General features: G+C 37.5%; 5 protein-coding genes across 10 annotated transcripts in view; 4 read left to right on the top strand and 1 right to left on the bottom strand.

Moving 5' to 3' along the window:
• The window catches only part of LOC141436829 (BMP and activin membrane-bound inhibitor homolog), a 73,146-nt gene extending 14,282 nt beyond the window's left edge, over positions 1-58,864 (top strand). Inside the window, exons 2-5 of the mRNA XM_074099907.1 lie at positions 43,212-43,383; positions 52,183-52,337; positions 56,152-56,323; positions 57,841-58,864. Of these exons, the coding sequence (XP_073956008.1) occupies positions 43,212-43,383; positions 52,183-52,337; positions 56,152-56,323; positions 57,841-58,012 (671 nt within the window). The 3' untranslated portion in view covers positions 58,013-58,864. The remainder of the gene's footprint in view (positions 1-43,211; positions 43,384-52,182; positions 52,338-56,151; positions 56,324-57,840) is intronic.
• Positions 58,865-64,068: 5,204 nt separating this feature from the next.
• On the top strand, positions 64,069-76,731 carry LOC141436983 (4-hydroxyphenylpyruvate dioxygenase-like). 5 transcript variants are annotated; one of them, XM_074100141.1, is made up of 10 exons: positions 64,069-64,175; positions 67,984-68,101; positions 69,716-69,817; positions 71,261-71,473; positions 71,894-71,994; positions 72,485-72,589; positions 73,679-73,766; positions 74,108-74,230; positions 75,232-75,471; positions 76,358-76,731. In XM_074100141.1, the coding sequence occupies exons 2-10, from the start codon at positions 68,006-68,008 to the stop codon at positions 76,457-76,459; spliced, it is 1,170 nt and encodes a 389-aa protein (XP_073956242.1). In that variant the 5' UTR covers positions 64,069-64,175; positions 67,984-68,005; the 3' UTR covers positions 76,460-76,731. The 5 variants fall into 5 exon arrangements, with proteins under 5 accessions (XP_073956242.1, XP_073956244.1, XP_073956243.1 ...); XM_074100143.1 differs by lacking the exon at positions 64,069-64,175 and adding an exon at positions 64,209-64,229; XM_074100142.1 differs by lacking the exon at positions 64,069-64,175 and adding an exon at positions 67,138-67,201.
• Positions 76,732-80,498: 3,767 nt separating this feature from the next.
• Positions 80,499-88,804, top strand: LOC141436980 (4-hydroxyphenylpyruvate dioxygenase-like). The gene is made up of 9 exons (XM_074100136.1): positions 80,499-80,608; positions 82,107-82,196; positions 82,565-82,669; positions 83,360-83,575; positions 84,064-84,164; positions 84,779-84,883; positions 85,866-86,073; positions 87,141-87,380; positions 88,446-88,804. The coding sequence occupies exons 1-9, from the start codon at positions 80,606-80,608 to the stop codon at positions 88,518-88,520; spliced, it is 1,143 nt and encodes a 380-aa protein (XP_073956237.1). The 5' UTR covers positions 80,499-80,605; the 3' UTR covers positions 88,521-88,804.
• Positions 88,805-89,169: 365 nt separating this feature from the next.
• On the bottom strand, positions 89,170-113,434 carry Trp1 (translocation protein 1). 2 transcript variants are annotated; one of them, XM_074100137.1, is made up of 8 exons: positions 113,237-113,434; positions 104,147-104,273; positions 99,770-99,903; positions 98,623-98,739; positions 97,623-97,834; positions 95,642-95,828; positions 94,076-94,233; positions 89,170-92,400 (listed from the first exon to the last, which is right to left on the bottom strand). In XM_074100137.1, the coding sequence occupies exons 1-8, from the start codon at positions 113,270-113,272 to the stop codon at positions 92,271-92,273; spliced, it is 1,101 nt and encodes a 366-aa protein (XP_073956238.1). In that variant the 5' UTR covers positions 113,273-113,434; the 3' UTR covers positions 89,170-92,270. The 2 variants fall into 2 exon arrangements, with proteins under 2 accessions (XP_073956238.1, XP_073956239.1); XM_074100138.1 differs by lacking the exon at positions 113,237-113,434 and adding an exon at positions 107,387-107,495.
• Positions 113,435-115,982: 2,548 nt separating this feature from the next.
• On the top strand, positions 115,983-141,260 carry LOC141436978 (DNA repair protein RAD50-like). Its single transcript, XM_074100133.1, has 22 exons — positions 115,983-116,365; positions 118,001-118,175; positions 119,138-119,323; positions 120,479-120,692; positions 121,110-121,201; positions 121,335-121,544; positions 122,711-122,877; positions 123,890-124,038; positions 124,681-124,795; positions 124,938-125,174; positions 125,832-125,990; positions 126,700-126,813; positions 127,486-127,680; positions 127,876-128,022; positions 129,293-129,508; positions 130,463-130,623; positions 131,093-131,327; positions 131,814-132,020; positions 132,471-132,667; positions 133,480-133,584; positions 134,595-134,711; positions 135,606-141,260. Exons 1-22 carry the CDS (start codon positions 116,111-116,113, stop codon positions 135,850-135,852), a joined length of 3,900 nt encoding a protein of 1,299 aa, XP_073956234.1. The 5' UTR covers positions 115,983-116,110; the 3' UTR covers positions 135,853-141,260.
• The last annotated feature ends 2,919 nt before the right edge of the window (positions 141,261-144,179 follow it).

Below are 144,179 nucleotides of genomic sequence, written 5' to 3'. Positions count from 1 at the left end.
GAAATTATTTCTAACGGAGGGAAATGTACGTCATTAAATGTAAATGTGTACGCAAAAATCTATAAGAGCCAGCTTTAAAGAGATACCAAAAGCTGGAACTTTTCTTTACAAATGCAATCATGAAATTAAACTAACACGAACATTCGTATTCGAATTCGATGCATCACTAAAATAATGTCCAATCCATGCACGCCAATTTACAAAAACGTAAATAGCGCTGAACACTTAAATTGGAAATGATAAATATATTCACTTGCTTGTAAAGGATACCATACGAATGTTAACTTAATACTTGCTAGACAGGCGCATCACTTGAGTCCATGAAACCGAGCAGGAACCCAACTCGGTCACAGTCCTCATAAATATTTTAATTCGTTCGCAATGACTCAGCGCTATATACTCTATATTGTTTTTATAGAGCCCGCATGTGCGTACAAACTTCGTGTTTGTATACAAATACAACGCCGTAGGCTGTCAGATGTTTTTATGCTTTACAACAGAAACAAAAGGGTTTTGAAAATAATTATATCATCGATGGCGTATGTTGCACTCTTGCTCTAGCGTGTATTGAATATTTGAGATTATAATTTCGTTTGCTAGGGGTTATTCAAAATACGACACCGGTTTAGTAAGAATTTCGTCTTATTTTTGTCCACTGTCTATAATTTATCAAATTAGGGCAGAAGTACCGTTTGTAGCCACTGTACCGTTTATGGCCATTTATTGTTTATATATACGTTTGAAATAAATGTATAGCTATAAAACGTTACAAGCTTTATTCGTTTCAGTATAAACTTTTGTAAACTCGCTAAACATATTGTTTTAATACTATAACTTTTTATATATTACTTCAAATGTCAACTGGCCAAAAACGGTACTTCTACCTTATTCACTCCTAAAATATCTCGCTCATATTGCTTTGAACTTTCGGCTACATAACAGCGACCGTGGTGTCGAAGCTCTAATATTTTTAAAATACAAAAAAGCGTACTTAATGTATCAAAAAGTAATGCCAATGTTATTCAAAAAACTTCACGTTTCCGTTGTAAGTCGTCAAATTGTACCCTAGCGCATATGCATGATAGATAAGCAACCGTACATAACTACCAACGAGGGGCCTATTATAATAAAATTAAATAATATAACAGATGTATAGTCGGAGCAGAACGTTGCGTGCGTCTTTTCATTATAATGAACGAAATGTCCCTAGCATTACAATCACATGAATAGTCGAAATACTATAATTACAGTTATTACAAAGTAATTCAATAATACAAAATGCAGCAAAACACATATGTATTATCGGACATACTCGTAGCACAGCACATAGCAAAGAAACCACACTGTATACTGTTGAAATGCTATTTAGAATGGTTGTACGAAAAAAGTACAACTAGTTTGTTTAAGTAGGTACAGTAGAGAAAACTATAGTAATCAAATACCTAACCTACAGACAGACACTTAAGTTAAATCATGAGTATAGTTTAGTTATACATAGTCAGTAGAACTTTAGTGCTGTATCAGCAGGGAATAATGATTTTAATAACCATAAACTTTGACCTCGGGTCAAATGCCAACCTCCGTGCAGATTGCATCTTCAATATGCAATATATCTAATATAAATATAACCCCGTACGAAAAGCACAGGCGACTTTAATGTTACCTGCCCACCGACCGGTTATAAAGCATAAACCAACTTGATAAATGGCAAAGCATTAAGAAATATACAGCCACTAAAATAGCTTCGTTAATAAAACAATGAAATTAACAAATGAGATGCGCCTTCCTTTACTATTTGAATTAAAAACGGATGAGCACTTGAAACGGAGCCAAGAACGTAATGATATCAGTTCCAAAACAAGAGCGAACCGTGACTACTCCCCGCGGCATCTGGAAGTTAGGAATCAAAAAGAATAAGATCACCACAATGTCCCAAACATGAAGCTGATTCACCGACGAAAGCAACTCACAGACCACAGTGAGTCAACACAGAAATGTTATCGTACTTTTATGACTTGCATATGCCATCCAGCTACCATTGTGTTGATCCGAGCCCATTTAGGTGCATTAATAACTTTGTTGCTTTATTTTATCAATTACACAGCGGATGCTTGAATCGACAGAAATAACAATTACGCTACCACGGCTTTGATGCCAAGTGCCCAGGAAATCATCGTCATATGTTAAGTTGTAAGTTCCTACGACTTTACACCTGTAAGCTTTTATGACCAGCTTTATTAGCCATCATGAATTTATCTACACATCTAAGTATGCATTAGCGGTTTTATCATTATGCTAATAACCTTCTCGGAACACATCGCCTCCCCATAAAACGCATTCGCAGCGAAGGTTTCTTATAACGATGTTAATTCACACAGATAAATTCGATTGCCGAATGTCAGATCTTTGTGTGGTTTGGCGATAAAGGGGAACAAAACACAGAAACTCAATTAAAGGAGGCCAGCGTTATCAGAAAGATGAAGGTAATCCAGGACAAAAAGGGCAAAAAGGACGTGCGGACAGTAATACCTTATGCTCTTATCGCGAGCAGTCATTTGTCGGGTACATTCCGGGAATGGCGGCGACGCTGATGGCCTAATTGACTTACTCGCCCACACCGTGTCGTGCCGCTATTAACGGGCGACGCCTCTAGGAGCCCCTTTTGTTCTCAACTAGTCCTGACAGGTAGTTTACCTGAATTTGCCAAACAAGGGGCAATGTTTTTCAAATAAATTTCTCAAGCAAAAAAATTACCTGCCTCGAGGACCTTCTCAAGTGCTTTTGTGTACATTTTAAACACACCTCCCTGTTCGAGAGAGACGAAGCTACGAGTAATTACGGGATCGCCATTAGTGTGTCGGGTTTAGTGATTAATGACTTCTAGGACTCTATAGCCTTAGTGCTGGTCCGAGAATCCACATTTGCCGTTTTGCTCTCAGCTTTTACTCGACACGTTTGAAATCCTGCTGTCTCGTTTTTCTTGTCGTCTCGAAAATAATTTTAGTCTATTTCGGAAACGCTCTTTGTTTCGGAGCTTTCTTTGTAGCTGACTCATCGACTACCTGTCAACGACTCTAATTCCATTCTGTTATAAGTACTCTTCACATTCCTTAGAAACTCATTATGCCTTAAAGCAAAGCGAAGTCACCTTTTACGACAATGGAGTAGTTTTTTATGCTGTCTGTAAGTAGCGCCAGTCCCTGTTTTATCTGAGAAAATGTTTTAGGTTTGTTTTTAGATGTTTTATGTGAGTTGAATTACAGTTTACGTCTTATCTAAAGAGTTGTAGGTACCTTTTAAGAGATCAATTTTCTTCCTTTTCAATATCTATCTGCTTACAACCCTCCACTTCAATTATTAGACATCGTTTCCAATGTCCCTAGCTATAATGGTCTAAAATTATCTATGAGGAGCACTCACAGCTTTCCGTTACCTAATGCAGACTTCCGACGACCTGTGAATCGATACAGACGGTTATAAATCTCACGGGCGCAGGACGATACGGCTAAAAGCTTCAAAGTAAAAATAGGGTCCGCTTAAGTGGAGGTTCGTGTTGCCTGATAAGTTTTTGTGGGGCCCGCCGGCTTCCCAAGATAGCGGAGTCTCGGAACGATAATAAAACAGGCCCAGCCGCAGGATACCACTCGAGAGGCTCGAGATTGTGCCTGTTTGAACGCCAGCGCGGTTTATTTGATTGTTTCTTTTTTTGTTGCTGATAAAAATTATACTCTACTTAAAAGCAAACCCGCGTTGATTACACACGTTGAGATTACGACGATGTTATGTTACCTAATCTCAGTGTCGGCCGGCCAACATCTGTTAGCGAACCGCTATTGCACCGTGTCGAGTGCACCTGTTTCTTATACAAACATAAAGTATATCGTTGCTTAAGACTAAAAGATATTTGATTCTCAGGACAATTGAAACGCACTTCAGAACATTGTTTGCTCAGTTAATGTAGGTAGTTTTAAGTGGTCGTCGATGGCCCCAGCCGATCGATTATTTTTCTGGGTGGTGTAAGTGGTTTGTCTACAAGATTGAATGCTTGAGGATTCGGGGCCGTGGTTCTCTCACGCTTAATGTTGTTTAGAGCTGCATTTCCGCGTTGTCGCTTGCAACTGCAACGATATTAAATTCAATTTAATTTACGTACCGCAACCAACTGTCAGTGTTAAAATATTTATCGCCTCCTCAGCTTGTAACGTGTCAAGACGAACGGGATCTCAGGGTTCGCAGATATTTTCCCGCTCGATCCTATCGCGAACGAAAAGGACAGTGGCAACCAGCGTTTAATCCGATGTCAATGGACCTTATATCATAGGATTACAGTGTATATTTGTCTGTTTTTATACGGTAAACACTTTCAAATTGTCATGACTCGCTACGGTCGCATGAGCGCATTCAGAATGCGTAATGTTTATTGAAACGTCGTATCTTTGCGCGCTAGTAATCTGTGGTAGACTTTGTCAGTAGTGGGTAAGGTAGAGTATTGTGTGCGCAAGCGGCGTGCCGCGGGCGGCGCGCGTGTATATCCTTGCACCACTGGCGCCGGCGCCGAGCTTAGCGCTATTTTTTTCCGCGGCATATTCATAATTTATTCATTAAGGTGGTAATTTATTCGCGTTTTATGTATAGTCGAGTAATTTTCTAGTTTGCCTCTATTGTGGTCGTTTTTATTGTTTTCACATCACGATTGGCAGCTGCCGTGGTTTTCGTAAAGAGCTTTAATGTTGCCGTGATAGTTTGTATTTACGTCGTTTTGGGTTTGCCGTGGCCGGCGGGCGTGGGCGCGCCGCGACGTCGCCTCACCTCTCTGGTTATCAGGCTATCGCGTGTCGGTGGGAACCTTTGTTTGTGAAAGTCTGTTATAAACTCATCAAATCAATTTACGGAGCTGCGTGGCCAAAGGCCGCCCTGTGAGGTTTCCGTGACTAATTGAAAGGAAGATCTCGTTGATCATACTATAAACAAGCTTAACGATCGTGGGTTTGTTAAAATCTATAAAAATTAATGCGCCATGACCTTAAGCTCGGACTTCGTCATATTTTTCATAACAGACTTTAAACTTAATGTCAATTAAGAAAGACTGACATTTGCTGGGTATATATTAAAAATTGTATACTCTGGGCCTTGAAGGTTTATAAACATGACTGTAAAATAAAACCATGTTTATGTATTTAGCTAAAAGATAGATAAAATATTGTAAGTACGTCCGAAATGGGAAATATTTTAAACTTTTCAAATCATAACTGTTATCACGTTATCACTGTACACGCTTTTAAACAATGTTAACCGTTTCTTATTTCGTGTTAGCTTATGCCTATTTCGTTTTAGGCAGCAGGTTGTTAACCTATGCCATATTAAATTAGTGCACCGTATGCGTTAATGGGCGCGTCACCGCTAAACCGCAAGCTACTGGCTTTCTGGCTACTGACCTCGACTTGCACTTAATGATAGTCAGAACGAAATAAACTAATGTTGGTAAAGAATTGTAAACAATCGTGCATTAGATCAGTCAGGTCAGACTGATCAGTTCAAAAAATAAGTCAGTTAAAGTAAGTAAAGTAAGTCCAAGATATGTTAAAGTTTAGTTAAACAAGACATCGAGTAACAGACAACTTATATCTACGAACAAGGGTGTTTCAATTCGACTCCCATTTGCTCTTAATTTCCTTGCAGTTATTCCATTGACTAAAATCTCATTTTAGTCATTGCTAGAACTGTTATACGAGTTTTGGTACGTTGTCGATGAAAGATCATAAATAATTTAAAAAAAAGCAAGCCGGCCCAGCGACATAACGAAACTTGCTCAATTACTTGCAGCGTATAAATAACGCTTAATTAAATTACTATTCCACGCCTAAACCACTTTATTTCAAACCGTACACATCCAGAAACGCTAGAAACTCAAGCTTTACAAATATTGGGTTTAACTTCGGTTTTCAAACAAGTCGTCCTGTAACGTCAAAACAAAACACTGGCTAATGAACAGTGCAACCGGTTAACAGAATGCATGAATATTCATTCAATTAAGTTACCAGCCTTCATTGTGGAGCCAACACTTACTTCTCGATTTAATTCTCGGACGCAGCTGATACCGGTTTCAAAAAAACTATTAAGTGTTGCAAGTATTTAACGTTTATCTCTAACTATGATAAGTTTCTGTCGTCTCTTTTTTTGCTCAACGTTCTTTTTCCCCGACTGAAGGAGGGTTATGTTTTTCAAGCGTACGCGTCTATTACTTTGGTCCTCACTGAAGCCTAAACGACTGGCCGGTATACAATACAACATATGCATCATTAGATTGGTCATAATGGTCGGAGTGACGTAGTGTATTTTAATATTTCAAAATTGCGTAAGCGAAAAAAATAATGGAGAGGGGATTAGGGAAAATATCCTGTGTGCCTTTAGTATCAATATTTCCGATTTCAAAATCGAACTTACCAACAATCAATATGTCTCTAAAACCGGCTTCTCATATATTCAAAACAGTTGAAATGGGCGGTTGATTAGTGATTATTATTCCAAATGCATAGCTTAAGGTCATAAAATCCTTGATGGCCAACGGACTTAAGCCTTTATTCAACCGTCTGCTCGTTATACTTCCATTGCACGGCAAGTATAGTCATTTGTATGCCAAAGGATTAATCGGCGATGTATTTTCTATCGCAGATCGTGTACGTGTATTGGCCGTCAAGTCTTACGTAGATACCTATTGGCTAGTTATAGTTAGGTACTCTAAGGTCAATCTGCCCCCGTTACGAAGAGTGCAGTAACTAACTGCAGTAACTGTAACGGTTACTGCAGTTATGATTACAGTTTAGTGGATACTTCAGTTATCCTAATGGTTAATAGGAAAAAGTTCTCGACTAAACTTGCAGTAACTTTAGAAGCTGCAGTACTGACTTGGCGGTTCAATAGCACTAAACGCGATCTCCCCAAATTACAACCGCAGTAACTTTAGAAGCTGCAGTTATGATTTCACGGCTCAACAGAACTAAACGCGATCTCTCCAAATTGTAATCGCAGTAACTTTAGAAGCTGCACTTTTGTTAAGGAGTGACTATGTAATATTGTATAATGACTGCAAAAGTCAGTGCAGTATCTAGATACTTACTGCACCTATGGTTTGTAAATCATGTCCCCAGTTTCGAGTTACTGCAGTTATGCTTATTGTAAATCATTGATCCTGACGATTTACAGTAAATACGTCAAAGAAGAAGTTGTAGAACTCGTTTTGCTCGAAACTAAACTCGGGTTACTGCTCTTTTCGTAACTGGGGCAGCAATATTAACCGTCTGTACGGCATTTTTTTCGTCAATACCCTTCAACAAATATTGCTTAAAGATCTCCCTTGATGGTAAGCAGATTGCTCAGGAATGATATTTTCATGAGAAATAACTAAATGACGAGCAAAAATAACCGGTCTCTTCCGTGCAAGGTTGAAAATTGACCCGCCATTTTTGCTCGGCACTGTTATTCTCCGTTTTTAAAAATAAGAACTCAATGAAAAGTAGTGATTTTTTACAAAACGTAGAGCTACCAAATCTTAAATAGGTACACTGCCTCGGATAATACAGTGAAGACCACAATGTAAATAAAATGTAAATGTATTTTGTGTTTACTATTTAAAATTATTCTATACCGAATACTTCGGTAAAAGAGAAGTTTAAATCTGTCTTTAAAATTCAGTTATGAAAATCTGTAACACGAAAATCTATTTATACACACAGCAAGGGATCCGATAGAGCATTCTAGAAAAAGGGCCGACGTAACGGGGGTCTGTCATCACCAAATTAACTTGACCCCTTTAAGTTGTGCCTTCTGCCCCGAAGTCACCCTGCGCTATACGGGTAAAGGGGGAGAGGGAGATCTTGAAAAGTTGTCGAAATGTGCGCAAGCGACGCGTGGCGACAGATGTGGATGTAAACCGAAAAAAAGTACCGACAGCAGGATTAGGATTGGATATAAACACGGGTTTTTCGTTTGGGGTTCGGTATTCGATTTTTTAATTTAAAGAAATTGAAAGGTAACACCTGATCATGAGTATGTTTGGTATGTTTTTTGCATAAATCATATAAGAAGACCTGAATAACTTTACCCGAAAAAGTGAGTTCTTCCCGAGGGCACGCGTTCAACAAATTCTTCACAGACGAAGTCGCGGGCCACAGCTAGTAAAGTAAATGAAATTATTTATTCAAAGATAACATGGGCCCACCCACACACAATAGATGAATAAAATAAATAAGGTGAAATGACATTAAATTAAATGGCAAAAACAAATACGGACTAGTTACATTAAAGCACGCAACTTACCTTACTTACCACGATTAATAAAACAGCAAATCGAGTCAGTTTTATACGATTTTATTTGCCAACGGTACAGTCCGCTCTGTTTATTTTTACCGGACAGTGGCGTGTAAATCTGAGTATTGTTTACGATATGAGTTTAACGTTATACCGGCTGGAATAACAAACATCGCTACCGTATGCGCTTACACCCCTTTACTTACGCAGATGGTAAAGTAACTATACAGCTTTTCAGTATTTTTACACCTGTCCGACGCGCGTACAAAGCGAATTTGCTCCTTTACGCAAGCGAAATTCTTTCTCGCTCTTAGAGCAGGCATTTTCGCATTTTCGCCTGCACGCGTCTCAAATTGAACGGTTGCATGGCGAAAAATAAAAAGTGGTTTCGCATATAACTTTCCGTTCATGAGTATAATTTTTACGCGGCGGAATAGCTTTTATTTTTTATAAGGGTTCTTCTTAGACAGATTCGAGATAAATCTGGCCTTAATACTACGAAGTCCATTTATTCGAACTTCTTTTCGTGTCGTCCTGCTCACTCATATAATATTTATTATATAGTGGGAGGGACGCCATAATACGAACTTCGAATTTCGGAGTAGTCGCCGTGGCGTCTTAATAAAGTTTGATTTGGCGCCAAATCAACGGACATGTATAAAAATCTCTTGCAGATTGGCATAATGTAAAAACACCGCCGGCAAATAGCCAATAGCTAGTGATGGTGCTTATGTGCTCAACAACTTATTTGTCAAATTTCTAACGTTAATGTTTGCTCTTTGCAGGTAAATAACAGAAATCTACATAATGGCTTCATAAGTGGCTCTACGCTAAGTAAAAGTGAGATAGGTAGGTAAGATCCTTTTCTATTGACCACGGAAAACAAATAAAGAATAAAAGGTCCATTAAAAGGTTTTCTATGGATGGATATTTGCTTATTGGCAGGATGGATTCAAATATCGAATACCTATACATATTCGATGTTCGAATATATGAATGAACCAATTCAAGTTACATACGAGTACTTGTATTAACGTCTCGCCTCACTGTTATTTATCTGACAATACTGGCATATTGTCATTTTAATTTCACACAACTTATACACGTTCACTTTTGTCATATTTTAAAGGCATTTTTGACAATGGACTATTCTGTATCTGTCGTATGGTAACTAACGTCAAAATATGCGATGATTGTTTCAAATGCCTATTCAAATGTCACTCTTATTTAACACTTCGTGTAGGTATGTACATTCGGTATGTTTATTATTCTGTATTTGCTCTTTGTTTTTGCTTTGCGATTTAGACTTTTTGCAATTCATACAACATTTGTTCAACAGGTTATGTTTAAAATAAATAAGAGACTGCATGGAAGATTAAACTCCGAATTAACATTATTACACATACACTGGTATATTTATGAAAACATAGACAAAGGACTAGTCATAGTATATTCTGCCAACACTAAAAAAACTTTACCATGCTTTTATTTATGCTGCGTATGAGTATGTGGGTTACGGTACAGTCGAAAAATACAATTCGCATACACACATTGGTTGACAATTAAAATCGGTGTTTTTCAACCGCAGGGCTCATTGTTCGCCGCGGCGCCGGCGCCCGCGCATCCGCTAGTGACGCGACACGTCATGTCAATACGCGCGCGACATAATAAACGGCATTCGATTTTCACGTTTGTAAACAATCACGTTTATACAATCATTGTGATTGGTGATTGTTTAATGATTTTTAGCACACTGCCGCGCCGTACCTAGAGATGTCGATTAATATTTGCTCGATTATTTATTACTTTCTTTTTTAAATTATTGTTTGTGTGTTCAGAAACAAATGCATTTAGTTTTTACAGTAATAAACCGAACAATATTTATTCAAAGCATATAATATATTTCTTCGTTTTGAATGTGGGGGAGTAAATGGGTTTGTATGCTTAAGTGACAGTGTCAATGGAAAATCGAAAAATGTCTAATGCTAAAACTTAAAAAAAACTGTTATCATGTGTCGCCAGTCTGCTATTCTTTCCATCTCTTCATACATTCAAACCGATGCATCTCTGTTTTTACCTCATTATCATAGATCCATGTTCATTATGAAAGTATTTCATTAATATTTATAACTGATTGCTATGAATTAAAATATCTAAAACTGTTTTATCATTAACACCTGCTGCTTACTGCAGGTGCAATGCAAGGACAAGAACGAGCAAAATAAAAACGCCAACATGTTACACTTTTGACTATAAAATTAATAAGGTCAATTAATGTAACGTAATAAAGGTAAATAATATTTGACACTGTTCTATTCTGACAGAAACTTTAGACACTACAGGCTATACGGCAGACCCTGTAAACATAATGAACGGAGTTACAACCGTGTCAACATAAACATCAATTAATTAAGTGTATCTCACTCTAAGTCAAGTCATACAATGATAGTGTCAAAAAGTTCCCATATGTCGAGAAAACGCTGATCACCTCCCTAAACCACTCCTGTCATTATCTAAGGATTCTAACACATTACGATGACAGCGAGTTCCAAACTAAAACCGACCGAACCAGTGCAGCTAATTCGCACCATATTCGCACACAGCTTAGGTGCAGCCGAGGCAACAATTTACAACATTAAATCCTAATGACAATACTTGCAGTGTAAAAAGCAGTTTTTTTTTTTCAATCAACGTCGCAACACATCAAAATTGTCTCGGCGCCAATGCAGTCGTAAAAGGCATGACTAATTGTGGGGATTATCCATTTCAACCGCTTACACACAGAAGTTGAATCCGCTTGTTATTGTAAATCAAGCCTTGTCGTTTCAGTCGATACAGTGGTTTGTTGTTTGAATGTAATTGTAGTCAGCGACATCGTCAGGTCGATTTATCGATACGATGGTCTTGTCGCGTGACCCGGTTGCGAGGCGCCGTCTCGATCCCCGATTAGCTGCACCCAACACTATTGTCTGCGGTAATTGATTTTAATTTGTGAATTTGTAGTTCGCTGGCTTGTTGGGGAAAACGGGGTTCAGAGTTGATGCTTAATGGAGATGAAATCGAGATTTGTGTTTAGTGTGTGAATTTTAACACGTTCATTGCTTGTTCATCCAAATTCGCGCAGCCAAAAGACATATGACAATAGAAGTAAGTATGTTTTGTTGTTCGAATTTTGCAACTTCACTTTCTTATTTTCTATTTCTGACTTGTTGTTGTAGTTGAAGTTGAAAAATGGTTAATTAGTCGATAATACATATAAAGCGCTACACCTTCATTGGCGGTCTACATACAAACATCTTTAGTATCAAACGCAGTCCACTGTGATTCACCCAATATTTAGACTGCCTGTCACTATTTAGGCTACGATACGACTCCGTTTATAAAACTGCATAAACATCAGCTCTGCCTTGAGTTGCAATTGCACGCGACGTGGCGCCGACAACTTTTGGACGTCTGCCACGCTGACGACATAAAGGCTGCTTGGTAATATCAATTTTAAAAGTTCACTTTTAAAGTTACTTCAACGTACCATGACCGCGTTGTTTTGAGCTCTGGGTTTTTAGGAAACTGACCGGTTGTTGGCAGTTGAACTTTGCGTGGTCTCGGATTTTTGGTTTCTAATGTTCACTTTTTATTTATAAGCCTATGTGATTGCACCCAGTTACTATAACGACGTCCAACGTTTCTGAAATTTACTACGTAGAGTCGAAGGCATATATATCTATACAGATACAGCCATAGCGTTAAATATATCATGTATACATCGACCTTAAATGTGTATAGATACAGCAGCAGTGTAGGTGTGTACCTACATACGTTTTGTTAAGTTGATAATTTTACGTTAATTTCGGCTTGCAGAAATTTACACGTACACATAACGAAATTTACATAATTGGATTTGACGGATGATTTGACGTTGGATATCACTATAGTAAATTGATGTAACTAACTCGAGCTTGTCTTCGCGTTCTTTCCGGCGTTTAGTGTTTGGCATATGACCGGAATAAGCCTAATCGATTCATAATACCATTCCCGCTTTACTCAAACATATAGATAATGTACTAAAATGTGTTTATGTATCAACACTTTGGTCCAAGGCGTTCGTTGCAACAAAACGGATAAATTAATTTCCCTGTCTACTGCGGGGGTGATTATTTTGACGCCCAATAACTAACAAAGCTTATTTAGCTTTGCAACTCAGCCATTCAACTTGCTCACGCTCTATTCCATTGTTTACTATAAATTCACTGATAAGCTTAAATCACTTGCATTTTATACGAACAATAACAAAGTTCTTGCAGTTATCGGTGTGGCCATTAATTTAACCGTCTGTCTTTGTAATTTGTGGGTGATGTTGCATTATCTAAGTTTGTTCGTACGGAAATAAATCAACGGGAGCGCCACTCCGGCGCATGTTTGGAACAGTCCGTTGGTATAGTTGATACGTTTTATAAAATAGGAACCGACAAGATTGTATCTAAGGCGGACTTGGATCGTTTTAGATACCGGTCGATTTCAAAGTTTTAAAAGAATGCTTGATAAAATGGTCATTTTAGAACCAGGCCAGAAATTGCGCTTTTTAAAAATAGGCGAAAATATTTTTAATAGCTGAACATGAATGAGTAGTCTACTATAAATAGCCAGCGCTAAAATTTACAAAATTGTCCATGGAAGACTAGATAGATCAATTAAAAAAAATATTTAAATCTATATCGTAACTTAACTTAAAATTTGGAACCGGAGTTTACAGAAGAAACCGTCTCGCACGCATCTATCTATCTTTCTCTTCCGTTTTGCAGTCTGTCAATTTTACTATCTTGAAATTAATGTAATCCACTTATAACGCTGAGTGATTGATACCAATTCGTAGTCACACTAACTTGACAATGGGCCAGCATTTGAGCTAGGTCAGCAATCGAATCGTTAACAGTCACTTTTACAGGCTGCCTGCAAGTGTCGATTAAAATCGTAACTATTATTGGCACGCTGTGACTATGCACTTGGCGCTGCGCCACCGCTGACCTCATTGCTCGCCGCTTTTGGCGCCACTGTCGCCTAATGATCGCTATCGGATCAGTACAGTATCGACTCGATGACATGCCAAAACGCAAGCAGATTATCGATGTTGATTTTCAAATATAGCACCACCATTACGGCCCTGAGTACGCGACTAGCGGGAGCGGGGAGCGGTTTCACTGTTTATTGCGTGTTCAGTACTACTACCATGACACCATGAGTTTACTTACAGTGACCGTACTCGATAGCGACGGCGTAAATTATTTGTATGGAGAATTGTACAGCGCCCCTACAAATAATTTACGCCGTCGCTATCGAGTACGGTCACTGTTAACTCATGGTAGTGGTACTGCTAGGCAATGAGTGTGTGGCGAGCGTCTTGGCTGCGTAATGAATAGAAAAATTGTTCCGTGCCACCGAACAGTCGCCGGTCCTTTAGAGTCTGTAGAGTTAGTGACACGTTTGCAGAATCTTTAAAGTCAACGTGACGCTGTTATTCTTTTGCACGTAACGATTAACTGAAGTTTGGGATGTAGACTGGTGGTGTCTGTCAGATTTTTTATCCATTGTAATTAGTTATAGTCAGCAGGTTTCGTTTTATACAAGCTAATATCATTCTATGTACCTTTATAGAGTTTTTAAAATTTTAACGAACAGGTTTAAAAATTTCGTAAACCGAAAACATATGAAAATCGCTGCAAAGCTGATAATTTTCTATTATTAGCCTTACTAATAATTATGTTTTATAAATGTGAAAATAATTCTATCTATCTGGTTGCCTGTGTCTGTCTGAATGTCTGTTCTTCTCCACGCTTCAACCGCTGAACCTTCACCTACCTTTTTATCTACTATTAAGGTCTCTTTTATATTTTCAAGCTGCTCATTACCTTTCTTGTATTGTCGCCATCAAAAACATCGGACCTGTTTACTTATAGGAGTTCGAAAGTATCTGAACTTGACCGTGTTTTCATTGGCGTACCTAAGTGCGTGTTTTTGAGCACCCAGACAGTTGTGGCGACTACTCTACTATTATGATAAGTGTGACATAGTTCCGCGACAGCCAGATGTGACATTTAGTTTAGCTTGACTAGGTTTATAGATTTATTAATAGAGTCTTGGCGCCTAGTGATTAGATTGTGCCACTGTGCATTACACAAATACCTGCACGGGTGCATCGCGATTAGAAAGTTGTAATGCACGTCGAGTCAACATGCAAGCGCACGTCCATCCAAGAGAATAAAACTATAGTAGACAAGTATTATCTATACTTAAGATCATTGTGATTATGTATTTAGTTTTGAAAAACCTTTCTGCCAAGTTTCTTGCGGCGTATTCTTCTTGGCAATGATGGTATTTCTTTCCATAAGCGCTGGTTGTATAAAAAGTGACATGTAAAAGAGCCCTTTGCTGCCAATCTATTTACAGGATAAACGTTTTAAATAATGAAACAACATGGACATTAATTACTTTTTTTTTGGCATCGATAACTTCGAAGAATTTTCAAGTTATTAAGATCTTTGAATTAGTAAGTATTTAATTTATAGTCAAATTTATATAATATAGGTAGTTGGGGTAGTTGTGGTGGCAAGGAATGGGCGCTAGTATTATTTCACGAAAACTTTTTAAAAATTTCACGTCGATCTAACCACTGGAAGTGTGTCAAAATTCAGATTGGCCCGAACATAACATAAAATAGCATACCATTCAAACATTGCAAGTCAATAATATAATAAGTTAAGTTATCTTTTTGTGACTATTTGTGAAAAAATTTTTCGTGATAAAGTCTATTCGTGAATTTCGTGATAAAGGTTTTCGTGATAGTCGTTCGTGAAAAAGTTTTTCATGGTTAAGCAGGTACTGACACGCAAGGAATGAGAGATGTCCTCTAGATTTTGACCAAATATATTTACTCGTAGGTGCCAACAAAAGTCTAGATACCTACTCGTATTAGATTTTTAATAATACGAAAACGAACGAAACCATTACCGAATTTAAACATCAATTCGTCGATTTGTCGAATATTGTTGTCTTGTGTAGTGTTGTCTATTGTTTTGTTGTGAATAAGTGTATTTCTTTTTTTCTTTCGATTTAGTTGTTTTTTTCCTAATGCCAAATCCATGGGGTTTGAAAACTTATAAGATAAACTAGCAAGTTGTACAACTCATAGAGCCACTAGTTTACACGTGTTTAATTGGCTAACCTCACTAGGCCATAGGGCAGCTGTGGCCATAAATCGCATCAGTCAACCGTCTCCGAACGGTGCGCGTGCGACGGCGTTGGCTTTTAGCGCGTACTCATGGATATTGCTTTATGGCTGGTTATTTGCGCTTTGGCTGAATGCCTGTAAATATTGAATTTGCTGATATCAGTAGTTTTCCGTGTTCAAATATTGTGCTTGTGAGCATAAATAAAGGGCCACTTTTCATGCCCTTTGTATAGAAATAGAAAGTGACAGGTTTTTGCTCATCAGTGTAGTAAGGCATGGTTGGGTTTGAGTATGAGTGTTTACATGAATGACTGGAAAAGATGTGAATAGTTAAAAAAAAATTAGAAACCAAACCTTGGATTGGTTCGAAAAATGTCTGGCATACTACGCTTATAAACGCAAGTGACCCGTGTATCTATTTTAATAATTATGTCTGTGACTTACGACAGTTTTAATTCCAAGGTGAGTATTATCATTTCGACACCAACATTTTTCGCTCGGATACTTATAAATAATTGATTGATTTAGGTGTTAACTACCTAGCGGAGCGGTGTCGCTGCGAAATAGCAAGGTAAATAAAAAAAAAAGTTTTTAGTTTACTAAATCACTTTTAGTGATTGTTGCGACTAAAATTAATAGCAGTAATTAATAGAATTGCAATTTATAAAAGAAAATTCCTATCACGCAGACAGATGATGTAAACAAGGGGGCATTGCGCAACGAATCATCAGTCACCAGATTTAATAACTTAAAGTTATTTACTTTTCAATTAACTTGTAATCCAAAAAGATAGCAATTTTGATGGAAGATAATAAGCTACTTACAAAGCTAAAAAACCGAAATACTTACGAAAGTACTTATTTTTTACGGCATGATACTTTAATCATATTAAGCAGGAATCAGATATTAAGGCTCATCGGTACAAACTGATGATTAAACTGATTAATTAAAGGACCGACAGATATTGGTTTGCTAGATTATGATGTCATTTTATTTACTTTCATGCGATTATATAAATACGAGTATTATCGGCTATTACTTGTTATATACATAAGCTTATTGCTTTTTCTTATACATGTGGCCACACCTACGCATGCCTTTAGGGTTTAATTGATGTCATCGAATCTGGATGAAGGCGTGGCCGCTGCATGACATAGTATGATAAAAAGCTTATGTTTTTTTCTGTAAGACTTGCTTAGTTAGTTAGATATAACTGTTCAAATAAAATTGTGCTTAACTATATACATTTATGTTATGACTAAATGTATATTGTAAGAGTACCCTCGCATTTCCTTTTTGTTGATATTATATAGGTAAGTATGTATCGTGACCACTGTGGAACCTTTTCACATAAAAAGCATATTGACATCGCATGTACAATTGCTTGACAAGGGAATTAATTTTGAAACTTAATATGAGAACTTTCTACTAGGTTCAGGAATCAAAAGGATCGATAGTTTCTTCGCACACAAAGTTATCCTAAAGTATTTTCTCATACCTACATTCAAAGAATGTTATATGCGCTTCATTTTTTTTATTTCAAGTCATTTAAACTTGTTATATGTTGACGACTTCATAACAGAAATGTACGTTATAATTAGCACTCGCCACTTGAGCAATTTAATTTTTGATGGCATTTGGAAAAATGGTTCGAATTATTCGGTTGTTTTGTGTAAACTTTATAAAAAATAATGAGATCCATCGCATTTCATACACCAGAGTCCAGACGTTAAATTCAGCAAAAAATATAACGATCTGACGACTCGCGCCATTAAACTAAAAGGGTGCAAGGAATACACGCTCCATAAAACAGTAATAAGTGCGAAAGAGATGGCTTGACGATAGTTTTATTGCGGCCGTCATCACTTCATATTGCGGCTACTTGCGAGCACTGGGACGGGAAGTACAGCAGTCTTTGTCGTTTGTGCTTGTTTGAAAAAAAAAAAGGAATTCCAGAAAACCTTGAATTCACAGAACTAATAAGAACGGAATTGTCACGCGAACCACATTATGTGGCTAAAAACTATATCAGGACTGACGTCGAATATTTCAGTATATTTTTTGAGCACAACATAGGTTACACAAGTATTAACATTTCTATTACTCTTATTAGTTCTATGATTTAACCGCTACACAACCAATTTAACCCTTTTCCAGGCTCCGTTAATTTAGATACAATTGTAACCTATACCGCTCCCGCGTCGGTAACGGACATTGAGTTCCTAGCCGCTAAAACTCCCGCTTATTTTCCCGCATAATTTCGGTGCTAATTCCGATATATTACAGGTGTTATTTACCAAACCCGCATCTTTCAAGGGCATTGTTCCTTTCCGCGTCTTTTCGTTTATTTGTGTGTAATATATATAGGTACATTACCTACCCCGCACTCGCGTCGTTCAAGGTCATTGAGTATACAAAGCATTTACGAGTATACAATTGTATGTATACTACTACAAAATGAATCATAGTTTTATATTGTTTAGCTATGAGGATTACAATACAATAACTCTTTATTGCACGCCAACACAGTAAGCAGTACAGAAAACACAAGTATATACATAGAGATTTAAATAAAACGAATATTTTTAACAACTTCAATTGAATTTGTACCTTATTGCAAGTTTAGTAAGGTCGAATGTTTGTGTACCTACATTTATGTGGTCGCTATATGCACTACGCCTGGAAAAAAACTGGAGTAAAACTGCTTTTATACCTCATCCACGGCCTGATCATTATATCGGGTCGATAGTCATATAACTTGGATGGACCAATAAATAACACAATCATGGAAGTATACTGTTTGCTCAGTTGTCTCAATTAAAATGTCTTGTCATGGTTTTTGTTATTGTTAATTAGTTTATGGGATTTTCGAGAATTCATTGGAGTGAAAACGTTTTGAATAAAAACAGAAGTCGTACTTAATTAAAATATCGAAATGTTGCGTTTACATTATTCGTGTAGATAATTGCGGAAGATTGACGCCAGATACAGAGAAGACCTCCATGGGATACTTAAAAGGTTTAGAAGATCAACTTGTATATTTGGGGCAAGGCAGTGAACCCGCCAAGTCAGTGCAGTGCAAGATAAACTGGCGTACCATCTTTTACGTACACTTCGAAGTGCAAAATTAATTTACTACGACTCCTACTTTTCAACCGCACATGTCATATAAAATTCTACAACGGGCCAGATTTTAGACAAAATTACTCTTTTTCCTTACATCTTTCTTCTCGGCTTGGCTATTTATGAGATTCCACTACTTTTTATTGATTGGATAATCATCTTAATCGAAACTGCACGTTTTTTACAGCATATTTTGTGATGAAATCGTGTTAGTTTCACCTTCCTGGTGCTGACCGGTAATCGGTCCTTAAAACGTTTCAGGTTGCCTACGTCCTGTCCTTTAGGGTCATCCTAATTTTTCAATAGTTAACGCCCACGCGCATGCTTGTCTTTATTACTATTTATGCCATGCTCCAGTTTTTTTACATTAAAGGTAAGTACCCACTTCACCCGTTCTCTGTTGTATCCTGTCTTAATATCTTGAAAAAGAACTAGTTAGTGGAGTTACTTTAGATTTTTTAATTGTTAATAATTATGTAGCTGCTCTTTGTGTTTCTTATATTTTGCTTCACGACACTGGTCAAGACTTAGTTTCTCCTTGCTCTTTTCATCATAAGAAAAACTTTACCAAACACTTATACATACTAAACGGAATTAGGTACATCTAATTTAAATAGGATAACAAAAGCGTTCACTATCTAAAACACGAAAATCCGACTTCGAACATCTATAATTTAACCCGAGTATGATTAATATGTGAACTCGCCTAAATCTTCGTCCCTAATTGATCTATAACAGCCCGGGTCAAACTATTGGCCAAACAGAACTCGTTGCCATGCCCATTAAAGCCAATTTAAAAGTTAAAAACATTCAAGATTTCATCCAAAACCTATCCATACCCGTTTTTATGCGACCGTGGGTCAAATAACTCGTTTCTTCTATTAGAAAATGGCTACTTTTAATTAAATTAAATAGTTATTACTGTGACATTTAAACTTTCACATAACTCATAGTTTTTATCGTCGACAGTTTTAGTATACGAAATTTCGCGTTTTATTAGAGGGAAAACATTATTTTATTTAGCTAGTTATAATTTTTTACTCACTGAAAATCATTCCAGACTTCAGAATATTTTACAGCTACATATATCACTTTACCTGCTTTACTAAAGATACTCGTAGGTATGCATTACGATGCTAAACTCAAATTAAGTATAAGGTCAATTGAGCCATTTTTAAATGCCAAAATTATGTCATATCCATAACAGTTATACGCGATATCGACGTGTAGCCAAATCTTCACGAAACAATAAAAAACTTGCTATTTTATTAACTCAAAAACCTCAATCTACGTATTAAAGAAAAACAGCATCCGGAATTCATCAAACCAATATAGGTAAGTATATTAATATCACACAGATTAAAAGATAAATTTTACCACGTTTCCGAACTAGTTCACATAACATAATCAAATTAGTAGAATAATTTTATTATATTACCTCTAAATACTTTTGTCATATTATATTTATGGGACATTTCGCCTCCCACGTACTACAATCTATGTGCAGCATAAATATTAAATTTCAATCAAGGGGAGCTTGTTTTTGTCACAGACTTTGATTTATTCACTAGTAGGCGTGATTATGTCTAATATCTGATACATATCGTTGATATAACTATAAATCTCATTGAGATATAGTATGTACTATTTACCAATTAGAATACAACTTTCCATCAAAATCATAAAATTACTTCGTAAAGAGTTATAATGTTTAAATGTTTATTTGGGTACAAACGGTATAATGTTATGTTGTATTCATTTTGGCCACGTTTACGCTTTTTTTTCTAAAGATGTAATGGGTAGACGTCTCAATGCTGGCCATTGTCCCAGCAGTTGTCATCTTTGATTTCATGTCATTGACCTAACAACGGGCTGTCATCTATTGGGTGTTGGCATATGCATATCCGACATTAGAATATTTGCCTTACTTATAAAAACCGGCCAAGAGCATGTCGGACACGCCCAAAATAGGGTTCCGTAGCCATTACGAAAAAAATAAGTAATATTTTTCTAAGGATTTCGTATTTTATACGGAATCTTCCAAGTTTAGGTATATTTTATACCTTAGGCTGCTATTTACTTTTAAACTACTAATAATTCTCAAGCAAACTTAGCCGTTATAGTTTTCCTTGAAAGTTTGATATACTTACTACCATCTTTATTTTTTTCTTTACGTCTATGGGAGGTACCCTAAATAAGTTTTATTTTTTTAGTTTTTTATTGTACCATTTTGTCGGCATAGTTTAAATATATATCCGTGCAAAATTACAGCTTTCTAGCATTGATAGTCCCTGAGCAAAGCCGCGGACGGACGGACAGACAGACAGACAGACATGGCGAAACTATAAGGGTTCCGTTTTTGCTATTTTGGCTTCGGAACCCTAAAAAGGAATATTGTTGTTCTTGAAACTTATTTTTATACTCGTATGAAGCTTAGCTAACTGCACTGCAAGCAAAGCAAGATTAGCAGTATGTACGAGTACAGTAGCAGCTTTAGGACGAAAATTATTTTCCGTACGGTGTAAATTTCTACTGCGAAAAAAAGGACTTTCAGTTCAGATGGATTGCGTTTTATTTAAGTACTTTGAAAAATGTTTTTTATTTCTTCACATATATCGCTCGGTACACATTTCCCTTAGCCTCCGTGCAACAGATCGAGAAATAAATGCCCGACAAATCTCGAACGTCTAATTAACCTACAACCGAACCTTTTTTGGTAAACATTAAAATAATCGACGACATGTTACGATACAAATTATCATTTCACGACTACAAATAATTACGGTATCCGTCGATTAAAGTCCAATTTTCCTCACAAAATTGGCCCGAATCTCAGGTAGACGGATTAAAAGTTTAAATTAAACCAAATTATACAGATGTTTCGGTCAGATCAATCGACATTCGAAGGCTTGACGGTATTTCGATCTGGCTGCGCATTTTTGATCTAGTTTTGTATGAGGATGCAGTTTGTTTGTAATTTATGATATAGTCGGAAATAATAGAAACGATTTTTTGGCTTTCGCTTACGTACTTTATCGTGGTGTTGATGTTATAAATTGCAAAGCTAAAATGAAAAGAATAACGTCACGTTTTGTCACAGAGGCAAGCTTTATTTTTGAATAGCATTGAAAATTATAACACAAAAACAGCATTTAGGATATAGAATCGTGTACAACAATATCGCTGCGATCGTATTTAATCATATTCTTATCGGCCATAGAGATGAATTATATCGTAGCTAAAAACACAATGTAATAAAATTCTGTGTCCGCACTTCATCTATTTTACCTTGAATACTTTTACAATCCATACAAAGATACACAGCAAGAAACTTCAAATCAAATCAGTAAATCAAGTAGTTCCAACTGCTGTGTTCATAAAAAAAACATCGTATAAATTTTACTCGAAGCTAGTTGGCGCAAGAACACGAATGACAAACGATGCCCGTTTAATGTCAATTAGCAAACGCTTCGCTAAGAAATGTCCGTGTTTACGTATAAATAAACAAACCTTATCCAATGGGAACAAGAGCTAGCAACGTTGTTGGGACAGCAACTTGTTGAAAGATAATTTTGAAATGAATGCGGCGGATAGCCGATGCATGGCACAAACGTGCGTTGTGAAACTTTATCTCGCAAAAGATATTGCATCGCATTACAACTATTACAAGATATAGAACCGACTTTCCTCCAAGTAAAGAGGTATAATGTCTTAAACTTTCGTGATTTTCACTCATAGACTACTCGTGACCACGGCCACTGTAATGTTGCCGAAACGTCGAGGTAAATATTACTCGTGTGTGTTAGCGTGATAAGTCCTGTGCGTGGTATTTTGACTATAAGTAAAAAGGTGTTCCTAATATTTGTATTCATAAAAGTATCCCCTGGTTCGACCGAATATTGACTGCAGATTGTAACATGCAATATTGAATTTTCTATCAAACCTAGCTAAAACTCGTGTGCATGTAATTTTATGTTAGAATTCTGCTTGTGATACATTCAAGATTAGCTATTTAGAGACTCTACAGACAACACAACTGCACACATTACTAAAAGCAGACTCTTAAATCAACCTGAAACATATTATAAAATAAAAACGAAACGGCAGTCAATAAACTAACTGAATATACAGACTGATGTCGCGAAACAGGACAATGGAATAAATGTAGGAGTGAGGCAAGCTAAGTTCCTAAAATTACACATTCCACATTCCTCAGAGGACCCTGACTTTCGGTCTCTTGCTTATTACAATGGAGATTTTATACCGGTTTTAATCAACGTTGGAACGACACTAGCGAAAACAAAAGAAGATTTACGACAAGATAATAATGGAACACGCAGCCAAGATTCTCTGATCACGCAATCACTAAAATATCAAATGGCGCCGAGCCCTTGCAATTAGGCGAGTCGTGCTTAGATCCTCCTTTCCAATTTAAAACTGAAAGGTCTATTCTATATAAAACTATCCAGCAAACACGCTTCATTCGCTGTTATTAACTTACCGCGTTATAAAGTACCTTTTGAGTGCTGTATTTATTAAGGGGAGTAAAGGTGAAATAATGTTACTGTCAAATAAAATAACGAATCCATTTTGTCGGCGAAACTATAACCAGCTTGTTGTTGTTTCTTTAAAAAAATATGGCTCTGTCCATTGGAGGTCAATTTTGCCAGTGTCTAGTAGTTTTGAGAGAATATGAGAGGTAATGGTGGATGAACGATGACAGCGCCATAACCAGCTTGACATTTGTTAAATGTCCTCTCATGTGCTAGTAACATGAAATTAAATATGGCAACAACTGGGACAGTGTACACTTGGACGTCTACCTTAGTTGCACATGTAAAACGCTCGACGAGTGCGATGCATTATTGTTTCGTTATACCTATTACGTACATAAATGCTTAAATAGAATTCAGTGAAATGTTTTTTGCCTTGAATGTACATCATGTAATGCATATGTGCTTGCCCAAAAGGATTACAAACCTACAACAATACATCATTCCGTACTTGCACTATGATTAACTTCAACATTATGCACGAAGAGATCAAATAATCACCGTATTTAATACTCAAAGCTCGTGTTAAACCGAAAAATGTCTTAACGCACGCGTTCTCGTTAATATATTGTTTTAAGGGCCCGATTATGTTGGCGGCGAGATTCCCGCGGCCGGTGGGCGGCTACCCTGTAATCAAACCCCGCCTTGGGTCCCAGTTATTACGGGAAGAATTTTACTGCTTCTTCGTTAGCTCAAATCATAGCTCCGTGCTCTTAATGGTTCCGAAGGTCTCGAATTCTCGACCGGGTCCGTGTCATTTCCGTGCCGATGGATGGAAATTGGTACGTTTTGGTAATTGTCTGTGAATCAAGTTGGTATAAGAGGATAATGATAAAGTTTTTTATCAGCCGACTTAAAATCTTGCTTTTTGTGTCATGTTATTTATACCGCGTAAATTGTTTCAAAAAACTAAAAATCGTGGTCGTCTTCGATTCAATCATAGTGCATCAGCTTTTTCTCTATTCTGGTTTTATATTTTATTTTGTACTTAACAATTTTTGTTGTTTCATTCGGACAGCACCTACCAAGTTAATTTGTTACGAAATTACGCGGCAACCGTTTTACAGAAGTAGGGTTGTAACTTTACCGGTAATTTTATGCACCAATTACGTTTACCGCAAAAATCCATCACAAGCGGGCTTAATTAAAATGGTAAGTAGATACCTAGTATGAGAAAGGAATTTTTAATGTCCTGTAAATTGCTATCAGAATTATAATATGACATGGTCTAGACTAATGGCTTTTATAGGTTGCCCGTACACAGCTTTTGGAATGGAGAAATTCTGTCGGACTATGCTGTATGAAGCAGTCTTCAGAATGGGCTAAGATTTTGCCATGACTGTTCAGATGAAATGGTTATCTTCTTAGCTTTAGCTTAATGTTTTGATATTAGCTTCCTATCGGCCACCTAAAACGGGCGACGATGGAGGGAATCCTATTAGCGAGATCGAACGATACAACTGAGTAATTATTTTGACTAAACGTCAATGTAAGATGAAAGTGTGCATTTTAATAAATTTTAAATAGTCTCAACAATCGGCTTTATGACTAGTTAGGGCATACTTAATCGTTGATAACATTGGACAAATAAATGCCATCAAGTAGTAAAATATTAAATTGTGGACGCTATAATTCTGAATCTATCGCTCTTGTAACTACGCCCTCAATGTAATGCTATTCGCTAGCTTCTTCAATTTTATCCCCACTTCACAAACGATCATATTCTAAAACAACAACTGAAGTACGTAACACTAAATGCAAAGAATGGCATCCGAAATGTAAAGTTAACACAGTGTTAATTGCAAGGTGTCTGGCATGTGGCGTTAAAATCGTGTACACTTTTTACTCTGTGGCGCCGCAGCAAAAAAAGTTGGTAGACTATCGTAATTGAGCATTGGCATTTTTATTGTCACTTACAACCTACTTAATAGTATTGTTGGGCACAGTTTTTTAACACTGAATGGTACCATCAGCCAAATAAGTGGTCTATAATTTTTTGAACAAATTCCTATCAAATGAATATGTCGCTAAAGTCGAACTTTCAAAGTGACAGACACGTCTATTTGGCATTATTGTTTTATGACATTGACATGCAAACGATTATCAACTTTAGAGTGGTAGACCACATATTTGGCTGATGGTACCTGTATAAGGTACTAACATTAGTTACCAATATTTATAGAGCTGATAGTACTCCGCTCTTAGGGTACATTTACAATTAAAAAGTTCATGGTCAGGGTTTTGATGAAATTTGGGAAAAAATGCTTAATAAAAACAGCATTTTAATGACGAATTTCTTAACTATCCCGCCAATCATTTTGACACTTACATAAAGTTATTTAATTTGACACTTATACTTAAGCGTAAGTCTTTATATTATAAAGTGAAAGTGTATGCGTGCGTGTGTGTGTTTGTTATGTCTTCAAGCTGAAACGGAATAAGGATGCAATTTGGTGTGTAGATAGCCAGTCATCTGGAATAATACAGAGACTACTTTTTGTTCCGATATTCCCAAGGGTTCGGGGGAAAAATCTTGATTATCTCAACCGTTAAGTCTAGAGGCATGAAATTTGGCACGAATGTTCTTCATACAAAGTATGTATGAAGACCATGGTGTATATTTTGCGAATTCTCACGGGATTTTTTGCGAAATCCCGGAATTCCAGTACAACTGGTTCCTAATCACGCGAGCGAAGCCGTAGGTAAAGACTAGTTGACTAGTATATAATTTACTTGTGTACACACTTATCATAATTAACTATTACTAGTAAATAAACAACGCGTATCATTAGTAATAAATAATGATATCTGCCTGTACACTTACATTAATCAGTTGTATACAAAGGCGAAAGTCTGATACTGATACTGTACTGCACATAACGAATTCATCAATGTATCCAACGTAGAAAGATGGCTAAAATGGTTATAGGTTTTGTATCTTGTCATGGTAGAGTTAGAAACTTTTACTGCGGATCAATCCAGGTTCTCTAACCACTTAGCCATTTGGTCGTCAATTACGTTTTATGCGTACTGTAACGTTATCAGAAACCAGACTACCAAGCTTGAGGTCCCGGGTTCGATTCCCGGGCGGGGCAGATATTTGTATGAATAATACGCATGTTTGTTCTTGGGTCTTGGATGTTTAATATGTAGTTATCTATATAAGTGTATTTATACGTGCCTAGTATCCATAGTACAAGCTTTGCTTAGTTTGGGACTAGGTCAATTGGTGTCACAAGTGTCCCATGATGTTTATTTAAATGACTTTCAAGCAAGAAATAAAGCATCACACACAGTTAACAGCGTTAGAAAATCCTAGTTATTTTGTTCAACATAATGTTACTTTGATTATGTTTACTTGAAAAATTGCCGCCTGATTCAGCACAGCACTGTCACTACGAAATCATGTACAGTCAAGGGCAAAGATATCGACACGGCCAAAGTTGCAAAAATATGTATACACGACTTTATGCACTTAACATTAAGGCCGTGTATACATATTTTTGCAACTTTGGCCGTGTCGATATCTTTGCCCTTGACTGTACTCTGAGTTTTCAAATCGACCAGGTTGCTGCCCCCTTTTTCACTATGTGTATAGCGCCTTTACAGGCCTCGTACATCAAACACCGACAAAAGCCGATAATTGCCGATCGGGGTAGCGCCGGGGCCGATCGCCGGCATGCGCAAGATTGCACATGATTGCACAAATTGCTGCAAATCTCTTTGGCGGTTGCCTCGACAATTTCTCTCATTCTTAAACAAGTTGTGAACATCGTGATTTTGTGTTGCGGTTTTGTTTATGTGTAGAGTTGTCAGTTTTATGAATATTGCGATACAGCCGGCGTGTTTAGTACCGTGTCTTGATGGGACTTCGTATTGTGGTGTACCATCGTTAACTACTGTTCAAAGTACCTACTTGACTTCTAGTCTTTGAGCTTTTTTTTTAATTAATAAATATGTGTCCGAAAATACGCATGACTTCTGCATTGTTTTTTTTAGACCAATGCCAATTATTACCGAAACTAATGAAAGTAGTAGTAGAGTTTTCTTATGTGTCTTTGTTGTTTGTATAAAAAGACATCTATATTATTCGATAATTATCAGCTCATGACAAGTACTATAAATAGTGGCTTGTGCTTGATTTCCCATTCATTTCTTACTAGCTTTTGCCCGCGGCTTCGCCCGCGTGGAGTTCGGTGATCGCGCGCTGTTCCCTCGGGAACTGTGCATTTTTCCGGGATTAAAAGTAGCCTATGTCACTCTCGGGCTCATAAACTATCACTACGCCAAAAATCACGTCGATCCGTCTCTCCGTTTCGACGTGAAAGACGGACAAACATATAAACAAACACACACAGTTTCGCATTTATAATATTAGTATGAAAGTATGAATATGAATAGTGCACTTGCATTAATATCTGCCATAGCGGAAGGTGCAAAAATATCTGTCACATCCTACCGGCCCTAGAAATAGAATTGTATCAGATATTTATACGCGCTTTGCTAAGTCACATATTAATGCTGGTAACTGTACCAAATCATCCAAATTTCAATTCCCAAAAACTTGTAGTCGTTCAATCAACTCCGATTGTTTAGAATGCGTAATAACAATATTTTATAGGTATTACTGGCTCCCTTGGCCGGACCCCGCCGCGCGACCACACAGCCGCTTTGAGAACGCCGCTTGCGCTTGCGCACGGCCCAAGATAAACAAACAGGGGAATTATTTACCGAATACTGAGTGAGGCACCACGGAAAAGCTTAGCCGTATTGCTTCACTGTTGCATCTTTCGAAGAAATATTTAGTTGAAATCGGTGCTCCTTAGTCTGATATAAAATTAACTGTCATAATTTGGTTTCGCATAATTATCTTTTGGCAGAATCATCACATTGCATGCATATAGTCACTTCGCATAATATTGGTGAAAATAATGTCACATGTCCCGTTAAAATTACGCTCCATGATTGTTAAGATGGTTATACAAAGTGTAAATTAGGTTTTTTTTTTTTTTATTTGACTGGATGGCAAACGAGCAAGTGGGTCTCCTGATGGTAAGAGATCACCACCGATAAACATCTGCAACACCAGGGGTATTGCGGATGCGTTGCCAACCTAGAGGCCTAAGATGGGATACCTCAAGTGCCAGTTATTTCACCGGCTGTCTTACTCTCGTATGGAATCGATTAAAAATGATTCTGCAATACGTTTTTATGCCTCTATCCTATCTAGTATGTACCTAATTTTTGGAATCTTCATCCGCTAACCGCTCCAAACGTGGCCAGATCAAATATTTGTCGCAATGAACAAGTGCGGGTTGTTTTCCGACGGTAGTGTTTGCGCTTCTACTCAAGACCAAGTTAAATACGTTTTAACGACCTCGAAGCGTCTCGTCGGGGAGAAAATCTCTGTTAGTACATAATCTGCGGGGAAAGTATTCAGTTTCGTTGCAGCGTGCTTCGTCACTTGCCTGTAGCTTGCACGTTTTCGTGTCATATTTGTATGAAGTTTGACGTACTTACAAACATGCGTCAGCTATTTGGCAAAGTAGGTTAATCACACGCATCTAAGTTACGCGGATCTAAGACTACTGCAAAAGGCAATGTCCAGATTATAAAGTCTAGTATAGCACGAAGTTGAGGTAATATCTCGAAATGGAAATCGCAAATGTCTTAGAACTTGACAATGTAAGTCAACATCAGGCAGATTACTTAAGAAACTTTTGTCGCTATCAATTTTAGCATCTTCTCTCCGGTATCTTATAAACAGTATGGTCCTATTATGTTGTTTATTTGTTTTACCTTTGCTTGATCTGACAATACCTTATTTGCTTCCGTTTTCATAAAAAGTTTCCTAAAATTTGCTACGCGATACCGAATACACTCCCGCATTTGTAGGTATTAGTTAGCGTCTTCTTCATCATACGACGTTAACTATATGCCATAACTAACTGTCATAGCTAATCGCCGTGGGACTTACTCGCGCTTACAGCTAACTATTAATTTTATAAATCTAATTAGTAACAACTCTTCATATTTCTAACAAAACTTATTTAATTTAAATAACATGTTTCTAAACATAACTATCCCGCAGGGCGCCGACCTCTTGCATCTCTCTTTTTATTTTATCGTCGCAAAAACCAAACTTTTCCATATTTCCAAGCAAGTAGAGTCTAAAACTGACTGAGAATAGATTTACAAAAAGCACATGTAAATTTGTAAAACGCTACAAATAAGTTAGAATTCCACTAATATCATAATTTATCTCATTAATTGCATTCGAAAATCTCGAACTAAGACAGAATCAGTAATTAATGATTACGTATTAATTTATACCACACTCGAACTCGAAACTCGAATACATAAGTACTCGACTAATGTATTCGAATAGGAAAATCCATTAATATTATGTTACATCGTTTCGTGATCGGTTTGCATTGTAATTAAAAGATTATAACTATTGCATTACTTACGTATGTATCCTATAGTTTTCATCCATCATCATCAGCCTACAGCAGTCCACTGCTGGACATAGGCCTCTTCCATGGCGCGCCACAACACTCTGTCTTCAGCCCCTCGCATCCATCCGCCGCCAGCGATCCTCTTAAGGTCATCCGTCCACCGTGCCTCAGGACGCCCTACACTACGTTTTCCCGTCCTTGGTCTCCATTCGAGGACTCGTCTGCTCCACCGTTCATCGGTCCTGCGACAGACGTGGCCAGCCCAACGCCACTTCAACGAACTAATTCTCTGAGCAATGTCAGTGACTTTCGTTCATTGTCGAATAATGTGATTTCGGATTTTATCCTTCAAAGAAACCCCTAGCATTGCTCTTTCCATAGCCCGCTGAGCGCCTATAGTTTTGGTCTGCTGCATTTTTTTTTACATACATATTTTCAAGTTTGCTCTAGGCTAAATAAAGAAAACAAATAATTAGACAGATATTAATCAATAACTGGGTGTTGCATTCATGCACAATTTATTGCTACATGGCCTAAAAAAAAATTATAAAACTTATGTCTTCAAGTCGATCGACCGGATGGCCGAGTGGTTAGAGAACCTGACTACGAAGCTTAAGGTCCCGGGTTCGAATCCCGGCCGGGGCAGATATTTGTATGAATAATACGAATGTTTGTTCTCGGGTCTTGGATGTTTAATATGTATTTAAGTATGTATTTATATATATAAGTATGTTTATCCGTTGCCTAGTGTCCATAGTACAAGCTTTGCTTAGTTTGGGACTAGGTCAATTGGTGTCAAGTGTCCCATGATATTTATTTATTATTTATTTATCGCTGTACTTAACACATTAAATTTCCCTATTCGGAAACTATTTTTTTTACTTCTGAAAAGTATGTAATCACATCACTTAATTTCTAAAAATCTTACACAATGTTTGTAAAAATACTAAATTTACTTTTTATTTATTCGACTGGATGGCAAACCAGCAAGTGGGTCTCCTGATGGTAAGAGATTACCACCGCCCATAAACATACTTAATCAGCATGCAATTAAAATAACATTAATTATAAAAAGTTCAAGCATTCCTTCCATTTAAATTAATCTTTAAATGTCAATAATTTATCTTAACTATTTGTCGTTGTTTTAAATTCCATTCAGTTTATACACATACCAATATTAAAAAAAAACCAGTTCAATTGCCCTAAAATAAATATTTGGAACAAATTCAAAACAAATGCCGCTTGGCTTACGTCTAAAACCACTACGGAGTCTAATAAAAGTAATCAATTTCAAATTTTAAAACTTGATCACTGGCAACAATCATAAAATCCTCATGAATTTTAAAACCATGTGTTCTTTCATGTGGCTCCCATCTTGTTATCAAACTCTAGATCATCTCTAGATATATATATATAAAAAAATGTATATGTCTTCATCTTATTACTGCATTAATCTGCATTGATATAAAAATGCGGTTGGTATACGTAGATAGTTGAATACTTGAATGTGGTATGTCGCAAGTTGTAAGATTCACTAAGAATCTTTTAGAAAGTTATATACGAGTAGGTATTTTAAAATAATTTTTAATTGAGACGGTATAAATAAACGATTCAAATGTTGAAATAATCCAAACGAAAACTAGAATCATTAGTGTGTGTGTGAGACTGTTGTATGTATTTTACGTCTACCTACTTCTTTGGCAAGTTCTGCAGCCTGAACGCTCTGATGAATTTTAGCATTAGTGTCTGTGTCCTTAGAATCGATTTAAATGTAGTCTATAAAGAGCAGTGAAAATATTTTGTAGAGTTAGCAACGAGAAGGTGCTGATATGACCCGAAAATTAGTGCACACCGTGAAAAAGCGCAAAATCGAATATCTGGGGTACGGTGCGCCATGACAGATATCAGCTGCTGCAACTAATATATATGGGCAAAGTACAGGGGAAGCGGCGCCCTGGAAGGCGGAAAAAATCATGGCTGCGGAATATTAGGGAGTGAACGGGATCAGCAGTGCGCAGCAATTGTTCCGGATGGCTCAAGATAGGGAAAGATTTTTGTAGCTAACGGCCAACCTCCGGTAATCGAGTGACACTTTCAGAAAAAGAAGCAGAGAGTATAGTATAGTACCAATTCTTTCAAAGTCAAATTGGATGAAGGGGTACCCTGGATGGGGCTTTTCTATAGTGTGTTTTAGCAGTAGAGTTTTTTTTCTTTGTAATTAACTACCCTTACTTATTTATCTAGTTAGTTGAATTTGCAATCTCCATCCAGTTGCTTAACGAGACGTTTAACATATCCTTAGCAGGTGCGCATTCTGCTTTAATTTTTTCTCTCGCGCCTCCAATTTATTCGCCTTATTAACAGGTTACCTTGCAAATACCGCCATTTATCCCCATACCTAGTTAGTAGATATAATGGTAAATGGATGGAAAACACTAGCCCTCCATAAAGATTAATAATACAGATACAGATCAAAGCTAGCCGCTTGAAAGAAGCAGCTTGCGTAGTATCTCCGCTTGTCGGTGATTATAAGACTGTAATATCGTTAATAGTAATGCACTATTATTTACTTCTAGGAAAACTTAATAAAGGCACTCGGGTATCCTAAGTGATCAGTTTTTTTTTATAAAAAAGTCCTTCCAGGGGATAAGTCTAGTGCGCTTCAAATGAGTGAGCCGTCACTTTGTATGGCAGATTGATTAACAAAACAATGTGCTCGTTTTAATTGCATTCTGCACCGGTTTTTTTTGACTAATTAATTGCGAATATAACGCTGCTCCACTGCTTATGTCCACGTAAAATGCTGCCTTCATCCCTAAACTTAGTCGAACAACCAAAAAGCAATCTCAAACTCAACTCAAACTCAGTCTTTGTGGCGCTAAATTTTGTGATAAGATCTTAAAAAGTATGAACGTTCAACATTTACCCTGTTAGGGCACAGGAATATTATACAGGGTGTCCCAGAAGTACCACGTCACAGTGACACCAGAGGTAGGCCAGCTCAAGAGGAACCTAACCAACCTAACATGACCCCAGTAAAAGTTGCACGGTTTTCGAGTTATTACCGAAATAAAGATTTTTGGGGATACTCCCCTTTGTCTTGACATTTTTAGTACCAGCATCGACTTGGAAAGCTTTTAATAACAGTTTTTTATGTGTATCGAATCATGAATGGTTACTTCAGAAGTGCAGTGTGTTATTTTGTCAGTAACTACCGTAAAATGCTGAAAAAAACTTAATTAATCTTGATTTAAGTTGTCTCAAAAATAAAAAAATCAACTTTAACAATCTGCCATGAAAAAAATTTACTAGAAACGAAACAAAAAAATAACGCCAATAAATTAGACATGTTATGCAGATTCAGAAATGGTATGACACATGTATCTCACTCCAAAAACATTAGACATTCTTATCACTTTAGCGAAGCCCTATCGAACCAACTTAAAACTTGAACTCCGAAAGCAGTCCCTGCTAAGTGGTACAAAAATGCTGTGTATAGCGATAGCTCATCTATTATCTGATACAATTATTTTGCCAAATGCACGAAGGTTAAATATTAATATTTGTCTCCCTTTTCAAAGCTAGGACCGGACTCTAAAGAACCGGATATAACCTAACCAAAAAAAAGTTGGAAAATCCCCAACTTTGTCACTTCAAAGTTCAATATTTCAAAAGTGGCTGAAACGATTTTGATAGAATATGTCTTAAAACCATCGCTAGAAAACCTGCTTTCAAATAATAAAAAAACGCATTCAATTCGGTTTACACGTTTAAGAGCTACGGTGCCACAGACAGACAGACAGACATAGCGGTCAAACTTATAACACCCTTCTTTTTGCGTGGGTGGTTAAAAACAGGTTTATCTTTCATTAATTTATTGGAATGTTAAAACTTTCCCCCATGGACTCTGATGCACAAAAAACATCGTTTAATCAAATTTCGGCTCAATTTTCGTAAACTGACTTCCGATATGGTGCGGGCCGCGTCGAATACTCGTTGCCGCAATCCTTCTTCAGAGCGTATTGGTTTCGCGTAAACTTTGTCTTTTAAACATCCCCAATAAAAAAAATGTAGTGGGTTTAGATCCGGGAACGCGGTGGCCATAAAATTGATCCCAATCGACCAATCCATCTCTCAGGGAATGTTTCGCTGAGGTGCTCACGGACTAGCCGAGCGTAATGTGCCAGAAACCATCTTGTTGGTAACACATGGTTCGTGTCAGTGCCAACGGTACATCTTCTAATAAACCAGGCAGGTCGTTTTGCAAAAACTGTAAATAGTTTCTACCATTAAGAATAGGAGGCAACTCGACCGGTCCCACAATTTGTCCATTAAGAATTCCAGTCCACAAATTAATTTTGAATTGGTATTGGGACCGATCTTCTCGTTCTTCATGTGTCTGTGTTGGTTTTCTGTCTGCCAGCTATGGACGTTATGTAAATTGAAATATCCATCCCTTTTGCAAGCCGATTCTTCAGTCCACAATATTTCATTGAAATAAATCGGGTTTTAGAATATTTTTAATAGGCTTACGTTTGGCCTCAATCTCCCTGATGAAGGCGAAGATGAGGCTTAAGATGATACACGTTTGTCTAGAAGGTGTCTGTTCACTTTGACCTTAAAGATGTCCAGATTATAGCGTTAACCAAATAATATTATCTAACGTTTTAAACTTTCGTGATTTTCATTCATATTCATAATACCACCGACGGGACTTATCACGCTTACACACACGAGTAATATTTACCTCGACGTTTCGGCAACATTACAGTGGCTGTGGTCACGAGTAGACTGAAGTGTGGGGTGTCAAGTCTGCTAGCAGCGCGAGTCCTTCGAACTACCCTGTATTTTTGCAGTGTGGAGGAGGAGGAACTGAATGAACACACATTTCTAGTATAAACGTAGCTATCATAAGGTCGCGGGTGAGCAAAGTAGGTGATTGTTTCAGTTCATTAATATGAACCTCGGCAAAGTAACGCCTGATTCAATAAATTAGTAGGTAATGTAACATGTTTTTACTTAACAGTGACGGCTTGCGGCATCAGCAAAGTGATAAGAATGCCTAATGTTATTTCAGTAAGATACATGTGTCATACCATTTCTGAATCTGCATAACATGTCTAATTTATTGGCGTTATTTGTTTGTTTTGTTTCTAGTAATTTTTTTTCATGGCAGATGGTTAAAGTTGAAATTCTTATTTTTGAGACAACTTAAATCAAGATTAATAAAGTTTTTTTCATCATTTTACGGTAGTTACTGACAAAATAACACACTGCACTTCCCGAAGTAACTATTCACAATTCGATACACATAAAACACTGTTATTAAAAGCTTGCCAAGTCGATGCTGGTACTAAAAATGTCAAGACAAAGGGGAGTATCCCCAAAAATCTTTATTTCGGTAATAACTCGAAAACCGTGCAACTTTTACTGGGGTCATGTTAGGGTGGTTAGGTTCCTCTTGAGCTGGCCTACCTCTGGTATCACTGTGACGTGGTACTTCTGGGGACACCCTGTATACAAATAATTAGTAAATTCTCTCTTAAAATTAAAATTAAGAATTTTCCATAATAAAAATTAATAACAACAATAATAATATAACCTAACCATAATAATGTAACCCTACTTCATCATACCCTGAGACAAATTACACAAAATTAAGATATAATATATAAAACCCACTAATTTAAATTAAATTGTATTTGGACATTACATTTTTTTTTTCAGACTGCATCAAATTATATTAAATTCAATCAAATTATTAGGTCATTTTAAAAATATTAAATTACAGTAAGTACATTAAATAATATAAAATTTAATTTAATTTTAATAAGTCAAATTAAGTTAAGATTGTTTTTTTGGAATCTTTTTGTATTTTTTATTTCAATTCCAAATTTTTTTTTTTTTGCAATCGCTTACACCATAGCTTCCCCACTTTCAAGTGGTTGATGGTAATCTCACATCATCCCCATCAAAAGCTCGTAGAAAGTTATCGTTGAGCAATAGACAGAGATAGAGTTTGCAATGTCTGTAGACGTAACTTTATGATCTGTAAATTTAAGTAACCGGCCAGGACAAATCTAGCCTAGGAAGTGGAAATATATAAGGCATAATTGATGACCATATAGGCTTTGCAAAGCGCCTAATTGGAAGAAAATAACTTTGGCTCGAGGTGCTCTGTTGAAAGGAAACTCCAATCCTTGAGCAGCTGGCAATAGCTCGAAATCGCAGCGTAGCAAAATCTCAAATGGGATAATATTTCAAGATGTTCCTTTTCTCCTGTTACGGGATGTCAAAACGCAATGATGAATGAGACAAGAGATATCGCTTGGAGAAAATAAGTACACATCTTAGACAATAATACAATACATTACGATGACTCTTTATTGAACACCACTTAGTAGGAAAAATATTTATAAAACCGGAAGGTCATTCAGAGAGGAAGTCTCTGTACCCTGCAGTGGGACGCTATATATTAAAAACAAAATGAATTAAATTACTTTATCAACAATATACTGTTACTATTCGTTGTAATCAAAGCAAGCTAATATCCGCAAACAAATCCTTTGGCTAAGCTATGATTAAAGGCTAATAGAAACCATCTTTAACCCTCCAAACTAAAACATAAATTAAGTATTAATAGCTGTTTATATTGTCTATAGATAGCGTTATAAATCTAACACAGCATAACTGTTTCGTCGTTGAATGCATACACATACATATTCATCCACGAACACCGAGCGAATCCAAGCACCGCATCTCATACAGAGCTCTTACTATGTTTAGACGATTGACCATGTTTTATGTTAGTAATTATTGTTCTATTTATAGCATAAAGATTAGAAGAAAGAAATCTAAGCGCCAGTAATCAAAAGTCACCTTAAATTATCATCTCTTTAGTTTTTCTATAACGAATTTGCTTTAAGTGTCAAAAAATATTGGACATGTATTTTTCTTTTGTCAATTGAACAAAAAAATCAGAAAGATGAAGCGCGTCACGATAGATTACTTTTTTCCCAGGAAACTACCCAATTAGCCTCAAAACATTAAATTCCAAAAGCAATCAACTAAAGACTTTGCAGAGATAAAGCTTCTCGAAATGAAGAAATACATAAATCCAGTGGTAAGGGCTTGAGATTCCGCGCATCCTGCCTTCGAACAACCGCATTCCTGCGTGGGGCCTATTGAGATATTTCTAACTGAACAAAAATTATTAGTGCAAGAAATTAAAGCATGGAGAAACCGTAGGAGCATGGAATTGTTGATACAGACTCACTTGTAGATAGTAGTTTAATAATATAAACTTTGTTGCATTGGAATTATAGTCTTTTTTGAAAGCTATTTACAACGTGTAAAATCAAACAAAATGACAAGATACTTATCGTAAAGAATTCAGCGTTACAGGAACGGGAATAGTTAGTAGTTGAATCAAAACCGACTAGTCACTCAGTAAACATGAGAGATACGACTTCTCGATTGAACAAAAAACTTTTCACGATCTAATTAAATTGAAAGGCAGTCTGTTCGGATGAGAGCGGAATGCGGCCGCTGTTGAAATATTGATTAAGCTTGCTGTTTTACTTCTCACTCGGCCGGCATACCACACGAGATGCATCTGGTTAAACAACTGTTTAAGACCCGCTAACTTTCCGAACGTGATAATTCCTCCACTCTTAATACTAAAAAGGTGTCGCCAGTTGCGACACAAAAATCTTTTGGTTACCACCTATGCAGCTGGTTGACACCCAACGACACACACGACGTTGAGCCAAGGCTGTTTATTTACACAATGAATTGAAACGGTACATTTCGTGAGTTCGAAACCGCTGAATGTTTGTGGAAAGCCAGCACGCGTTGTAATCAATAAGCATTGATGGAACGCTGTTATGATTAAATGACAATAACGGACCTTTCAGAGTCAAGAGCGTTAAACGAACGGCATTGTAACATGTGACATTTAATGTCGCCTACACAATCGAAAAGGGTATCCCGACGCTCGCTCAAGGCGGATAAAGATCCTCGCTTGCGCTGAGTAAGACGCGAGACCATAAAAAAACATCCAAAGCCGGTCAGGTAGTCGGCCTTTTGTGGCCATTGTTGCCTAACGACCCGATGAATAGTCGATTCTCCACCGAACAGGTGGCGCTTTGAGATCAAATCATCACCACCGCTCACTTCCTTAGTTTATTTTGCGCTTTTAGGAGTTCATCGAACGCATTTCATTATTCAAATGTTATTCGAGCGGCGTGAAAGCGCGACGATAACCCCGATGGGCCGACGTGAACAGCATCGCTGATAAACTGCCGCGTACCTAGATTTTGTTCAGTAATTCGGCCCGCAATCAAATGCAACCTTTAACGCAACGCAGGAAAGGCTATCGGATAACGTAATCTAGGCGCCGACATCCGAGACGGATCGCCCAGCTCATTTACATTATATCGATGCGAAAGCGACACGGCCTGAAGAATGATTCCGAGCTAACGTTGATCAAACACCGCTATTGAATTACATTACTGAAGCGGAGTGCCAGTAGGAATAACTAGCGGTACGCCCGAGCGAATTCCTGTGCTCGTGTAACCCCGCGGCATCGCAAGGCGAGCAGAACAGAGAAAGAGCAATTTTCCGAGGAAGTGTTCTCAACTGGTTACCGACTATTTACGACCGCTATCATACCGCTAACGAATTATCGTTTGTTGCGAGTTTTACACCGTTGGAATTTGTAAACGATTGTACCGCTATCTTCGGTGTGGCTTTTCGGATACATAAAATATGTAGCTGCTATAAAAGTCTTCGAAATTGTTTTGAGTCTGGGCATGATAGTTGCACGGTAGATGGTGCGATAGTGCAGAACGCTACTCGACCCAGAGCCGCCGCACTCTCGCATTCCGATGGAAATTGCCCGCGGCTGCAGCGAGATTGCTGGCGCCTCGCTTAATTACGCACCGACGAGGACATCCATTACTGGAGATAATTCAATGCAATTAGAGGATGAGTCGTGCGTGATCCGATAGTGATAACGCGAATGGCCCGTGTCCGTGTCCTAGCGTCTGTTTAGCATTCCATACGACGCCTGTGATCTTGCCAGCGATTCGCATTCGCATCGCCTTTTAAAGATGGCTTAAGTTTCAAGTGCTTAAATGTTTATGGAAATATTCGCTTGGAAATTGTGAAGCCTAAGTGTATTCACCGACGTTTATTGCGACAACAGCTTAGCTTGGCTTCAAATAAAATCACAAACGGAATTACTGCAGTAATGGCACCTACCTAATAGGTGCTAACTGGGGTAATTGATGTAAATACAAATCCGAAAGAGATTACGGTAATCTTAAAAGCGGTCCAATTCAAATCGGACAGGTGATAAATAGTCGAATAGCGGCATTGGAATGCCAACAAGGCCGCACCACAGCCTTGCCGTTTCCGCATCATCCAATCAGCACGAAGCATAGAAACCGGACTTTGCCGCAAACATTATTAAAGTAATAAACTATTAGATAAAACGGGCCCCGACAGCGTGTGAAGCGCCGGGAGAAAGCCGCTGTCGCAACGCCTTATTACCATCTCGGAATTTTGACTACAGCTGTAAAAGACTAACGATTAGAAATTACTTTTAATCACGGTTCGAACATTTAAACAAGTTTCGGTTTGCAGCCTCGACCGAAATCGTGGTTGCGATGAATCATTGTTTGTTTTGAAACGAGCGCTTCTGTTTTAAGAATTATTGCTACTGGATCTATTTTAAGGAACCTTTTGTGTTAATCAAAGCTCGCTCTCAAAAGGAATTAAAGATCATAATACAGTTGTAAAACGTAGGGGAATCTATTCCCGTTTTAGTTCAAGAAAACAAAGTTTATAGACGCTAATGCTAAGAGATAGTTCTACAATAAAAGAAAAGTAAGTGCAGCTGATATTGATCCTATGAAACGAACAATTTCAACACTATAGCAATTTTCACAATCTAACGCTAGATCTAAATTGATTCGGAATGAGCGAAATGCTTCAGAAACATTGCTTGATAATCCCTTCCTAAATGAAATCGGGAGGACGTTGCTAGCGAAGCGAACTATCTTCCAATGTGATCTAGCCACGATTCCTAAGAACATTTCAATCTCGTTGTACTAAAACCGGTCACAAACTGATGCGTATCTATTGAGGAGAACTAAAACAACCACGGAGCTGATGGCATTGGAAATGTGCAATTTATTAAAACCAGCATTGCATGCGCTAAATCGTTCAGTTTTTGTTCATCTGAATCTTAATCAGCGGTCCTGCATCACTAAAATTCTTGAGAGAAAAACAACTAAGAACTTAATGAGGACCTACTTAAAAGCAAGACATTAAACCTTAATTTAGAGCCCCGACTTTTACGCATTCCGGTAATGTCTTCGTTTTGCGTATATTGTAAATCTGGGAAGCTAATTGGAATTAGATAGCTTTGGTATAAATAAACATGACTGCTCCATCCGTAAAGTCACTCTACTTATTGGAACTGTTTTTTTTCTTACTCTAATTTGAGTCACATTATTGGGCAAAGGCCTCTCCTGTTTTGCTCCACCCTCGCTTCCAGATCATCCATCTCCGCTTCCGTCTGCCTCTATTACGATATCCATCGCTAGATACACATTCCGGGAACAATTTTAACCCAAACTTCTGAATTCATTCGGCAGACATGTCCAGCCCAGAACCGAACCAAACGGAAAAAAGTCTCACAGTTCTATTTCCTACTTAAATCACGTTCAACATCCGACTTTGGTTAACCGATTAGGGACGCAAAGCAAGAAGCGTTAACACCTCATTGAGCCGTGACACGCGGCGTCACGTGGCAAGTGAGACGGATTGCTCTCCCCCTGGATTAACAAACAAACGATTGCGCAGACGTCCTTCGTGACAGATGTGTCGGGAACATGTCGTTATCAACCAATCATTATCATTTGAACCTATATTTAAATAACCTGAACGCAAACGCAATATATTATTTGATTAATAACCTAGAGCTTACTTTTTACAGATGAGACATAATTTATTTTTTGTTTATTAGAGTCAATATGAGACTTTATCACAACATTAGCCTTTCCCGCATTTGGGCATCCTTCCATAAACTTTTTAAAAACGTTTATGCACTGAAGATAAAAAGCACTTTCCTTTATCTTCCAGCATTTTATCCCAGACTTACGGAACGTCTCCGACTCATTAGTTGTTTTGTCCCGCTCTTACCTCGCTTCGCCCCACTCGCTCTCGTCTCCGGGGGCCATTTATCAATTCCAAATAACATGCCGGGACCTTTTCTCTTCTGTTTATTTGTTTTTTATTTACGTTATCCTTCGGTGTTCTTTTATACCTTCCTTTTTGACTCGAAATTGATTGTAAAGCCGGCCTAATGGCAGCCGTATTCTAATGTAAGATGCATTGATAAGCCTTTCTACGGATAATTAGTTAATGTTTTCCCATACATAGTTAACATCAACTTAGATCGACGATCCAGAAATAAATGGGGACAATAAAGCGATAAAATTAATTGTGGATACGAAATCTTAAGATAAACACTGTAAAGTTAATGGCGGTAATAGAACTCCGCTTAATAATAAACGTACAGCACTGCAATTAATGAAAGCAATTTTGCGTGCAAAAGCCATTAAAGTTCGCTATTAAAAGTTTCCAATTTCCCCTGCGCGGGAGCTCGGTTAATAACGCCTTAGTCTTTTTGTGTGGCTGAAACAACTTTTTATTCTTGATTATTTATTTATCGAAGCACAACCCGGCCCTCCGACATGTGACTTGATTCAGGTCTTATTTTTTGCTCAACTCGAAACGACTTCGATACTTTCATCGCAGCGCCCAAATTCTCCTTCCTTTTCCAGATGAAATGCTCTCCATTTTATTTCAGTAATTCTCTAATTGCCGTTCAGAATTTGATTACTTAGTCGTGTTTGTTAAGGTTCGGGTTTTTATCTGGATTCTTTATCGATGTCCCACAGTTGCGCACCGTCAGCGACCGAGTCACTAATCATCCGAAAATTAGACTTATAAAAACACGATTCCGTGAACGAAAGAGATATTCTTGAGTTGCTTGCCTCGAGGGGGGTCTTCCTCGCGTTTCCTCGGCCCTCGCCCGAGAGCAAATAAAGCGGCGTCCCTCTGAAATTAATTTCGTTTTGTTTCATCGTCTGGAGCCGAAGCATTTACATTGAATGCGGTCGGAGGCTGCCCGCTCGTAGGATATTTATGTAGGGGTTCGTGAAGTATGACGTGCGCATTATTCATACACGATACACGGCCGGGTGTATGTTTATTTTTGCCAGTTCATCGGCTTGTCGACCGGCTCCCTGCTGCCGAAAGCTTTTTACTGTTCCAATTCCAAACTATCGTTCTCATTCCATATACAATTTTAATCGGCTATTGCTATTAGGTTATCTATAAAGAGTACCGAGACCGAGATAGACGAAATCGTTACGCTGAAAAGTACAGCTTCCACAGATCGTGGAGTAAATCGAAAGCTATCAAACTTTATGACAGTGTCAGGCGCCGTACTGTCGAACATCATGATTGCCTTCGCGGAATAAACATAGTATAGCACTTGCAACTACACTAAATCGTTTAACTATCCGTAAAATCTATCCATTATCTGTTACGAATGTTTCACAGATAATTTTGTTGCGTGCCAATTTAACTATAACATTATATTGACGCGATAAATTTGCGGTTAAAAGTTACATCTTCCTGTAATAATAAAGTTGTTTGTGGATGCCTTCGTTGCAAATAAACAATGTCTACGGTATTGTGAGTCATAAATATAAGAAAACAGGCCCTCCAATGCTATAAAAACCAACGCGTACAGTCTCAGGCTCGCAAATGACGTATTGTCTTAGCTCGATTTAATATGAGCGCTCGTTTCGCTCTCACCGCTCGAGCCCACATCCTCGATATAAACAGCCATTTTCTTGTAGAACAACCAACTTATTCTCTACACTACAATGAATGAACTTTTACACAAACCCAATTTCATCATCATCCTAATCGATATACGTTCCACTGCTGATCACACACAGGCCTCCTTTCGAAATGAGAGGGCTTGGGCCATAGTTCCCAACCGGGCCCAGTACGGATTAGGAACTTCACACACACCATTGAATTGCTTCGCAGGTTTGTGCAGGTTTCCTCAGGATGTTTTCCTTAACCGTAAAGCTCGTGTAAATTTCAAATGTAATTTTGCACATGAATTTGAAAAAACTCAGAGGTGCGACCCGGGGTTGAACCCACGATCCTCTCCTTGAGCTTTCAAACCCAATTTAACAATAATAAAATCTTTTATTTCGAACATGATCCACAGAGCTTAGTAAAATACAACAAAAATATATGTGGTGTTAGTAAATTTAGACTAAAAATTGCAGGAAAAAGAAAACATACGACATAAGGTAATTACAGTTACAAGGGACTACAGCTCGCTGTAACACCTGCAAATACGACTAATGTGATGGTGACACATTAGTCGTATTTGCAGGCCAAGCAATAAGGTTGAATTAATTTTATACTAACTATATTTTTTCTTTTCAGACCTAAAACCCGAGAGTGACTCCGATGGCGTCCGATGTTACTGCAACACGGCGCAGTGTGTCAGCACGGGTTACATGTGCCGTTCGGTGCGGGGCGGCGGTTGTTACAGCGAGCTGCAAGCGCCGCGCCGTCACCACGCCAGCCACGGCTGCTTGCAACACCTAGCCGACACGTAAGTCCATCCATTCCATTATTGGCCAAATACGACGGCGCTGGACGAATCAGCGCTGGAGTGTTTGACGCTTAGCATTATGCTGTGCCAGTGTCGAATTCACAACCGCAATGACACATACTATCCTTCGTTTTGTCTATTTGTACTTAATATGGTTGTCTCGTGTCGTGAATAAATTTATTTTCTTTTCTTTCTTTCTTTCAAATATCTAGGCTCCGAATACTTCTTTGTCCCGTTCGGTGTTGAGACCCTTGGTCCGTACGCGGAATTCTAGTGCTTTGCTTGCGGTTAGTAGACGTCACAGGGGACCTAAGAGCTGGCAGCTTCTTCAGACAAAGAGTTAGCTTAGCTATTCAAAGAGGGAACGCTGCACGAATCTTCAGAACCTTGCCTTTGTTTTAGTTTTTTTTTTCGTGTTTATATTATAAGTTTAGATAGCGTAACAGTTGCTGCAACAGTTGCAGCGCTCCACGTGGAAGCATGTTGCATGAATTTGACGTTTGGCGTTCTTTTTATATGATTATAAAACGTATTGATAATGACCAAACAGAATAAATCACGTACTGCCTAATAATAATGTTGTCGAATACAAATTCAACAATTTGACCTCTCATAGAAAGTATAAATTAGTTTCCTAATGACACCATAAATCCGAAACTATTATTAGCTTATAAACTCTGGCTTTAGGGTATTGTAAAAGCACACGGACGGCAGTAATTTATGGACGACAACAACCGCGGCCACACATCAATCAGCTCCGGGCCTCAAGCTGTTGCAATCACAGTGATACTGCAACACAAATCATCAATATAGCAGAGAAAAGTCTTAACAACTTAAACTTCACCATACAGCTTTAAAAGTGTTCACACGTCATTAGAGTTTTTCCAATGACGTTTGTGTCATTGCACCAAACTAGTTTGCCTAAAAATGTATCAAGATAATACTAGTAGACTTATCATTAGATACGTTATCTTTATGCATGTCGAATAACAGACAGAATCTTAGTACAATGAAATTAATCAAGTTATCTTGACCATTCCTGATGTCGGTATAACATCAATAACTTTTTACTGAACTAATTAGAAAAGGGAGACAACCCTGATTGTTTTATTGCAATCACGCTACATTGTATATGTACATGACATGATTCGATTCTTCCTCCGAGTTCCACTTAAATGATTTTATCGTTGCTAATTACAGGCCGTCCAATTAATTTGCCTGACATAGGATAAAAAATGGCACCCGTAAAAGTCGTGCGGTAGCATTCCTAAATTTATATGACAACATTCTAAATTTTCGTTTTAACGCGTCGATTTTATTCAAATGTACACAAATTTGATAGCGGTCTTGGCTGCAACTGTAGTTCTTTTCACTGTACAGTGTGTGTGTGTGTCTTGGCTATCAACGTGGAATTAATTAATATTAACTATACGTTGCGTTGTACATGTGAAATGCATTGTCATCCATCAATTCTGCTTATCACGCTCTCGTGCTCGACTCACTAATACTGGAGATAGGTACAAGGCGAGTACCCTCAATCAATTTGTCTTCTGACCATTCCCAAATTACACTACGGCTTTTTAATCTCTAGAGTCTCGTAATAAGACAATTTGGACTTAATTTGATTGAATACCATCAGCAATTATTATTGTTCTGTGTCTAACATTAATACAACGAGCTTTATTATTCGATATTTTGTAACAGGATCTGACTGTTCATGTTCAAGAAATCAATATAGTTTTTTTTTTTTATTAAACAGTTTGTGTGTTCTCTCTAACAGTAATAGCGTTTTGAATTATTAATTACTCATTCCGACGAAGGCACGCCGTAGGTTTTTATGCACTGAAATTACCCGCTCAGTTGATTATCTTATTTGGATCGGGCTGCCGCTCGGAACCTGTTCCAAGTTTCAACTCCGGCGCATGCCCGCTTTTATTTGCTTTAACATTTTTTTTTTACCTTTTTGGCAATCTCGTCCATTATCTCCGCTAACGATCGGCGGGTCTTCGTTAACATTTCGATTTTCAATTTGAAATTCTTGCGTATAAATGGCAATTCGTGCTTATCCAACCCAACCACAATAAAGTTGTAGAAATAGTGTGTTTGTATATATCATTTCTTTGTTATTACAATTATACCTATGGACGTAGCCGTTTTGGCAATATCATAACTTCAACCAAATAATCTGGCAAACTTTGACACGTTAACTATTTTAAACTCATTACTATCCTAATCCAAAATAGGAGAAAAGAGAAATCTTTGAAATTAAAGTAAACATAACGAATAATAACGATTGTAGAAAAACTAAATGCTCAAAGCATCTTCAAGAACATCCTTCCCACCCATTTCTTCGCAAACCGCATCCTATCTCTGTCGGCTCTACAGCCACCGGCTGTAAAAGTTATCTCAAGTCAAGACCACCATACATTAATTTAAAATTACATTGACGTTGGTTGTAGTCGTTGAATCTTTGTCCCCGTTGATAACTGACTGCTGGGTTAAGTCGGAGGTCGGGATCCCAGATAGCGACCACAGCTGCGCGGCCGCCGACCCGTTGCTTTAAATCTGCTTCATGATAATATTGATTCCTCTCGAAGCTTTTTAGCTAACGTAGGTTACAGAAAAGTTGTCTATACTTATACAGTGAAAATGTTTCATTAGATGAGATGAGAAGCTTCAGAATCGCCTTTGTTGCAATGAGGAGATACTGTTCCTGCTAGAAAAATAATTGTCGTTTATTGCTAAAGAGGACTTATGCTTGTAGTTACTAGTTGCGTTGTTATCATCATATTACGTGACTGAATTATGCAAAAGCTCTTATTAAATGGTATTCGGATTTAAAATGTATCAAGTTTGTTATGATGATTTATTATTTTGATGACCGATGTCACAAGCAGGATCTAGGTAGGTATATATCTAATATTTATTTAGATTAGCCTGTTATCAATACTTTCATGGAAATTCATATCTCTATCGACATATGACGTCATACTTATTTTCTTCCAAATTTCTAACCTAGCTATTTGATTTTTAGCTTGACTTGTATGTATATTTTCTGTTATCTCTGATGATTGATTTTGACCAACTTGACTAAAATCATACTGCTATATTCCTATACATTTCACCGTATTTACATATCTATCATGCTTCTTAAAAACTTTACATTGCTTTTTTCGTATTTGGTGATTTTCAATCATTATAGCAGTTATTTACTCACACTCCTGAGAACCCACTAAGTTGTTGCGCAAGGAATACTAAAGCTCCTTTGTCTCTTGAGCAATCTCATTATGTCTTACATTTTCGGGTGCTCTGGAACGGCATTTAAGATTTTAATTGGCGCTATTCTCGTTAAACTGTTTACTTTACTCTTATCTCTTGCACTTTTAATGTTTTCTTTGCGGCTGCGATACGTTATCTACATGAATCGAGCTCTTAATGAGAAGTTAATATTTTCTCTTTGCAAATATGCCGCTCGCTTCTTAGTCAATAGGCCTTGTAGTGGAACTGGGACCATTAAAACCATGAAAGAATGTAATTGTAAAAACGTAACAAGCTATTGAACAATGGATTTTTCTGTCATTATTATAATCCTAGCCAAGATAAATTGTAATCTTAAATGCTTACGAAAACATTATATCTTCCTTCTATTTATTTATGAGAGCAGACCATCCAATCAATTATAAATCGATCAACATATATCGACAACCAGTTTTTAATTTTACATCTCAAGAAAAGATAAAAACTTTTCGAGATCTTTTTGCATTTCAGTCCACATATCGTATAAAAGACTGTTCCAATCACGTCGGCCTCTCGCAATCATGAAATTATTAAAAAAAAAACTATGTTCCTGCCTTTTTAATGTTTACTCATGCATCCTTTTATTGTCTACGTTCCGATACAGTTTTTTAACTTTGCATGTTCTCAGATGATTTGAGGCCGCAGGGTCTGCATTAGTTTCGCTGTCTTTTTGGGTCCCGATTTTATTTAACGTTGGCGTTGATCCTTTTGCATCGCTTGTTTCTTATGGTTTGTGGTCTCGATCAATTTGCTAATCAATCGCACAACGTTTATCAGTTTTCAGTAAAGCGTTAAGCATTTTTTAGTTTTTTGTTGAATTGAGTGTAACATTGTGTGTGTTTTATTATTCAGTCATTATTTTTACTTTTTAATTAATTGTATGGCTTTATAATGCTACTAATATTATAAATGCGAAAGTTACTAAGGGGCTGTTTCATCTCTATTTGTTTTGTTCAAATAGACGGAGACGGCATCACATTTAACCGTCAGTTAACACTAATCAACGGATGGTGAAACAGCCCCTAAATCTGCGGGATTTATATGAAGTTTGGTTGGATTTCGAGAATAACCCAAAGGCTACATTTTATTTCGATATTCCCACGGGATCGGAATGTAAGCACGCAAGAGTCTGAAATCTCAGCGGCATAGTTTTAAAGCAAAAAAGCGGGCTAAAGTCATGAAATTTTGCATGGGTGTTCTTCACTCAATGAATGAAGACCAAGATTTAAAATTTGGGAATTTAGTGCAATCCCAGAATAATCAATTCAATTCAAACCGAAGGGTTATCGTGAGAGAAGCTACGACTAAAGGCTAGTTAACTATAAAACATGTTAACCATTTGGAAGGCACTTTAACAATTGCGGCTGGCCCATTGTTTTTATCCTGCTGTCACCAAAGTAATTTTAGTTCAAGTGACAACAGACAAGCTATTAAACCTTGTAAACATGTTACAAGGCAGACAGCCCGTCACTAATTAAATATACATTTATATTATACGGTACATAGTTCAGTAATTTAAATTATCTTTTTTATCAATCTTAGTTTCGAAGTTCCTTTTGATGACTCAACAGAAAACTTACCAACTCAAGTTTGTTTGTTAATAAATGACTTTAAAAACACTGGTTTTTGTTCGCATTTATGAGAAATACATCGAAAGACGTCCAGTGTTGAACAACGTCACCTATAGCTGTCGCAACTTTTGTGATGCCATCGGTCCGTCTCTGAAGTCTGCTAATACTGCGTCTTCCAGTTCGAAATCATCATTTGAGAACCTTTCTGACTCAACGGTTATCTTTTCTGCAAGCGTTATAGCATCACATTGCCACTTCAACTTGTCAATTATGTCGATTCTGTTCTTCGGCAAATTTCCGTATTCTGGAAGCACAAAGAAACTCCGAACATTGTGCCCTCCATAGTTCAGTGCGTGACTATGAGCCTGTTCTATTAAGCCTATAATTATATTTCAGGTCAGCCAGCACGCCATCTATTTCATCCTTGATATCCAAATTGATCCCAAGTCCCCTAGGGTCTGATTAATTTCGCCTTGCGATATTCAATATTCGGTTACAAATATGTTCACAAGTAGATGATTCTCAAGAACAAAAAAAAAATTAAATGGGCGAAAATATTAGAAAATTACAAAAATGTTAGTATTGCTATAAAGCTACGGCTAGTTTTTGGCTATTCATCAAAACTGTTTCTTTTACTGCAGATAGGTACTCAAGTTTCAAATTCAGCATGTTTTTTTTTTTCAAGTTTCGATGTGATGTGAATTTCAAAAACAGATTCGGGACGAGTTTTTTTACTATCCCAAAATACAATTTCTCCAGCCACAATGCCCAGTCACATCTCAATGCTAACCGCCGCCCATTGTTTTATTTGTTCAACGGCCTATCTCCGAGGATCATCTGTATCTTGATTAATCGTACCTCGGGACCTTATGTTGATTAAAAACTTACTGGTATTTAGTTCTGATGTCTTTAAATACCCCGTCATTTTTAGATGGGAATAGCTGGCATTTTTATCGTAACTCATTGCTTGTTTATGTTTATGTGTGTTGAACTTAATATAGGTAAAAACTTAACTACAGCCCCTCATGCATCTAGAACTTAATGTCATTATGCTTTACTTAAGTTTTTTCCTATTGCATGAATGGGGACCTTTAATTGATGAACGTGCCATTTTATTTGGAAACAATAATAATCTGACTGTAATGTGCCATCAAAGATTTCCTTAGTCTTTGCATAAAACTATTAATGAAGTACAGATGTACATAATGTAGTGAATAATCCAATGCCATCGTATTTTGGCGGAAAAGTTCGTAATTATCTTACTTTCTCAACTATCTAATTGAATGAACAAATATGCAATAAGTTGAAATTACCTTCATTGATCAACAATTCAGTTTAAGTTGAGTCATCAAAACTCAAGGGTCGTAAAACCAACTAAAATTTGCTTTCAGTGACTGAAGCTAATTGAGAAAGAAGAAAGAACACGGTAATAAGAACGTGGTAGGAACCCTTTAGTTTTGGGATAAGAAATTATACTACAGATGTTTGTTACATGAGAATCACAAGGAAAACATTTTCCACAGCTCCCATTCAGGCTTGTACACATTTATATCTAAAGTAAATCGTATAATTTTACAAGCTAAAACACTGAACCTTATCCTCTGTACTCGTATGTATTAAAACATAGTCTGACACAGATTAGGTCACAAGTCAACATTCCAACAACAAATATTTGTGGCGTCGTCGGTTGCTGATACAAAAGCTATCGTGAACGCCGTCATCTCAAATATTTAAATACTTTTAACAAGAAACAAACTAGGGGTTGCGGTTCCCATGAGAACATCAGTGGTTTGGATTTCAAATTAATTGAAACTGAAAATAATGAATGAGGGTATTCAAATTTATAATTAAGCATATCTAGAATTTTAGGAACAAGAATAATTTTTTATCTGTCTCTTTTGAATTCAAACTTTTTTTCACCAAATTTAATGTCAATCCAACCACTAGAAGTGGATCAACATTATCTTGCAAGACTTGAAACAAACAAATAAATATGCGAGGTGAAGTTAATAAAAACTTTTAAAAAAAAAACGGCCAAGAGCGTGTCGCACACGCCCAGGATAGGGTTTCGTACACACATACATATAATCAGGCCTCTTTCCCGTAGGGGTAGGCAGAGACCACTTCTTTCCACTTGCTACGATCCTTACATACTTGTTTCTGTTGATCCTTACATAGGGTTTCGTAGCCATTACGAAAGAATCAAATAATATTTTTCTAAGGATTTCGTATTGTGCAAGTGTGCAGGTACTGAATCTTTCAAGTTTAGGTATATTTTATACCTTAGGCTGCTATTTACTCTTAAACTACTAATAATTTTCAAGCAATCTTAGCCGCTATAATTTTCCTTGTAAACCATACATACCATTCTGATTTTTTTTCAAATTTTTCCACCCAACAGTTTAGATTTTAGAAGGGGAGGGACGCTCGATTTCAATGAAAATTTGCACTTTAAAGTTGAATATTTCGCAAACAGATCACTGAATAGAAAAAATGTCTTAGCAACCCCCAGTGGTTTTAAAAGACCTATCCAACGATACCCCACAATATAGGGTTAGTCGAGAAAAAAACTTTGTCGGCGGGACTGATATGTATATTCATGTCAAATTACAGCTTTCTAGTACTAACGGTCTCTGAGCTTACCCGCCGATAGACAGACAGACAGACGGACAGACAGATGGACAGACATGGCGAAACTATAAGGGTTCCTAGTTGACTACGGAACCCTAACAAATACTACTTACTATACTCTAGTGAGAACTGCTTAGGGACTTAGTGATTGTCAAGTAAATAAGATTACACGCTTACTTCTGTTGGTTTGCTTTATTATGTAAATAAAATAATACTCAAGCAGTCAAAATTGATATCTGAACATGTGCTGCCAGTTCAATTTACTCGTAGCTTAAAGGCAATGGTGTTAATGTTAATGTTAACACAATGCAATCATTAAATAAGAAACCCTTTACTTATACACGTTTATTTATTACGTATGATACGACACGACACTGAAAGTATTAATTTATGTCTGCAAAAACCTAAGGAATCATTGCCTCACGTCATAAATATTGAACAACAACTAAAGGCATTAAACGATAATCATTGCTTACGTGATGACAAAAAAAAACTGGTTACATTTTCGTCTCTTGACGTAGCTATGGCCACGGCATACAAATTAAGAGTTTCGTTGTTGCAAACCGCTCACGGACTCTGTTCTCACGCCGACGTTGATAAATTAAATAATTTGGACACTTCAAATAAGCAATTGTTTCGTTTTTTCATGCCTTGACAATTACTATAATCGCTTTGTGCATTGTGGGTTTTACTTAGCCGCCTACATGGTAACAAGAAACGTGGGATTTATTATGTTACTTTTCATCTAACACGATATATATACGAGAAAGTTCACATACTTGTGGTTCGGAGAGCTTTTTGTCTCGCGCGTTCTACGGTCCTTGAAAAAGTACGCGAACTTGGGTGATAGAAGACAAGAGTGAAAAACCCCGCCATTCCATAAGTTCGCGGCCTTTGATAGAAATTTTAATTAGTCCACAAATAAAGAATATTACGAAATTATTGGCCCTGTTTTTCCTTGTTAGTACTTAAATGTAAGAAAATACTGGCAGACTTAAGTTCTAGATACAATTACATCTCCGTCTAATACGTTAATCATTAACGGTTAATGTCTTAGGCATGAGAATGGGTTAGAATTAGTAGTGTTTGACGTTCACACCAGTAGCAACCATCATATATATCTACAAGCCTAGATCACATTCACCATCTCTTTCTACCATCATCACACCGTGTGATAGAAAGAATTGGCGAAAGCGGTTGTGATTCCAAGAGGGTGTTAGACAATAAGGCATCTGTTTGACACTTAATGAGCATTACGAGTACTTTAAACTTAATTAATTTCCTATCTTATCCATTCCAGGACAGAAGAAGCGGTGTCGCGCTGCCAGAACTCGCCTTCGGCGTACAGTCGTCCACCATCCCGGGACTCGCTGCTGCTGTGCTGCTTTAGAGATCTATGCAACCATGAGGACAGCCCGCTGGCGAAGGCCAGGCTGAATCTGACTCATGACTCAGGTAATTAGAACATACAGACTTTTAAATCTCTGTGACAGTGCTAGGTTACACACAAAAGAGTATTTCTCCAACGCTATCGTTGGCACGTAGGTAGTAACATAGTAAAATAGAACAAGTAAGTTCACTACGAACAAAAGTACATCGCGTGGCTTAAATGTGTGCGCGCCGGTTGGCGCCGGTACGAACGCACCCGCCACACGCACACATTGATAATTTAAGGAGGATTAAATTTTCTTTAGTCAAGGCTGCGCTGTAGAGGTGAGACGTACTAGGCAAAACGCGGACTGAGTCTTGCGAGTACGCATCCACAAAAAGACTAGATCCAAAGACTAGGTCCACGAGTATCTACGAGTACCTACTTAACTCAATTGACTCATAGCGTAATCAAAAAAAGCGCAACAGAGGCCCTTTGCAGAGGCCGTATTGTCTAACTTGCTGACGTTCGCGATCGTAAATACTCCCCATCTCTTTCTAGCCTCGTGCTATATAGTGTGACAGAAAGAAGTGGTGAAAACGATTGTGATTCCAAGTAACTTAGACAATAAGGCCTCTAGCTTAAAACAAAACAAACCCAAGATCCGCAAGAATTTCAAACTTTGCAAGTACAGGTGTCTTTCTGATCCTAAAACATCCATTCCAAAAAACGTACTTAAAAATAATCAAATGCGGATCTAAAAAAACCTTGCACCGAATGACGCAATTTGATAAGTACCCACTTAGAATAATAGAACAGTTTACATAAGATACGCTAAACAATATCTTTGTTCGCGGAAACGGGAATTATTATTGAAATTTATTGAAAACGCGATAGCTCGGGGAATTGTTTTATACGAGATGCGATATGAAATATTCCACGGCGGTAAATCTTTGTTGTGACAATATTCACATGATTGTCCGACGCCTGACAGTTGGTTGAGCTATGAATCAACTTTGCATAACTTGGGTCTTCGATCTTCGTTATAAAATAATACTTAATAGTTTTGTGTTTGTTTAGATCTGCAAGAAAAATTGTGTAAGTCGCATGACTTCGCTAACATTATTTAAAGTTTTTCATATTTTTAAAATTAATTTTACTATAATGTTACTGTACAAAAAATAAAATTTATTAAAAATAAAAAATAAAATTGCTAAAAGTGGGTCCGAAGCGGTAACGTTTCGTGTGCTCTGCCTACCCCATTTGAGAATACAGGCGTGATGTTTGTGTGTGTTACTGTACATTTAGCCGATATGTTGGACTTCAGTAAAGTTCAGTGATCGTCACCTCAAATGCTCTGGTGAAAGAACTTTGCAGGCAAGGACGATGAAGAAGGACGAATGTTGCGAATTTCATTTAAGGTTGCTCGACTAGACAAAATATTCTAGACTCATTTTGCTATAGGTATCTTGTATATAACGCATTCACTTTTGTTAAAAGAGGTGTCCTATAATCTCCATTATCGCTCAGATAATAGACAGAAGCATACAACAGAACAGCCAACCACAGCTTTGCTACTTACGACGGCGAGCTATATTCAAATTGCGCACATAAACACTACTTCCTAGCTATAATTATGCAACTACGTGAGCGTGATGCATTTGCCCGCCTAATTGGCCATGGCTTGTATGCGGCGAACGTTAAATAATGGGGTGCGTTTTGGGTCACTGTAATTTCATAGTTGATGGTTCTGACAATGTAAGTTATAAGCCCGTGTGCTTCCGCGCCGTTGGGTGGCATTTCTGGACTGTCGCTTCTGGAACTGTAATAGAATTTAAAAAACCTTGCGTGCAGTTGCTTGGTACAATTTGTGTTCGCTGGAACACAACTACGGGTGTGTTATTACTTACAGAAGCATTATTCAGCGACACAGCGACAGATAAACTAGGTTTTTGTTCAGTTCTCTTGTATTTATTGTACTTATGCTTATAAATAAGTAAAGATACCGGCGCGTCGTGCATGGTTAGATACTGACTGATGTATATCGATATACCACTCTATGTGGTAATGCTGTACAAGAAACACTTTTAGCTTCCTTAAGAAGCTATGGTGGCTTATTGGTTTGATCTGTAGACTCTCAAGCAGAGGCTCGTGGACTCAAACTCTGAACTTGTCGGAATTACCACTTGCCTAACAGGGCAAGGACGATGAAGAAAGATGAATTTTGCGAATTTCGCATAGTAAGAGATCTTGACCGGTGGTCACGGGCATAAATTAGTCAGTCTATAAATAGGTGTCACTGTCCTAATAGTAGCCTTGTTTAATTTCATGCCATTTGCAATATGGAGAGCCGCGCGTCATCTATTTAGGCATTAGAATGTAGAGCAATGGGACAGCCAACTTAAACAGAGACAGATAAAAAAAGATTAACAGACTCAAACTTATAGTTTTTCAATGAAGTAATCAATACAAGTAGCGCAAATAACTCGAATATTCACTTCTAACAATCAATTGGCAACGAACACGGCACGCATAAGCCACATGTGATACGAACAAACGGTAGCTTTATATTATCAGCTCATAAAACACTGGCCTGTCAGCCACCGCTCCCAAGAACCATTATCACCAAATAAAATTGCAACTAAAATTCTAAGAAACTGCATCCATAGGCGAATTCGTGTGTTCAACTACCAAGAATACTGATGAAGCGATGACCTGACTTCGCAGCTTCGCTTAAAGATACGACTTAAATGATACCTACTCTCTAAAGAAAGAAAGATGAGTTTTCAACAGTAGAATAGTCGTTATATTGAATGGATACGAGTAATAGGTATCGAGTAACAATTGCATTCTTTATGACAATTGAGACTGCGTTGTTCGAGATATAGGTGATAAGTACCTAATTAAAGCGTACACCGATGACAGTTCTGGCCTCTTTAGAGGTATGCGGTAGGTACTTTCTACATTATCTCGCATCCATATTGCTCTGACCATAATATGAGTTATACCTAGTGCCATCCACGAAGACGCGTGATTTTGTCAAAATTAGCCATTAATGATATTGTAATAAAACCACGGCACGCGTCATCGTGAATGACTCTACCTATAATGTATTGTTACAACAGTACTAAGAGGAGTAGAAATATGGTCGTGGTTAATATTTTCACTCTCCCGCGATCAATGACCACGCGTTTTTTCGCACGACTGTAGTTTTTGGGAAATAGAGCTGAACAATGTAAAGTAACTTTGATTGGAGACCTTTTTTTTGAAAATTTACCCGGCAAAGTCAGGGCGAGTTACTATTGGGAAATAAATGGCTACGTCGGGTTTCTTCGTATCGTAACCCTTCTCAGGAGAGGTCTTTTTCCGAACAAGCTTTATTATCACACGACAATATGGTTTCATATTCATAGTCTCGACAAAACAAAGGCTGCTTTAACCAACTGACATGTGAAGTGGGAAACATCGTTTTCTAAAATAAGACTATTTGGCTATGTAGGTATTAATACACCTACTTATGTACGATGTGCAGAACGTAAATAATCCTATTAACTGATCATGTGTTTGTCTATACATTTCTATGCGCAGATGGTGTGCCTTAGAACACCTAACGTCAATCGCGATTTGTGCATCATACTTTCACGTGCTTCTTCCGCAATATCAGTAAGCTCAAAATAAGAGGGCTTTGGCTGTTAGCTCCCTCGTGGGCCTGGCGCGCGTTGGGAACTTCATACACACCCCCTTTGCATTAATACGCAGGTGTTAGTTTCCTTCACTGAAAAGCTCATGGTAAATTTGAAATGAAATTAACTCAATAGATACGAACCCACTAGCAGCAGCATTGCAGCTTCTAGTCTTCTAACTGTGATTTAATATTGACCAGAAAACTTTATATTCCAGAAGGCAACACGATAGCCAGCGACTGCGGCGCCGGCTACAACAGCGAGGTGTGGTTCAAGGCAGCCACCATAGCTGTGCCTGTCTGCGGCGCCATCATACTATTCCTGCTGGTCGCTGTTGCTGTGAGGCTCCTGAAAGCTGATGCTTTACTACACGCTGATAGAAAGCTCAGGTATGGATCTTTTTTTTTTTATACTTTCATAGTGAACATCATCATCAGCCGGAAGACGTCCACTGCTGAACAAAGGCCTCCCCCTTAGAACGCCACAATGAACTCGCCACTTGCGTCCACCGTTTGCTCGCAGTCCACCTAGTGGGAAGCCTGCCAACGCTTCGTCTTTCGGTTCGTGGTCGCCACTCGACCTGATACACTTGATAGTAAACATGCTCATTTCGAAATAGGTCACTTGATAGTAAGCATGCCCATTTTGAAATAGGTGTGTGCAAAGGATGGCCTTATGCCTGTTATAAACGCGTGTATACACTCAGTCTTATACACGCCTGACACTTGCGTTCATACAGAGATACTTTGTACCGTGTAAAGTGTCGTTGTATAAACATAGCTTTATGGAAGATTATACAGTACAATATAGAAGGAAACCCAATGCTTAGATACCATTGATTTATATAGCAAAGTCAGTCCCGTTACTCTTTTAAAGTTAAAGATAGAAGCATGTCGGGACGACTTGATCCTCCTTAGATAAAAATAATGAATTCATGAAACATCTCATAAGTAATGCTAACTTGCATTCAGAACGGTTTCAACAGGTCAGAATAGACATTTCCTTTGTGAAAATCAAATCTTTGTTCATCCTAATAATGCTTTTGGCTTACTTAGTCATAGTTATTCGGCTGTTGGGACACTTGAGACTGGTGGAACAATCATGAGATGCGAATTCTTATCAATATAGTGACGAGTCGTGAGAAATAATTGTTATCATTTTTTAGTTGTTGGATTAGAAACTAAATTGACGATAACACGCTTTTAATGTCACAATGATAGCACATTTTTCTATTGCCTCTTCTTTCAAATGTTTCTAATAATAGCGGTTGGATAATGTTGGTTTAAATCACGGTTTGAGAAAACACATTATCATCGATTGACGTCTTTTGTTTAATCTTATCACTTGTATTTTACATTTGACAGCACATCGATACTTCTTAAATGAAAGTTTGTGAATATTTTGGATGTTTGTTTGTTACTCGATCATGCAATAACAGATGGACGATGAAACTTCGCTTCTCTGGCAAAGTTGTCCTATTGGACAGAAGCCGATAAAAAAAAATCTTAGCGTACAGTTATACATACAATGATCTGGAAAGAGATAATTAATATACGTAATGCGTTCCTGTCAGATAATATTTTAACTTTAGACAAGAATTGAAGTCACTGTCTTTTGGACAGTAACTCCAACACTCTTGTGTTGAATTACCGCGGTATTTAAGATGACGAGTAAACTTTAAGCTTTAAAAATGTTACCATGATCTTTTTTCAGGCCAAACCCTAAGACATAAATACTTCTTGTGAATAACTAAAATGACTATCACTTCACTTTCATTCTATTTGGATTTTTTCGAGAGAAGCTAGTTCAGGCAAACGAATAGCCGAAGCTTTTCGACACAGTGACTATGAATCAGTATCAGTAAAGATTTTACAATTTTAATAACGTTACGTTTCTTCTTTTCCAGAGGGGGCTACATGTCACCGCTAGCGCAGCACAACTCTGAAGACGTCAAAAAAGTGTGGGTCGGTAACTCGTCGGCGCCTCTCTTGATGACCCCTGGGGGTTGCCTCGTGGCCGTGGAAAGGGCCCAACTGGTGGACATGCCGTGCCAACCAATCTGTGATATCCAGCGATAGGGTAGTGAAATCTCTGGGCCGCGCCGTTCCACATGCCCTCTTTACTTGCGGAAAAAATCGCGCATGTAGCATTACATTGCGGTGCTCGATAGATTAACTTGTAGCTCGTTAGTTCGACTACACCGCAATGTAAAGAACATTTCGCGATTTTTCGTGCTTGTGTAATTGGGCGATAGGATTTGATTATGGTCTGAGTGGACAGGAATAGAATAGCGAGTTTCTCGGAATGTTTCAAGGAAATTTTATGCTGAATGTGAGACATGTTTGCGTATTCTTATACTTGGGTTGTTCTGTGTTTGATGAAAAGAAAAATACGTGTAATTTTTTTTAAAGAAAACTTGTTCAAATTGTAAGTCTTTTTTTCATTTCGATCAGATATACACCTAATGTTTTACGTGTTCAATATCTTTTGCTATAGAATTAACGACTTTTATAACTCATGTTGTAGTAAAATTGTAGTAGTCTCTTCTTTTCAACGGAATGATTTGTTTCCTACATAAATATATAATTAGTATTCCCTTATTGCCGTTTTTACTATTTCATTGCAAAATCCCCTCCACAAAAATGAATTGATCTCAAAAATTGTAGATACACACGATAGGACGGCGCGGCCCGCACGTACCAAAACAATTGTATATTTATCATTTAATACTTTATATATGCGCTTTGTGTTCCTTATATTTTAATCTAATGTACCCTTTAGGTTAAAGAACCATCCAGATTTGACATTTTTGTTGACTCGCACGCTTTTTCAACTGATGTGCGAGAGAAACGAAAGTTCAATTTAGAGAAACTTCAAAAGTTTTTATTTCAATTTGATGCAATTTGTAATTTATAACTAAAGCTCTCGCATTTATGTATTAAAAAATGCATGTGAAATATTTTCGAGCTATGTAGTCGTACTCTTATTAAAAAAAAAAAAATTGTTACGTACTTATCACAATAAATATTGTTGACAAAATATAGTGCATTAATGAGTGATCAAAGTGAATAAACAACGTACACAATATTTCGTCAATGATTGATTGGCTTTCATCCATCGATTGTTCTGCCTCCACATTTTTCACGCGCGCAACCACAATTACATTTATCATCTATTTCGATCGCCATCTAAGGCACTTGTCCCACCGACGACGATGAGCGAGAAGCGAGCAGAGCGAGTAACTAGAAACGAGTGGGCGAGCAGCGAGAAGCGAGTGTAGTTTTGTCGCTCGGCTGTAAGCGAGTGTTCGCGTGCGACGGGCGATTACTCGCTCCACTCGACTCGCTCGTGCGGGGCGGCCGCCAAGCTGACATCGCTGAGCGAGTATCTATAGCTCAGCGAGTTTTATAGCTCTTGTCGCTGCGACAAAAGATGTAAGAGCGAGTTCTCGCCGACAGTGTGAACAGCCAGCGATCAACTATTAATATATGTGTCTCTTTTACTCACACAGGATCTTATATCTTTTGTTCGTTTCTTGAGCGAGAAAATAGTCGATAGCCAATCGTTTCCTCGCTGGCGGTGAGACAAGTGCCTAACACAGTTTGAAAGATAGAAATAGTGGTAGCGACTACGATGTGCGAGTGGTGCGCGCGATTGCCAAGCCACGTTCTGAATACATAAAGGTACGAACTTCAATAAGTTAAATTGTCGTTGTTGAAATAAATAACTTTGATAAGTACTCTCTGGATGGTTTAATTACTATTCGACTGACTTTCCTTAAGTTATGTAGCGTGACGTATGTATTCCAGTTACCGAGCACAGTGAATCTGCGTTGCTGTTGTGATTCCATTATCTATTTTGTTTAGTTACTTTTTGGAAATTTTTTTTTGTCCTTTGAAAATCTTAAGCCGAGTTTAGACTTGCAAGAAGAATCGTGCATGTTGCATTACATTGCGAGGCCGTAAAGACAACGAGTTTGTAGTGGTCAATCGAGCGCCACAATATAATGAAATTTGCACGATTTTTCTTGCAAGTCTAAACTCTGCTTTAGAATCAACCTTTTCTTACAATACACCACAAATAGTTTTATACCTACAAATTACAGTTTAAAATTAGGGCTTAAAACTCATTTAGAGAGTAAAATTATTCATTTTTATTTTACCTACAGAATCATCTTCTGAATGGACACGTTCTTCATTTTTATTGTTTAATGGCACATTTGTCATCTTTTAATTTATTGAAAACAATGCACTTAGCAAGCAATCAAGTAATGTAGACGTGGAAGTGTGACAGCCAAGTCCGGTACACATTTTTTATTTTTTAAGTAAATATGTATTTCAAAATAATTGTAAATTACGCTATACATATTATATACTTTTGCATGCATTTTCTTTCCCTTGTACATGACTGTAATGTATAATCTGTAAATATAGTTTACCTATGTTAAGTTGTTACCTGTTATAATATAAAACACAATGAATTATGTAAGGCGGTCTCTGAAGTTGAATCTATTTGGAGTAAACCTAGTCTTTATTTATCTGATTTTTGTGCATTCACATGCTGTATTTTTTACTTTATAAACACTCTTAATAGATTTGGCTTTTGGTCGAACAAATAATACTTGTTTAGTTGTAAACGCACTTTTATTTAAGTCTAGTGTGAACTAAAATTATAGGAAGAAATACTTGTAAATAAAATTTGTGATATATTTTTTGCACAATGTAGTAAAACTAACAAATATGCAACTGTACACCAGCAAATGTTAGCAATTCTAAGTCGTATTTTTGTAACCATAGTCCAACATCAACTTTATTTTGATGTTACATTAAAAATGAAGTAATTTCTTGGTCCGATAAATTTTCTCTACAATACAAACCCACAATAGTAATAATAATTAGTTTTATATCGTTGTTTTTTCGACCATATCGAGAGATCGACCTAATGCTTCCCATGGTGCCTTACCGTAGTCATACAATATGTAGGTGCAAATGTAATACTCCATAATGTAAAAACTACGATCTTATGTAAATATTATGTAATGAACTGTGTAATGTAAATAAAAAGAAATTATTTTATTACTGGACTTTGTGGTTTTCTTTTGAGACAATTTTCACTTTTTCAAACTAAAACAACGATACATTTAGTAGAAATAAATACGCAAATCAGATACAAGTACAGTCAAGTATAAAAATATGAACTTATTCAGTTTTAAAAATATGTACCACAGATTCTTATTCCGACGCAATAAGGCCGTAGTAACATATTTTTGAGTGGTTCGAATAGATACTTATTTTTGCACAAAATACCAAACTAGGTAATATTAATAATAAAATAAATATAATTCTCTATAACATCCCTTGTCTTACAATGGTTTTATTCATACAAAAATGTATTACCGATGACATTCAAGTGGTCCTTATTTAGTGGTCTTTTGACTAGTATAGATTCTTCAGTCTGGAAATCTAAACATCCTACTAATATTATAAACACGAATTGTTAATATTTGTGAATGCGTGTGTTTGTTCCTCCTTCACACTAAAAGGGCTAGGCGGATTTGGATGAAATTCAGTAAGTAGATAATAATAATAAGTAATAGTAAGTAATTCAGTACTAGTCAGGTGTAATACATACCTGCGCTATTTTTACCGGACTGCAAGGAGAGGTATGGTTAATTCTGATATTTCCACGGAAACGGGAAAAAATCACGAAATTTCAACCGGTAAATTTAGAGAGCTGAAATTTGCCACGGATCGCACATAACAAGGTCGATGAAGAACACGATGTTATTTTTGGGAAATCCCATGGATGGAGTTTCAATTCAAATGCCAGATCCAATAGTTAATGCGAGCGAAGCCGCGGCTAAAGGCTAGTAGACAAATAAGTTGTGTTATATTTACCTATTGCTGTCAAAGCAAGTTTTTTTAATCCTTGGCCTGACGCACTGCCATATTGTGTCTTGCAAGTTACGTAGCTATTTGAAGCATGTGTCTATTTTTTTATTTATTTATACACAACATCGTTTTCATATCAACCATCTATTTGATTGACTTGTTGTCCTCATATTTCAACATCTTGCATCCTTGATGAAACTAGCGTCGACGTTGATCGATATCATAGATAAGCCAACATCTTTACCTCTCCGATTATTCTAAATAAATGTTATAATCACAGACGACCTAAAATAATATAAAAATATTACCGTGTGCATTTTTACTTTTACACTCAATGTTGCCAGTTTTTCACCTCTATTGCTATCAGTGATCACACTTTTTTTTCGTTTTTAGGGTTCCGTACATCAAAAGGAAAAAACGGAACCCTTTATAGGATCACTTTGTTGTCCGTCCGTCCGTCCATCTGTCTGTCAATAGTCAATACCCTTTATCTCGGGAACGCGTGAAGGTATCGAGTTGAAATTAAAACCAAATACCAACTCGGATCTACAGTCCCTTGAAGCTGTGAAAAATCAAACTTCTAAGTCAATTCAATCATTATATGTAGTAGTCTTTAATCCTTTTTGAACAACCATCTCCATTTTTTCAATCAGTTATCTTTGCTTTACCACGCTTTACCACGTTTTACGCATTTCTATTCCTCTTATATATGTCCTGTGCTTTTAATTTATTTTAACCCATCCCTGAATACTGCTTGTGGCTCCGTAAACTGTGTAGACCTCACGACTCTAACTTTTGCTTTTTCAACCCCCATGTTTAAAAAAAGTGCAAAAACGGAATCGACAAAAGTACGAGTACCAAATTATATGCTCACAAAATTTCACGAGAATTGGCTGAGAAATGCGATCTGTAGAGAACCGGACAGACATACGAAAGCATTTTTGCTCATGCTGAAACGGAGGCGCTTCGTCTAAGTCGGTCAATAATTATAATGTAATGACTAATAAGACAACTATTCCAATTGACCTACGAAACATTCCTACATAAGTAGGAATAAATAACTGTGATTGATTTTAATGCATAGGTAGTTAGGGTAAGTACTGACCAAGGTACCTTACCTACCACCAGTACAGTTACTTACCTGCATTAATATCTGCCACAGCGGAGCGTGCAATAATATCTGATACGTCCTAAAGTACCGGCCCTGGTAAGAGAGTCGTATCAGACCTTAGAGCAACGCGGGCTTCCTACGGAAGGAAGGCAGGAAGCCCGCGTTGCTCTAAGTATCAGACATTTATGCACGCTTTGGTGTGTCAGATATTGGTGCGACTTACTATACTGTAACCTACTACCAACCACTGTACTTTGGTACGCTTAAGCCGAGTTTAGACTTGCAAGAAAAATCATGCAAGTTGCATTACATTGCGAGGCCGTAAAGCCAACGAGTTTCTAGTGGTCAATCGAGCGACGCAATGTAATGTAATGCAACTTGCACGATTTTTCTTGCAAGTCTAAACTCGGCTTTAGATCTTTTAAACTACGCAACGCATTTTTAGTGTGGTTTGGTTTTTACCATCAATTATTAAATATTTCAAGGAAGGTTCGTTTGTATGCAACAAGCGACACGCCCCGGCTTCTGCAGTTATAGTTTTTGGAAAATGGAGGTAAGGGATTAGCGAAGTTTACAACTTTATTATTATATTAGGAGTAACAAGCTATGTGTGTCATTATCACTTATGGTATCGTAATGTGGTTGAACAACGAGGTAAATATTACTCACGTGTTTTAGCGTGATAAGTCCCGTTTGTGGTATTTTGACTATGAGTGAAAATCACGAAAGTTTAAAACATTATATCTTCTACTAAAACATTATACCATGTCAACAAAAATTTGCCCACGAAAATCAAACGGAATAAACGTTCGAACCTAGGATAAATTGTATACCCGAAAATTTCACAGACAAACGAATTCTTGGCAGATGAAATCTCGGGTAATAGCTAGTAGCTAAAATATAAATTAAAAGGTCATCCCCATTCAAGAAACGTATTTTTCTCGCACGGAACCTTTCATATTATTCAAGAGTCTATCTCGCACATCACCGGTTTTATTTACTCATTGCTATTCAAAACTTGTTTGTTATCTTAAAATCTTAACGACAAAATGTTCCAGATCTGATAATGTCATAAATTGATAAAATATCATTTAAAAATTAAGTTATCTTATGTTATGACAACGAAGGACTTAGATTCCGTAGATAAAGAAATTAATATAAATATTTGAATCTTGTTAAACATGGTTAATTTTATTTGAGCAGCCAGTGTGAACGTTGAGTGTATTGTTATTTTAAAAAGTGAGTATTTTTATTTTGTTTTTATCACTTATCTTATAAATAAAGAGTGAGTAGGTGCGTGGGTATGACTCACCGAGTCTTGTTCAGTCAAATGCCAAGTCCGTCAATATTTTGACGGAATTGACATTTGAATAAACGAAAATGCAAATAATTTTCTGTTAAGCATTTAATTTCCAATGCAAGCTTTTTTGCTGACTACTATTGCTTTTTGTTCAATATAAGTACTTGCATTGTCATCCAACTTACATATACTCAGCGGCGTAAAATTTGGCCCACTTCTACATACAAAATTACCCATTACGTACTGCATACATTTGAGGGCCAGATTTGTCGCACTCAGTATATCTATGTATACCTACTTACCAAATTTCAAGAAAATCTGACTACTGGAAGTGGGTCAAAATGAATTTAGAAGATTTGACCCAAACTGGACCAAAGGTTTAATTTGTGCCATAAAAAGGATAAACGGTTGATCGGTTATTATTATTTGTTGATATGCAATATACAGAGTGTACTCTTGATATAGCCTCAAACCGTAACCAGACGTAGATTTAAGTAAGGTGAACCGATATTAAAACAAATAATTAACTACCAGAGCGTAATTATTTTTTGAATATTTTTCGAGCAGCAATGTAATACGTACAATACAATAATTCGATAAGAGAGAGAAGCGTTCTGTGACAGCTGTCACGTAAAAAGTGCGACATTTTGAATAAAAGCAAAGTAGTAGTTATCACATAGACGTATATTGCGTGCTAATTTATTTTATAAGGAAAATAATAAGTTTAAATTTTTTAATCAGTATTCAGTATTTATTTATTGCAACACCTTTTATAAAAAAAAAATGATGCCCTGTTGGGGCGTGGCAATTTTAAAATTTATTACATTCATTAACTTGTACATAACATATTATGCTATTTTAACCACATATTTAGCAAGAGGTTTAACGAACACTTTATAAATTAACTTAACTTTTTATTAGGCTTTTTACTAGGCTGTCATCGTTCATCCACTATTAGATATAGATACCTCTCATGTTTCGGTTTCTACAATTTTTTTACCGTACAACGGCAAACCCTACTAGACACTGGCAAGACAGAGCCATATTTTTCTAAAAAAACAACAACAAATTTTTTACTCAAACATAAAGTGGGATTATTAGGGTCTTCACTAACAACCCTTAAAGTTTGAGATTGTATCTCCTCTTAATTTTTGTAGCCGAATTCATCTGTCTAGTCCAGGGCTTCCCGAACTTATTTGTACTGTGACGCCCTTAGGACTTAGCCATTTTTTTTTTAGAAAATAAGAACGAACTCAAAATATAACCATGATTTTTTTAACAAAAATTAGAACCGACTATAAAAACCTTGTAGTTTGAAGTCGGTGCCTCAGCACGAGCCAGCAGCAGTGGAACTATAGTCGTCTACCTACATACTATTATACTGGGATTCAATCACTCCTGCTGGCTCGCGCTCTCGTGCTGAGGCACCGACTTCAAACTAGTAGAAAATTATTTTCAAGGTTTTTTAATGGTTTTTAGTGATTTGTAGCTAAAGTGAATCTCATAATGATTCTATTAAGCCCAAACACGGCGTAGTTATATTATTTTGTAACAGAGTACCAATACCTACGGTCTTCTTCATCAGATCCAGTTCACCAAATGATACTTTCTGAATGTAAATATTGGTGTTTAAAATGCCAAAATCGCTATAGGTGTGCTTTTAAAATTTGAGGGTTGCCCTCGATTTCTCTAAGATCCCATCATCAGATCCTGACTTGGTGACAATGGGACCACCTCGGAAGTATCCTTTTGAACAAAAAAATGAATTTTGGAATTCGGCCCACAATTGGCGGAGTTATCGCGTAACTAACACACAAAAAAAAACATAAAGATGAATTGAGAACCGTCTCCTTTTTAGAAGTCATTTGACCAAAAAAAAAACATGCGGACGAATTGCGAACCTCCTCCTTTTTTGAAATCGGTTAAAAATAAAAAGAGATCGACACCCGCTGCCTCTGGGACAATGTCGCGACGCCCCAGGGCGTCGCGCTCACAGTTTGGGAAACCCTGGTCTAGTCTACCTATAATAGTTCTTAAAAGACAACCCTGTTATGACAGATAGCGTAGCGACAGTAATAGAGGTTCCATTTTTCACCTTTCGGGCACTGAACCTTGAAATTAAGATTAAATCATGTGCTCCGATAAGAACGACATAAATGCACGTGCATTTAAAAGGTCTTATTCGAGTTACAGGCACCGGTTTATAATTTGTTCTATTTTAATCGATTTTGTAAGCAAGTCATGTATCTATTTAATTACTGCAATGGATGCCTGTTAACCTTGGTTCAACCGCAAGTCTACATATACATAAAATAAAACTGTATCAGGTATTACTTGCATACTGAAAATATTTAAGAAAATTGCTTATTGGCATAAATTTACTATATTTAATAAAAAAACCTAACTTAATCTAGTAAAATTTTAACAAACATGTACATTAGCATTGCGTCGTTTACATCTAGCTTTTAAGTTATTTATAAAAAAAATAGCGAATAGTCCAAAATTTACCGATAGATATCTTTAAGAAAAACGTTCACTATATTATATACCTAAAGGTAGGTACTAGCGCAATAGAAAGAAATAAACAATGAAAAAAACTTTTGTCTAAGCATTTTTGCGTACTCATTTTAAAAGTGGCATAACGTATACAGATGCGGTTGTGTTGTGTGTGGTTACTTAATTGAGATTATATTTTAGCATTTACTTCATTTGAATTGGTTCACTAGTAAAAGAGATGAGACGATTTGAAAAATGTTATCGTACGTTTTGGAAGACTCGCTGTTGATTTAGCTGAAACTTATATTAGATAAACAAGGCATGTTGCGTTTTATAACTGACTAACATAAATCTATCTCCACGCGAACGAAGTCGCGGGCACAGCTAGTATTGGAAATATAAAAGAGTTGCTCTACTAACACCGACTACGTGACTCTACCATTCTAAGTTAGTTCATTAAAGAAAACAGGTAGGTTTACGACTCTCAGAAAAGTGTTTAGTAACTCAGACTGTGTGTGTGTGTGTGTGTGTTTACGCGTTATCTACTCGCCGTACGGTACGCTTTTTACTATTATTTACTTATTGTTAGATATGTATGAATAAATCCCGTTTTAAGGATTTTCCAAGCTCTATTTTCTTATCGCTAGTTTTTACAAGCTTATTATTTAGTTTCACCTGTCCCGTTGTCTGTCTGTAGTCAAATCTTGCAAGTTAAATTCGACCAATTTTCAGTAGTCGGATGGACTTGAAATTTGGCATAAGTACTTATGTAAATTGCGTGACAATACAATAATCTGATAGTGATATCTTGGTAGTCCGGCCAGGATAGTCTCTGCAGGACGGAAGTCTTCAACGGTGGCATCGACTTGAAATTTGGTACCTATGCAAATGTTGTCCGACTTGCACTTGCCGATTTCAAGACCGCTTGGAAGGATTGATTATCGACATTACTTTACTACTTTAGGGGGATGCCTTTGTCCAACAGTGGACGTCCTACCTACAGCTGATAAGTAATATGATGATGATGATGACATGATTTTCTTCAATAACACACGCGCACACGGTTTCTGGTTTATTCTTTAGTCTAAGAAAAAACATACATAGATACTTAAGAAAATGAGTAAAGGTTCACAGTTCAACAATTTCAAACATGTTATTGTCATTGTGCCAGATTGCCGTGTGTATAGCTAGGTGTGTGAAAAAGATTTTGTGTTTGATTTTCTTTTTCTACGTGCACATTATTTTGAACAGGAACCGAAGGAAACGCAGCAAAATGACTAAAGGGAAGAAGGGAAATCAAAACGATTCGACGGAGGGCAAAGTGTTGAATTTCCACCATCTTGTGTTCAGAGTGGCTAATGCAAAAACGGTATGTATTGTGTCTTTATTAGTGATATATGGATATCTTGATCTCGGACATAATCCCATGTCGTACTGACACGGTACTATATATATATTTTTAATTAGTATACTCTGGTCCGTGTTTATCCTCTTTATTACTTATATTAGTTTAGATAGACGGGCGTTTTTAAAAAAAAGTGTACCTTTTCATTCAAAATGTTATTCATTTTTTCATACAAATTTTATGAGTCAGTTTTGTGATGCCTACACCGAGTGTGTAAAAAAAACGTCACAAAACTGACGTTTTTGTTTGAAACATTTTCATTTTTTAAATCGATTGCGATCCTGATTTTGAGTAAGAAACACCATATTTTTCTAAAATCTAAATAAAATATACTTATATAGGTACAGTTTTTTGTGAAAATGCCCAGATACGTAGAAGAATGAGGGGTACCGATATAGCCAACCGAATTAGCTCATTGAAGTGGCTGGGCTGGACATGTAACACGGAGAAGAGATGGCCGTTGGGGCCGAAAAGTTCTCGAACGGAGATCGCGGATCGGCAAGCGCACGTAAGACGTCCACCAACAAGACGGACGGATTAACTGATTAATGCCCGTTCCCATATTATTCCAGTAAAATTGTGCCAAGTAGCGATACATTGCGGGGTCACAATCCAAACGAGTTACACAAGATCGATCGAGCACCGCAGTGCCATGCTACTGGAACAATTTTGGGAGTTTAAAAAAAAAGTGTACCCTTTCTATTTTTTGAAATTTTGGAAAAAATATGGTTTTCCTACTCAGAATCAAGAGAACAATCGGTTCCGATCGTTTAAAAAAAATCCCCATTTTTTCATACGATATTTTATGAGTCAGTTTTGTCACGCCCATACTGTGTGTATGAAAAAAACCTCGCAAAACTGTCTTTTTTTTTAGGACAAATTTTTAAACTATCAGAATCGATTGTGTTCTTGATTCTGAGCAGGAAAAACCATATTTTGTCCAAAATTTTAAAAAAAAAGAAGGGTACACTTTTTTTGAAAACGCCCTTTTACTGGAATAATGTGAACCTCCAACCGCAGCAACTGGAGGTTTATGGGGGAAGACTGTGCCCAACAGTTACCCTCGTACGACTGATATGATGATGATATTAGTTTATACCAGGGATGTTACGGAGCTCCGATTACGTTTCCGTTAAGTCGGAACTTCCGTTTGATATTAAACATCCGTTTCGGTTCCGGTTCCATTATTTTTTAAACGGAAGTTATATCGGATGTCAATGCTTAGCACAGCGACTGGATATGAGCGACGTACCTACATCAAAAACATACGAGGGCTAATTATGTAACGTTTCTGACACTCGCGATCAAATGAGATTTTTTAGCGAAAACTATCATTTGATTGTGATCGCGAGTGTCTGAAAACGTTACGCAATAAAGCCTCAGGTTTAGTAGACCTACCCTTAATATCTCGTCCACCTATCACTCAGGCTCCGATTCTGGTTCCGGTTCCGTTTCTGGTTCCGATAAACTAAATTGAAAACATCTGGTTCCCCTTTCGGTTCCGATAAAATCACATCCTTTACATCCGTGGTTTATACATACCTGAATCTCATGCCATTGTTTCGGAATTTATTTCAGGCGTCGAGTTATTTCATCACGAGGTTAGGCTTCAAGCCTTTTGCTATCAAAGAAGCCAGCGACAACGTGCCAGTATTGTCGATTGCTGTGCGACTTAACAAGGCAAGTATTCGTATGTATATTTTAGAGTAGGCTGTTTTTTCTCGACTGTTTTCTTGTGCCCATTGTGCAGTCGAAAATCACTGCACCGTATCATACTATGACCGTAATAGAAAAGTATCAGGCACGGATAGTAACGCAACACGAACTAAAACATGTCAAGGGCGTGTCATACTTACGGGTAATTTTTTAGGGTTTCGTAGGGCATAGTATTCAATAGAAAGAATATATATTTTCCTGACCGTTTCTATTACGGTCATGATATGATACGTTGTAGTGGGTAGAGAGTATATAGGCTTGTTCAGCCACCAGAGAAAGCCCCTCTGATGCAATGCTTGAATCATCTATCATAGTCGCAAAGGCCGTTGTTCATTTGAAATGTGTTAATATGGGAAGGTTGCCAATTTGGTGTTTTGGATGAAAATAATATTAAGACATAAGGCAGTGCTTTAAGCAAACGTTAGAAAAACGAACGACCCCACAGTGGCTATTTATTCGTACCTATCGTTGCAGGATTTGCAGGTGGTAGGTATTTCTCACTCCGGTAACTTTTTGCCCAGTGTCTATAGCTAGGAACCTGTTATTTCAACAAAATTTAGCTTTTAGTGGCTGGGGGTTTCGAATCAATTAGTGTTATGGAAGATGTAAAATGTTTTATATGTGATTTAATTAAAATATCTCTCAGCACACATGCAGAAGAACTAAAGGGGTTGTCAAACCGGTTCTAATGCATTTTTAGTGTTTTCTCGTGGTTTGAGCGGTAATTTCTGCGGTGAATGCATTAAATAATAACCTAAAACAAAAAGTTGGAAAGCCCCCGACTTTGTCACTTCAAAGTTCAATATCTCAAAAACGGCTGAAACGATTTCGATAAAACATCTCTAAGAACCATCGCTAGAAAACCTGCTTTCATATAAAAAAAACCTCATTCAAATCAGTCCACCCTTTTAAGAGCTAGGGTGCCACAGACAGACAGACAGACACACAGATACACAGACACACATAGCGGTCAAACTTATAACACCCCTCTTTTTGCGTCGGGGGTTAAAAAAAAGGATCAACGATTCTCCGACTAAGGGTCTATGCTATAGCTGACGCGGTTTGCACAAAGCGGGTGGACGCCTACTAAAAAAATAGTAGCGGCGCTAAGTACCTATACTGCACGCGACAGATTTTACTTGTACCCTTAGTGTAAGTTTTCGGTTTTCAATGGTATGTGTGAAGTTCCCAATCCGCACTGGGCCTGCGTGGGAACACGGCCCAAGCCCTCTCATTCTGAGAGGAGGTCTGTGCCCAGCAGTGAGACGTAAATAGGCTGGGATGATGTACGGAAGTTCCCAAAATATCACGTTGATCAAATATTGACGTTAAAGTCCTTGAAAACTAACAACAAATGTTCTATTAACCGAATTTTACTAAGTTTTAATTTCATCAATGTTTTTCCAGATAACGATCGTTTTTGAGTCCCCGACCACATCCAACTCCGACATAACCTCAGACTTGACAGCCCACGGCGACTTCGTGAAAGACGTAGCGTTTGCAGTGGAAGACCTGGATGCGTTGGTGAAACGGGCCAGCGAGGGGGGAGCGGAGGTGGTGCGGGGGGTCACTGAGGAACGGGACGAGGGGGGAGTTGTGAGATACGCGGTGTTGAGGACTGTGAGTACTAGACTAATAAGTAAAAAAAGCCACTTTGTAAGGACTTCATCATACAACTTCTGTTTTAACAATCATCATCATCATCAGCCGGGAGACGTTCACTGCTGAACAAAGGCCTTCCACTTAGAACGCTACAATAAACAACTCGCCACTTGTATCCACCGGTTGCCCGCAACTCTCAAAATGTTCTCAGTCCATCTAGTGAGGTGGGAGGCCTGACAACGCTTCGTCTTTCGGTTCGTGGTCGCCGCTCGAGGACTTTTTCCCACAACAGTTATCTGTTCTTCGAGCGACGCGGCCCGCCCATTGCCACTTCATCTTGCATATTCTTCGAGCTATATCGATGACTTTAGTTCTACATACAACGGGTCATTTACTTAGTTTTCACTTTTTTTTTTTTTTATAATTTTTTTTTTTCAGTATGGAGACAACACTCATACATTGATCGATAGCAGCCAATTTTCTGGCGTTTGGTTGCCCGGCTACAAGCCGCTAGAGGGCGACCCTGTCGAGAAGATTTTGTAAGTAACATTTTTTTTTATTCGACTGGATGGAAAACGAGCAAGTGGGTCTCCTGATGGTAAGAGATCATCATCGCCCATAAACAACATACTTACAATAAAATAGGTTTAGTATACACTGGGAAGTAACATTCGTTCACTTTTCTATCACGGATCAAGTATAAAAATGACTCAATTCAAAAACATACAAATTTGACAATTTATTCTAATCTGAAAATAAAATTAAAAAATGATTTACTGAACAATTATCACGTTTATTTACCAAATGTAACAGTGGTTTTCGTTTTGCTAATATTTGCCACTTTTTGACACTGCCCACATTATAATATAGTGCGCTACAATATACCCATAGTATAACTACGAGTATACCTACTTATATTTAACAATGTTTTTTTCTATCTAAATAAGTTAGGTTGTTAAAAAATTTGGGAGTTTCTACTTTCTAGCTGTTGTCGCAATGATATAATAAGTGATATGAAATTGATTACAGACCCAACACCAAGTTAGAGTTCATTGACCATGTGGAAGGGAATGTCGCCGACGGAACTCTAGAAGACTCAGTTTCCTGGTACGAGAAGAATCTCAACATGCACAGGTAAAAAAATGTACCTATAGGTAACTAGGATTTCCCCGCGGTATCGCTCACATACGTTAGGTCCGACTGTAGAATTTAAATTCCGAGATTTTACTAAATTCAAAATTCCCATATATGAGATCGTATCATCGGTGGTCTTCATTTACGTCGTATAAAGGTGTGTAAAATTTCATGTCTCTTCATGGTTGAGATTTTGGAATACAATACAATACAATGACTCTTTATTGTACACCAGAAATAGTAAACGATACAGAAAATAGGTAAATAGAAAATTACAAGGTAAGCAATAGGCGGCCTTATCGTTTAAGAGCGATCTCTTCCAGGCAACCTTTTTTACAGAACGAAGAAAGGACTAGTTTACAGCAGGTGGTGCATCAACAGTAGAACAGAATATTCAAACGCTACAAAAATACATCAACACATATATCGTACATATAATACACGTCTAAAATAAAATACAGGCAGTGGGATAAACAGCAAAATATAAATAAATAAATAAACTATGGTAAAGCTAAATATTACAAGATGATAGATAGTGCTCCTTAAGCAAAGATTTAAAGGGTGACAAAGATTTTGCGCGTCGTAATTCAATCGGTAAAGAATTCCACAACTGAATAGCCTGGATAGTACAAGAATAGACATAGAATTTGGAGTTAGAAAGACAGACGGTAAGGAGAAAGTTGTGAGAGCATAGAAGTTACGTAGCTAAATCGCTTTTGTGGTAGCGATAAGAGGAGTTGCAGGGTTAAAAAGAATGCCGTAAAGAAGGTGGAGAATGTGAGAGTTACGGCGAAAGCAGATTGGGAGCCACTTGAGCTGTGATCGAATGGCAAAATATTATAAAAAAATAAATATGGAATATTGCATGCATTCATCCCGCTCCCGTGGGAACATTGGAATCAAAAGTAGCCTATTTGTTTTATTTGCGACATCAGCGCGTGCCTTTCATCCTAAGGGCACCCGCATGCGCCAACTAGCGTATAGGAATTGGTTCTAATCGGTCCAGATTTTTGTATCGATCCTTTGGCCCTGCTGCGAATATTTTAAGTAAGCGAAGAAGTAATTAATCGATTCGTTTTTTTGATTCAGATTTTGGTGCGTGGACTACACTCACGACTTGACTCCATACTCCTGTATCAAGTCGGCTTCTGTGATTAACAAACATGACAATGTGCTCGTAAGTTTAAATAATAAGGGCTCAAGTTTCCAATATCTTATTTGAGCGATATAATGATACTGCCTTTCTTTATTTTGTTCGATTAAAGAGAGACATTTATCACATAAAATAACAGGAACTTGAACTTGACAGGGAATAGTGAAACCTGCCATGATCTCGTAAGTTACTGACCACTTGCATGACCGGTTTTTATTAGTAGCTCATTTGCAGGAACTGCTTGATTTCGTAAAATGTATGTACATATTTAAATTAGCTTAGCTAGACCAAGCCCAGTGTAATTCTATCCTTACTTCGAAATTGAAATCTGCGCCATCTGTCCACTAACTGCTGAACTTCTACAGCTCTCAATGAACGAGGCAGCTAAAGGCTTGCGCCCGACCAGCAAGGCGAGCGAGTTCGTAAAGGCACACGGAACATCCGGAGTGGAACATGTCGCGTTTTACACCGATGATATAGTTGCTACAGTAAGTATATAGAAATGAAAGATAAAATTATTTATTTACACAAAAAGTAGTCAAGGTAAACTAGTCTTCGGTAGCACAAGGTAGCGACATTTTTTGGAGAATCATCCAGTGGTTCATTTTCCCGTCAAAAAGGGGACGAAATTTTTCAATGACAACGTTATGTCAAGTGACTCAGCAGCAATATCTGCTGCAAAAAGCGTGCATAAATATTTTATACGACTCTACGACTATGATTTGTAGGGCCGGTAGGATGTGTCAGATATTTTAGCACGCTCCGCTGTGGCAGAGATATAAAAGCAGGTGACTGTCCGGGCACTTCGTCGTACCTCAGCTCTAAATTTAACTGCTGATTTAGACCTCAAGTGACGTAATGAATTTGTAAAACAGTCGTTCTATTATGAAGTTATTTTTACCTATGGAAACTGTCCCTAAATATTAAACTAGTATTAAATAAATAACATTAACGTACGATCGTATGGCTAAGTTCACAAAGAGAATTTGATGCTATATTTTTTACAATGTAACTAAAACCTTGAACGATAATTCAGTGGGGTATAAAGATTCTAAAATACAAAAAAAGCTATAAAACACATTTTTTTATAAACCTATTCTTAAATACCTATTCTAATATGCCGCCGAATGACCCGCGTGAGAAAAATGGCCCATGCCCTCTCATTCTGAGAGGAGCCCTGTGCCCAGCAGTGGAACTTAAAGTAAAGATTAGGATGATGATGACCTATTCGAAAGTTTCTCGAAAGGTTCATTTTTCCCTGGTTTTACTTAAGTGGTAAAAAAACTTGCCGATTTTCACTCAGTCTTTTCGACTTCAGATAATCATGCATGTGCACCCTTGTAGTAAAGTTCGTTTTCCTAATAAAGTGATTCTTAAGAAGTTTTTTTTTATTACTTCTTATAGCTTCTGTGACTATGTCTTTATACCCCAATATTTTCATTATACATAACATAACGCTGTTTATTCTATTATTCCCATCCATTACCAGATGCGAAACTTAAAAGCGCGTGGCGCAGATATCTTGGCCTTCCCGCCAACTTACTACGACCTCATCCGTGAAAAATTAGCAGACAGCTCCTTGAAGGTGTCAGAAACAATCGACCAACTGCAAGAGAACCACATCCTGATAGACTTTGACGAGAAGGGCTATATGCTGCAAGCTTTCACTAAGCATGTGCAAGCGAGACCCACGCTCTTCATCGAGATATTACAGAGGAGAAATCATAGAGTAAGTTGAAGATACTACAATCCTACTTACCTATATTAGAAATGGGAAGCTTGGGAGTGTGTGCGGTGGTTACTCTTTCACGCTTAAACGAATGCATTTGGACGACATTCGGTAACAAAACATCGATAAAAAAGAAATACAAGACAGGATTCACGAGTTGCTAGATAAATATAGGTAAATAGATAACTGGTTCTAGGTAGATAACACGTAGGCTCCCTTTTATTCTGATAATGGTAATTTTTGATAATTTTCATGGGAATGGACAAATTCCCGAAATTTCAATTGAACTGTCAGATCTTATTTAAAGCTAGTGAAGCCGGAAGTTGACGCGAGTTATGATTTGGACAAGGCAAATCAAGTATAATATTCTGTATGGTCCATATTGTTCTAAGACTCAATGAATAATAACACTAGTCTGTTTGAATGTTAGTCTGTGTGAAACAGGACTACATTTCACGATTCAGGGCCGGATTTAGAGGTGTGGAGGCCTTGGGGCAACAAAGGAGTGGAGGCACTCCCCCCCCCCCTCGCCAAACCTATTCTCGTAGTAAAATGAGGGCCATTTTTGATATTTTACTGATTGCCTGATTGAAGTGAACAAATATACTTAGATGAGTAGTTGTTTACTAGTGTTTACTCATCGGAACTTCAAAAAATTAAAAAATCCGATGTCTCTGTCGTGAGGGCTCTTTTGTGGAGGCCTCGGGGCTGTTGCCCCGTTTGCCCTCCCCTAAATCCGGCCCTGATACGATTACACCCCGAATGAACTTTCCTTGTTTAGCAGTGGGACGTATACGAGTATGTATGTATATGCCTAGATGATGAAAAAACTGTATACAATTATGTAGTAAATAAATAATACCTACTTATAGCCTTTTTTGCGCAGGGTTTTGGAGCTATGAACTACAAATGGGTGTTTGAAGCAATCGAACGTCTGGAAGCAAAGAAGACTGACGAATCTTCTGGCAACGATAAGAAAGATAAATAAAAATTAAGCCATTTCTACAATCTTTTATAGATATAAACTAAACCTTACTGGGAAGGGTAAAATAGTTTTGATTGTATTAGCGTGTGTCAAGGCCAACGAAGCCTTAATTCGAACAAAATTAAACATCGAAATGTGTTTCATTTTGAGATAAATTTTATGTACAATGCATTTCCTTTAACAACATTTGTTTGACAAAATAATTTAGGCCTTATAATATTACTTGCACATTCTTTATATCTAAAATAAATAAATATTAAAAAATGAATATTTAATGTCCTTTTTTTCTCATTTTTGAAATATTTAAGAGACATAGACCCTGACTTCGAGATACGATCAAGTTCTTAGTATAAGTCCGAAAATGGTAACTTCTCCCTATTGTTTCTCGTCTATCCACCGCATCCACCGGTACATTTACTGTATGTAAGTAGAAATTTGCTTTAACCTTTCGTATAAGGAAGTAAGATAAAACCTGCATTCTAGTTTGTCTCAAATTATAAAATATTGCAGATAAAAATAAACATTAATGTAGAAAAAGATATGTACTGCTACCGAAAAACCACTGACGTCAAAAAAGTCTGAAAGAATCAATAGTGACAATCAGAGAGCTCTGCTATGGTTGCTAGAGTTTCCACGTGGAAAAAACAAAAGAATTTTCCATATCTACTAGCGAGGATATTGCGCAACAATTCGAAATAGGTAGTTATGCAAAGCCAACCGTCCCTGGTTGACGCAACCCACCCCGACAGGTACCAAACAGGTACTAACGGAGTGTAAGTGGGGTGGATGCGCGAGCTCGTGTAAAAATAATCTTAAACAAGCGACGGTCGAGCTGCTAGCGCCAAGCGCGGTGTAGCGAGTCTCTAGAGATATATGTAAGTAGAATGTCCTTAATGCTTTTAGAAGTGTTGAATGTAGTTTTGTTAAAGCTTAATAAAACCTAATGCTTAAATTGTTGGATAATTAGAAAGATTGAGTGCATTTTAAAAACCCCTTTCCAAAAAGGTGACGTCTCTTAATCAAATAAAGAAGGTGACTTCAAGTCAGGTAGATTGTCAACTCTCGTTCAATACCAAAACTTACTTTGTACAAAAATCTATCTAGATAATAGAACGAATAAATAAAATTGAAGACCGCTCGAAACCAAATGTACCAACAGATAATCTTTTTTACCTAGTTATCGAAACTATTTTTATGATAAAAATACTCTAGATTATTCGGGACGTAATATCATTAATAAGCAAGGGGAAGCCTAGCCCAACAGTGGGCTACACCAAAGCAACAGTACAAGCTGTAGGTCAAGAGTCCGTGACGCCTCGCCACCCCATCTCTGTGCTTAGTTCTCGATCGAATCCAGTTTTCTATTATCGAATATCATTTACATTTTGTTTACCGACTGGCTCTGCACGGTAGATCGGTGACTCAATCGTCCGGACAAGATAATAGTGCGTTTGATATTGGTTCCTACATTTTCATATGAATTTATTTAATATTTGCAAACAACGTATTGACAACTGTTTTGATAATGAGTTCGGAAAGGAGTCGCGTTTAGAAAAAAAAATGAAAAGTTATTTTATATTCAGTGTTTCAAATTTTTGGTTTAAGTTTATGTAAGTACTTAGTGTTTGTCAATCAAATACATGTTTTTTTTTGTTGTAAGTTAAAGTAATTTTCAGCCTTACTGAGTGAGACGAGTGGAAGTCTTTACCCAGCAGTAGGAAAACGACACCGCATAGGCTATTTAAAAAAAGTAAATACCAATTAAAATTTGCCCTGATGCTGTTGGATACAAACGAAAAAAATACTTTGTAATCTAAACCGGTTGGTGGAAAAATTTTAAAAAAATCAGGATGGTAGTACCTAAGTATATCAAACTTTCAAGGAAAACTATAACGGCTAAGTTTGCTTGAGAATTATTAGTAGTTTATGAGTAAATAGCAGCTTAAGGTATAAAATATACCCAAACTTGGAAGATTCCGTATAAAATACGAAATTCTTGGAAAAATATTACTTTATTTTTTCGTAGTGGCTACGGAACCCTATTTTGGGTGTGTCCGACACGCTCTTGGCCGGGTTTTTTTATACTGGTTTTGACAAAATAATGTACATCGATCACGCTCTTCAATACTTGACACTTATCTCACCTTCGCTAAGGTCTTAAAAAAAATAAATCTTAATTTATTGTATGTAGTCCAATCGTAACGCCTGACCGGCCCACTGTGCGCCGGAGGCTCGGCTCTACGCAGCAACCAACTCATTTACCTATGGCATGATACTCTGGAATATCACGCCTTCACGTTGATACAAAAAGGCGAGTGCACACTGTTACACATTGACCATGGGGGAAGCCTATGAATTAAAATGAATTAGTTTATTTAGTTAAACATGGTAAACTTGGACATAGAAATGCTAATGTGCATTATTTGCAATTGGGTGGATCAACTATCTCTTGTTGTTATTCTGTCCCGTCCGCCAGGGGACAAAAGTAGTAGGTACAGTTTGTTAGAAGTAATGTTGTGTCACATTATACTAACATGCTTACCTATTAGATGACCAATCATAAAAAGGGCTTAAACTACCACAAAAATGTATGTTTGGCATATTTTAATCCTTAAAACTTACGGTTTAAAGAGTGACTCAGGAGACCGTAACTATAGCAACGAGTGACAAGAAAAAGTTGATTGACCCAATTGGCATGCAAACATTGTTTTATGGTCTTAAAAAGTTTTTTTTTGTTGAAACGAATTAAGTGAAGAAGCCTATGTCCAGCAGTGGACTGCTGTAAGCTGATGATGATGATGATGATTACTTACATTGTTTATTTTAAAACCTAGGTTGAATATTGTTTATATCCAACAGTGGACGTCCTGCAGTTAATTATGATGATGATGAATTGACTAATTTTGTGATGACCTCCGAGTAAACCTTCGTCAAAAAAATATTATCGGCTTTTTGAAATCACTGTAGAATCTTTAAGTAGACCTAACATAGCAAGTGTGTCGCATGGACCATAATAAAAGGACTGAGTTGGAGTATGCACAAATAAAAACCGTGTTAGATTCAGTTTAGTCATTACTAAAGTACACTGTTACTTACATTTTTGATCCAATTTTTATTTATTCGACTGGATGGCAAACGAGCAAGTGGGTCTCCTAATGGTAAGAGATCACCACCGCCCATAGATAAATACCTGCAACACCCGGGGGATACCTCAAGTGCCAGTAATTTCACCGGCTTTCTTGCTCTCCACGCCGAAACACAACAGTGCAAGCACTGCTGCTTCACGGCAGGATTAGCGAGCAAGATGGTGGTAGCAATCCGGGCGGACCTTGCACAAGGTCCTACCAACTGCACATGGAGTGTTATGTACAGTCAAGGAAACTGAATCACGTAGGAACCGTTTCATAATTAATTTCGCTATGATTTCTTTGGCAAATATGTATACCTATGGGATGTCAACATGATATTAGTACCACAAAGGTAAGTGATTTAATTTCCTCGACTGTACTTGGTGCAATAACTTTTCTTGTGTTGTTATTCTTCCCCGTAGCTCAGGAGACCTCAGTGATATACTTCGTTAGAAAAATGTTTGCAATTTATTCTGTTAGCAAGCTTAGGAGATGAGCCATGAAGGAATTTCCTTAAAACTGTCCCAACTCCTAACTTGGATTTGTACCCCATAAAATCATAGTTAAAAGTTAAAATCTAACGCGGTTTGTGTAATCCCTAATATAATATTTTTCAAATTCAAAATTTGGCCCTCAAATGTATGCAGTAATAGGCAATTTTGTATGTAGATACATACAAAATTGCCTATTACTGCATACATTTGAGGGCCAAATTTATTGCCGCTCAGTATATTATAAAAGGAAATATTTTATAGACTATAGAAGTGTTCAGTCAATGTAGATTGGTGTTTAAAACCTTGTTGTAGTACGTAAACAGTTCATAAAAAACATCGTCTACCTTTGGATTGGGACTCACGTGGACACACCCTTACATACAAGTTGTTTTAGTATAAATAACCACATTTCTCGCTTCATATAAAAACGTCGGCTGGTAGCTATTCTCCAGTTCTCGAAACATTAGCTTACTCACCTGTTGTCCTCTTTTGAGAATAGTTTTTAAAGGATTGTAAGACCCGTCAAAATGGTGAGTATTTAAGTGGCGTAATGTAAACATTTTTGTTAGTCAATAGAGTGGGAGAAGCGTGAGTTATGTGCAGAAATCGGAATTTAGGGGATACATTTCAGTATTGTGTAGCTTTGAATATTCTACATCACATGGTGTAAATGACAGAAAAGCGTTTTTTTTTTGAGATAGCGCCTTTCGGCTTAGGAGGGCACAATAGTTAACTCAATTCCAAAGAGTATAAGTACCTATATAGACTCAATTCCCTTCGTCTCTCGTTGTTCGCCTAGCGATCATTTAGAATTGCTTTGAGAAAAATTTGCCATCATCTTTAAAATAATACATAAAATGTAATACACAGTTGCAAAACGCGATCACTGGTATATGACAAAAGAATCGATACCAAACTGAGTTTATCGATAGAGGAACTCCCTACCTCGTTACATTTTGCCCCAAAACTCCGATGTCTGGCTTCTCGTTGTTCGCCTAGCGATCGTTTAGAATTGCTTTGAGAAAAATTTGCCATCATCTTTAAAATAATGCAAAAATGTAATACACAGTTGCAAAACGCGATCACTGGCATATGACAAAAGAATCGATACCAAACTGAGTTTATCGATAGAACTACCTCTTACATTTTCCCAAATTTTGTATGACTTCTCGTTGTTCGCCCGTTCGATCGCATTGAAAGCTTTGAGAATAAATTTAAAATCATCATGTAAAATAATACAAAAATGTAATACACAGTTGCAAAACGCGATCACTGGTATATGACAAAAGAATCGATACCAAACTGAGTTTATCGATAGAGGAACTCCCTACCTCGTTACATTTTGCCCCAAAACTCCGATGTCTGGCTTATTTATATGTCGGCGGCCAATCGTAAAATCCGCCAGATCACGAAATTCCTAGGCATATCATGAAATGGCGGCGTTTCATGATATGCCTAGGAATTCGTGATTTGGCGGATTTTACGATCGGCCACCGACATATATACCATCAGTGCCCATGGTATCCAGATTTTTTGAAAATCTAACGTTTATCTCAATTTCTCTCAAATGCTTGTTGCGTATGACGTCACATTGTTTTCCCGTTCGATGACAAGCATTGACAAGCTTTGATGTATAACATAAATAAAAAAATACTAAACATAGTCATTATAATTATACTTACCAATATAATATACAATACAATACAAAGATTTTATTGTACACCACAAATAGTATGCGATACAGAAAACAGGTACCTACACAGACAAAATTACAAGTTAAGCAATAGGCGGGCTTATCGCCTAAGAGCGATCCAGACAACCTTTTTTTACCATATTGTGATCTTATACCTAGGGGCTGTTTCACCATCCATTGATTAGCGTTAACCGACGGTTAAACGTGATGCCGTCTCCGTCGATTCGAAACAAAACAAATAGAGACGGCATCACACCTAACCGCCAGTTAACACTAATCAATGGATGGTGAAACAGCCCCTTAATGTGATGAATTTATTTGTATTTTTTTTTCAGACTACATACACAGATAAGGGGAAGAAACCTGAAGATGGAAAATTCATTGCGTTCGACCATCTTACATTCTGGGTTTCAAATGCAAAACAGGTAAATATAAATACACTTTTAAAATATAAATATACATACAGGCCCTATACTATGAACTTCGTAGCTTGCCGTCCCGCTTACGCAAATATTGTTTAATACGAGAGTGAGAGGGACAGTACGATACGAACTTCGATTTTCGAATTTTGTAGTAGGTAGCCTCCCTGCGTTTAACCACAATCACGCCTGGTAGTGATGGTAGATAAGCGAAGATGAGACTAAGATGGAGCACGCTTGCCCAATAATATAACACGAAGATACGAAGATCGTATATAGATCAAGATACGAAGTTCGAATTTTGCACTTCGTAGTATAGTAGTCGGCCTTGGCCCATTTATACATACATAATTTTTTTTTCTTTTATTTTCCAGGCAGCCAGTTATTACGTGACTAGATTTGGATTCGAGCCACTTGCGTTCAAGGGGCTCGAGACGGGATCCAGAAAAATATCTTCTGTCGCTGTCAGACTGAACAAGGTAGAGCCACAGAATAAGTAATAGGTAGAGCTAACCTTACTAAATGTAAACTAGACAACACTAGCAATCCATTATATCCGGCAGTTGAATGGAATTTCCGGGATTTTATTAAATTCTTACCATGTGTCCTAATCCTAGCGGTTGGAAATTTGGGTTTGAGTTCCGTTCCCGTGTGAATGTAGCGATAAAAAGTGAACTATTTGTTACTTGCTAAGTACCTCGAGTAGCACATACATTAAAAATAAATAAATTAGTGTTCAGGATCTTAACTCCCTGCCTCACTCCACTTTAATTTTAAATTTTTCTGGTTTTTTTTTAATGAAAATTTATTTAAGAATATAAACTTATAGAAAATACAATCATATACCTAAGAGCTAAATACTACTAAATAATAAATCTACTAGCTAACTTAAATAATATTTTTATATTATAAAAAAATGTAATTTTTAATGTATTATTCTAGTTTACGGTATAGAAACAACGCCTGTTCAGTTCATTTTTCGTAATGCGTACTGCTAAATAATGGAATTCGCTCCCATTCCCGGACCCTAATTAGGGCTCTGATTAATCTGAACCAATGAAATACATACACTTTGGCCTTATCTGAACTTATCATCAGTGAGCTTATGGGCCAATCTAGGGTCAGCTTATGTAAAAAATATATTAAAAAAAAAAAAACTTTATTTTCAGATAGTTTTCGTCCTCCAAGCGCAATACGAGCCTGAAGAAACCCAGCTGACCACCGAAGTGGGATACCACGGAGACTTCGTGAAGGACGTGGCCTTCGAGGTCGAGAACCTGGACTATATCGTGGAGTACGCGAGGAGACAGGGCGCGGTGGTCGTCCGGGATCTGTGGGAGGAACGGGACGAGCATGGGGTCGTGAGGATGGCTGTCTTGAAAACGGTAAAGATACAGAAACTCTTCTACAGTCATAAGGTGATTTTCCACAGGCGAGGTAAGACGAGGCGAGACGAGATTTGAAATTTGTACGGCGGCGCCCGCGGCGGCTCGCGGCGGGCGTGCATACAAATGAATGTATACAAATTTCAATTCTCGTCTCGCCTCGCCGGTGGAAAAATTGGAAAATCACCAATAGGCCAATGAGGTATAGGGTCAATGAGGGCTATATCGCGTATGAATTCGCCGCTAGAGGCGCTAGTGTAGCGAGAGGTCTCCGAAATGTCAAATGTCACTGTTTTTAGGTGAGCTAAGCAGGTTTATTTATAATTGGAATAATTTTGTAAATATTTTGCAATACCTGAAATATATATATATATTGTTTTCGAATTTAGCAGTAGCCCTACTGTGTCTGTTTAATAGATGCAATTGTTTTGGATACAAACTAAGTATGTAAATGTATGATCTATACTGTATCTTATTATTTTTTATAGTATGGTGACAGCACTCACACGCTGGTCGACCGAACCAACTATAAAGGTCCCTTCTTACCTGGTTACCAGCTGTTAGACAAGGACCCCATCAACAAATTCCTGTAAGTACGTCCTACTCAGCGTAGTACCTACATACACACTATAGTTAAGAAAAACAAAAAGCAATGGTTAAAAACCTCAAAATTAACACCACAGGATAGCTAAACTTACCTTGCGATTTCCGACCATGGTAATATTACAGCCTACACTTCAGTCTACTCATGACCACAACCGCTCGCGCTGCTATGTGGTTAAATCGTTGAGGTAATGTAACCCGTCGTATGCTTAGACACGGATCCGTGTCAAATTTAAGGCTATCTTTTTGTATTTTTTTTAGTCACCAGAATTTGTGCTTATTAAAACAAATGAGACTAGAATTCAGTATTGTTTTAGTTCTCACATACGAGAGGGGGTAAGCAATATATCGTTGTGATTAAGTCCATGGTAATGGTATTATTTAGTAGGTAGTAAAAAGTCGGTCTAGCAAGTGTAAAACAATTAACCAGCTCTACAGTTGAAACTGACTCATGAACAGGGTGTAAGCTTTTCGCTGCAAATGGCAATTGACATTCCATACATCTGGTAGAGAAATAATCTTTAATTGATTATGAAAAGTTTCTACCCTGGTGCGTGATTCGTATGTCGACTGTACAATATTGTTTTTAATTTCTTACAGCCCAAAGGTGGACATCAGCTTTATCGACCACGTGGTGGGCAACCAGCCTGATGGCGAAATGGAAACTGCTGCCAGCTGGTACGAGAGGTGTCTGCAGTTCCACAGGTGAATGTACAATAGAAAGAAGAAAAATATTATAAATGGTATAATCGGTATTTCATGCGAGAACCGATGTCGACAGTTAAGGTACTTTGTTTATTTATTCACAACACAAGATACAACATTATGATAGGAAACAAAATAAATAAAAACTACATAAATATACTAACTATAAAAAAGAAAACATCATCTAAGAGGCCCTCCTGCGGCATAGACCCCAACACACTGGCGGCATTACCTCTCTGTACCGCGCACTTTTTTAGAGTTCCGTAGTCAACTAGGAACCTTTATAGTTTCGCCATGTCTGTCCGTCTGTCTGTCTGTCTGTCTGCGGGTAGGTAAGCTCAGAGACCGTTGGTACTAAGAAAGCTGTAATTTGACATGAATATACATACATATCAGTCACGCCGACAGTGGTACAATAAAAACAAGTAAAAAATATGTTTTTAGCGTACCTCCCATAGACGTAAAGTGAAGGTGATTTTTTTTTCTCGACTAACCCTATATTGTGGGGTATCGTTGGATAGGTCTTTTAAAATAGTTGCTAAGACAATTTTTCTATTCAGTGATCTGTTTGCGAAATAATCAACTTTAAGGTGCAAATTTTCATTGAAATCGAGCGTCCTCCTCTAAAGTCTAAACTGTTGGGTGAAACAATTTGAAAGAAATCAGAATTGTAGCAAATATATCAAATTTACAAGGAAAATTATAGCGGCTAAGATTGCTTGAGAATTATTAGTACTTCAAGAGTAAATAGCAATTTAAAATATACCTAAACTTTTACTAATATATTATACTTATAGTGTCTTCGGTAAATGAAATAAATAATTTGAATTTGAATTAAACCCTATTAGGTAGTAAATAAGGGGATTATTTTTAAAGTCTTTTCATGTCTTAATGAAAGCACGCACACCAACCGCTTGGCACGCGCTTCAGTTTGCCGTTAACATAAAAACTTTAGGTAGGTATTTTACAAAACCTTTTCTAGATTCTGGTCAGTGGACGACAAGCAAGTATGCACCGAATACTCCGCCCTCCGCTCTGTTGTGATGGCCAACTGGGAGGAGTGTGTCAAGATGCCCATCAACGAGCCGGCCCCTGGCAAGAAGAAGAGCCAGATTCAAGAATACGTGGAGTACCATGGAGGAGCCGGGGTGCAGCACATCGCGCTGAACACGGACGATATTATTACTGCTGTGAGTTTGGTCTGAACCTGTATTTGGTCGATCAACTTCTTCTTGTCACATGTTGCTATACAGAGTGTTACATAAGACGTTATACAACATTTAGTGCTTCGTGCTCAGTTAATGCTGGGTAATATAAAATGCATTAACATTAGCAATCACTCTTTAAAACCGGAAGTTTATAGGATTAAAATTTGCCAAACATTATATGCTAACCTTCTATAATTAGTCATCTAATAAACATGTTAGTGGGTATAAAATGTGATGTGACAGAACATTTCTTTTTACTTAATTATTACTTCTTTCTTACTACTTCTTTTGTCTTATTACTTTTTCTTATTACTTCTTTTGTACCCTCGCTGACGGGACAGAATAACAACAAGAAATAGTTGATCCACCCATTTAGATTTATGGTACACTAGGTGTTGCCAGCGACTCGAACTATGCAATTTTCCGGGATAAAAACTATCCTATCACCTTCCCTGGGACTCAAACTATCTGTATACCGAATTTAATCTAAATCGGTTCAGCGGTTTAGACATGATAAGGTAATAAACAAACAAACATACTTACTTACCTTATAAATGCGAAAGTTTGTTAATGTGTGTACGTGTGTTCGTTAGATACTTACCTACTCTTTCATGCTAACGTCAGTATCCGTGGAATACATAGGCTACTTTTTATTCCTATATTACCGCAGTATCGGGATGTACTTACGCATATAGTATCCCGAAATCTCAACCGATGAGTCAGAGGCGGTACTTTTCAAGGCATCTGTCGTAGCATGTATTGTATTGAAAAACTCTTTATTGTACATAAAAACACATGAAAATAACAGAACAGAGGATAATAAGATGTACAAAGGCGAACTTATCCCTTAAAGGGATCTATTAGTATTCTTGGTATTCTCTTAGAGGCATGATAGTAAAACGTTTGTCGTCTGTTCATTCCAAAATTTTACACGGCAAGATAGCTTAAAGCACGCAGTGGAGGAACACCATCGGTGATGAAACTTAGCAGCTGTGACAGATGCTTCTGAATTTTGAATCGATGCCTCATGAACCAAACTTCCCTTCCAGATCGAGAACCTCCGAGCTCGCGGCGTAGAGTTCCTCTCCATCCCTTCAAAATACTACAAACTGATCAGAGAGCGGCTCCAACACAGCAAAGTGCGAGTCGCTGAGAGCATCGACACCTTAGAGAGACTTAACATCCTGATAGATTATGACGATGATGGTTATTTGCTGCAAATATTCACTAAGAACACACAAGACAGGCCGACGCTGTTCCTCGAGGTTATACAGAGAAGGAATCACAATGTAAGTAGCTCTGGCATCTGCCCCCTGTGCAAACGAAATTTTACAAGTGTTACAAATTAACGTCAGCGCGATAAAGATGAAAATGAAAATATTATTTGTTGACAAAAGAAGCGTTTACATATGAATATCCGTGCACCCTAAGCTTGGCTGGGCCTGGCCCTATCCTAGGTAATACTCGAGTGCAAAATTAGAACTTCGTATCTTGCCGTCCCGCTGACGCTAATATTATTTAATACGAGAGTGAGAGGGACGGTACGATACGAACTTCAATTTTCGAATTTCGTAGTAGCCCCTTGTATCTAGGGGTCCGCAGGATCTTAATAAATGTGTCAAAAAACGGAACTAACGCGACTATCTTGCACAACTTCACTTTTTACAGTTCGTCGTGAATATCACTGTTAGTATCTTTTGTTCGTGGCTTTTAGTTTGTATTTTAAGATTAAAACACTAATAATATAAAACTAAAAATAATAATGGAACGTTTGTTTTTTTGTCGGATAAGTTCGTTTTTATCTTGCTTTCCCAATGAGGGCTATCGCAAGGCTATCGCGTATGAATTCGCCGCTAGAGTGTAGCGTGAGGTCTCCGAACTGTCAAATCTAATAGTTTTTGGGTGAGCTACGTGAGTTTATTCATAATTAAAATAATTTTGTGAATATGTTGCATTACCTGAAGTTAATAATGGTAATTATGCATTACGGGGCAATGAATGTCTGTGTTTTGAGACAGTTTTGTCTTTCGGAAACTTTTGTCCTCCCTTTTTTTCCGAACAAAACGGGACTACGCAACACCGTGGTTGCTCGATATTTTATGGTACGATTTTAAGGTGTATTAAATATGATTTTAATCCAAACTTTGTTTTCACGCCCGTAATAACAGACTTTGAAAGCCACACTTCAAAAACTCACGCAAGTGGCGCCATCTAGAAAGACAAAAAACGATAGCCCTCATTAGCTTCAGTAAACTTCAGTGAGCTAGTTGAGAAAGCAAAATAAATACGAAATTTGTTCTTTTACTTCTAGCATCGGCTTTTTTTTAGTAATTTTGTTAATTATTTTTTCGCAGGGTTTTGGCGCTGGTAATTTCAAGACCCTCTTTGAATCTCTAGAAGTGGAACAGGAGAAGCGCGGCAACCTGTAAACTTTAAGTATAAGCAGTAATATAAAGTCACGGTAAACTAGTAACTAGTATTTCCGGAAAAGTAGGTTGTTGAACACACTGTTGATTCATTTTAATTCATAGTCGCATAATTCGTTTGTACTTTGAAAAGCTCGTATCTCATAAAAACAATGAAGTAAACTGAACTTTAAAGTTTGGCGAACAAAGTTTATTTTATTAATTTTGAAATGCTTTTTCTAATGTATTAATGATTTTTCGATTGTTATTAAATTTTTGATGTTTTCAATAAAACGAATTTAAGATAATCTTTCACTTTTTGTTTCTCGTTGTGTCATACTGTACTACACGAACATTTTTAATCTTTGATCAGGATTGAAAATATCAGAGAAAAATTCCAGACAAAATTTAATTTAATAGATGACGTCACACGCAATTACCTTACTGCCTTATTAATTAAAATCAATGTTATGGTTAAAACAAACCACTGGTTACATGGCAAAATACAGAAAAAACGGGTTGGTTCCACTTCCATGTAACTGCCTGCAACTGTAACAACAACATGATCGCCATTAATGAGTTAAAATATGTTACCTGATCACCGATCAAAAATCAATGTACTTACTGTATAATGTATTATACCTACTGTTATTATTAAAATAAAACTCGCATGAAAAAGAGTATAATCATTATATTGTATTACTGTTGATTAACATCATGTCGTCATAACACCAATTAGATCCAATTCAAGAACGCGTATTTACAAACAGATATGTCCGAGGTACATAATTTCAAGAAGATACAGCTACATCTGCGTTGAAAAAATATCTGAGGCGGTTGCTAAATTACTAGATGATAAAATTCCCGTTTGTAGCACCAAAACAAATAAAATTTGGATATTTTTCAGACATTTACACTTAAAGAGCCGTCTTAGACTCTTAGGGTCTCCGCTAGCTGACGCGCTTTGCTCTGAGCGGGTAAACGCCTATTGAAAAATAGTATGAGCAGCGCTAACTGCGCGGGCGCACACTCTGGCATGCGCCCGCGAAGTGCACCCGTGCCAGCTAGTGTAGCCCCTTAGACTTTTAGGGCATTCCAGAGACGTAAATAAGTGTAACAACAAAAACTCATTATTTTCGTGCAAGTGATATTATTATCTAGTGTCGACCGAAACTAGTCTTTGTAACCGAAAACGAATTCCGGTTTTATATTAAAGTTTTAGCTGAAATCTAAGCTATTCGCGGGATATTTAGTGTATATTTTTGAAAGTTTCGTTCATTTTCTCGATCTCTTCAAAGTCTACGTCTAATACCGGTTTACTAATGTTTCAGCGAATAACGTTTGGCAACCTGTTTAATATTTCTGAAACTGTAAATATTTCAGGATTTTTATAAAACTAACCTAACCTAACCCAAAGAGTTCTACACGATGGTCCTGAAATAAATCCTGAAAAGGTTGCAGTTTTAGAGTTTGCGAAATGAAACAGGTTGCCAAACGTTACGTTGCGAAAAGGCAGTACTCGCTAATACCAAGCATATAGACAGCACCACATTTTTTTTTCTAAACGACGAAACGAACACAACATATATTAAAGAGTGCAACAAAACACAATACAAGTACTTAAATAAAACACAGTATAATTTGTCTAAAACCTCGCAATCGTTTCGGTAAATTATTAATACAATAATTGATTTTTAAAATGATCATTTGATTGCGTGTTGTTTTTTGATGATTCAGATTCAGTATCATGTTCATTTATTATGCCTATGTTTCTATCGAAACATTATTATTATTTTTTTACAAGGACAACTGAGGCAAGGTTAACAATTATGCAAATTATTACAAGAGTCACTGATTATGAATCAGTTTTTATTGCCCCGCAATGACGCCAGGGAACAGGCCAAAGTGATCAAAAATGTCAACAAGAATATCATTCTTCAAAGACATCTAATCTACAAGGGTGACAGGAGAAAAAAATATATATATCTCGTTGTTTCTTGCCAGATTTTTAATAGAGGTTTTTACGTACCGGTGGTTCAGAATGCCCTAATCTTGACCTTTTTGATATGTTCAATGGTGATTGCGTAACACACTGAAAGTTTGATCTTGCTAACTTAAATTTTCAAATGCATAAACGTTGTAAAAGGTCATCTTTATTGATGAAAATAAAGATACAAGGAAGATCTTTAGAAAGGTGTAAGGATTTGAATACCTTTTTTTGAAACTCTTTTTGAAAAGGCTGGGCAGAGGCTTTCCTTAATTCCACCAAATTAATTGAATGTGATTGAATGGCATAGTTTAAATATATTATATAAGATTCAGTAGACTATTCTCTCTTAATAATTTGCAGAAGAAACGCTTCCTACAGATCTCGCATTACCCAGAAAGGCAAGCGCAACACACTAGTCAAATTCCTAGCAGCCCGCACTCAAACTTATTCATAAATTCACAAAATAAAATTTTGGTATGTTTCATTGAACACGAAGTCACCCATGATTTTGAATATCTACTAAAATAGTGTCAATTTCACTACAGTCTAGACGCACTGAGCGGGTCAGGTGAAACATAAAAAATGGAAGACAGAACATTTAGATAAATGCAAAGTAAATATCAAATTGTTTCATTTTTTAACTGATACAAAGCGAATATTGCCAGCAACGTCGCTTGGATCAATCTAATTTAACCTAATTTTTGCAGTCGCTGAGTTATCATTAGAGATCGGTGTTAAGTGCTGTCATAGCGACTTCTCATACAATACAGTAGAAAACTGACACACAAATTTAAAAAAAGACTAAAAGTAGAGATAAACCTGTCTTATCCCTAAAAACGCGACGCGGTGACGCGAAGCGGCCGGAGTCTTCAAGATAAATCTATGGTAAGAATTTGAAATAGACATATTACTCGAGGGAATTTGCAATAAAAATTATACTAATGAATGGCGCAAAGCATTAATCAAAGTAGACAAGCTTCAATCATGTTGACGTGTTGATTTGAGATTTTTTCAAAGTCGTGACGATGTATATAATATATACGTATTATTAAATATTTACATTGAATGTCGATAAACGAAAAGTCACTGACAGCTCAAAATTAATCACGGTCAAATAATATATCGAGGGTTTGACCAAAAACCCGATAAATTAATCTAAAATTTAGTAAAAAATTAGAATGTACATGTTAACGTTCATTTTTCAACAGTCAATTATTTCGACTTATTGGGTTTGACCACGCACCCCTCAATACAGTGTGACCGAAATAACTACGAAGCAACTTCAACAAGTGACACACTGGAGTTTTAGGAAGAGTTAGAAAAGAACTCTAAATGTCTGTTTTTTTTCGAAATACATCGAATAAGGGAAAACCATGCCGCTAATAAATTAAATACTATGTGAACAATAATAAAACTCGACTAAAATAATGTTTGGTTTCGACTGAAAACTAATATATTTTTGGTTTTAACTCTTCCTAATACTTACTCCAATGCATCACCTGAAATGCCTACATCATTAGGTAGTACGGACAGCCTGAAAATATTTTGATTCGCGAATCATATACGAGTAATCTACATGTAAATCGTCGTAAGCGGCACACCAGCAACCATATCTCACTAAGCCAGCATCGTGTTTATTAAGGAATTGAATGTGACACTTACTGTGATAAGGTTGTCGAACTTGCGGCGAAACGCCCGTTCAAAGAAACACAATAATAAAATTTGCATCAACTATATCACTATAACTAGATGCCCAGTGCGTCAGTTTCAATATAAGTATACATCTAATTCTCATCCTTGTCTTCGAGGTCCCCGGGCTCCACGATCTCGAAGTCTCTATCCGTTGAGGAACGTTGGCTGTTCTCTGATTCGGATTCAGAGTGCTTCTCAGCCGTTGGTGTGGGGGACTCCTCTCTGGGGAATAAAGAATATTGTGAATATCTCCATAGCAGTTATAACTTGCGGACATTCGGTCTTTTTAGAATATAAGGTTGCCATGGCAACGGAATAAACAGCGTTATCAAATCTGTCATAATCAGGGCTCGAACTTTGAGTGCGGATGACGCCAAATCACACATAGGATGATTTCAAATAGTCTTTTCAGATTCAAATTCAACTTCAAATTCGAATATTTTTATTTGCAATTGCAAAATTTATTTCGTAAACAATCACCTCTTATCAACCTCTTTGATTAAACGGTATCGCCACTTGAAATGTGCAGCAGTACATAACGTATTTGACCGACATTGTCATTCCGATTAACAATAAATTGACGTTGTGATTGTTTAGTTTTTGTAATTCACAATGTTTACGATTTATCAATTAAATTTGGGTTTTGTTCCGCGTACCTTGATTTTAGAGCAGCTCGATATTTCGGCACAGTTGCACGTGCCATGATCACGAGACGACTAAAATATTCGACTAATGTATACGATTGCCAAAAATTTTATCTTTACAAGAATATTCTTACAATTTTCCGTTTTTGGAAGTACGTGACAAAAACGTGTACTGCTCTTGCTGCGATCAAAATATAACACCAAAGATCAGCAATATGAAAAGACATTTGGAGACAACCAAACATGTCCTAAAAGCCGTGGTGGCCTAGTGGTTTGACCTATCGCCTCTCAAGCAGAGGGTCGTGGGTTCAAACCCCGGCTCGCACCTCTGATTTTTAAATTATGTGCGGAATTACATTTGATATTTACCACGAGCTTTGCGGTGAAGGCAAACATCGTGAGGAAACCTGCACAAACCTGCAAAGCAATTTAATGGTGCGTGTGAAGTTCCCAATCCGCACTGGGCCCGCGTGGGAACTATGGCCCAAGCCCTCTTGTTCTGAGAGGAGGCCTGTGCCCAGCAGTGGGACGTATATAGGCTGGGATGATGATGATGATGATGAAACATGTCCTGAATTATATAATAACGCTTACTTTTATTTATTGTGATTATTATGTAACGCTGAAAATTTGCGATGCAACACATTTGACAACATCAATGCATTTTATAATTATTAACCCCTGACGCAAAAATAGGGGTGTTATAAGTTTGACCGCTACGCGTGTCTATCTGTGTGCCTGTGTCTGTCTGTGGCACCGTAGCTCTAAAACGGGTGGACCGATTTGAGTGCGGTTTTTTTTATTTGAAAGCAGGTTTTCTAGCGATGGTTCTTAGACATGTTTTATCAAAATTGGTTCAGCCGTTTTTAAGATATTGACCTTTGAAGTGACAAAGTAGGGGTTTAACTTTTTGTTGGTTAGGTTAGGTATACATCTACTTTTTTTTATTGTAAATGATCGTACCTTACGGTAACAAGTTTCGTAAATCTTATTTTACTTACCACATCATCCTGTATGCAAAATGACGTAATTTTTAGGTCAACCGCACTAAAAGCCGAGCCCTGGTCATATATAGTTTTTTTGGTCTAAATAAAAACTTTAAGGGGCTGTTTAACCGCTAATTGTTCAATTTTACGCGTCGGATAAATGTGATGCCGTCACTGTTTATTCGGACAAAGCAAACAGAGACGACACCACAGATATCTGTCACATAGAATCAATGAACGGTGAAACAGGGGTTAGTGTTAACTTACTTGCTGTCCGCCGTGTCGGGCTGTTCAGCGGGCGCCTCGGGCTCCGCCGCCGCCAGAAGGGGCGCCTTTTCCTCCTCGTCATCAGAGAGCTTATCTTTCTTGCGCTTCTTCTTCTTTGACGACTTGTCGCTCTCCGAGCCGGGGCCGCGGTACTCATACTAGAAAGAAATACCATATTTGTTTGTCATCATCGATTCATTGGAATAGATGAACTACGGACGGTGAAACGTGATAGTAACTAATATATAAATTTTTGGGGTTCCGTACAAAAAGGGTAAAAACGGGACACTATTACTAAGACTGCACTGTCCGTCTGTCTGTCTGTCACCAGGGTGTATCTTATGAACCGTGATAGTTAGACAGTTAAATTTTTTCACAGGTGATGTATTTCTGTTGCCGTTATAAACAAATACTGTTTTTACAGAATAAAATAAATATTTAAGGGGGCTTCCATACAACAAGTGTTTGTGCATAGATAATGGTGAGGAACCCTTCGTGCGCGAGTCGGACTCGCACGTGGCCAGTTTTTTAAATATGCTATTTGCCTATTTCAAGGCTGGCCAATAGATTTTTAGGTGGGGGGATGGGTTTATTTAAGTCTGAAGCGGGCCCCCGACGGCCCCCGGACGACCAGTAGCAGGCCCTATACTACGAAGTGCAAAATTATAACTTCGTCTCTTTCCGTCCCGCTGACGCTTATGTTATTCAATACAGGAGTGAGAGGGACGGTAGGATACGAACTTCGATTTTCGATAATTTATTGAATCAGGCGTTACTTTGCAGATGTCATCTGGTATCATAGTGTACGGTTTTGTTGCTCTATAGATGAGCTCTGGTTGAGTTCGAAACGCGTGTAGCATGGTAGTAGTGAAGGGGTTTGTGTAATTTGTGTGTGTTCTTACAGTGTGGAGGTGGAGGAACTGCGTGAACACGCATTACTTGCATAAACTAAGCTATCATAAGTTCGCGGGTGAGCAAAGAAATTCTTTTAGTTCGATTTTCGAATTTCGTAGTAGCCCCCTGGGGGCCCATCTGGGTGGGCGGCAGTCGCATTGCAGTGCGTATAGATAATTATGGTTAACATACAATTTTGTGCTTCCGGTTAGGACTGCATGTTCTCAACTCCCTGGAGCTATTAAATGTGAGGTTGTCAATAGCTATAAAATAAATAAATAAATATCATGGGACACTTGACACCAATTGACCTAGCCCCAAACTAAGCAAAGCTTGTACTATGGATACTAAGTAACTTATAAACATACTTACATTAAATACAAACTTAAATACATATTAAACATCCAATTCAATTCAATTTTTAGAAAAAATATAGCTCCATCGATACTATCGATGATTCCGCCAATGTCGAGGTTGAAAAAGACACTATCGGTTGGCCGTTGTACGGTAGCCATATTAAACATCCAAGACCCGAGAACAACCTTCGTATTATTCATACAAATATTTGCCCCGGCCGGGAATCGAACCCGGGACCCCAAGCTTCGTAGTCAGGTTCTCTAACCACTTGGCCATCCGGTCAAGGTCCGGTCGTCGGTTGCATACTCGTCATACCTTGTAGAGTGGCCAGAAGGATGCGAAGAATCCAACATCCTCAGTCAGATTCGGCAGCAGCCACAGGTGATGCCGGGACAGAGTTAGCAGCCACACCAGACAGAACACCACCACGCGGAGAACTGCTAGTGCTATGATCAGCACCAGGAATGCAGCAGCTGCTATAGATAGGTAGTACACGCCCTTTCTGGAAACGAAGGTTATCAAAATTACAAACAATTTTTATAGAGGCCAGCGTAAGCGTTACAGATGTAAGGTGACCCGGGGCTATTGTAGCTGGGGGGGGATATTTTATCTGAGCCGTCTGATGGCGTCCTTACGACGCCATGTTCTTCTCGGCCATTTCACGTTGTATTCGCCAGAAGACTGTCTTCACACAACACACATGAACATGGCTAACATGGCGTCGTAAGGACGCCATCAGGCTCAGATACAACATCCCCCCAGCTACAATAGCCTCGGGTCACCTTAGTTGATAATGTATCGGAAAGTTCATATTTTTATTGGGTTCTCTACATAGGGAATATTACTGCAATTTTCTTGCAGCACTAGCATAAAACCGTAAACAGTTTTTTCTGTATCTTAAATGCCATAATATCATATGATTTTTTTGGAAATACAGCTCTATCGTTATTACCGATGTAAATATCAAGTTATTTTGTTAGTAATAAATATAATTTCTATAGGTTACTAATACTCTTTGGTTATGATCTGTCATGGCGCCTAAATATAAAGAGAACTGACGTTGTCATGTACTTCAGTACCCATCGTAACAGCCGTACCTTTTTCATTTTGACATTTGACTGACACAGGATGAAAGTGACACAACAAAGCGTGCATAAAGCAGCGTTTCCACCAGAGATGTGCGAGGATGTGTTGCGAGGAATATGTTTTTCATTCACCAATGTAAACGCTTCATTTACCTCGCCTCGCTCCGCTCAGCTGTTTCCACCAGAGATGTGCTGTGCGAGGGTGTGTAAATGAAGCTTTTCTAATGTTTAATGAAAAATACATTCTCGCACATTATTACTACTTTTGCATACCAAGTTTCAAGTCGATGCCATTAACCCTTGAAGAGTTCCGTCCTGTGGAGACGTTCCTGGCCGGACTACCAGGATGTCACTACCAGATTATTGTATTGTCACGCAATTTACATAATTATACCATATTTAAAGTCAATCCCACCACTGTAAGTTTGTCGAATTTAACTTACAAGATTTGATTACAGACAGACAATGGGACAGGTGAAACTAAATAAAAGCTTGTAATGAGACAAAAGTATAACAGCCTTATTCATAAAAAATCCTTAATTGAGGTTTTGATCGGTCTGTTACTTAGCAGACTGATTAAGCTTGTAGACGGTTGTCAAGAAGTATGATTCATAAACGCTTTCTAGCAGTCTGCTAGTTGTTGAGCCGCTGATAGACTGATTGACTCGTTATGTTGGCCACCTTGACAAATCAAAGACAAAAAATGGCCTAATCGATAATTAAAAAAAAAAAGTTGACAGCGTGACAGCAAATTAGCAGGAAAAAAAAAATAAAAGCGAGAAGTTTGTTTTCCGCCATTTCCGATCCGCATGTTTATGTTGTGCAAAAAAGCCATAATTGTGTTAATCATCCTATTTTTTCATACTTATTGTTAATTTATTGCTGCTAATTTAGAGGATTTTTAAATACAAATTCCTGAAAAAATATTTTTTCCTGGTTTTTTTTTTAATCTTTGCGTAACTCACCCTTCACTAAAATATCTTCGGTATGGTTTTTTGCTCTTGTCAAAGTCAGCTGTTCAAACTTGTGGCGGCCATTTGTGACTTAGCAGGGAGATAAAGAGGGTCTACGGTCCGCTTAACTTTAGCAGAGCCTTGATCGACTGATTAGCGCTAACAGACGTTTATGAATCATGTTTTTTAGCATCGGGCCTTCAAGGAGCCTTCAAGGAGGCTCTAACTTTTTATGAATAAGGCTGTAAGTCCTCAAACCTGACAGTAGCCGGCCACAGCGGGAACATGCAGACGCCTATGGTCCCGAACACAACCAGCGCCCCGCAGACCCAGTAGTACCACGGCATAGGATCGTAGATCCACACGTAAGCATCCGGCGTATCCAGGAACACTTGCTCCATGTGCATCTCTAAACGTATCTTGCGTTTCTTCTTTTCCTTCTCTTTGTTGTCTTTGCCATCTTTTGTGTCCTGAAAAATAGTTACTAGTTTTTACACCCAGCTTTGCTTCCGTGAACAATTAAATACTTATGGAATATGAAATTCCCATGGAAATATGTATCTAAACTATTCATTGTACAAAAGAAAAGAAACCAAACAAAGAAACTGAGATACTTGTACAAAGGCGAACTTGTCCCTTTAAGGAATCTCTACCAGTCAACCTTTGAGTTAACAAAAAGGAGCAATCAGTTAGGGACCGACAAAGAGTGAGTTTAAGAGTCAAAAATAGTGGAAGCTACAATACATTGCTTAAGTTTATGGAAGTTTATGGACCAAGAGCCTTCGACAGCCAGACCTTCGTTATTTTATATAGGCTGACTTTTTTTATGTGTTCCTAACATAGGTAAGAACGTCCCTAATGACGCCGCATCGCATCGCATCGCGGTTTTGTGCGAGAGCCCAAACTATGAAGTTCAGTTATTGGTGGCTTTGGTTGATAATAACTCTTATTAAAGGTGTATAAAATTTTACCTCTTTAAAGTATAAAACCCAATTTTTATATATTTTATTCGGAATGATATTGCAAATAACTACCCTCATTGCCTGACACTTATAAGTATTGCGCAACAGGCAATAAAAAAAGAAATACTTTGAAATCGATTCGAGTATTTTATTTTCGTACTATCGAGGTCAAAGATTCTTTACACTATAGTACCTTGTCGCTGTGCCTTCTGATAATTTTATACAAAAGTTCAAACACGAAATCCACTTTACCATGATTTTACTTTTTTTTTATAATTCTTAAATTTCTTGCCTACCTTGCCCTCCCCAGCGCTCTGGGTCTTCTCTCCGTCCTTTTCGTCCCCGCTCTTGCTCGTTTTGTCAGCATCCTTCTTTTTGGATTTGCCTTTTAACTCCTGTTCACTAACTGGCACCTGGAATGTAGAACTTTCTCGTAAACATAGGTAGGTAAAGTTACTAAATAGTGGGCAGACATGGATTCTTTAAAAAAAAAAAGAAGACGCGCTATATTTCATACTAGCTTTTTCCCGCGGCTTTGCCCACGTGGAATTCGGTTATCGCGCGCAGTTCCCTCGGGAACTGTGCTTTTCCGGGATATAATGTCGCCTATGTCAATCTCTGGCCCATAAACTATCTCTATGTCAAAAATCAAGACGGACAAATATACACACAAACATACTTTAACATACAAACACACACACTTTCGCATTTATAATATTAAGTATGGAAGTATGTATATGGATTGAGATATGAGACTGTAGATTCTCAGCAGTTGAAAAAGGACTTTATCCGAATCCAGTGGGAATATCGGGGTAAAAAGTAACCTATGCGTTATTATTTACACATGTCCACAAGTCCAGCGTATAAGTTAACTTATCTACATACGAGTATCTACCAAATTTGAACCGAATCCGTCCAACCGTTTTAGCAAACAGGAGTAACTCACACGCGTATGCACGCACACACAACTGTTCGCATTATTTACTACTTAGTGGGAAAAACCAGGGTAATGAGGGCTATCGTTTTTTGTCTTTCTAGATGGCGACACTGTTGCGTGAGGTTTTTAAGTGTGGCTTTCAAAGTCTGTTATTACGGACGTGAAAACAAAGTTTAGATTAAAATCATATTTAATACACCTTAAGACCATACCATAAAAATATCGAGCAACCACAGTGATGCGTAGTCCCGTTTTGTTCGGAAAAAAAGGAAGGACGAAAGTTTCCGAAAGACAAAACTGTCTCAAAACACAGACATTCATTGCCCCATAACGCATAATTGCCATAATTAATTCTAGGTAATGCAAAATATTCACAGAATTATTCTAATTATAAATAAACCCGCGCAGCTCACCCAAAAACTATGAGATTTGACATTTCGGACACCTCACGCTACACTAGCGCCTCTAGCGGCGAATTCATACGCGATAGCCCTCATTGAACATACCTTTTTAGCCCGGTGGAAGAGTTTGTGCACGAGCATAAGGTGCAGATAGTCTGTGACTTCGAGCCTCGTGGTGAAGATGGGGTTCTTGCCGGTCGCCCATTTTGACGTCAGGAGAGCATCCACCGCCTTCGCTCCTGGAACCAATTGTAGTTTGTTAAATTGAGTCGCCATGACGAATTGAACTCGAGTGTCGACAAGATTGAATTAGTTGTTTCGTGACGCTTTAGGACAGCAATAAGAAATGTTTGTTGTTATGATCTAAAATGATGTGTGAGGCCTACCTCGTGATATTTGCCGAAACACTACTAATACCAACCCCCCACCCAAGCGCTCACGGAGTTTATGAATGCCCCTTAGTGTTTTTAGACTTGAAGAGAGTTCCTACGGCCACCTTCCAGCTCCATCATCAGATCAGGCTTCATAAATCATAATAATATACTGCATTGTCATTTGATTTACACACGTATGTAAAATTTTAACTTAATCTGAAAACGCATATTTAGTCAAGTTTAGCTTCCAAAATTTTATCTATACCTACTAATAACTAACATACTAACAGGGCAAGATAAGTAAAAAGCTTGTAAGTAATAAAATAAATTATTATGTTAAGAAATAAAAATATTTTTCTTAATTTTACTACGACGGAGCAAACCGTGGTAGTGTGCGGGCGAAACACGGGCCGCGGGACGGAGATCGCGCCAGTGACGAGTTGGGACAAAATGTTTGCGCGCTCTTAATTTGTGCATTATATTTTTGTGATGCCCTATCAATCTAATGCATTCCATAAGTCATTTGGTTAGCTAGAACTATAGTTAAGTTATTTTTAGGATAGTTTTCACTTAAAAATAATAGTTATTCAAATTAATTTAAGGAAGCTTGTAAAAAGATGATGAAACTTAGTTTTCACTGTTCTATTAACCTAACAATGGCATACATACTTAATTTGTATTTTGTCCGAAATTCTCATTTGAAGTCGGTTAATAAAGCTGATAACTACTGTTTAAAATCAATGCTTACGTTGCCCACAGCTAATGGCACAATATTAAAGATATAACAAACAATTAGAGCGAGCCCGCTGCAACAATAACTGTGCCAGTTTTAGATTGTTTCCATCGAACGAATGTTATTAAACATTCCGAAAGCGGCACGATAAGACGTGTCCAATGGATTACGGCTGGCGTGGAATGGGATCACAACTTGTCACAGTTAGTACATAAGTTATTTTTTTTTGAGGGAAAACGCAGAAATGTTAGTTAAATGTGATTTAAAAAAACCGGCCAAGAGCGTATCGGACACGCCCAAAATAGGGTTCCGTAGCCAATACGAAAAAATTGAGTGATATTTTTCTAAGGATTTCGTATTTTGTACGGAATATTCCAAGTTTAGGTATATTATATACCTTAGGCTGCTATTTACTTTTAAACAACTAATAATTCGCAAGAAAACTTAACCGTTATAGTTTTCCTTGTAAGTTTGATATAATAACTGGTTTAGATTTTAAAGTGGGGGGGGCGGACCGCTCGATTTTAATGAAAATTTGCACTTTAAAGTTGAATGAAAATTTCGAATCGAAAAATCGTTTTAGCAAACTCCTAATGGTGGTTTTAAAAGACCTTTCCAATGATACCCCACACTATAGGGTTGGATGAGAAAAAAAAATAACTTTATGTTATGGCAGGTACAATAAAAAAATGTTTTTTGAATTTTTATTGTCCCATTTTGTCGGCGTAGTTTGTATACATACATATATATCCGTGCAAAATTACAGCTTTCTAGAATTGATAGTCCCTGAGCAAAGCCGCGGACGGACAGACAGACATACAGACACGGCGAAATTATAAGGGTTTCGTTTTTGCCATTTTGGCTTCGGAACCCTAAAAACGAACTTCTTTGAGGAAGAGAAGAGTATTTTTTGTTTACTGTACTTGCATTGTCATCCTACCTATACCTTTTATAATTCGATGTATACTTGAATTAATGTAGCCACTCTAGGTTTTGATTACTAAGGATTTTCTTTAATACACTTTCAAATGTACCATAGTTTTTTTTTGTGGTTGCAAGAGACCGTAGCCCTCTCATATTAGGTAATTTCAATTTGATAAAAAAAGAAAAAGAGTCCTGATAAACAGACGGACAAAATGATCCTATAAAGATAAAGGTTCCTTTTTCCTTTTGACGTACGGAACCTTAAAAAAGAGAAACAAGCCAAATATTGAACAAACAAGCAAACAAATTTAAGCGTGAATGACACTTCCCGTATTTTAATTTTACTTAAAAAAGAAACATTAAACTAAAGAGTAGTTTCGGGAATCGTGGCCAAGACAGAAAAGTCGATGCATTTTCTATTTTAAGAAGCCGCGCAGTAGTTTACTGCCCTCAAAGCTTATTTACTGTGTGCGAGATTAACGTTTGGGTTTCGTTACACTGCGTAGCCGCGGCTGAGGATGGGAAGTCATGAGTCATCAACGGCAATGTAGAACTCAGATCATAGAAATATTCCTATTTCTTCCATCATATTGAAGTCGGACAACCTTCTCCCGCCTTTGTACTTACTAGTTACCTACTTTGTCTAATTTTCTAACCTAGCCACGTAGCACTAGAAAACCAGTTTTTTGATATGGAGGTTAAGAGAGAAGAAGAGAAGAGAAGAAGAGAAGGAGAAGCTAGTGCTCGTATTTAACGATTGCTTTTATAGGTCTAGTGTTAAGTAATGCAATACATCCCAAACCTTGCGTTTATTAACTGTGTCTACCTTGTATCTGTAGAGGGATAAATATGATATGCCGTACAAACCGAGATGTACAAAATGGTTAATAAAATAAATTTAAATGCAAAACGCAAATATTTTTAATGTTTTCTATTTTATGAGTAAATCCCTACTAATATTATAAATGCGAAAGTAACTCTGTCTGTCTGTCTGTCTGTCACGCTTTCACGTCGAAACCGCTGAACCAATTTTGATGCAATTTGGTATAGAGATAGCTTAAGCGCCAAGGATCAACATAGGATACTTTTTATTCCGGTAGAGGGCGCCACCGCGCGATAACCTAGGTCCGCGCCGATGAAGTCGCGGGCATAAGCTAGTACTAAATAATTTTAGTCATTAGATAACGTCCTCTTCATTCAAATTCAAGTAAGGTTTATTTTTCTATTTTGAATTATTATACGTTTAAAAATACAAAAAAAGAACTGAGTGACTGACTGACTATAATATTTTTCGCATATGATGAGTTCTGTGACGTTTCGAGTTTGACAGTTTTAGAGATGTACCATTTATCGAGTGAACTATCGATTTTTCTAAGAGTTATTAGTGCCTATTTTTGGAGAAGTATTATATTTTAAAATTTTTTTTCAGTTTTCCCCCCACGGGTTCATTCGCGTGGCACGTGTAAAGTCTGGTCTCTGGGCTCTGTTCCGTTTTACACATTGCGTCATTTAACAAAATAAATATTTTTCTATCGTATTCGATGGAGTCTCTTTAATGGACACTGATATTGCTATATATTTTTAAAAAGTACAGTTTTACATTTATAATATTAATTTTGGTTCTAAATATAACTTATTTTTAAAAAATATTTTGCGAACGTAGTATGCGTAATTCGGATAATTTTCAAGTGTCACAGAACTCATCATAGGTGAAAAATACAATAATCAACTCTCCAGCCTAAACGCTTGGATCTAGAAAGCTGAAAATAGGCATAAAGGCTTCCTTATCACGTAGACGTAAATATTGCTGTGCCCAACAGGGTCCATGATGATCACATAATCTCTTTGTAACATCTGTAACCATACATTGTGGAAAAGCAATAAAATATTGAGTATTGACAGTAATAAAACGGATTTATGGAAATTCCCACGGGATAGACAGTTTATCAAAGGGAATAAAGCGGACGCATAACTAGTCAATCGACATTTAGAATCCCGTACATCAAACTTGTCAGTTTGCTGTCGTATTATGAAAATTGTTTATCGAATTTACTAATGTTGGTGATAAACTTTATCAAAATAGTATTCAATTACGCATTTTTAAAATAGGGCATATTATTAGCAAAGTTCTGCGCAGGGGCGACACTAGCGCAAACCTCCATGACAACGTCAGTTCTCTTTATTTTTACGCCATGACAGATTATGATCAAAGAGTATGTGATTAGTACCTATAGAACTAATACAATTTCAAATAAGTCACATCTTTGCCAATAGATCTCAGCGGAGAGAAACGTACAGTCACCATCACCAATATATGTTGTGTTATATAGCAACATAGCGTGTATATATATGCTACGACTATTTCTAGGGACGTGTCAGATATTTTTGCACGCTCCGCTGGCAGATATTAATGCAGGTGACTGTACCAGAAAGGATAAGACAAAATATTACCTGTAAAGTACTCCACGTGGTGATTGAGAAACTTGGTTTTTTTAGTGGGTACGTTCGCCTTTAGCCATTTGGCAACGGCGTATTCCTCCTTCGTTGGCTTTTCCGACTCTGGTGGCTCCCCAAATTCCTGTAGACATGAACTGGTATTGAAATTGACCAAAGACGAAATTGTTCTGTGTATCTCCACTCCTTCATTGCCCCAAGTCATTCAGCTCTGGCTCAACCAAAGGAAGAAATATTTTGGGTTTATTGTGATACGTTGTTCGTAACATTGTTATGCTATATATGATTTTTAGGCAGACTTTTTATTTGATTTTTTATTTTTATTTCGAAAATAACTGTTAACAGAAGTTCTTTGTCACTCTACTAATGTTTTTATCTATGAGCTTCTTTACTTATAATATAAGTAATAAATTGTCACTGTCAAAGTCGTGAATATTACGTCATACTTACGGGGAAGTCCCCTTAAATCTACTTCGCTTCAATTTATTAATGTAGTATGACAATGTATCCGGTAGTTATTGGTTTTAATAAGAAATCAATAGTAATTAATCAAACAATGACCTCATTGCTTGCCTCGCCTGTTGAACTCAAGTTTAGCTGGTTATTAATATTTTTTAACTCCTGATCACCAATTAAAAATCACCGTGTATAACCGCTATATTACACCAGTAATAGCAATGCTGTGGAAACAATCCCTTCGTTTCCCTTTTGCTCTACAAATGTGCCGTGATCTATAATAGTCAAGCCTGTCAAGCCGTGCAGTTTCCTAATGATACGTGATATTAAAATAAGCTCCAGCAGGGCTACTACCAAATTCGAAAATCGAAGTTCGTATCGTACCGTCCCTCTCACTCTCGTATTAAATAATATAAGCGTCGGCGTGACGGTACGATACGAACTTTGATTTTCGAATTTCGTAGTAGCCCCGCTACACGTTCCCAACTCCCAGTGCCCGGGGGGGGGTTTAGCCGATGAGTCTGGCACTGTTTGGATCCTTCCTTCCCAATCTATAACGGATTTTTCCCGGCTTCACGCAGCCATCCATACTAATATTATAAATGCGAAAGTGTGTGAGTTTGTGTGTTTTTGTTTGTCACGTCGAAACGGGGCGACGGATCGAATTGATTTTTGGCATAGAGATAGTTTATAGGCGAGAGAGTGATATAGGCTACCTTTTATCCCAGAAAAATGCACAGTTCCCGAGGGAACAGCGCAGCAAAAGCTAGTCTTCTATAAGAGATTTCTCAAAAAGTTGTCCCGTCATGAAATTGACAAGAAATCAGTTTGTCAAGGAATTATTGACACTAAGGACGAGATCATAAAACATAAACTGCATAAAACATACAAAATTTCTTGACGTCAGGAAAACATCATGAAATCTTGTGAGGAAAAATAGTAATTTTGTAACGATGTACATCAAAGCTTTGTATTTGTATTGGATCCAACAACAAAGATTATCTGACTTTTTATCACCTTTACCACAAGATTTTGTATATATTTACACAATATTACTTATTTTTTGTGTTGAATTGGCGTCATATATTTTTTTTTATAAGTGGACAACTGAAAATGGACAGCTTTTTGAGAAATACTCAAAAAACACCTCATATAAATATTGAAAACTAAAATCAATGACATAGTGTCTAGGAATGGTGATTCTTAGAAAAAAAATATAAGGAACAATTTTTGTAAACCATTTTTCTATAATTTTTGCCTAGACTACTTTTTGATAACTTACAGTTTTCGAAAAAAAAACCTCAAATTTTGACCATTGACCCCGAATAACTTTTTAAGCACACGTGGGATCAATGGGGACTTTTGACACTTTATTCCTAATGAAGGTCTCCACCAAAATTAAGCTTTTTCGGAATTTACGTAATTTAACCACTACTTTTATGTAGGTATGAATAAATTGCCCGGATTATCATTTCAAAGTTTAAGAGGTTTCTCAAAAACGGCTAAGCCTATTTTGATTAAACATAGCTAAGAGTAAGAACTAACGCAAGAAAATACGGTTTCATGTGCATATCAGTTTCACTAGTATAACATATAAAACGACGCTATTTCTAAAACGGAGCTGAGACTATCCATTCCTAGAACCTTCTAGACTCATTAATAGAAAGAATTTCATCAACCTTTCCGTGGACTACCAAATACAAACAAAACTATCTAAATTTCACCGTAGCACTGCATACAATCGATTTTTCAAAAGCCCTCTAGTCCACGTGTCTATATATAACTGCACGCAAGTTTGAATTCTACAACTTTGGGTTAGAGTATAAATAGAGCTGGCGGGGCCTCGATCTACTTGCCTACATGTAACTTGTTCGGCAAGTGTGCTAATGAAATGGCAGGTTACTGTCACGGCCGACCATTGTCACGGTCGAAATTTGCAAGAACTTTGTTGAACAATAAGCGTGAGTTCAATCAATGAAAATATGGACGAATTGAGTGAGATGCGATAGTATAAAAAAACGGTCAAGTGCGAGTCGGCAAGTCGCACCGAGGGTTCCATCCATGCATTTTTTATTTGTCTTATAGACAGACGGACGGGAATGCCGGCGGCGATTAAGTTAGCATTTGGGTTGATGGTCTGCATCGGCCCATAATAATGAGAATCTTACTTAAGACCACTAAAGATTGAAAAATCGCTGAATGAAAGGAAATTCGTGGGCATGACATGATTTTTGAGACAATTATGAGATACGAAAAACTTTAATTTCAACGAACACAACTGTTAAGAGAAAGATAGGTATCTAAGTAAGATTTTTATAACACGTTTTTTGTTTGTTAATGGACAATATTGAAACAGATGTGATATTACAGCATTGACTTAGTAATGCTGATGTGATGATAATTAGCATTTATTAATAATGATTACATGTGATTGTAAATGATGTTTAGTTAGTAACAAAGTGGCTTTTAATTGTTAACAGTGATAGCGATGATCATTAGTGATTTGATATCATATTATAATAATTACTAAATTGATTGACTTTGCCATTAACTTGTACTTAAAGATCAAGGTCCGTCAACCATTAAACCAAGTTTACACATGTCAGATATATCTTGCAAGTTACAATCAATTACGACGAGGCATTATTTTATTAAATTTAGTACCTAATAGCATAGTATTTTTTTAAGTTCGTGTTCATGTGAAAAATAATTTTGCAATTTTATTAATTTACTTTGTCAAAAAAAAGGTTTTTTTTTTAAATGTATATTACAAAAACTCACATCATCAAAGTATTCTTTAACCATTTTCACTACAAGTGTCACAAGCACAGCACTGTCACTATCACACGACCGGTCTCGAGTCCGTCACTATTCTAACTGTTAGAGAAAGTAGGGCGTAGAGCAGCTCCAGTAAATTAAACTCAGAGGTCCTCAAACTTACGCAGTATACTGGCTCTATAATACGAAGTACGAATCGCACTTCGTATCTTGCCGTCCCGCTGAAGGGCCAATCAACTATTTTACCGACACTTTGGGCGTCTCCAGCGTTTCCAATATTGTCTCTAGCGTTACCAAAAAATCGTACTTCCAACAAGATATTTCGCGGTTTAATAAGTTGAACTTACGTAGAATGACATGTATTCATGTACACCATATATTAATTTACAAAAAAACATGTTTACTTACAAAAATCTGCAATTGTTTGAAAAATGTCGCGGACAGATTAGTGTCGGTAAAAAAGTTGATTGGCCCTGAAGCTAATATAATTAAATACGATAGTGAGAGGGACGGTACGATACGAACTTCGATTTTCGAATTCCGTAGCAGCCTTTCTGGCGCGTCTTAGGCTGCGATTCTACTAGATTTGCGCTGAGCGAGGATAGATAAATGAAGCGTTTCTATTGGTTAATGAAAAAATCATTTCTCGCACATCTCTGGCACAAACGCAGCCTTAAGCCCGCTCGACATCCCCTCCCCTGTGAATCGGAAGGCAGAATTATGCATATCAGTTGCGTGAAGTGACAATTTTGTAAGGCAACCCGGACAGAGAATGAAGCGTGGGTTGGGTATGTCTTCAGATGCACTACCCTTCGTTTATTTTAGCATTAGGAAGAAGGTAAGCGATCTTGACGTGACTTTATTAAAAACACTTAAAAAATAAGTCACAGCGAATATGGAACAGGACATAATGGTCATTAATTTATATTATTTTGATGTCATAATCATAAGTGATGCTATTTTTGAAAAGACTCGTCAACATTGTTGTCCCTTTTTTAACCCCCGACGCAAAAAGAGGGGTGTTCTAAGTTTGACCGCTATTTGTGTCTGTGTGTCTGTACATATGTCTGTGTGTCTGTATGTGTTTTTTTATTTGAAAGCAGGTTTTCCAGCGACGGTTCTTAGACATGTTTTATTTAAAATCGGTTCAGCCGTTTTCGACATATTGAACTTAGAAGTGACAAAGTCAGGGTTTTTCCAACTTTTTGTTGGTTAGGTTATTCTAATGCTAAACCAAACGAAGTATACCTCGCAGTTAAAGCGTAACTATGTCATGCTTGACATCATGTAAAAAACTTAGGGGCTGTTTCATCATCCATTGATTAGCGTTAACCGATGGTTAAATGTGATGCCGTTTCCGTCTATTCGAACAAACAAATAGAGACGGCATCACACCTAACCGCCAGTTAACACTAATCAATGGATGGTGAAACAGCCCCTTAGAGTACCCAGTTCTCGATTCACAGCGTATTTTTCTGTAGCTTGTTACACATTGCGGCTGCGACATGGAGTAAATTCATCTATATAGCAAATTAATCGGAAATGTAACGTCTCGCGGGTGCCGACCGAGAAACACACTATGACAATCACTGACCCATTCTGACCGATTCCGTAGCGAAAATAAAGGCTTAATAAAATTCATATGGAAATCAGAACGTGCCATTCTGATTAATAAAACAGCAGTATAGATAAATAAATAAACATCATAAATAAATAAATATCATGGGACACTTGACACCAATTGCCCTAGTCCCAAACTAAGCAAAGCTTGTACTATGGATACTAGGCAACGGATAAACATACTTATTTAAATACATATTAAACACAAGACCCGAGAACGAACATTCGTATTATTCATACAATATCTGCCCCGGCCGGGAATCGAACTCGGGACCTTAACCTTCGTAGTCAGGTCTCTAACCACTTGGCCATCTGGTCGTCCAGTAAGATAAAAGGAGGATTATGTCCCTTTGTCCCTTCTTACTCGTATATTAACTGTTATCGGCCCATTGGTTATATAGAATGACAGCCTAAGTCAACAGACTCGAGTAAAAAAAATACAGTACACATTCACAGAGATGGAGATATTTTTTTTTTTTTTAGAATTACTTTGAGGTTCTAAGAGTAACAAAGATAAGTTGTATCCAGCGAAAAAAACTTTTGAAGTTTTGAAATCACAGGTATAGGTAGAGTCATTCACGATGACGCGTGCCGTGGTTCTTATTACAATGTCATTAATGGCTTATTTTGACAAAATCACGCGTCTTCGTGGATGGCACTAGGTATAAGAAGATCTATAAGGGGATAAAGAGAAGAATGCACATTGAATTTTCGACTTAAGTAGGTACAGTCACCATCAGATATTTCGGAGAGGCCAAGGTGGTCAAAAAAATCCGCACATGCACTCTATTATTAGTTAAGGCATTAAAGTTCATGTATCGATATTTTTGATTATCTTGGCTCCGAAATATCTGATAGTGACTGTACCATCAGCTAAATATGTGGTCTATCGCCCTAAAGTTGACAATCGTTTGCATGTCATAAAACAATAATAGACGTGTCTGTCAACTTGAAAGTTCGACTTTAGCGACATATTCATTTGATAGGAACTTGTTTAGAAATTGATAGACTACTTATTTGGCTGATGGTACATCAAAAACCATGGCTAAAATCGAAATTCATATTGAAGTCTGTTCTAAATATAGGAAAATTGAAGTTCGTATCGTACCGTCCCTCTCACGCTGCTATTTAAATAATATAAGCGTTAGCGGGACAGCAAGATACGAAGTTCGAATTTTGCACTTCGTATTCGTAGTATAGAGTAGGGATGTTACGGATGTGGTTTTATCGAAACCGAAAGCAGAACCAAACGTTTTCAATTTAGTTTATCGGAACCAGAAACGGAATCGGTACCGAAAACGGAACCGGAACCAGAATCGGAGCCTGAGTGATGGGTGGACGTGATGTTAAGGGTAGGTCTACTAAACCTAAGGGTCTATTGCGTAACGTTTCTGACACTCGTGATCGCAATCAAGTGATAGTTTTCGCATACAATAACTGTCATTAGACTGTGTCAGAAACGTTACATAATTAGCCTTGTTTGTTTTTGATGTACGGGTTTCATGTCCAGTCGTCACGGTAAGCAATGACATCCGATATAACTTCCGTTTCAAAAATAACGGAACCGGAACTGAAACGGAAGTTCCGACTTAACGGTAACAGAATCGGAACTCCGTAACATCCTTGGTGTAGAAAGCCAGTGGGTCGCCGACAAACCGAGCTGAATAGAAACCGACATACATTGTTTAGACTAGATAATACATTACATATATAGTTATTACAATGTATAACAATGTGTAACACGACAGTTATGAGTTGACTTGTGACTTTATTAGTAAACACCGACATGTGTGTGTGTCTGATAGATAAGAATAAGAAATTGAACTCTAGGATCAAACGCTGATAATCGATTGATAGGTACTTGGTGATCGATAGTAGAAAGAAAGTCTATATTGTTATTGTCTAAGATTTTTTTTATGAAAAGGTTTTTCGGGTGATCTATAGAACTATTTACTGCATTTATTCGGCGGTAAGGGGGGCGAATAGTCAATTTTCGTCTATTTCCTTAAATAACTATTTAAATAAACTAGTTTTGTTAAAACTCTTAAAACAAGCAAGCCCTTTTGTCTGACAATATAATTAAGTATTGTATATCATATAAATTAATTATCTTAGTTCTTGATTCTTTTAAACAGTAAAAGTTAAGCTATATGATCTTGGAGAAATTAACTTGATTTGACAAGCTCCCTTAAAGTTAATGGAAATCAAAAATAACATGTTGCATGTCCAATTTTCAACTCATTTGCTAAGCTAAACTAAATTGGCTGTGAGAGACAGACAGACAATAGAGTGTTGCTATAAGGGCCCTGTTTTTTTTTGGTTCGACGTTTTGAACTCAGTGTTTGAACTGTAAAAATAAACCACGTTTTTCGAATTTCGATAAAAAGGTGTTGGTTTGGTGAACAAAATGAGAATGATTCTTTTGTAAAAGTCACTCCTTACTTGCTGATTTTAAAGTATATACTCTGAAGTGAGGACAAAGAAAAGAATACATCTGTATTTTTGGAGCAAGGTATCTCGATTTCAACCATATTTCATGCAAACTCAAGCTTTTTAAAGGACACAAACAAACCAAGTCCAATCTATTTCTGTACTTAAATTCGCTAAATCAGTCAGTAGTTAGGCAAGAAAAAATAACTGACAGATCAACATAGTTTCACATTTATAATAATTATGTATTAAATTTGGATTTTGGTAAAAAGTGCTCTAACAGTGTTTTCAGTCATTTTGTTACCCTTAAATTGATAGTGTGCATCACAACAACATGATTCAAGACTATCTCTTTGTATTTTATTTAATGTAATTTTTTTTAGTAGAAGGTAACAAGGAGGTTTGAATCATGAACTTTTTCCATTTTTGACAATTTAAGGATTAACCCTTCATATGCTGAAAAAGTATCGTTCTCTTCTCATCTGTTTTGATAAGCACAAATTGTGCTGATTTAAAAAAAATACAAAACTACAGCTAGCCTTAAATTTGAAATGGATCCGTGTCTCAAGCATATGAGGGGTTAAGTACCACATGCTAGAATCTGGCAGCTAGATAGAAGGTGAGTGTATAGGCACTTGTGATACTTCCACGTTTTTTATTAATAGTGTGACAAACAATAGTGATATTATACAGGTATATAAAATTCTGAAACCCTTCAGAGAAATTGTTCCAATACATGCAAGTCATTAGGAAACCTACAGCACATGTATAACTTTCAATAAACAAAAATACAAACTGGCTTTACACAAAATAAACTGGGTCTTACCACAAAAACTTAACAAAAGTGTATTAAACAAATTTTGGACAAGAAAAAGACAATCATTAGACATATTTTCTAAGGGATGTAGACCACAATCACCATTAAGACTCAACATGAATTAAATGAATAAATATGAAGTATTTGAAAAAAAAAATTAAAAAAACATTTATTACCAAAAACCAGAAACAATTTTAAACATTAATTCGGCAACACCCACACTAGGCAGAGCCTGTATTGTGGGAGTCAAAACATACAGGGCTACCGTTAAAAGTGTGGCTTGATTTATTTATCAATAGTTCAATTTATCTACTTCATTATTGGTCTATATCCCTTTAAGCTTGAGTAGGTAATAAATCCATTAAAATTTACATGGTCAAAGATTGTCAAAGTTGTTAAGGCAGCATGGTAATTATTTGTGCTGAATATGTGCTAAACAAACATGCTCAAAATGTGTAAAACAATGTGTAAATAACAAAATAAAGTAACTCTAACCTTTTTTCGCTGAAAGGGACAAAAATAAAAATGAATTAATTAAAACATGCATTCTAAACTAAAACGGGGAATGTAATGAATTATTTTAAAAACATGCTCAAAATACCATATGGCTAGGTGAAACTTTGATTACTGTTACGAGTTTCATTGAATGGTCAGTTCGATTGATGGATTCTAATGAACTATTCCTTATTCATTCAGTAACAGGTAATTGATTTCAACGAACAAAAATTAAAATAAAAATCGCAAACGAAAGACGTGGTGTGCACTAGACGTGAATGTACATATATAAAATGCAAGATGCGTCACTGCTGAAAACGCGCGTCATTTCTTAAATATGCGACGCAAAAGCCTAATTTAAACAGTTTCGCACTAAGACAGGAATACAACGAGAATCCCTTGACACCGGGAATATCGCACGTACACAAAAAAGTAGGCAATTAACACGCTTAAATTTTGATGCAATATAGTTTTGATAATTCACATCTTACCTCTTTACGTTTTTTACTTTTCCTCTTGTCAGCCATTATAAAATAATTTTGTCAATGCAGTAAAATTGTGGAAAGTCTTATTCTTATTTTAGTTTCCTTTATTTCGCACTAAGTAAGTACAACTGAACTGACGGAAGATGATTGTTTGTTTGACAGATCAACGCGACGAAAACGAAACGAAACGAAATGTGAGTGAATGTGAAATGACAATGACATGAACGGCACGGCACATTACCGACCGCAGCGATAAAAAGCGTTCGAAAACAAAATAACTATAGGTTGAAATTAAGTAAAATGATATAAATGTAGTCAAAAGAAAGCAGAATATTCTTCAGACATCAAGAATAATAAATTATTTGATTTTTCCTTACAAGTCTTAAAGAGATTATTCTTTATTTTCATTATAATCCGTAGGATTCGGAATTAAATTTTTATTTTCGGTGATCATTTGCAAAAAAAAAAAAAAAAAGTTTCCGAACGGAGATGCGGTTTTTACTAGAGCGTTAACGTGGCGATAATGTTACAAATTTCAAATAGGCCAATGAAACAAAACTTAGGAGCTCCTCCCTTTTCAAAAATTATTCTCAACTTCATAATATTACCTTAATTAAGTCATATTTTTGTACAGAATTATTTTGATTCATTTGGTTATCCTAAAGTCGACTGCAAAGTATTATACTTTAAGTATAATTTGTCTTGTGTTATGCCCAGACTGGCTGTTGTCACATACTTTTTTTATCAAAAACTGAAAATACGTACAACCAGCAGGGCTACTACGAAACTCGAAGTTCGTATCGTACCGTCCCTCTCGCTCTCGTATTAAATAGTGTAAGTGTCAGAGGGACCGCACGACACGAACTTCGAGTTTCGAGTTTCGGAGTAGCCCTGCTGTGCATACAACTAGCGTTGCCAGATCGTACCTTATTCCGATTTCGGAACTTTTGAGGTTTCAGCGGAACTTTTGTTTGCGAAACTTCGATTCCATCGGTACTTTTGTTCCATTTAGGTTTTTTTTTATTTATATTTTTAGGGTATTCCACGAGTTTTGTTATCTAATATTCAAACTATAATTTCACGAAAGAACTATCTAGTTTTAAATAATTAGGTACTAAATAATATGCTATTTAAAAGTAAAATCTGTGTAAAACTATCTCTAGTTTCGTTTTGTTTGCGATTAGTTTATGAGTCCTGGATAAAGAGACAATGTTAATGCTAAAATTGCAAGACGGATTGGGATACAATTTAGTAAGTAGATGGCTGAAGATCTAGAATAACACGCTCGGTTGTAAGAATATCAGGATAACAAATATGATATTCAAATGGGATCGGGATAAAATCCCGGATTTTTTATTAAACCGCTGGATCTATGCATTTTTTTTTTATTGTAAATATTAATATACACATTTAACATACGACGTATTTCGCCAAATTGCAAAACAATTTGTTGGCGAACGAAACACTCATTTTAACAATATTGTGCACAATAGTTACAGTACATTACATTATACAAAACTAATAGGTACTGACTAAACTAACAATTTTTTGTGTGGAAAGAGTTTATCAACCATGTTTTTAACTTATTTTTGAAACAATTCTTGGTTTTACATTCCTCCTCCAAGAAGAGGTTCTTGAATATTTACACTTATGAAGCGTGGGTGAACACTAGTATCTACTAAAATTTTACCGACTATTAATCGTTCATTTACATAGTCTTCACAGCTTAATTTTAAATTGATTAGAAACATCTAACACCGAAAGAAGAAGGGGAACACTTGACACTAAAGTAAAAAATTACTTTAAAGAAAAATTGGGCCACGTTAAATAGTAGTTGGGCGTACGTATCAATTTATTCTTAAGTTAGGTGATTGTACAGTCCAGATAAGACACCTCATAACGCCCAAGGCGATCAAAAACATCGAAACATGAACTCTAATATCTTGCCGACACCCCCGACAACCCCGGCCGCCCCGAAACATCCGATAGCGACCGTACTCGAAAAAGTGTACTGTGTGAAAAAAAGTCACAAAACGGAAAAAAAATAAAGGATACTTTTTTTAGTGGTGCTAGTGATTCCGAGTGGGAGGAACCAGTTGAATAATTCTAAAAAAAAATTGAGCGTCATTCAAAATGGAAATGCCCAGTTAATCAATCATACAAAACGAATGATCGGAAAAAGTTCTTTTGTGACACGATAATAATGAGTGCTATCGCGTATGAATTCGCCGCTAGAGGCGCTAGTGTAGCGTGAGGTCTCCAAAATGTCAAATCTCATAGTTTTTGGGTGAGCTACGCGGGTTTATTTATAATTAGAATAATTTTGTGAATATTTTGCAATATCTGAAATTAATTATGGCAAATATCCGTTCCGGGGCAATGAATGTCTGTATTTTGAGACAGTTTTGTCTTTCGGAAACCTTTGTCCTCCCTTTTTTCCGAACAAAACGGGGACTATGCAACACTGTGGCATGCTCGATATTTTTATGGTACGGTTTTAAGGTGTATTAAATATGATTTTAATCTAAACTTTGTTTTCACGCCCGTAATAACAGACTTTGAAAGCCATACTTAAAAACCTCACGCAACAGTGCGCCATCTAGTGAGACAAAAAACGATAGCCCTCATTGAATGGTTATTTTCGTGTCACAACGGAAAAAATCGTGTATCGGAACTTTTCGCTACTTTTGCGGAAGAATTTCGGCCGAAAACGAAATCTGACCCTGGCAACACTGCATACAACGGGGTCGCGTCGCTGCTTGCCGCCGTCCGCCCCGCCACTTTCTTGCAAGTACTTGCGTTTTGTGAACGCTGAACGCTGTTTGTCGGGATTTAGAAGTTAAATTGCTGAGCTGGTTTCTATGTGTTTACACTTTAATCATGGCTGGAATTAAATCCCTCGCTGTTAGAGGCATACGAAGCTTCGGGCCGGACAAAAGCGACGAGCAGAGCATCTCATTTCATACACCTTTGACGCTTATATTGGGTCAAAATGGTTGTGGCAAAACCACGATTATTGAGTGTTTACGGTATGCCATCACCGGACAAATGCCGCCAGGAAGCAAAGACGAATGTTTTGTGCATGATGCCAAAGTTAATAAGTCTACAGAAGTGCTGGGAGAAGTAAAATTAGAGGTAAGGTTAGATTTTAATGTTTTACGCCGGGCGTTCGCAGAAGCCGCATAAATATACACGAATTCCATTATAAATACACTGGTGATTAGGGACGGTTGTCAATTGATGACAATGATAATTATATAAATCTAGTTTGCAGTTAAATTGTCCATAGCTAAGATTGTTTTTTTTTTATTTTGCTTATGTATACGTTGATCACACACACATCTCGCTCAAGAGATGCTGTGTATTACGACCTGAAATGGACTATGGCCCGATAGCATAGGCGTATATAGCGAGGGGGGGGGGGCGACTGGGTGGGCTGTGCCCAACCCAGTATAGTCTAATGCCCACCCCAGGAATTTGGCTACCGGTTGTAAATTCTATAATACTGATATCTTCACACAAAAATCCAGACCAGGCCCCCCCCTGAAAAATAACCCAGGATACGCCAATGCCCGAATAGTTCAAACCCTCATGTCATTACCTTTATCCTCATGAGTCCTGTAATTTTTTAACAAACTTAGCGTTTAAGATCTAGACGTGGTTGAGCTGCTTTGTTATTTTGGATTTTATTTCAATGAACGATTTGTACTTTATGAAGTACATTCGGCTATTATTTTTCGTGTTAATAGTCTTTAAAAAGTATGCGAGGACTTAGGAGGATATAGATTTAATTATCAGGTTGTGCATTATTGTCATAATTTGGGTCAACAAATATGGGGTCATAGTTGAGCCACAATCCACACAAGCAAAAATCATTGACTACTACTAGACTCCAACCAGTCATTGATGAAAGACATTCAACAAATCCCTTAACAAACTTCCATTATGTTGAGTTTAATCTCCCTAGAAATTGAGATATAGCATTTTTTTTTCTTGTTTTTGTTGAGGCCTAGAAATCGAGATATAGCATTTTTTTTTCTCTTTTTGTTGAGGCTTTGAACACTCCAGGTGATCATGTCAGCCTCATGGGTGCTCGCTCATTTTCCCTACACAAGGGACATTAAAAAATTGGTAAATACAAAAGGCTTTGTTAGATCAATTGACCTGGATATTGTGCATGCGGCCCAAACCCCCAAGAACCCTTCTCCTCAAGTCCGAGTTCTGAGCACATTCCAACAACAAATGGGACAAGTCATCTACCATCTGGCAAATCTCGCACAGAGGTGATGGTTTAACTCTCATCATCATCATCCCAGCCTATATACGTCCCACTGCTGGGCACAGGCCTCCTCTCAGAACAAGAGGGCTTGGGTCATAGTTCCCACGCAGGCCCAGTGCGGATTGGGCATCTCATGTGTGAGATATAGCATTTAAAACAGCCTGGGTGACTAAAATAAAATAATAAGTAAATAAATGATGTGGGATTATTGACACCAATTGACGTAGTCCCAAACTAAGATAAGCTTGTACTATGCATACTAGGCAACGGATGAACTAACTTATACAGATAAATATATACTTAAATACATATTAAAGTTCCAAGTCCTGTGAACACACATTCATATTATTCATACAAATATCTGCCACAACTGGGGATCAAATCTGAGGCCTCAAGCTTCATAATCAGGTTGTCTAATCTAACCACTTGGCTGCTTGACAACCTATAGACATACACTTACTTATGCATTCATGAATTTCTATTGTCTCCAGATCTTGTCTCCAAATGACGAGCAATTGGAGGTGTCCCGGGCCATGCGTGTCACAGCGCTACCTGACAGGAAGGTCAAGTTTCAGACCCTCAGCTCCAAAATGAAGCTAACCAATGAGCACGGAGACTCCAGGGATGTTACATTGGACATGGATGTCCGGATGAGTGACACACTGGGTAAGAATAATCTTTATTCTTTTCACTTGGAGTGAAGAGAATAAATACTCTTGGATATCTATCTCACTCTAAAATACATAAAACTACTTTCCCTTTGGTAATATGTCGGCGGCCGATCGTAAAATCCGCCAGATCACGAAATTCACATACACACAACATATCGTGAAATGGCGCCATTTCATGAATTGGCTAAGGGACATCCACCATATCATTAAAAACTCGCCATTTAACGATTTGCTTGGTGACGTTTAGGCAGATCATGAAATTCCTAGGCATATCATGAAACGCCGCCATATCGGTTATGGCACTTCGCCGGCCGCTGCCGCGGCACGCTCGCTTCGAGCGTTGTGGTCACAATTCATACTAACCACTCCTTGCTTCGCTCGTCGTACCAAAATTTTTCTTTTTTTTCGGTATATCACGATATGCCTGGTATAGAGCTAGGAATATCGACGAATGCGTTGCTCTAATCGATCTGCCGTATTGTTTCCCAGGCACATTGTGATATTTCTGGCCAACTTTTAGGCATATCATGAAATGGCGCCATTTCACGATATGCCTAGGAACTTCTTGATCTGGCGGATTTTACGATCGGCTGCCGACATGTATATTCTAAATGTATGTTCCCATCTCACATTTTGACTTGAATTAATTTGTATGCAAAATTTTGTTCCTCTTGCCAATTTTTATCAGAAAATCACAGGTTTTTTTTAATTAATCACAGAAGAAAAGACTTGCAGTAAGATTTTGTTAGGCTGTCCTGTAACACACTCATCTCTAATATTTCAGTTCTGATTTTTTAATAATGCAAGGCATTGATGAGACAGTGACTCAGATCTTTTTTTCAAGTATTAAGAGCTTTGGACCAGTGAATTACTGAAACTTTTGCTTTCAAATGTTTGACCACTTATTTACTAAGTTTAAATACAAATTAAAAACCATAACTATTATTTTCATCCCAGGTGTCTCCAATGCTATTTTGAATTCTGTCATATTCTGCCACCAAGAGGATTCCACTTGGCCACTGGACGATGGACAGAAAGTGAAGGAGCGTTTTGATGAGATTTTCGACTCTGAGAAGTACAGCGAATGCTTTGAGCACCTGAAGAAGCTGAGGAAGGAATACAGCCATGAAATCAAATCGCTTGGTAAGAAATGCCTACACACACCTTTCCTAAGCTTTATATTAAGTGCTTTAAACCCAAAATATAAACTAAAAATTACAGGCAAAAGATACAAAAAGCTACATTCATGGTTGTTATGTTTTAAATAAATAATCAGTTTAGCATGAATTGTGCTTGTTTATTCGATCTTTACCAAAATCCGACTGACATATATGGGTAGAAATCTAACCTGTCACGTGATCACAACTTAAATCTACTTACATAATAATGGTGAACTGTAAAAAGTTAAGTTTTGCATTTGCAAGATAGCCGCATTAGTTCCATTTTAAGGGTTCCTCGAAAGGAAAAAACGGAACCCTTATAGGATCACCGTCCGTCCGTCCATCTGTCAAGACCCTTTTTCTCAGGAACGCTTGGAGACATCAAGCTGAAATTTATATCAAATACTCAGGTCTACTGTTCCTTGGAGCTATGAAAAAATCAAACTTCTAAGCCAACGCAATCAAAATATACAGCCGTTTGTGCCGCAAATTTTCGAAACTCGCAAGGAAATCAAAACCTACAGTACAGGGTACTTCCCGTGAACTCGGAATCTTGAAAATTTGGTATGAAGCAACGTCTTATAGCACAGATAAAGGAAAAATTGCGAAAACCGTATATAATATAATATTTTTTATTTTTAGTTACATCATATAAGTACTAAAAATATTTATACGGCACCCTCGGTACGCGAGTCCGACTCGCTCTTGGCCGGTTTTTTTTCATATTTATTAAGGTCATCTTATTGTTATTTTTCTTAACATGTGTAATGTGTCACTGCTGTTATAAATAAATTATTTTCTTTCTTTCTTTCGTTCTTCTAGCAATTTTCCAATACAGTTGTAACTAAACTTAACCTACACTAACTCGCATCAAATGATCAGTGTTCAGGATCAGAGGCCGTATTGTCTAACGCGCTGATGTTTGCTATCGCTGATGTTTGCTATCGAATTCACCATCTCTTTCTACCCTCGCCTTAAACTGTATGAAAAAAAGAAATGGTGAAAATGATTGTGATTCCTAGTGTATTAGACACCCCTCCGGTTCAATCTGCAATCCCATCCAAATGTTCACCCCTTGCTACTGATAGTTATACAAAATTGACAGTAATGTTGCATAATTGATTGATTATTGTTACAGAGCAAGAAGTAGACTACCTGTTTGTGAAGAAAGAAGAATTAGAAAAGAAAAAAGTGGATGTTGAAAACACAGAAGCATTGATTACTGAAGTTAACACTAGAGTGGAGGAGCTCTCGAAAGAATTAGAGGGAGTTACAGCAAAACTGGACTCCATAAAGACCATAGAGAAGAGCATAGTTGGCTTGGAAAATAAGAGGGATAAAATTAAAGTGAAGTGAGTAACTCAAAAGACATTAATCAGTCCATTGTTGGATATAGGCTTTCCTCATAGACCTCCACTTGCTTCAGTTGGAACATGTACTCGGTTTTAACCAGTTCATCCTACACTGGGCGTGCCGATCCGTGATCTCCATTCGAGAACTTTCGGGCCCAACGGCCATCCGTTGGCTTACCCAGTGCCCCTTCAAAAGAAATGATAATAATTTAAAAGTTTCTTGAGCAGTCTCAAGACCTTTTTTGACGGCGACCCCTTTTGGTCTGGTCTGGAGTGATAGTTTGTTCAGAAAAGCAGAAATGCACTCATTATACTTAAGATATTTTGCCTACTAATAGGGTGCCAATATTTTGAGTGTGACTTGATGTTTCCGCAAGTAAAATTATTATTTTTAACCTAGTTCGGTTTACATTGTAGATTGGAAAACTTTCAAACACAAGAGCAGGAAATGAAGAAAATAATCAAGACTATTTTCGAAGGAACAGTAGAAGAATTAAACGAGAACATTAGTAAGTGAAATTTTATTTTAAATATGTACTGTGTTGTTTTTACTTCTGTTTGGATGACTGGAAAATACTACACCAACAAGAGTAACTCTTAAGTAAAAGAAGGATAACTTTAAGGAAACATTCAAATTTACAGATACATATGACCAAACAGTGAAAGACAAACAAAAGGAGCTTATTGAAATATACGAGAGAAAATCTGCCTTTGACAAGGAAAGAGAGAAGATTGAGAATGAGATGACATACAATAAGGTTAAGCTGAATGAGTTCACATTCCTAGAGAACCAGAATAAAGAGAAGGTTGAGAAAAGGAATAAACTCTTGGAGGAAGCTATTGTGTTAGCTGGTAAGTAGACCCTGTTATCAAGCTCAATTTTAAATTGAGTTTTCAGATAAATTTTGGAGTTTCCATACATAGCTACAATGTGACTTGATAGTTTGTATTGCGCATCACTAATGTTAGGTAGCCACCAAACTGCCTGCTTGATAACGGCGTATAATTATAAAACAAGGGTTTTGAGCGAGTTGCCTACAAAACAAGATGCTTTTTTTTTTATTATGGTATTGGGGGCAAACGAGCAGGCGGATCGCCTGATGGTAAGCGATTACCGTCGCCCATGGACACCTGCTTAAGTGTTTATGCCTACAAAGTAAAATACCTAAGTGGTTGAATGTCTTAGAAGACAAATTGCCTTTTAAATTAAAATGCCTGCAAACAAGACACCTTAGTACTACTATCAGGTATTAAGTAAGACTTCGAGCGAATCAAGGAAGATTTGTTAGGAAGAACTGACCCTATAGCGCGCGAGCCGAGTGAGCGAAGCGAGCGTGCCGTGGCAGCGGCCGGCGAAGCGCCAAAAGGATTTTTTTTTTCGTAATTTGTTTAGTCATCCTGTTTGAGACATCCTGTTTATAAGGCATCTTGCTTTGCAGCCAACTCGCTCATAATTGGAAATTTCCTGGGAAAAAATAATATTATTCTATTTATTCCATCATATTAACAGAAAATATTCGACACATATTTTTTTTTTGCCAATCAAACAAAATATGACAAGATGAAACACGTCAATATTCAGGAGCGGGGCCTTTGCGTCATGCCATCCGAAAAGGTGTCACACGGCTTAGCTTGTCGTCCCGCAGAAGTTCAACTGGCTCTTTTTTTTATCTTATATTTTAACGAGGCTTTAGTACACCAAATGTGACTATGTCTGCCTCATGGGGAGCCTCAGCAGATACATGTTACACTCTCCCTTGTACTGAAACCTAGCTCTGGATGCAAACGGCTGTAATGAACTTGTAAATCAGCATCGCTCCTTCTGAAAGTGGTTGACTCCGAATCACAAACTGGCTATAACTTCATTAAAAAAAAAAAAAAACGAAATACTTAGAATTTTTTAAGACACTAGCCCATTGTTACTTGTTACATACTGGAAAATGATTAGTATAAGCAGCAGCAAGTTAACCCGCACGTAATTTGACAAAATATCATAAATAATATAATTTTTTACACAGAAATGGAATCAAAATCTATAGAGACAGACGAAGAAGCGGACAAGACGTTCAAAGCACTGCAACAGAAGGTTAAAGAGCTGAACAAGGATTTGGCCACCACTCAGTCGCAGGCCGATGATGAGGCCAACAAACTGCAGTCTCACGTCAATACCAGTCGAGACGCTTTGGTGAGTTTAATTGTTTCCAACACAGGTGCTCTTAAGTCTTGGATAAAAAATAGAAAAAAAATCCACAATACACACCCCTTCGCTATTAGATATATCGTAACTGGCGAGGTACTCAAATATTTCGGAGCAGCAGAGATTACATTTCAATAAATATGTTACACTAAGGGGCTGGCTGTTTCACCATCCATTGATTAGCGTTAACCGACGGTTAAATGTGATGCCGTCTCCGTCTATTTGAACAAAACAATAGAGACGGCATCACACTTAACCGCCAGTTAACACTAATCAACGGATGGTGAAACAGCCCCTAAATAAATTTGGAGCACATAATAAGTCACAACAAGATGGAGCGACGACTTGGTTAAGATCGCGGGATCGCGGTGGATGCGGAAAGCACAAGACCGGTCTGAGTGGAAAGCCTTGGGGGAGGCCTATGTCCAGCAGTGGACGTCTTTCGGCTGACATGATGATGATGATGATGATTAGTCACAATGTTTTAGATTATCGCGGTCATTACTAATTTTATGATTTAAATTCGGGTTTTGTTCCGCGTACCTTAATTTTAGAGAAGCTCTCAGAAAGCACAGCGTCAAAAGTAGATGGAGCGTAAAAGATAGAGAGGTTTCTGATAATTTGTGTAGATAGATAGATACACAGCCAAGGTGATCATAAAGAGCTCAACATTTATTTAATTGCTATCTGGCTTTTTGTGGTAAAAATAAAATCTCAATTGAATCTTGGCATGTTGGGTCATATACCGTTCTACAATGTATGCCTATATTAGCTCGACATGTTTCGGGCTATTTCGTAGCCCTTCCTCTCAGGAGCACGCGACTCGGCGGCTGCCGCAACACGCACACTACGCGCCACCGCTCTGCTCGCGCGACACAATAAAATATCACAATCATATATGGTGTTACAATATCATTTAATATGAGTGAGTCTCACGGTAGTTTCATGTTCAAAATGTATGCCTAGTTTGTTGTTGATACTTTACTTTTCTTTGTCGTAGTCACGTCACAACGAGAAGATATCAAACAAAGAGATTGACATAGAAACAGCGAAGAAACAGATACTGAAGAAGGAAAATGAGATCAACGATGCAAATGTGTCCAGGTCGAGGCTTGAGGAGATTGAAACTAAACTTAAAGCTGCAGAGACGTGAGTAGATATGCCTCTGTCATCCGTCATCATCCCAGCCTATATACATCCCATTACTGGGCACAGGCTTGTAACTTCAGTAGTTTAGACTGGGTGTTGGCAGTCAGTCAGTCAGTCAAGTCACTTTTGTATAGGTATACTCGTATAAGCGAGATGGCCGCACGGCCCAATAATGTAACGAAACTCGCTTGGTGTTTCTCTCGCTGTCCAAATAAACCTTTATTGTCATTGTCTCACCCATATGGAAATTTTCCATATGTACTTCTCCCCCAACGGTTATCTGTTCTTCGAGCGATGTGGCCCGCCCATTGCCACTTCAATTTGCATATTTTTCCAGCTATGTCGGTGACTTTAGTTCTTCGACGAATTTCCGTATTCCGGATTCTAACGCGCAAAGAAACTAAGCATAGCTCTCTCCATAGCTCGTTGCGTGACTCTGAGCCTCTAAAAGGCCAACAGTCAATTTATTGTATGCCTTTGAAACATTCGCTTTAATAACGAAAATTACTTCATACAATTAATTATTTTTTTGGGAATAGTGCTCTGTCGATACTATCGATGATTCCGCCAATGTCGAGGTTAAAAAGGATGCTAATAGGTAACCGTTGTTACAACTTACTTAATTCTCATTATCTTCAACAGTGAATACCAAAATGCAGTAAGCGAGGTAAACACCGAAGATCTCCAAAAGGAAATGGGAGATGATGAGAAGCTGATAGAACAGCATGAGAAGGAATTAGAAGAGCTCAGTCAAAAGGTACATCCAGCATTAATAATATAACCACGAGCATAAGAAGTCAAAAGTAAATCTCTTGGACAGTTGAAACTCATTATTTTTATATTAGCGAATATATCAAGTTTTCGGCACACCCGTGTCTACTTTCAATATTCTTCCACAGATAACCAAACTCCAAAAGCAAACAGCCAAGCTAGCCGAACGGAACACCATAGAGCGATCACTAAAAGACAAGCAGGAGCAGTTGACGTCACTATTGACAAAGCATAGCACTGCCATCACTGAACTGCTGGGTGTGATGCCAGAACAGGATTTCGCTCTGGCCATCAACAAGTTGGAGAGTGAGACGAGGGGTGAAGTGAAGGGGATTAAACAGAAGTTGAAGGAGAAACAGAAAGAGGTTGGTGTTTTCGCTTTATTTGTTGTAGCAGTATTCGGGTTTTAGAGTTAAATCTTTTCACGAACCTTTGTGAAATGTAGCTGTAAAGTTTTTTTTTTTATTTGAGACAAAGTTGTGTGCTCAGTGTAGCTTTGTGAATTAACTGTAATAGCAGCGGCGTCCTTAGCCCATGTAGCGCCCGTGTGCAATTATTACTTTAGCGCCATCTAAGAAGCGCGCGGTCAAAATGGAATAGGTACAAAGTGCCGCGGCTGGCGCCCCTAACATCGCTGCGCCCGTGTGCAATGCACACCCTGCACTATAGGTAAAGACGCCTCTGTGTAATAGAATTAGAAACGCGTAATAATCCAACTTATTACCATAATTTTGTAATGTATTTTTTAATACAAGCCTTTTTGCTGACTGTAGTTGACTTGCATTGTCTTCTAACTTCTTGAGTCCTGACTTTTTTCAAAATTCTTAGAATTCTTTATTCAATGAACAATTTGTACGTTTTTTTTTGTCAGAATTGTGACTTTAAGATGACGAACCATTTCATTCCGCGAAAGCGATTGTATACAAAGATGAAGTTATCCTTTCAAAAAAATCTGTATCAGCAACCTTTAAGTGGTTGTAGGAGTATGCCTTTGCCTTGATCAATTATTTTACTATTTTCAGCTAACGAGTGTAGAGACCGAACGCAAGATGGTCGTCGAGATGTTGTCTGAGAAGCGGGCTGAAATCGTAAAGTCGGATGCTAAGATCAGGAAGGCTTGCGGCACACAGACTTATGACGAGGTGCTGGCTGAGGTCACTAACCTCGTGGAGGTGTTGCAGGTAATTTGCGAAAACATCGTGGTGTTAAGTATAATAGTAATAATATTTATTTATTCAGACTATTTATCCATTTTGTTGGTAAATAATTACTATTTTATAAGTGGAGAGCTCCACCTCAGCATCGGCGAAAAAAAGTCTGTCTCACTTCATGCATGAGGTCACAACTTGGTTTTGACCCCCAACGCAAAAAGAGCGTGCGTGGGAAGGGGTGTTATTATAAGTTTGACACATTGTCTGTCTGTCTATAGCATCGTAGCTCTCAAACGGATGAACCGATTCCAATGCGAATTCTTGCGTTTAAAATAAAGAGGAATTGATTAGCCAAATATAAGGTCACTTGAAAATAACCAGACACTATATAGTTCCATCGTCGGTAGCGAAAAGATGTAAGGAGGCAAACCAGCAGGGGCCGCCCATAGACAAATAACGTAAGTTGAGTTACGGATGCGTTGCCGGCCCTTTGAGAAAGGAAAGAAAGAAACAAAAAATATTTTTGCCCATGAACACATACATATTAGTGAGAAGGTATAGAATAGAGAGTAGGCTCGTTTATTGAAGTGTTTTTAGTATGAAAACTTTTATCGGTTTTGTCTAACAAATTTTTTATGCTAAAAACACTACTCGTTACTCGCCGGCGGTGGGAATAGTGCCCTAAATAGTTGAAAAAAATGGTGATTACACTTTTTCATGTAATAATTTAAATTTACAGGAGAAGCAAGCCGTACTCCAAGCATCGACGGTGGTTATCGACAAGTACAAAGGACAGTTAAAGGACACCAGTTGCTGTCCACTGTGCAGCCGGGGCTTCAACTCGGATGACGAGGTTAGTGGGTTAACAACTAAGCTATCAATATTGAATATTTTACTTTCCATTTTTTGGTTTTTAACTGGAACCACAGAATACGTCTCGTCTGACCATCGTATGATAGCGGCATGGAAAATTGAGGATTGGCAACACATTTCACAGATAAAACTAGTCTATGATGTACTAATGAAATGAAAATGATTAATGAAAAGAGACAGCTTGGATTTTGTTCTTAAAAACATTGATTGTAATTCGTAGCCATATTCAAAATCTGATTCAAGAAATTCAAAGTCTACAAGTGATTCATCACTATCACTTTCATCATCACGGCCATTGATAAGCAATGGTTTAAGTTCCTCCTCTGTTATTTTGTCGTTTTCTTTGTAAGCATTTTCTATGTTGATCACGTATTCGTGTGAACCCAGCTTTACATTTGTTGCAGTTAAATTTGTATTGACATTGCTTACGCCATGTCTTACTGGTTAGACTTGAAAACGAAGAACACAAAAATATTGCTGGGGCTGGGAATTGAACCTAGTCCCACAAACCGGGGGGCATACAATTAGGCCACATACACACAATGCGGCTATCGCTTGAGAAACAGCGCGGTTAGCCGCATCGTAGTAGTGCGTACGTGGCCTTAAAATATCTATCCAGAAAAAGTTGCATTTCTACTGTTATTTTCTTTAGGTAGCAGACCTAATATCCCAACTGGGGAAACAAGTGCTAAACGTTCCTGCTGAGCTCGAGAAAGTGACGGAAGAACTTCAAAGGACATCGGCCAAGAAGGACGAACTGTTAGCGTTGAAGAACCTTAACAGCAAGATAGCAGGATTGAAAGAGAAGGAGAGAGAGATCGCGACTAGATTAGAAGGACTTGACGAGGTAAATGATTATAAGGTCCCACTAAAATCTCAAAAATTTTGCGAATCCTAGAAAAAATTGAGACAATATTGAAAACTAAAAAGCTTGACGGCTACCCCCCGTCCTCTCTCCAATGATAATAAATAACTAGGTATTTGCCCCAGCTTCGCACGGATGTATACTCGAGCACAAATACCCACGTTTTATTGTTTTCAGAAAATCAAAACTCTCCAAGCAGGCGTCGGCGAGTTTACCGCAGCACTGAAAGGACCAGAGCAGAAGATGGTGACCGCTAAACAGGTTCAAGGCGAGATGCCTCTCCTGGACCGAGTCAAGACAGAAATTGCCATCGCTGCCAAAAATGTAAGCATTAGAGTCTTTTCGCACCGCGTTTTTTAACACACCATCGATATGCGTTTTAGAAACGCCATACAGCGTGCGTATCGCGTTTATACAAACGCGCGTCGATGGCGCATTTAAAAAGCGCGGTGTGCAAAAGCCCTTACAATTTCAGTTTAGATACAATGAGGGTTTCATGACGAGCGAAAAATCGCAAGGAGTTAGTATCGAAAGGTTCGTTTGACGTTACCGTCTTACTTGCCCAATGAGGGCTATCGTTTTTTGTCTCACTAGATGGCGCACTGTTGCGTGAGGTTTTTAAGTATGGTTTTCAAAGTCTGTTATTACGGGCGTGAAAACAAAGTTTAGATTAGAATCATATTTCATCTTAAAACCGTACCATAAAAATATCGAGCATGCCACAGTGTTGCATAGTCCCCGTTTTGTTCGGAAAAAAGGGAGGAGAAAGGTTTCCGAAAGACAAAACTGTCTCAAAACACAGACATTCATTGCCCCGGAACGCATATTTGCCATAATTAATTCCAGATATTGCAAAATATTCACAAAATTATTCTAATTATAAATAAACCCACGTAGCTCACCCAAAAACTATGAGATTTGACATTTCAGAGACCTCACGCTACACTAGCGCCTCTAGTGGCGAATTCATACGCGATAGCCCTCATTGGCCTATAATAATTGGAAGTATTTTTCATGTATATTTACTAAGATTCCTTTATGCGAAACACAAATAACCAATCCTAACCAACAAAATTGGTTGGTTGGTGCATGAACCAACAAAAAGTTGGAAAACCCCCGACATTGTCACTTCAAAGTTAAATATCTCAAACACGGCTCAACCGATTTTGATAAAACATGTCTAAGAACCATCGCTAGAAAACCTGCTTTCAAATAAAAAAAACCGCATTAAAATCGATTCAGCCGTTTAAGAGCAACGGTGCCACAGACAGACACAGTGGTCAAACTTAACACCTCTCTTTTTAACCCGCGACGCAAAAAGAGTGGTGTTATAAGTTTGACCGCTATGTGTGTCTTAAACGAGTGGACCGATTTGAATGCGGTTTTTTATTTGAAAGCAGGTTTTCTTGCGATGGTTTTTAGACATGTTTTATCAAAATCGGTTCAGCCGTTTCAAGATCATCAGCTCTCTTGTTCGCTGCGGTAGGAATCTTATTGCTTCAGGGGTTAAAAAAAGGTCCAAAGGTTTTGGGCTGAGTACGTATCGACGGGTTCAGACAGGATTTTTCTTGTATATTAAAGTTTTCATTTCCAGCTAGAGGAACTAAACTCCGAAGGGGAGGCAATAGAATCCGACGTGACGTTAGAGGACGCTACCGCTAGGCAGCGGGACTTGAGGCACGAGGTCAGCGCCCTGAGGACCAGAGTGAGGAACTCGCAGAAGAAACTCAACGCTCACACCCGTAAAGTGCAGCTGAAGGGAGAGGCTAAGAATAAGCTGAATGAGAAGTTGCTCACCATACAGAAGAAGGTATGAGCTTTCAAGTTATTTGTTTGCCTCGTATTTTAGTTTTAGTTTGGGAGTTTCCTTTTCTTGGCTCTCTCAGATCCTAATTTTAATTCAAACTCACCTTGTGCCATTAAAGTTACATTTTAATGAAAGAGCGGTGTCTCGATACTTAAAAAGAGGCACCTGCCTGCATATTGTTAAACTGTTTGTGTTACTGAATAAAATATTTTTTATTTTTTTATATTTACCAGCTTTTACCCGCGGCTTTGCACGTGTACAACTATTAATAAATCAATAGAAATACTACGGGTTTTATATATATTTAAATAGACATATGTTATTTATACAATCATCTGGGCCAGGAGTTCCCAAACTGTGCGCCGCGACGCCCTAGGACGTCCTAGTGTGTACCGCGGCGCTCATGTTACCTCAAAAAATTAGGCAATCTGGAAAAAATCATTATTGCTTATGGGTCGAAAATTGTTAGTCATAATCTAATGTTTGACATAACTCTTTTTTTTCTCTGAAACCGTTTATTTTTTAGAATTGTTATATAACAAACCTAACCTATAGAGTTCTACAGGATGACCATTTAAAAATTTATGAAAAATTTACGTTTTCAGCGGGTTTTTTTTTATGTCAAACAATAATTATGACAAACATTACATTATGACTGATAAAATTATGGCAGTCGAAAGGATCCCTTGCAGCAAGGGCACCGTGACGAAATACTAGGCCTATTATTGCGTTGCAAACTGAAAAAGTTTGGGAACCCACTGGCCTATCTGCTCGTCCATTACACCTAGCAGTTGAATAGAAATTCTTTGATTTCGAAAAACAATAATCTATTATAGGTACAGTCATTCACGATGACGCGTGCCGTGGTTCTTATTACAATGTCATTAATGTCTAATTTTGTGAAAATCACCTGTCTTCGTGGATGGCACTAGGTACAGATTTCATCATTGTTCCTAGGTCCAAGGCATCTGCACCCTTCAAGACGCGATCAAACAGCTCGAAGAAGACAAGGAAAGATGTAATGCGGAACTGAAAGAGCTGCAAGCGTCCACCGATAGCTTCAAGAAAGACCTGCAGGACAAAGAGGACGCTAAGACTGATGCCGTTAAAAAGAACAGGTAAGATTAACCATAAGTTCTCAAAGGGGGCGGCTAGTGGGCGCTCGCGCTGGGGTCCAAAAATGTTTAATTTGTGATTGTTAAAAGAATTATGTAAAGTTAAATTTATTTTAATTGTAATTTAATTACACACATACGTTCACAGCTAAGATTTAATAAGCTATGTAAGCCATCTTAGAGCACACGGGCGCCAATCGAATAATTAGCAGTCGAAGTGGTTGCTGTGGCCGGAATCGGTCGGAGCATCGTTATCATATTAACACCCCAGTTGGTTATTTTTTTCTTGTTAATTTTCAAAAGAAAAACTAAAAAAAACAAACTTTGTTTCATGTTGCTGCGACCTAAACGTGACGGCTATCAATTGCTAAATGAGAAAAATTGTTACCAGATCACAGCCCTGATTAAAAATTATCGTGGAATTATAGTTTATTAACCTATAAAATTTTCCTCAAAAATGGTTTTCTTTCAGATTAATCATAGAATCCAAACGCAACTACATAGCTAAAGTGGTAAAGTCCGTGGACAAAATCAAAACTGTACTATCGGAACTAAAACAGCACGAAGAAAAGAAGATTCCACTGCAAATGAAAATGTTCAACGAACTGAACGATAAGCTCTCAGAGAAGAGGAAACAAATACTGATTGACGAAAGTGTGCTAGGCAAGAGGAGGCATATACTGAGGGACGAAATCGCGAAACAAGAGGTTAGTATAACAATTTTCTACTGGAATATTGTGGGCAGTTGGAACGAGAGACTAATTCTAAATTCAAAAAACTTCCTTAGTATTTATTCTTCAAATTAAAATGAGACTAAACAGGAAATATGTCCTTCCAAACAAATTAGTTCATATATATGACGGAGTTCTGAAATAACAAACAAAAAAATATATCTCAATTGGGAAGGCCCCTTCACCGTAAGGAAAACAAAGAGAGGAAACCTGCACACACCTGCAAAGAAATTCAATTGTGGGTGTGTGAAGTTCCCGCCTTTTTGCCCTCGTGGGAACTATGGCCCAAGCCCTCTAGTTCTGAGAGGAGGCCTGTGCCCTGTAGTGGGACATATACAGGCAGAAGTGATGAAATGATGATGGAACGGCCCTATCAACTCAATTTATGATTTCATTCTTGACTTATTTTAAGAAATTGTAATTTGAAGTTGGTTAATGATTGTACATGTTAATTTTTTTTAGATCAACCAACGAGACTTGCAAGACAACCTCAAGTTGCGAGGCATCCAGACAGAGATAGCGAACTGCGAGAAAGATATGTCGGAGATCACGGAGAAAACTAATGGGTTCAATATGGATCTGCTTACCGAGAAGGGTGATCTCGTCGCCAAAGAGAAACAGATTAGCAAAGAGAGAGAGCAGAATAGAGGGAAATTGAGTGCGCATAAAGTAAGTCCACTTTGTAAATTGTGTTTTATTTAGATGGTAGTATTTTATTCTCTAAATCTGGGTCTCAAGGCCAAGGTGATAACTAAATAAAATGTGCTAGCGAGCAACAGCGCGCCATCTGTGAAGAATTTATTGTACTGCCATCCTGCCCCTATATCACAAACGTTAGAAATGCTCCAAACCCACTAATAATATAAATGAAAAAGTTTGTAAGTCTGTTTGTTTGTTTGTCACTCCGTCACGTTAAAACCGCTGAACCGATTTAGATGAAATTCGGTACACAGATATTTTAAGTCCCGGGGAATGACATTTAATAGTTTTTATCCCGGAAAATTGCATAGTTCCCGCGGGATAGCAATACACGAATTCTACGCGGACGGAGTCCCACACGCACATCTACATAGTTCGGTAAAATCGTCATAGTATAGTTGTTATTATTTTTTTTTTCAGGAAAGGCTAAAACAATGCAAGCAAGATTTGCAAGAAATGGAAGACCAGGGGATAGAGAGGAATTACCGTCAGAAATATAACGAGCTCATTGTCGCGAGGGCGGTCAAAAAGGACGTTAAGGATTACTCTATGGCGCTCGAGAAGTGCTTACTGGAGTTCCACAAAGAGAAGATGAAGAATATCAATCTAATTGTCAGGTAACTGGCCGTTTTTACTTGATTTTCGTTTCAGCAGATGGGTGGGCAAGTTTCACTAAACAAGAAACCAGATTATTTTAGCGAGGATGAAAAATGTTACCATACCTACAAAGATTGATGGTCAAAGTGTGAATTGATATTTTTCCGTGTTAATTTTATAACACTATATTTATCCCACTAATATTATAAATGCGAGAGTTTGTAAGTATGTTTGTTTGTTACTTCATCACGTCTAAACCATTGAACCAATTTAGATGAAATTCGGTATACAGATAGTTTTACAAATTCCTATTTTACAAAATTCCTGTTTTACAAAATAAACATGTTTAATTAAAGTCTTAGGGGCTGTTTCACCATCCATTGATTAGTGTTAACTGACGGTTAGATGTGATGCCGTCTTCGTCTATTCGAACAAAACAAATAGAGACGGCATCACATTTAATCGTCAGTTAACACTAATCAATGGATGGTGAAACAGCCCCTTAGACTGTCATTATGATAAAGAAAAATTATCGACATTTAGCTAGGATTTTTCATGTATTTTTTAACCATCCCTAAGATTTGACAGCTACCAAATTGCACCTCCGATAGCGAGGTCTAAGAATAACGCAGAAAAACAAAAAAAGGGTATGCATTAATAGTAGGACAAGCGAAAAAATGGCAACATTCATTTTGAGAGGAAGCACAAGATAACATTTCCTTCTTATTAGTTCTCTGCGGACAGTTTACAAGCATTTTACTTTATTCTCCAAATTACTCTCTAACTAAAAACAAGACTTTTTTGACTCATGTCCTTATGCTTTGTTTTACAGAGAAATGTGGAGAAAGATCTATAGAGGTAACGACATCGATTACATAGAGATAAAGACTGATGGCGGCCTAGCTGAAGATTTGGAACGATACAAATATAATTACAGGTAAATAGCATTGTAAGTAAACGTCTGCTCCTGGGTCAATTAACATTTTGTTGTCTCGGTTACGTCTCCTGCGTTACCTATTAAATGTATGATTTTATGGGGTGCAAATCCACTAAAAGTTACAAATTGTGACAGTTTTAAGGCAATTCCTTTATGGCTCATCACGTTAGTGTGCTAATAGTACAATTTGCAAATACATTTTTTCAAACAAAGTGTGTCACTCGTGAGTTACGGGAGAGAATAACAACACTAAAAAGTTGAGTGACCTGCCTACCACATCATATTGGCCCGCACATTATGGCCACTAATCGCGACAACTAGTGGTTCAGTCGAGACTACTATACGTCGCCACCAGTGGCTGCCACTTGCGGCTTGAATATATCGACTGTGGCCGTGTGTGCGCTTGAGTCGAACGAGTTGACTCCCACAGCTAATGGCTCGTGTGCGCCGATGTTACACAAAATGTATGAGGAAAGGCGTCCGCAACTTGTGGCAGCCACTAGTCGTTCTAAAGCCGGGTACTCACTAGCGAGCTGTAACTGTATACGAACATTTACGTTACGAGGTTCTAGTGTGTACGCGTGAAACGATCTTCACAATGATTCTCACCGAGCGTACTCGTCAAGCGAACTGTAACAGATACAGTAACGAGTTTCTAGAAACCGACACTCGTCGGCTCACTGCGAGTCGCACATGTTCTGCTAGTGGCAATCTTGCAAACCACGTACACACTATGTTTTTAGGTTACAGTAACGTGCAACGGTTACAGTTACACAATGAGTACCTGGCCGTCATCGGCTCGCTGCGAGCACAGCGCGTTCCGCTCGCGAACTAAGTATACAGTTCACTATGATTTTTAGTAACTGTAACGTGCAACGGTTACAGTTACAGCTCGCTGGTGAGTACCCGGCTTAAGTAAAATAAGCCCTCTCACATTGAGCACATTTGTAAAAAGAAGCAAAACTGCCATTAATGATTTTCTAAAATTAATTAATACTGTTTCGTTGCAGAGTGGTGCAATGTAAGAACGGTGTTGAGATAGACATGCGAGGGAGATGTAGTGCAGGCCAGAAGCTGCTCGCCTGCCTCATCATAAGGCTAGCTCTAGCGGAAACCTTCAGTACCAGGTAATCCCTCATCCACAAAGTTTTTATGTGAGTGCGTGTCCTTGACTCCTTCGAGCTGAAACGGTAGGAATTTGATAAAATTTAGTATGTAATAATGGAGGTGGATTTGTTGACAAATGGACCGGAGACTTCTGTAGATTAATGGGACGAGCGAATGAGTAAGACAGTTTGAGATACATTTTGGTGAGCTTAGTTGTAACACTTCTTATTTGTTCCTTTTGTTGTAAACAAACTTTTAATTATATTATTGATTATATACTTAAACTCTTTTTAACCCCCCACGCAAAAAGAGGGGTGTTATAAGTTTGACCGTTTGTGTCTGTCTGTGGCGCCGTAGCTCTTAAACGGGTGAACCGATTTGAATGCGGTTTTTTTTAATTTGAAATCAGGTTTTCTAGCGATGGTTCTTAGACATGTTTTTTGTAAAAAATATTGAACTTTGAAGTGACAAAGCTTGGGGGTTTTCCAATGTTTTGTTAATTTTAATTTGTTGAGTTGTTTCCTTCACGCGATCCCACATGTAGATTGCTCAATGTCTGGAATCAGACATAGGCTACTTTTTACAAGCTTTTATTTAACTTGCGCTGTATGATTTTTTATTTGGGTCAAATCTTGCAAGTTAAATTTGACCCACTTCCAGTGATCGAATTGACTTGAAATTTGGTATACTTATGTAAATCTGGGGACAATGCAATAATCTGCAAGTACAGTCAGCAAAAAAGCTTGTATTAAAAATGTTTTTAAAACCCCGGGAAGGACAGGATAGTTTTTGTGCTGGAAAAGTACACATGTATTTCCCATGGGATAACCAAATGGACCTCACGAAAACTAGCGCCAACTAGCTCATCATCCTAGCCTAAACCTCTCATTACACTGAATTATTTAAATTTTCAGATTCGGCGTTCTGGCCTTGGACGAGCCCACGACAAATCTCGACGAGGAGAACGTGAAATACCTCTGTATGGCACTCAACGAGATAGTCCAGGACCGTATGAGCCAAAAGAACTTCATGTTCATTATAATCACGCACGACAAAGATTTCATCGACTCCCTCGGCCACATCGACCAAGTGTCGCACTACTACGAGGTATCAAGAAATGGTGAAGGCAAGTCGGAGGTCAAGAAAGTGTGCTTCTCGTAATAAGCAATCTCATGTAGGCTTATTCAGGAAATCGACAAGTTGTAGGCGCGGTTTGTGTAGTCGACCAATGTCAGTTATACAGCTTACTGGTATCACCAAGGAGGGTTTTTTACGGGCGAAACATCGCTAGATGGCGTTAGTTGCGTGAGGTCCGTTGCACGTTATGCTAGATTTACACTCTCGCCTCGTGCCTCGTCTCATATCTCGCCCGCGGCTCGCGTGATCGATGGTAAATGAACTTCCTGTTTACACTCTCGTCACAATACACGTAACAAGGTAGTAATTCGACTTCATACTAGCGCCCGAATCGACGCACGCACACAGCCAAGCGCTATTTACACGGCCGCTAACCAATCTTCGCAAGACAAAACTACGCAGTGCCACGCCGCGCGCCGCGCCGTCCGGTCGCTAGTCGAGTGCTGTGCCGCGCCGCCCGCTCTATTCGCCCCCGTTTCGATTCCGTAACGTGGCTATAAGCGCTCGGTACTAAGTAACTAGGTACTATAATATATTATTTAATAATGGCGGCGTCACGACAACGTGTATACTGCAGTGTTTACGGGTGCCTAAATTCAACGGTGTTAAAACCAACATTGTAATTTTTTCAACTTCCTGCTGTGCTGAAAGGTAAAAGTATTTGTCTAGGTACCTACTCAACAAAATGTAAACCATCTTGATGTGTCTATTTATAGAAAATTACATTTAAAAAATATGCAAATTGCTATTTACAAATTAAGTCTTCTATCAAAATATAAATCCGAACGAATTTATGAATTCACATTTTTAAAAACGTATTTAGTTTAAAACATACTTCGATTGTTTGCATTTTGTTAAGTACCTAATAGGGGCTGTTTCACCACCCATTGATTAATTTTAACTGACGGATAAATGTGATGCCGTCTTTGTTTGTTTTATTCGAATAAACGGAGACGGCATCACATTTATCCGTCAGTTAAAATTAATCAACGGGTGGTGAAACATCCCCTTAGTCTTTATAACTTTAATTTGTTTTCTTGTTTGTCTCTTCGGTACAAATGACACACATAGATAATTCAAAATTTATGGGGAGGTCGGCTAAGCAAGTGGTAGCTTTTAATGTCCATTTTTAACACCCAACGCAAAAAAGGAGTGTTATGACTTTGACCGCTGTGCGTCTGTCTGTTTGTGGCATCGTAGCTCTTAAATGGGTGGACCGATTTGAATGCGGTTTCCTTTATTTGAAAGTAGGTTATCTATGGTTGTTAGACATGTTTAATCAAAATAGGTTTAGCCGTTTTTGAGATATTGAACTTCGAAATGACAACTTTTTGTTGGTTAGGTTATATTTTATACGAATAAGATAAAAAATACGATTTAATAGCAACAATACCCACAAATAAGTTCGTTTTGTGTTACAAATCTCCTGGTCATACCTCACGGTGATTTCGTGAATTACGTTGAAAAAATGGAGGAAAGATTCCAGATTCCAGAAAAGGAAGCACATAAATTACAAAATTTTAGCGTCTATTTTCAAAGAAATTAAAGAAATATACCTTGTCTCCCAAAATTTTTTAAAATAAAACTTCATAAGAATGAGATTTTTTTATGTCATAAAATTCAACAAGTTGTTTCGAACTTGCGGCAATTGACGCAATTTTTTTTATTACCAACTTATAATTAATTAATAAATAAATAAATAATCATAAAATGATTAATGTTTTATTCCTACAACTGTCGTTTTACTTTTTGTAGTCGCCAACCCTAGCGCTATATAAATTTCAAGAATACGGCCGTCTATATATACGTCGATACTGCCTTGTTACGTGTATTGTGCTCTCGTGGCGAGTTCAGTTGTCTTTGAGCTTACAACCTGCGCGGCACAACGTTCAAACTCGAATGAAGCGAGAGCGCGAATCCTTTGACTCATGCTCAAAAACCGCTCCGGACGCGAGCGCTGCGAGGGGCAAGTGAGGCGCGCGCGTCTGTCTAGTCACACTCACCTCGTACCATCAGCCAAATATGTGGTCTACCACCTTAAAGTTGATAATCGTTTGCATGTCATAAAACAATAATGCCAATAGACACGTGTCTGTTAACTTGAAAGTTCGACTTCGACATATTCATTTAATAGGAATTTGTTTAAAAATTTATAGACCTCTTATTTGGCTGATGGTACCTCGCCTAGCGCCTCGTCTCGCTACACGTACGCGAGTGTAAATGCGGCATTACAGTCTTGCTTGCGATTGGTCTATTGGGTTATAAAACCAATCACAAACGTGTGACAAATGCCAAAGATTGTCAAACGAACCTCACGACACCAGCGCCAACTGACCTGTCACAGAAACTCTCCTTATTTGCCTTTGGGTGTTCTTAAAATAAAATCACCAACGCGTTCCGTTCCTACTTTTAAAGTTTATTAAAAATATAAAACAAATGTCAAGTGCCAAGGATTTTTTTACATATCAATTTTGTCTTCAACTGCATTGAAGTCGGAAGAAAGTTGTTGCAAGATATTGTCGTAAAATATTCAAGATGTTCATTGGTGAGTCGAGATACATTTATTTAAATTACATACTCAGAAATACCAGTTACTTTTAATTTAACCCTTTTCCAGGCCCCGCGAATTTAGATACGCTACCACAAAATAGACCACAGTTTTACATAGTTAAACTATGAGGGATTCATTTAAAAACGAATAATATTTTTGACTATATCAATTGATTTTATACCATGTTGTAAATTTAGCAAGGTCGCTATCAGCACTATGCCTGGAAAAGGGTCTTGCTAAAATAGGCCAGGGGGCCAGATCATAGGCCAGTTACACTTGAAGTCAATGTGACCACGAGTCATCGATTTTCTTCTGACATGAAGCTGTCAGAAATAAAACATTAATGTTATAGTACTCATGTTGGACTGGATCCTTCATCGACCATTATCTATCATATCTTGTTTTCCAAATTTAAAAATAATTTACTTGATCGACTAACCTAGGACCAAATGTACGTCCTGATAATCCATGAACTGAAGCAGAAGAAATTAAATAAGGGCGTGCGATCCGGGGCAACAAGTACTCGGAAGTATATTTACCACACTGAGTTGTATCACAGTACAAGTACTACGTACGAGCAGCACTTGGAATGCCCGTATTTAATTGAACTCGCAAGTGCGAGTGAGAGGCCTGATCGCATGAGGAATTCGGGAGTTGAATCCTAAGTCGCCTCCCAGTATTATTGGCTTTCGCCGCTCCGCAAACCACCTGCAGGGCTACTACGAAACTCGAAGTTCGTATCGTACCGTCCCTCTCGGCCTCGTATTAAACAGTATGTGTCAGAGGGACCGCACGACACGAACTTCGAGTTTCGAGTTTCGTAGTAGCCCTGCTGACATCATCGCGGCCATTTTGTAATGACGTATTCAATATGGTACATCTGACCATTGGTTCAAATGGTCAAATGACAGTTATAAAAATATCTGACTACTTAGTCGGTTTTCACTGTACATCAAAATGTTTTGTTTGCGAAAATTGCTAAAGCTGTGCCTTGGCTGTTTTTTTTAAAGAAAAGTTTATATTTTTGAAACAATGATGTGGTATTTGAATTGAAATATTCCATTAGTGTAATATGTAATTTGCATATTTTGTATTCTTTATGTATATTTTTGTTAAATAAATAAATGTATCCAAAAAAGCTAATGTATGGGCACAACGTAAATGATAGCTTGACAAATTTATATTTAGTTCCCAATATTTTCTGAAAATGTAACAGACAGACTAATTAGAATTTTAGGGCACTATAGGTAGTGCCGGTAGGCCGTATTTTACATTTTCGCTTGTGACTTTGTCCAGATCGTGAGATACTAGAGGTTATGCATTTTAATCATTGCTTTCACGGGTACATAGTTAGGATCTTAAACTAAAATATTTCCCGAACATGAAACCCTTTTGTAGAACACTGCAACATAACTTAAAGCTTAAGCTTATTTTCATAATTAATAATTTAATTACACAATGTTAGGTACATACACTGTAGATCGACTGGCATCACCTACATACAGTCCGTGGCGCAAACGTTAAGGTGAGTTACTTCTCAGTCTTGCTCTTTATATCTATGAAATTTATAGTGTACCTCCGCCCAAGGCCCGGCGCGCAATTGTTTTTTTTTTCACTATTATTTCCTTGCTTCTGCCCAACCATTGGCATTAAGCAAAATAACCGTACATACTGTCATAACTGACATTGGGTCCTAGCCTACATGCATTGCATTCATTACGTGACATACATTGGCAAGTAATATTTTTTATTCTAAAATTTTTGACATGATATAACAGGTGAAGTATGAACGTGATACGAAATTCGTGTTTCAAGTTCAATGAATGCTGGACAGAATAATCTTATTTCCATATACATATTTAGTTGTAATTGTATTTCTACAATGTGTAGAAACCGTAATTATTATCAATTTATCAGACTGATTTCAACAAATTAGTTAATACATTATATTAATATTGTCCAGTATTAACTGAGCTTGATACGCTAATTTTGTATGATATCCAAAATTTCATCCTGTATCTTGAATATAGAATTATTAGCCTGACATTGAGTATGTGACTTAGCAATCAGGTTATTTTATAGTATCAATGGGCCGCTCTTATAAACAGAGCCTCCATTTTTTTTGTTTATTAAGTTTTAAAGACAAAGCCACTACTGACTGATTGGTATGGCGAAAGTTACAAAAATATGTACTTGGCTTTATTGACTTAACATTAAGGTATCGATATCTTTGTATACCTTCCGCCGCCTAACTTTGCCTAAAAGTTCATTGCCCCGACTAGTACCACAAAAACTATAAAGGTATAATTCCAATAATTGAATAGGCACTATACCGTTAAGCGATTCGAACAAAATCCGGGAGCAACGTAAAGACGTCGCATAAAAAATGTATCTCAAAAATGCGTCAAAACTGAGTATTAAGTAATGAACTTTTAGGCAGATTTATGGCGCGTTATATAGATGACTATATACAAAAGTCGATGAAAAGAACAATTAGAAAATATTTTGCGTTATTCCTAACTACATGTTATTGTCATAAATAATTACAAGTTTTGATTACGATCGAAGTTTTGTCATAGTGTGCTTGATTATTGTGCAAAGTGAAATTTTCTTTATTAATGTTAGTTGCGAATGTGAAATGTATCAGGGCATTATGTTTTAAAAAAAATCCTATTGCAAACCAATTCGATTTCAATATGAGATTGAAAAAGTCTTTGAATAAACGTAGTGCTCGGTATATGACAGATTTTAAATATATATGTACCTAGTTCTTTTTTTGTTTGTATGTGTAGGTGTAATTGTAATATTTCTAAATAGTTACTAAGTAAGAATAATGCGTAAAATAATAAGGTCGGTTAGAATAAACAGATTTCTATTTCAATATTATTTTCATTTTTGTCGTACGTAAATCGTAATGTAAATAGGGCCGATAATATTTAACTCGCGGGTTCAGTGCCCTTAGTGTAAGTTTTCGGTTACAAAATACGTCTTGATCGCGTTCGCGTTAAAAATCTCGATTTGTATGGAAACACGAACATCGCAAACGTTCCACTAGAGGCGCTGTTCGTGTTTGCATACAAATTGAGATTTTAACGCGAACGCGATCGAGACGTATTTTGTAACCGAAAACTTACACTAAGGCACAGGTAACATCAAGCAAGACGCGTGCAGTTAGCGCTGCTCATACTATTTATCAATTGGCTCTGTGCACGACATCAGCGCCACCTAGCGTCCGCAATTTTGATGGCTCTGAGGCTCTTTTTGAAATTTCATCGCGACATTGTGATAAAAATCAAACCTATTCCGTATTAATTTATAATACAAAATTACTGTGATACCGTAATTTGGGTGTACAAAGGGTTGTGAATTCAGTTTTGGTCATTAGCTTCTTAAATGAGGTAAGTAAAATTTATTCAAAAAGTGTGTTTTATTTTGGTTCAAATTCAAATTCAAAATTCAAATGATTTATTCAGTAAATAGGCCACAATGGGCACTTTTACATGTCATTTTTTTAAACCGCCGCAAGAAACTTGCCGAAAGTAATTTTTTCATAATAATATAATTACAAATAAAATACTTAAAAACTATATTATACAATTAAAGAAAAAAAATACAAAAAATAATAATAATAAAAATACAGGGATGTATGGGGTCCCCTAGTTACAATACTAAACACTAACTATATCTACGTTCAGTGGAGTGTAGAATGCTTCCACCGTCATAAATTTTAAAATAATAATAACAATAATTTAGTTCTGAAATATACATTTCAGGTCAAGTAACCATTAAGCTTTTGGATTTCGAAGGCAAGTTCACGTCTGCCGCCGCCAAAGTTAGCTCACACGCACTCATGTCATGCTCTGAAAGCAGAGCGGTACCGGTTATGTCAGGCACTATAAAACAAAAAGAGAAGCTACTTTAATGGTGTCTTTAAATAATAGTAAACATATATAATTGTTCTTGTATCACTAATAATAAATTAAATATCATTTTCACATCAAAATATGTATAATTTTGAAGACCGGTTTTGTGAGTATTACACCAATATAAAATTTCAACCACAAACCGTTTTAAAAAGGAAAATTGTTTGTATCTGCTGGACATGTCGATGTAGAGGAATTAAGAACAAAACAGGGACAGTGTTCAATAATTCAAGCTCGCATCATAAGACAAACATCTATTACTAAAATAAGGTAGTTAAGTCTAAACAATTGCTTTGTTAACGACAGATTCATGTTAGTATGACAGATAGAGCCTACATTATTTCTACTTTTGGCCACTATGAGCGCTGCGATAGATTTCATTACCCCCACCTAGTAATTCGCACCCAGCGAATAGGCGTCCACCCGCTCCGTGCAAACCGCGTCAGCTAGCGTAGGCCCTAACGATCACCGTCACCCATGAGAACCTGCAACCCCAAGGTTGCCGGTCTTTTAGGGACTAGTTTTTTGTTGAAAACCCCAGTGCCCCAGTGTCATTGCAGGGAAGACTGCTATCGCCACAGAGTTGGAGATAGTTCGCTGGTTTGAGGTGAATTGTTCGAAATATGACGTAATTCAGCATTACCGACTAACGATCCTATTTGCATCCGTAATTTTGCTTGCTCGTATCTTGAGAGCTTTTTCACTATTTTCGCCATTGAACTAAAGAAGAGATCAGTTTCATCCAATCCGTCGGTTGGATTCTGATCAATTTGCGTATGTAGGTTCAAGCGTTCCTGAACGTCGTGTGCGTTGTGCCGCATATTCTTGCTGTCATTACTATCACATATAGTAAGTTCTATTTCTTGATTGTTGGATTCTGTTTCTTCTTCGCTTTCATGGTAAGTATTTTCTATTTTAATATTACCTTCTGGACTTTGTGCTTGTTTGCCATGAATTTGTTTGTCATTAATGTTTTCCGTTACACTATTGTCTTCTCGATTTTCATTAACACTAGTGTTGCTTCTTTGGGACGAAGGAAGTCTGTCCAAGAATGAAAGGAGATCAGATCTCTTCTTTGCAGCTTCTCCACTCGAGCCAGTGCCTGGTTTTGCTTTACGTCGAATGTAATAGTCTCTTACGTAACACCATCTCTTGGCGCAATCGGAATCTGTAAAACGTTAATTTGTTTGTAATCGTAGCAAAGAATATATTGCGTCAAACGACTGGTTAGATCATTTCCCCAAAATCGTTATTTTCTAGTAGCAAAATTTCTTTTCGAGTTTTTTCCCAATATCCTTTTTTACTGAAGCTTTTTTTCACAGTAGCGTTTTTTTCCAATCAGTCGACACAGATGCAGTGTTGACGGAGCGCCGCTCACGCGGAGCTCCTACTTTTGTGTAGTTTTGGGCCTTCCGGCCTTTGCAAACTTAACATAACCCAAACCTATAATGTTTCTGTGTCAATTCTGATTGGAAAAAACGCTACTGTGAAAATAAGATTCAGTAAAAAAGCATATTGGGGAAAAAATGCGAATGGAAATTTTGCTTCTAGAAAATAACGATTTTGGGGAAATTATTTTCCAACCCTGAAATTTACTCATTCATTTCATTCATTCCTTTTGTGCAAGCAGTTATTTTTGTAGCTGTGTGTGTAATCAAATCATTCACTTCAACTCTCGTGGCACTATCTATACGTGACGTGACGTGACTTTTTATTGGTCGTTTGTCTTTCTGTACCGAGTAAGCCATAGCTTGACAAGGGCTATAATAAAAAGATGTCAGCACAACCACAGAAAAGTGGTCCACAAGTTTGAAATTCTTTTAAGTATTTACGTCTCCACAACGGTGGGTGTCGCGACATTGTCCCAGGGGCATCGC

The sequence above is a fragment of the Choristoneura fumiferana genome, chromosome 17 (assembly GCF_025370935.1).
Source record: "Choristoneura fumiferana chromosome 17, NRCan_CFum_1, whole genome shotgun sequence".
Classification (NCBI taxonomy): domain Eukaryota; kingdom Metazoa; phylum Arthropoda; class Insecta; order Lepidoptera; family Tortricidae; genus Choristoneura; species Choristoneura fumiferana.
The sequence above is the reverse complement of the archived record's forward strand: the minus strand, read 5'-3'. Positions and strand labels throughout refer to the sequence as shown.

Bases quoted from the DNA above. Each gene is read 5' to 3' on its own strand.
- LOC141436980 (XM_074100136.1), top strand. The intron at 84,884-85,865 runs GTGAATGTACAA...AACCTTTTCTAG, and splicing joins AGGTGTCTGCAGTTCCACAG to ATTCTGGTCAGTGGACGACA. The intron at 86,074-87,140 runs GTGAGTTTGGTC...CTTCCCTTCCAG, and splicing joins CGGACGATATTATTACTGCT to ATCGAGAACCTCCGAGCTCG.
- LOC141436983 (XM_074100140.1), top strand. From the start codon at position 67,883: ATGTTATTGTCATTGTGCCAGATTGCCGTGTGTATAGCTAGGTGTGTG. The intron at 74,231-75,231 runs GTAAGTATATAG...ATCCATTACCAG, and splicing joins CCGATGATATAGTTGCTACA to ATGCGAAACTTAAAAGCGCG. The intron at 75,472-76,357 runs GTAAGTTGAAGA...TTTTTTGCGCAG, and splicing joins TACAGAGGAGAAATCATAGA to GGTTTTGGAGCTATGAACTA.
- LOC141436978 (XM_074100133.1), top strand. From the start codon at position 116,111: ATGGCTGGAATTAAATCCCTCGCTGTTAGAGGCATACGAAGCTTCGGG. The intron at 125,991-126,699 runs GTAATTTGCGAA...TTAAATTTACAG, and splicing joins ACCTCGTGGAGGTGTTGCAG to GAGAAGCAAGCCGTACTCCA. The intron at 130,624-131,092 runs GTAAGATTAACC...GTTTTCTTTCAG, and splicing joins GATGCCGTTAAAAAGAACAG to ATTAATCATAGAATCCAAAC.
- Trp1 (XM_074100137.1), bottom strand. From the start codon at position 113,272: ATGGCTGACAAGAGGAAAAGTAAAAAACGTAAAGAG. The intron at 97,835-98,622 runs GTAGGCAAGAAA...ACTATTTTTCAG, and splicing joins AGAGCGCTGGGGAGGGCAAG to GACACAAAAGATGGCAAAGA. The intron at 95,829-97,622 runs GTTTGAGGACTT...CTTCGTTTCCAG, and splicing joins CTGTGGCCGGCTACTGTCAG to AAAGGGCGTGTACTACCTAT.